This window comes from Lepidothrix coronata, unplaced genomic scaffold (assembly GCF_001604755.1).
Source record: "Lepidothrix coronata isolate B3197 unplaced genomic scaffold, Lepidothrix_coronata-1.0 Scaffold48, whole genome shotgun sequence".
Taxonomy (NCBI): domain Eukaryota; kingdom Metazoa; phylum Chordata; class Aves; order Passeriformes; family Pipridae; genus Lepidothrix; species Lepidothrix coronata.
In genome coordinates, this window is record NW_016690228.1 from 1 (window position 1) to 117,553 (window position 117,553).

General features: G+C 40.2%; 1 protein-coding gene across 2 annotated transcripts; it reads left to right on the forward strand.

The window, feature by feature from the left end:
* The first annotated feature begins 698 nt into the window (after nucleotides 1-698).
* On the forward strand, nucleotides 699-47,681 carry TNFSF11 (tumor necrosis factor superfamily member 11). 2 transcript variants are annotated; one of them, XM_017814995.1, is made up of 5 exons: nucleotides 699-801; nucleotides 31,135-31,302; nucleotides 37,865-37,910; nucleotides 37,993-38,091; nucleotides 45,363-45,784. In XM_017814995.1, the coding sequence occupies exons 2-5, from the start codon at nucleotides 31,135-31,137 to the stop codon at nucleotides 45,782-45,784; spliced, it is 735 nt and encodes a 244-aa protein (XP_017670484.1). In that variant the 5' UTR covers nucleotides 699-801. The 2 variants fall into 2 exon arrangements, with proteins under 2 accessions (XP_017670484.1, XP_017670483.1); XM_017814994.1 differs by lacking the exon at nucleotides 699-801 and adding an exon at nucleotides 23,028-23,249 and having other exon boundaries at nucleotides 45,363-47,681.
* Nucleotides 47,682-117,553: the final 69,872 nt, after the last annotated feature.

Genomic DNA, 117,553 nt, shown 5'->3' on the forward strand with positions numbered 1-117,553 from the left:
AAAAAAAAAAGGAAAAAAAGGAGATTGAATCTCCTGGCATACTTACTGAACATTGGCAAAGTAGTAACAGATTTTAAAAATGAAAAGACAACTGTTCCAAAGTCAGCACCTGCTGCTGTGAGTTTGGTATTACTGTTTTTTGCTGGTACTTCCATTTTTCACAGTTTGTCGAAGCAAACGTTGCCATTTGGAAATGTCTCTAGTTGACAAGACCACTCACAATCAATCACAGCATTTTTGCTTATGGTAAGGTATGCACTTGCACAGAATATTCACTACACACAGGAGCAGAGCTGAAAGAATGTAACTTAGTTTCCCAACCCTTCAAGCAATAATACCAAATGACACAGTTAATGCGGTTCCTCATCAAGAAAATGCAATGACTGATAAACACTTCACTCCTTCGCATATGAGGTCATCCACATTCCCACAGGACAGCATAGTATTTTCTTTTATCCTTGTCAAAACTGTGCAGTGGGAAGGTAATATGGCTGTCTTGGCTACCCTGGCAACGTTTTAACACAGGAAGCCCTACTACTCATGACTCATGCTGCAGCACTTGTCTGTTCATACTGTAGGATTACGATGCTCATTTTTGTGTGTTTAGAAACAACACAACAAATCAATGTTGGGACAAAGGGAAGCTGAATTTGAGGGAGCTCACAATGTCAATCTCTGTTGTGAGATTTTAGGTCTGCTTGATTGGGCTGCAAGGAAAGGTGCTGATCTTGCCTGGAAAATCCATGACTACACAGAGGAAATGAAACTCAGAAGAGTCATTTGTGGTTCTTACCACAGTAGGTAAGCATGGCATGCTTAAAAATTACACCTTGCCGTAATAGTGGCTATTCAGGTATGACATTCATCAGAGTAGATTCAGGGCCAGACAATGTACTTGCAGATGGTAATGCAGTGTGTGCCTTGCTATACACCTTCTCCCATAGCCAGAGCTCTTACACTGTTGTTTTGTAATAGCTGAAGCTCACGTAAGCTGAAGATGATATGGTTCAGCTCTCCTTCCTGTGCCCTTGAATGTCCTTTCCCATCCATTTCCAGTGTTGGTATTACTGAGTGTGAACCTGTGGCAAATCAGTTCAGGAAGCTGATATAGCTAAAATCTGACCCATTAAAAAAACCCACCAAATCTACTTGTCTCGGTATATGTTTCATGAACCGGCACACCTTGTGATCACAGAGGTCACAGCCTGGGACACACCTGGTGGGGAGTCAGCCCCACAGTGTAACCCCCAAAACAAGACATAGACACAATTGTCCATGAGTGCATTCAATTGGGACAGCTGGGATACGCTGATTTATTACTGTTCTGATTCCAGCTATTTCCAGTATAGCAGGATGGGCCTTATTTTAAATACAGGCAGAAAAGACAACTGCCTTGGGCAGTTCTTGTTCTTCCTGCTTTTGTCTCTGTCCTGGAAAGGTAGACATGCAGTTGAGGCATGTTGTGTGGCAACTTCTGCTTGTGTGGGGCCCCCCTACAAGTCATTATTTCATAGCTTGTTTCTCCTAAGCAGCAGCACATAGCCATATGGCTATGCAAGACTTTCCTCACCTCTGCCCCTTTCATACCAGTCTTCCATTCCTTTGTGGTGGCCGGACTGCCATGATACCGGCCAGGTCCTAGGCTTAGCCTTACTATCAGCTTTCAACTCACAAAACTCAATTTTTTCCTACTCTGCTGAAGGACTTAAGCTGATGTTGAAGCAAACTTGCAGAAATCCTAAAAAGGAGCATAAACAGAAGAAAATAAAAAGATCTTAGTGAATGCAGAGAGACGTGAGACAGTAGTAAGTTGCTTGTCTAGGGAGGTGCTAATGTTTTATATTAAATGAGTTTCTTTTTACTGAACCTATCCTTTTCAAATTACTGTTCTCTATATGGTGGTAGGAAATCTCCACTTTTCCTATTGATCCTAACTATTCACAGCCACTTCTCTATTCTTTCCTTTTTAAAAATGCCATTTTATTCAAGACAACACTGCTCCTAAACCTAAAATTAAAATCAAATGCTCAGTTTGCTACTTTTGGCCATGTTTCAGCATAAATTAATATGACCCAATTGTGACCCTCACTGAGAGGGTGGTCACTGGAACAGGCTCTCCAAGGAAGTGGTCATGATACAGCCTGTCAGAGTTCAAGTTGTGTATAGATGATGCTCTTAGTCAAATGGTTTAGTTTTAGGTAGTCCTGAGAGGAGCAGTGAGTTGAACTCAATGGTTGCCTTCCAACTTGAGATATTCTGTGATTCTGTTTCCACGAACTCTGGTTCAGACTTTTGTGGACAAATTTGGAAAGTATAAGAAACCATACAAATCCAGTTTTAAATAACTAAGAGATGGCCACATATTATACTAACAGAGAACAAATGACCCTCATGGCCAGAAATAGACTGAGAAAAAGTACTCTACCAACCTGTATTGACAGAAATGCTGGGCTGGATCAACATTTTTTTCTATTGAAATGATGCATTCCCAAACTATCTTCTTGTTTTGTTACCTGACAACTTAGCAACCCCAGACCTGGATAAAAAAAAAGTCAGACTTTATGCTTTTCTGCCTTATGTATTTCCATCAAGACTGAAGATTGTTTGCCTGGGACTTGGCAATAACTGTATCCAGCAAGAAGAAAAGCCATAAACTTATTATGTGTGTCAATAAAGTCAGCAAGTTAGTCTTGGAACACACACATGGAGGAAAACTGCTGAGTAAGGGAGAGCGACTTTTCCAATTATAACAACACATTAACATGCAGGTCAGAGGTTAAAATATTAAAAAGCAGTTAACAGATCTCTTGAGAAGCTCCGGTAACGCACAGCAGCTCTGCATACTTGCAGACAATGTAAAAAGCCACAACGTTATCCCTTAATACCACACACATGTGCAGAACTCAATTAGTAAAAGCTGTTCAGGAACTGAAATGCTAGTTCTGCTGGGAGATGCCCTGCCCAGGAAAGGAAGTAACAGCACTGTGTACCCTCCAGGATCCAAAGGTGCACTTCATGGCTAGGACCCTACTGAAGGCTGTCAGAAAGCCATCAGCTGCAGAAAAAAATAAATGGTGATGGTGCCTTTTAACATAGAAAAACAACCTTACTCATGACTGGCCTTGGGTTTTTTATTGCCGCTCACCACTGTTTGATGCAGTAACACTTTGGTTTTGATAATATTGAACCCATTTTCAAGCATGTCATGCACCTTCAATTAGAGATAGATTTTTTTTTATAGAGAGCTCTACCCCCAGTTAGTTGTTAAAACTGTATATCTCTTATGGCTCTTATGTAATTCATTACTCTCAACCTTCAGACAGTTGTATCGAGTATCATTTAAAATTCAGCATGTGTCCTTCCCGAACTCTAGCTGAAATTTTCTCATCAAATATATCTTCTGACATGGGGGGCTTGGTGTAAGGGGGTACTAGAGCTGCCAAAAGTACCCCAGGCTCCCAGCATGACCTGCCTAAACTCAGGTGTCCCACCTATTTCACAGTCCCATGTGATGGATGAGCCCATTGCCAGCTTCTCTGCCCTATGTAGTTTTATTATCTTCACATCTGACCAGTGGGACTTGTGTTGATGGACTAAGTAAACCCATGATTGTTTCCAGCTTACCTGATCTACTATACACACAGAGGAAGAGAGAGATCAGGTTTTCTGTGCTGTGCTCTGAAGTTTGAGCTAGAGCTTATTTTCAGTCAGTTTGAAAATAGCTGAATTAGAGATCACTCTTGTATTGCACTGTTGTATTGTGAAGTTTTCCTAGCTATTCACTGGTTTAGGGGAGAAACTAAGTCTTTGCTAAAAAATATTTGTTTGCTAAGTATAATATTATAATTGCATCTCAGTCACTGGAGAAGAGGTTTTAGTTTGTCTGTAAACTCCATGGCTTTTGTCATTTTGTTGCAGTGATTTCATACCATGAATTTAAATAAATTGGGAAATAAGAGTCTGTTCTAGAGCTCAACCAAAAGGTTGGTGGTCTTCCCAGCGCACTGATCAGGCAATATAAAGGGAATGTAACACCTACATCTGACCAAAACAATACAAAAGTTAAGTTTCTGCATGCACCATGTCAAACAAACAAATGCTGAGCCCAGTCATTTTTGCCGTCAATATGCTCCATCATCTACATGATAACTTGCTAGATGCAGTTAGATCAAAGGTTTCCTTTCAGTCCCAAAGCAGAGGATGTTCTACGGTGAAATCATGACAGTTGCTTCTGCTAAGCAGAGTACCGTCTGACTCTGCCTGAGATAAAGCTCTGTCTGATGGAAGGAAAATCTCAGTCACTCTCTGGCGATGTCATCCTCTCTCTGGGTGGAAGATGTTTTGATGGGTAACATCTGTTATTTTCATTGAAATCTGAAAGACCTGTCTACATGTTTTGGTTTTGTTTTTTTCCCTCGGTATAGGATCTGAGGGAGGGAAAAATAACTAAATTGACCTTTCAGTTGACAGAGATGCAGTGTAAAAAGAACTCAAAGAAATGAATATCCTCAGAATTATGCATAGTAAGGCATTCTTACTCAGTTTTTCTCATGTAAAGAAAACCAAGAAAAACAGAGCTATTATGACTTTACCCACCTACAGACAAAGCCTGAGAAGATCCTATTTCTCAGACCTTTGTCAAATTTTCAGTGTGTCTAGTGGGAATTCTTTTTCCTCCCTTAAAAGATAAATATGTTAAGTATTCTCAAAGGAAAATAACTTTTCATCTGAGAAAACAGATGTCATCACTCTCATTCTCAAACCTTGTCTTCCTTCTCCCACTCCATCTTTTATCCCTATCCCTCTGGCCATGGGAATACATATTCTCCTTTGCCATTAATCTATCTTTTCTTGAGATCTGATAACATTTGTGGACAATATATATTGAGACAGAAATTGCACTTTAGGAAAATTGATACCACTATAGCCTATCTTTCTGTTTGGTTTTAAGTAAAATGTAACAGAAAATATTAAAAGAGTAAGGGACTTGCAGCCATTTAAATAAAGAAATTAGCCACTGATAATGAAAACGTATTTTAATTTGTCATTGCAACCTCCTGAATTTGTCATCAAATTCATATGTGACACTGAATAAGGGAAAGGAAGGGAAGGGAAGAGAACAGGGAACAGGACCTCTAGGAGTCACAGCCAGGAGATATTCAGAGATCTGCTATCTCACTATGAAAAGGACTGGGTGCACAGCTGAGTTCCAGAGGACTGAAAAAATTGTGGAGGTACATTTCTGCCCACTTCCATGGGGTCACACAGTATAGTTTCATTGTGGGAGCTGGTCTTGAATTGCTTGAGACTCTAGAGAGAGAGTTTGTCTGGTTCTGTACGATACTCTATCTTTTGAAGCCTTGCCCAAAATAATATCTTCAAATAAGGCTTACCAGAAAATAAACAATAAAAAATACTCTAATGATGAAAATTGCACATGATTCAATACATACAGAAAATACTATAATGTGTATACACAAGTCCCATGTTTCTGAACTTCTTTTGCAATCTTTTATATGCTCTTAACAGGTTTGTGTGTCTCCTTCCTAGATTTTTAAAAAAGTAAAATGAAAGGATAGAGTTCCCAGTGCTCAGCAGCATTGTGCAATGTGAATTTGAAGTACTAGAACATTTCAGTCCAGTACATGGGCTTCTGCCATTTGAACTAAGGGAGAAACTGAGTTTGTGGTAGTGTAACATAATTGCAGGGAAAATCCCTTTAAAGCCAGATACCGAAACATCTGTAGTTCAGAATGACTTCTTGTCTGCCAGCTGCTAATATCTCATTAACCATGTCCAAAATAAATGGTTTTGACTAGTTTTTGTTTTTTTTTTAATTGTCCTTAAGTTTGCGTATCTAATATCAACAATTTCAACCCAGAGAATGAAAGATGTACTGACTGATAAGAAGCTAGATCTGAATATTATAAAAAAAGTGTTGAGCAAGACTAGAGACAGGAAAAACAACCTCTGGCATCTACCTAGGTGAGAAAACAAACCCAAACACACTTTCAAATTTGGGAATAAGTCATAAGGATGCTGCTTTGTGAAAAATCTCAATGACCCTGTTTACTTTTTCTCTCTTGACCTTTCTCACTTCTGTTCTCTTGAATTCTTTGGTAATCATTGCAACACATCTAAAACTGGATTACAAAATTGGTATTGGTGAGTCTGGATCGTATTCAGATTTCTTGGTATAGCTGCCTTATTTTGGCGTTGCAATTACCATAGTTTCTGAGCTCAAGAGAATGAGGTATGATTTAAGCTACCTGTTACCTAAGATGGCCAAACTATGACTTTATATTCAAGAAACAAAAAGGAGATGTTACTGATGCACAGATCCCTATTGTAGGTACCTGACTTGCCAGTGACTTCACACTGAGATCCAGAAAGTTGCAGCCTAGACTTCATGTATTACTCTTTGGACCTTTGTTGTGCTGTAGACAAAGCTGATTTCTCCTTGCTGCCTTATAAATCAGCAAGCTCAAGGTGAGATATAAAAGAAAAGCTACATCTGGGCATTTTAGGTAATCAGTTGTCTTCCCACCATCCCTTCTTTGCCTTCTGGCTTGTGGTTGGAAAATGGGAACTTTCCTTCATACAATTCCTGTCCGCTGTCAGCTGTCTTTAAACTGACTCCTGCAACTGTATTGCAATTCATGGTGGGTTGCAGGCTCATTGATACTATGCAAATTTACCCTGTAAGTAGATGACCTGTCACTGTGGGAACAGACTAACCTGCATCTGCTACATTACTTTCACTTTTACTGCACAAGGTTAGTGATGAAAATAAGCTTAGTCTTGTAAGAGGTTTGGCAGTTTATTACAGAACAGAAAACTGAGTTACAAGGAACTACAACAATAAAACATGGTACTGCTGTCTTTACTTTTGTTCCTTCAGGGTTTCTTTCCAGTAATATTTCCTCATATTGGCAGATGGATATTCTTCATTTTGGCAGATAGATATTATTTGCTAGTAAAAAACAGATTTGGTTAATTTCTATGGTAAATGCCACTAATTTTAAATGTATTAGGGAAAATGAATTGTGCGCTCCATCTTGTTTGTTGGTTTGGGGTTTTTGTTTGTTTGTTTTGTTTTGTTTTGTATGTTAATTTTGTCTTGTAGAACTACTTTCAGGTTAATTCAACCAATAATGACTCCCATATAGACGATGCAGTGCAACCTCTAAAAACCATACCTGAAGCTTAAATTTTAACACAGTTTTAGAGTGAACAACACTTGACCTTTGGGAAACTCTTACCAGAATGGAGAGCTATGCTTGTTTTGTGATAACTAACTCCCCTGGTATTGAGGTCTAATACTGAAAATGGTGTATTGCAAGCAAATGAAAAGAGCAAATGGAAACTGCACAAACCAATTTGCACTTTTCACTTGGGCTTCAGAGCTCTGAATGTGATCTCGGGTGGAAAATGTCTTAGCAGTTTTCTCTAGCCATCTGAAACCATTCTAATATACTGAAAAATGGCAGTGACATTTCCCCAAGATATTTTTATGTGCAACACTTGGTCAGTCCTAAGTGAGAAGAGAAAAAAGGGCTCTGATTATAAACAACTGAAACAGTGTCCTCAGTAGAACCTCTCTTTTTTCTCTCTCCACAATATATAGGTGGGTTTTTTTCCTAGAAGAATCCTCATTTTCATAAAAATATTGTATTTTTAATTCAGAAATATAGCTGAAGTAATGAATCCCCTCCTCACCTCTATTCTCTCTCTTTTTTTTTTTTTTTTTTCCTTACTACATGTAGACAAAACAGCAGCAGCTGCAATTATAATCCATTCACTTGCCATTCTCTGATCAGGCTGAGCACAGCCTCTGAGTGCAAGCTCTTCAACATCGTTGAAGGCGTTTGGACTGGCAGATAAGGGTTTAATGACCTTTAAATTGATATTTCCTCTCTCCCCACATAATGGTGACTGAGCTTCAAACAAGCTAGTGAACTTCAGGTGAATTATAAAATTTAGATGCATATAGAAACTGGGAAATAGGTCCAAACCAGCCCTGAAGCAGCAGTTTACAAACACACCAGGTTTTATAGTATCTTAGGGGTGTTGTCTTGTGGGAAGTGTGGAGGAATTTTTTACCCAGCACCAGACTGACTAAGGAAAGCTCCTTTTCAGGTTTTGCCTTCTCTTGGAGCAGCTGGAGTAATGCTGGGTATATCAAGACATGCTGTTCATGATGTCACAGCTAAACAAGCAACAGATAACAACACAAGGTGCTATAAATATTTTTGCTATAAAGATCCTCACACCTCCACTAGAATCAAGGTGGATTTAGAGTAAAACGTGTCCTGGAGAAGCTCAGGTATACATGCACTTCTGGTAGAGCAAGATGACTCCACGGTCCCATGAACATCAGAAGCCAACTCCCCTTTTTCTCAAGACAGAAATTATTTAGGATGAGACTGTGACCTGCTCTGTAAGAATTACTGTCACTACTTCTCAGGTGATGTAAACTCATTTCTTGCTGAATTAAGCTACAACACTTGTGCCTTTTTTGTGCATATATTCCAAGACAATAAAGGAATAATTTCTACTGTCAAAAAGAGTCTTAAATTATTATCTTCCAAGTAATATTTTATTTTGGCCTGGGTTACTTTTATTTTATAAAATCAGAGAGAGTTTTGGACCTTTACTGAACAAGATGGAGGATTTATTAGATAGCCAGGAAAGCCTATAACCTAAAACCAGAGCTACAGTTCATAGATGCACAATTTTTCATTACAGGCCAGAAAAGTAGGTGTGAGAGTAGTGGGATGAGGACAAAGATGCTGTGTTTCACTTCAGAGGCTGGTGCCTTGATGCTCTGTTAGTATTTGTATACATATTCCTGATGTATTGTACTGAGGTAGCATTGGCCTGGCTCTCAAACAATAACGTGGTCTGAGAGAAGGCAGCACTGCCAAATGGGATATCTACGGATTTGGCAGTGGAAAACTCTTTTCATTTAATTTCCCAGCAACTTGACAGAGTTGAACTGGTCTTCAGACCATCCTCAAGTGACCATGCTTCAACTTCCCTCTCTGTTAGGTGAGTACAATGATACTGATGTAGTTAGAAATATACTTGGCAATTTATGGGAGAGACAGGAGCTCCAGCTGAGAAATGGGCACCAGCATCTTCAGTGTTGTTTTTACCTGTATCACCTTATATACACAATGTCATGGCATCTCCATGTCTGTAGTGTTAAGATGTCATGGATACAAAGTAAGGTCAGCAGGAGGGAGAACGCATCCACACCTGTAAAAAAAAGTGTGTCTGACTGTAAGTAGTGTGCAGCCTTCTCTGAAAGTAGCAGTGAGAGCTGGAATTCCAAATAGCCCACTCTGACACTCTCAGATGAGAGATTGTTCCTTATTTGTTTAGGTGTGGGTTTTTCGGTTTGGGTTTGTTTGCTTTTTTTTTTTTTTTTTTTTTTTTTTTTTTTTTGTTTGTTTGTTTGTTTTCCTTCAGGGATGTACATGATGGCTAGTGTTTATTCAGATAATCAGCTTCACAAAATCAGCTTCACAGGCAAGATCGGGAGTGTGAGCTGGATTTTATCCTGGCTAATATGTTTTTGAGAGAATCACTAAAGTGATTGTAAGAAAGCACCGGAAACACAATTCCTGGAAATAATTCCCAGCTGTCATGTTGAATTATAGAGAGACTTAGAGCTGCTAAGTTTTTTCTATGTCTCTGTTTAATCCTCTGTAAAGTGAATAAAGTAAAACATATCTCAGAAGGATGTAGTAAGTTACCAAAATGATATTGTGAAAGATTTCCTGTCTCTTTCGAAGAGGTGAGCTGTCTAGAGTGAGGTATTACTGTTCTGCTGTGATGAAGCAATTCTCTCTCCTAGAGAAACACAGCTATAACTTGATGCTTCATTACTGATGACTGACAGCTCACTTTCAATTCATAATTATAGTCAAAACCCACATCCATTTCTTCATAATAAGCATTTGGATTTGTGTAATTGTGGTGTAAAAAGAAAATGTTTAGACCACTTCTTTAATTTCTGTAAAGGGGAATAAGGTAATAGCATGAGATAATGCACCAGTTTCAAAGAAGAACCATCAAAATATATTTGTATTTTACTTTCCTGTATATTACATATTTTCCAGGTTATGTTAGAAATACATATTCACTTCGTATGTAACGTACTTGTTATTTTCTGGTTTTCTTCCAAGACATTTTGCCATTATTCTGCCAGGACTGTATGTTGTCTGACCACTTCCCCATTGCAATTAAGGATTGAAACCACTTGCTTACGCACAGTGGAGACCATCATACCTAACCCCAAAGGAGGCCAGAAACTCCTAGCACACTGCATTTCCCAGACCAACCAGGAGGCCCAGGGCACAGAAGGACAGCATACTATTTGCAACAAAGGCTGGCATACTGACAATCCACATGAGTGGAGCTACTCATAATAAATAAAAAAAAAAACAAAACAAAACACAAAAAAAACGGTGGGGGTAGGGGAAGGGGGGAATTCAACACATCTCATGAAGAGGTGTTGCCTGAATTTTAATAATAAAATGAGATAAACTGCTTCAAAATCAGTTGTTAAGAAGATACTACCGAAGAGCCAGCCTCAAGGAATGATGCTTAACCAGAAGCTTTTTTTCAAATCACACGGTATATGTTTGGCAGTTAGTGTGCAGGACTGCAGGCTTGATCTGAACAGGCGTCAGGACATGAAGCTTGCACAGGCAACATGGCCTTTTCTGGGAATTTCACTTTGTCCCTCCTCCCCCTTTCCTGCTTTTCCTCCTTTCTTTCTCCAGTGCCAAAGCCAAAGAGGAGGAGAGACGATGTCTCGGGGTGCCGGAGGTGGGGTATAAACAAGAAGGAAGTCTCTGACTCTAAATGGAAATATTTCATTGAAGTCAGTGTATTTTGTACTCAAAAAGCTTAAATGTGACCAGCATGCAATAAAGTAAGATTCAGAATCTTACCATCGGGAAGATAAAAGTGATTGCTGAGTCCCGACTACAGTTTTCACATGTGTGTGTATGTGTGTGTGTGCACACGTGTTTGGGGCCAGGGATAATACTAATAAATCATGTTTATCATGATTTTAATCTTTGGTTTTCACAAGGCAAAGCTTTTCATGTCACAGAGCAATGGTGAAGTGTTTGTGAATCTGCTAATCTGTGCTGAAAATAATCTTTGCAGCCATCTCTGCTTCAAGGCTAATATCTAAGAACTTCAAAATGAAAATCAGCTTGGATCACCAGAGAATCCATAAAAAAATGAGCAGGAACAAGTTGTATTTGGTATCTTAGTCCACGTGGCAACATTTTTGAAAAGCTCTTACACAGTTATAACGTGAGAACATGGTGTTTTCTTAGAATGAGGAAACACTGGGAGAGGAAGAACCCTCTCAAATGACATACTGGCACAGACATGCATACATACGGAAAGAGATGTGGGGAGTGCTTTGTCTACATGTATATTTAGTTTGAAAGTGGTTCTGTCAGAAAGTTCCAATTCAATAGTTAAGAGGGAAGACCCTGTTTTCCCTCTAAACTTTCATATTAGTCTGGAGAGAGCCATAGTCTGAATAGAAAATAAGAAGCTGTTTGGATTTATTGTGTTCTGGAGCCATTAATTACAGTGTGTCCCATTTCTGTTTATTTGTCTTAGTTCTTCTTGGTGTTGAAAGACTGACCCTGACCCTTTTTTATGGACATAAAAAAGATTATCTAGCTTCATCTGTCTCACCATCCTCTGCGGCTCAAGTCCTTGTGGTAGGGCACTTCCCCAGACTACATGACACAGCCAGATGTAGCAACCAGACACCAGGCTTTGAAATAGCACTAATTTCAAATGTCAGCCTTCACACTCCATAAAACAGGGAGCATATTACAGTGTACGTTCAGTTCCAGAGCAAATAATATTTAATATCTATGTGGATGTATTGTATATTTGAATAATCTGGCAGACTGTATTTGGAAATATTCCCTAAATTTCCTCTGTCCCAGCCCTGAGACTGTGGTAAGTAACACAGAGACCAGCTGTCCAGCCTTGTTTTTCTAAGCCATTGACTAAACAGTGAGTTCATGTTCAAGATAACTGTGGGGAACCAGTTCATGAACTTCTTGAACTCTGCTGTCCATAAGTGTGGTGACAGGATCGAAAAGCTGCCATTTAATTAATTGTGAGCCTTGCAACTAGAAATGAACCTTGAGCCAAATGTTGTTTGTTGCTTTGCTTTGTTTGCCTTTTTTTTTTTTTAATTAAAAGATGTCTGGATACCAAAAATAAGCCAAAAGCACTAAACTGGCTAAGATGTTGACTTTTTGCCAGGGAAAGATGTTGTTCTGTAAAAGAGGGAGACAATACTATCACCTGCAAATACAGTCCAAGGACTTGCAGTGCATGTTGGCTGCAATGCTAGAGCATTTGTATGGATCAGAATTCTCCCTGTGCTCTTTCCAGATTAATTTCTCAATTTACAAAATTATTAATCTGGAGGTCTTTCTACCAGCAGTGTCTATTTTATTGCAAGAGTTTGAAATCTTTCCTTTTCTTTGTGAGATTCAGTTTTCTGCTGGCAGGCAGAATAGGTATTGGTCTCCAAGAGAGGAAGGCCACATAGAACTTAGAATGGCAATCTTGTATTGCAGTTTCATTCTCTAAACCTCTCCATTCATGTTGATGAAAATGCCTAGATGATGAGCCTTTGTCCAGTAAAACTCTTTCCTATTATGATTTTAAAACTGCATGAGAAACAGCCTTATTTTATAGATCCACATATTCTGTTCCCGTAAGATAGAAACCACGTAATTCCCATGTGCTTCAAGGTACACGCACCTTGTGCAAGCAAAGGAGTATCTTGCCCTTAGTATTCAAAAGTTCTTCATTTCCAAAAGCAGAAGAAGGACTGGAAAAGGCCTTTTGAGGTAGACTCCTGCCATTGCAAGACTTAAAAAACACTTAAATAATCCCTTTCTCAGATAAAATCTATCTAGTGTGGTTTCTAGAGAAGTTCTGTGCTTCATCTACTCTAAATGATCGGCTATTACAGAATATGACTCCTTAAATGGGTAAAAAAAGAGCTATGAAGCTGGTGAAGAGTCTGAAGCACAAGCCTTAAGAGGAATGGCTGAGGGAGCTTTAGGTGTTTAGCCTGGAGAAAAGGAGGCCCTGGGTGACCTTATCACTCTCTACAACTACCCGAAAGGAGGTTGTAGAGAAGTGGGTGTTGGCCTCTTCTCTGAACCAACTAACGATAGGACAAGAGGAGGTGGCCTCAAATTGCACCAGGAGAGGTTTAGATCAGATATTAGAAAAAATTTCTTCACCAAAAGGATTGTCAAACGTTGGAACAGGCTGCCTGGGGAATGTTTGAGTCAGCATTCCTGAAGGTATTGAAAAGACATGTTCTCATGGTGCTTAAGGACACAGCTTAGTGGAGGATTTGGCAATGACAGGTTAATGGTTGAACTTGATGATCTTAATGGTCTTTTTGAACCTGAAATACTCTATGATTCTATGAAAGCCGCCTTCTGATTTCCTGCTTAAATAATCATTAATCATTAAATAAATGAATAATTTATATTCATTTGTTTGTCTGTAGACCTCTACTTTAAATCAGATCCCTTTCCACCCTCATATTTCTAATGTATTTGTGGCTAGTAATTATGCCACTTTAGCCTTGACTTTGAAATCTTTTCACTCCTCTGATATTCTGGTAGTATTTCTTTGTCCTGCTTCCAGTTAGAAATCTTTCTTCAATGTGGGTATGAGAATGGGACAGTTGCAAGCTCTCATTGGGACTTAAATCTCATCACCCTGTCATAATAGATCTGGAACAAGAGCACTGTATTTAGAATCTCACCCAATTTTACCAGCTTGCTGGCAATTGCCTTTGAGAAAATCAAGAAAATGCAAACATTTCAAACTATAATTAGTAGAAAGTTCTCAACTGGCAAAGTACCATTTTCACACTTTGCCTTTACATGAGCCATCAAAGTATTTTATGATATGTAATTAAAACTGAGATCTTCAAAAGTGTGGCAGAATAAACAGCAGTGTTCCCTGTTTCAGTTTGTTCTTTTATTGTGCTTTTGTATGATGAAGCAGAATAGGGTGTAATCGTCTGCAAGTGAAGAAACTATCCTATTTCTTCAGTCTCCAAGCTAAATGCTGCTGAGGGATTTGCTTTCTACTTGAATATTTCCTGAAACCCTTGCTGATTCTGTTCAGTCCTGGTGCATTGTTGAAGGAGTTATACAAATTTTAGCACTACAGACCTATTGATAACTTATAATACATAAAAAGGTAAAAAGTACAAGTGCATTTCTTTGCTATTGACTATGCTATAGTGACTATGCTATGTTAGGAGGCCTCATACTGTAAAACCTGTCTCTGTTTTATAATGCTCCTGGGCAGCTTTTACTACAGTCTTTATCTGAACTGTTAAGTGGCACTGGCTGCAGGATCAAATGCGGTGATAAAGGAGGAAAAAATTCAGCTACTATGCAGGCTTTGAACACTTGCAGTGCATTGGGGCTGCCATGTTGAGCACTGTGACTCCAAACTTCATGCTATCCTTACCAAAGCATTGGAACACTGTCCTGAGCTGGGTCTGTAGCCTGTTCGCCATAGCAGGTACTTGGAATGAAACCCCCAAGGACTGGTGCTGAGCAGGAAACACCTCAGCCCTGCATTGCTGCTTTCAGGATATACATTCAACATACATAATTGACATGAAACCTTTCTCTAATTTCTGCTGTCTCTTTTCTGCATTGAGCATCCTTTCTGCATCCTACTAAGTCAGAAAACCCCAATTTGTTTTCCTTCTAGTTATTCCGAGCAATGTGGAACAGCTCTGACAGGTGGGCTTACGCAAATGCGTTTGCTCTCACGTCAGAAGAGCAGATGATCGTACTACTTTCCAGGGACGTGGGACATGCTTCTATGTCTTCCTTCGTGGAGGCAGAATTGAATCCAGATGCTCTTGCCCCACGCTTTAACCACCAAAATATGTGGAGAAAAGAGGAAGTGAGAGATGAAGACAGATGTTCCAGATAGATAGATATTATCTCTAAGGCAGATTTTGCTTTTTATGGGAACATACCCATACACCACCCGTCTCCCTCATATTCTTCTTTTCTCCATTTCCTTCCTCTTCCAAATTCCTAAAACTTCTGTGCAAACTGGGAGAGCCCATCCTTCAGCCAGCAAACAGATATGTGGTTAGAATTTCTTCTTAGGGATCCTGGAATATTTGTGGGCTTGAAACCCACTAGCAAAAAGAGGAATGTGAAGGCAAGTCTCCCACATCCTGTGGAGTGACTGTGGGAGAGCCCAGCATCTCTTCCTCAATGGCTGTTCTGTTCCAAGCCCCATCCAGCACTCAGAGGGCACCAACTGACATGACCAGTGCCAGAGAGATGAGTGGGAATAAAGTAGTTTGTGAAATTTGATGGGATTTGATGAGAGCATTGTCAAAGCTTTAATGGGAAGAGTAGAGGCATTGCCTTTTCCCTTCCAAAAGGACATCCTCTTTCCTCCTCCCGTATGGCCTGGAATTCCCTCTCCCCTTTCTAAGATGAAGATTTGTCTACATCAAGTGGACAGTTAATTTGTCTCAATCAACTTTCTTTCCAATATCCCTTTGTACTTAGTACTAGATGATCTTTAAGGTTCCTTCCAACCCAAGCCTTCCTATGATTTAGGGACGTCACTTTTTAAGAAGGAGTTTCTCTACTGTGTTGACCTCCACGTGTTTCAGTCTATCTCTGTTCCCACGGCTCTTCATCAGTACTTCATGCTTCCAGGTCTTCTCTGTTTAATATCCTCTTTAAGGGATATTTGCTACATCATCTGATATCTGTGTCCCCTCTTGTGAGCCACAAGTGCTGCTGGGCATGTCTGACAGTTTCTGACTCATATTCTTTGTTGTAATCGCTGCTGTGTTATGCCTTTTCTTTTTGTGTCACATCTTTTTGTTCCTTCCCCATTCAAGACAGCTCCCACCAAGCCTCCATCACATGTACACACAACCATCAGAATCCTCAGACAGCTTCAGGCTCAGACTTAAACACAAAAAATACCACCACAGGGCAGCTCTGAGCCACAAGCTGCTGGAGTGTACTGGGAAGTATAATTACATGCTTGCCCTTTCTTTTATTTTTTCCCGTGCATGGACTGTTGGCCTCTCCTACTTCTGAAATCAGAACATTATTCTCTTGTCTTATCTGGGTTAACTCACTATTGATTTTGCGGCTATTGGTTTCTTGGGCAGCAAGAGAGACTGGATATTGAATGAGCATGCAATTGTTCTACTCCCTGTCACTGTGGATGGTGAACTGCAGGTTCTAGGGCATAATCCTGGGTTGGGATTTTTTTTTTTTTTGGCCCGAACCACTTTTCCAGACAGTTCAAGGGTCTCAGACCCAGAAATTCCAGTATGGTGGCTGGAGCTCCAGACCCCACTTAATTAACAAAACTGACCCTGTGAAGGACAGACTCCAGGCAACTGCAGTCTGGTTTCCAAACAGCAGGACTTGGGCTAGCCACACTGCTTTCCACAGCTGGATATGGCTACTCCTATTCTGCAGCAGCTGCCACCCACACAGACAAATGTGAGCTAGATGGATCTCCCTCTGACTCAGTACTGGTCTTATCCTTCTGTGTGAAAAAACTGTTCTGCGGCACAGATGCTATCAACAAATGGTTTGCTTTCAATTGCATATACCCTAACTAAATCTGATCAGTAATAACATCAACAGGTTCCTCCTTGACATCGGAGCAATTCCACCATTTCTAGGTAGTGCTGAAAGCAGTAAATGTGTAGTAGCAGCTTGGAAGATGGCCAAAAAAAGGTAAAGTTATACAGTTCCTAGTTGTAAATTGAAATATTTAAATTTAGACAGATGGTCTTAACAAAAACTTAGGGATATTTCAACATAAAGTTGTATTTCAACATAAAGTTATGGAGAAGGAAAGACCACTTGGTGAAATTAGATAGAAAGTGTTCAACTAATTCTGACAATGTCATTTAATAAAAAATATTATTTCTGCAATACTTTAATCTGTTAATTGTACTGTAAGTTGTTTTGCTCTGTTTTATTTGGAAAAATAAAATTGAAACACTTGTAATGTAGAGTTTGACCAGAGTGACTTTATCCAATATCAGACCCCTACGATCAAAGTGCTTCACTGCTTGTGCTCCTGGGATGGATTATAATCACTAGGATGGACTCCCACTTGCCTTTTGACTCCATCTCAGGAGTCTCACAGCTCCATATGTCACCCATAACTTTGTCATGGAGTTTGGCTGAGGACGCTTGAAACTTAGGCGCTACAAAGAAATGTGCTATGACAGTCAAGTGATGCTAAAGAAATATTTTATATTCAGAAATGTTTCAGCATATCCGGTTTTAAGAAATATGCAGAAAGTCCCTGTCCTGCAAAAGAGGCCTCGAGGTCATGTAATACTAATGTGTGAAAGCTGTACAATACAGAAATAAATTGTGCAAATCCATATAAGGTAACTCCAAGCCTTCTTACAGGAGAAACCTGATCCAACACATATCAAAGTCCTGAAAAATGTATTCACCAATTTCTTTGAGCTTTTTAAGAGGCTCTGAAGGCTTTAACTACTGACAAGAGATGTAGGGCTTTTTTTTCGGTTTTACCAAATCCAGAGAGACACAAACTGTTCTCTTACATATTGTCCAGTAATTCCCCCAACACCCTATTGCTGTCTTCAGTCTTAAAACAATATAAGAACATCCCTACAATTTCATTTCAAGTAATTTTTTCCTGAACAGGGAAAAAAAGCTACTTCTATTACCTTAAATTAAGGGTTTATACATAAACATAAAAGACTTTAATTTACACTAATTATTTCTGTTGAGATTTCAAAATCAGTGTCATTGTTTTGACCTTTGTCATACCCACTAGACTAGAAAGAAGCAGAATGGCAATTTGATGGAAAATTTAAATGACATTTTAATGCATATTTCCACTGTTTTAAAATACAGTAATTATTTCCTGGTACATCAGTTGCTGTTTCCCAGCCTTTTCTAGAATAGTATTTTAAATAAAAGTCTACATTTTCAGTGAGGCGTTCTGTGTTATTGGTCATATTTTGTCATCCTTCTCATTACACTTACATATTTACTTATAATAAACACTATATAGCATGTGGAAGTGAAAAAAAAAGTTTAAGTCCAACTCATGACAATTTTGAAGATTGCAGAATTTCATTTCCTCCTAACATGCATGGAAAACACCTCTGCCTATTTTCACTGCTTGCATCAAAACATCCGTATTCACACTCAATAGATCAGAATTTCAGTACAGGATTTTCTTTGCATCTCCTAAAGAGTCTGAGCTGTTCCTTGGAAACCCTACTGTATAAAATATGCTCAAAATTAATACATAATACATCTCAATTAAACATTTGTGTCAGGTCTAAAACAACTTTTTGCTGATGAAACAATTTTGCTGACAATATTCCAACCAATAGTAATACCAGGCAGTATTAGTTACAAATATTTGTCCACAGGAATAAAATCTTACTGGTGTAAGAATACAAACATGTTTAACTGCTTTACCAATATGGAATATTTCAGCTGCATAATCTGTCTCAAGGTAAAAAACACTGTCTTATTTGAAGTGAAGATCAGGAGAAGAACTTTTTGTGGTTCTCCCTATATTGAAAGAGAGAAAACTAAAACAGACAAAAAAAAGGGTTTTTTTCCCCCTGATTTTTTACTTTGACCTGCAGACTTGTTGCTCTTTGACATTTTCAGATTTTTCAAGACTTTCAACATTGCAGTGAGAATCAACGTTTCAATGAGAACTACTTTCAACACAGCCTTTTTATGTAAACACAGTTTCCTGTTTTGCTTCAAAGCAAAATGATGAAAAAAATCCTAGCACCTATGCACTCTTATCACAAGTAGGAGATTTATGATCATCTCTTGTAACACAAGTATTTTGTAGACAATACCGAAGAGCTGTGTTCTGCTCAGGGGCCAAGAGTTCACATCATGTAGTACTTACTTGCATCTACATTGACATTATCTGCAAGCACAGAATCACAACGAGGTTCTAATGAAAGCCCATCCTTTACCATTTATAGAACCAGGACTTAGTTCATGGAAACTTTTATATATGTTATTATTCCTCACACAATCCAAAGAATGCCACTTTTTTTTAGAAGAAAATATCTTTTATTAGGCTAACATAGACAATTGTGTAAAGGAGATATTAGATAAAGCAGATTCATTTTCATGTAGATGAAGTATTCTTTGGGTCCAAAGCATACAGAAAATACAAATTGCTTTGAATTGCAATGAATTGTTTTAATCGGTCAGATATTTGAGAGAAAAGTGTTTTCTACTTTGGAAGCAGAGGGTGATCCCGACCCTGTTAAAAGTGTAAGTGGTGTGACAGACGCTGAATGAGCAAAGGAAACAGTAATTCCCATCAAAGATCAGCATGACTTGAGAAGTGGGGAAACTCAGAAGTCTTTCTCAACTTAATCTGATATGGAATCTCGTATCTGATAGAGTTGCACATTTTAGTTCTCTGGCCCATGTTTGGTCTTTCAGAGTCCGTACTGCAAGCTTAGAGATGGGGGAGTTGTTTTGGGAATATAATTTTCCAATGTGTAACTGGGTGTTGCTGTTCCTTCCTAATCAGGTAGCACACGGTGATTGTTCGGTTTCACCCACAGAGTTCCCTAAGAGCAGTGAATGCATTGCACGATGCCTATGACATTTCAGGATTCTTATGTGTAGGATCTGTGTATTTCGGTGGTTCTGTTGTAGCAGATGTTTATCATGAGGGCCTAGCAATATTTGGATAATTTTCTTGAGCTATCTGGCTCTAGCCACTATCTACTGGTCTGCCAAAATTTGCTTTCAGTGATGGAGCTCATGATAATAAGTATGATTTGAAGGAAAGGAGGGGTGTTTCTAGGAAGAATAATTTCAAGGTATGATTTTCTTCCAATGTAAGCTACAACTTGTTAACATTTTCCAGTATACATTTCTTGCATGTTGTAGTATACAATACCCAGTAGGGGATTATCTCTCTGTATTGTAGTAAGTTTGGATAAGGTTTAGGTGGCTTCTTCAAATATGTGATCCTAGTGGAGTGTCACTCTTGGGTAAGCATCATCTGTAGCTTTGTGAGGGTGTGTCATGAGTGTTTTCCTCAGAGCAAACGAGGTGATGTCTGTGGGCTGTATCAGTTTTTCTAGTGTGTTTTGGATAGCTGATGGTTTGTGGAAGGAGATGTGTTGGTCTGTGGATTTTCTGCATATGGTAGTTTGACAGTTGCTATTTTTTGTGTTGACCTTGGTGTCTAGAAAGTTGATGCTGATGTAAGTTTTCCAGAGAGAGTTTGCTGGACAATTCTGGTTGCTGAATTTGTGGTAGAAGTCAATAAGGGAATCAAAGTTTTCAGTACAGATGTTATTTATGTACCTTAGTGTATCCTAGGAACCCATGTTGGTTTGGTGGGAAGATTAATCTTGTACTCGAGGTGTCTCCTGAAGAGTCTGACATCCTGGCGCTTGGATACGAGTACCTAGTTGCTTCTGTAATTTTGTGAAGATGAAATTGTTGTGGATGAAGATTAAATAGGTGGGCTTGACTATTAAATTATTAAATGTCAATAGATTGGCATATATAAGATGTCAGTTAGAAGGTTGATATCACTCAGGCATTGGGTCAGGCATAATGCTTCCCTGGTGTAGCACTGTATTGGTAATACTAAAGATGGTGCCAGTAAGAAGATAGTTTATGAAGCAGTGATCGTGGAGGAAGCATGTTTGTCTGGAGAAAGCTGTTTTCACAAAATATTTAAAGATGGTGTCTGCAGATCCTCATAGTTCTTCAGTGAAAGTCTCCTTTGGTTTCCTTCTGCAAGAATCTAAAAGATCACCTTAAGGTGGCAGGAGTTAACACGATTTTTTCCTTCTTCATTAGGAAGAAATATAAACTCTATGGTGAAAAGAGCAGATGTCTTTTTTGAGTTCCTTCTCATATAAAAGCATAAAAAAATCATCTGCTAGCATCACTGATATTATCCTAACTTCTCCTTTATCATTTGTTTAATAACTAATTGATGACTGGATTTTAAAAACTATGTAGACTCTTAAAAACCCCAGTTGTATCTTCAAAAAAATTATTTCTGAAAGAATTGTTATTGTAGGCCAATGTAAAATTGATTTAGGAATGCCCAGCTCATTATAATGTGAGATTATTTTCATGGTTATTTTAGAGGTGATGGTGGCTATTTTACCTTCGTTTTGTTTTCAGAAAAGTTGAGACACACTTACAGGAACAATTCCTCTAATTGGACTACAGACCACAATGCTCCCAATGTTTCCGAGCATAAAAGTAAGCATTGAGAAAGAAGATATATGGGGAGCTATTCAAGGTTGGGGTATTTCTCCATGACTTCCTGGTGGGTGATGCTGGTATGCAGGTGCTGTCATCATCATTTCTCAGATGTCTCATTGTCGGCGAAGGAATTGCCATTGCACTATTTGGGTCCAGTGCTAAATGATATCAGCTTGTTTTGATAGTAATTTGTTGCATGGTGGTTTGGTAAGTTTTAGTTTCCTTTAATTTGTTGGAGCACATAATTTTGTCTGGTTCAGCCAAACTCTTTGAGAGGTAAAGTTTATCATCTTCTTAGATTAGGCAGATCTAAACAGGATATTCTGTTATGTATCCAGAATAAAATTAGACCCTTTTCTACAGACAGATGACCTACAAGATATATCTGTGTCATTCTCCCGTGTTCTTTAAAGATTTAGCCATACTTCAACTCACTTGCTTTTGTGTCTGGACCATCTCCCTACTGAATTTTACAGGGCTGCAGACCTAATACATCTGCACTGCCATTGCAATAAGCACTTTCATAGGAATTAAGAGAATGTTTTCCACAAAGTGAACTTGTCAAGCACATAAACTCTACCTACCAAAGAGATAGTAAATCCCAAAGTGTAGATAAACTGATAAGTCAAAGTCCAGATGGAGGAAAGCCTACTTGGACGCAGGAAGGACTAGAAATAGGCAAACTTTAAATGAGTAAGTATACGAAGGTGACCCTTGGCTTAAATGGAACCCCCAGAGGACCATAAGAAAGAAAGTGCCTACAAACTGTAGCGTGGCTTTATGAAGAAAAGGTTTTGGTATGGAACGCAAGCTGAGACATGGGAAGTGCTGTAAGATGTTCCTAACCAAGAGTTCAGAAACGCATCTGTAGCAGACTGGTTGCATGTGGGGAGATGGGGAGGCTCTGAGCTGGTTTCACCAGCAGCCACGTGCCAGCACACCTCTGCCGTTTCTTTACCCCATTCCTTTTACAAAACTGTGAACTAGATGTGCCTCTTTTGGACAGTGCAAGTCAACACCTTTTGCGCTCATTTTAGCCTGGCCTGAGTGAGGAGGGAGCGAGACAGGGAGGAGTTGACAGGCCCTGAGGGCAAAGGGGCCAGGGGATGACTGATGGGACCCACTCGAGGTGCATGCTGATTCTAGGTACCTGGGAATTTAGAGGAAAAAGGACCTTCCAGATGCAACTAGGGGCTCAGAGAAGCCTCAGCTGACGGCGCTGCCTGGGTGCGATGCAAACCTGAGTGGGGAAAAGGTGAGGAGGGGGCAGGAGCCGGCGGAGGCAGGTCTGCCTGCGCTGCTCATTCATGGAGGAGGGGAGGAGCAGCGCCGACCGCGACCGCCAGGCGACCTGCCCGGAGGGGGACAGGGACTCCGGGGGCAGGGGCGGGACAGACCCGGCCCGACCCGGGCCGGCAGGGGCCGGTCGGTGCTCGGGGAGGGGAGGCGAGGAGGGGGCGGCGGTGATGTGTGTGGCGACGGCGGGCGGGAGCAGGAGGAGGGCGGCAGGGGCGCGCCGCCCGGGGCTGATTGGCCGCCTAGTTTATAAGAGGTGCCTGGCCGGGGTTGTGGGGTTGTTTGCCGGCCCTGGGGAACTCCGTGAAGTCGTTTGTGGAGCCGTCGGAGCGGAGCGGAGCTGCCATGCGGCGCGCCAGCCGAGACTACACCAAGTACTTGCGCGGCTCGGAGGAGCTGGGCAGCGGCGCCGCCCACGAGAGCGCCCCGACACCGCCGCCGCCGCCGCCGCTGCCGGCACACCCGCACCCACCGCCCGCCTCCCGCTCGCTCCTGGCCGCCCTCGTCCTCCTGGGGCTAGGGCAGGTGGTCTGCAGCGTTGCTCTCTTCCTCTACTTCCGAGCTCAGGTGAGCGGCACCTCCGCCGGCGCCCACGGGCGGCGGCAGGAGAGGGTGCGGGGGCCGGCGCGGGCGCTTCGCGCCGTGGGATGTGCGACCGCCTCGCACCTTTCAGAAGAGGGGAAGGCCCTCGTGTCTGTGCGATTGAGGCGATTAATTAAAAAAAAAACAACAAACAAACTCGGAGAACATATTTATCTGCTTCTGAAATTGGTCCAGCTTTGAGGGACGTCGGGCTGAGGGATTGCCAGTGCCCTGCCCCGCCTGTGGTGTCCCCTGGTCACTGGAGATGCTCAGCCCGAGGTGTTCTAGATAGTGCTGTGGGTTGTGGATGCATGTTGGGGTTCAGGGATTCTCAGCGGATATGAGGGGTGCCCGACTCGGGAAACAGCTTAATATTGATCCTTCACTTGAAGTCTTGCAGGGCTTTGGTTTTTGATGATTCAACTTTTCCACTGGAGAGGAGTTTGACAAGGTTGAGGTCTTTGGCTGCCATGAATGTTTCATCAGCAGGAGAAGTGTCTTTAAAGAAAGAAAGGGTCACCACGCAACACCTCTTGGGATGGTTTGTCTCTCAGGCTGCAGAGGGGCACCGCGGAGGAGCGGGATCAGTGCGCTCGCGGGCATCGGCCAGAGGTGCCCGCTGCAGCTCAGGAGCTTTTTCTGGGATTCTGGGGGTTTCTGGGAATCGGGGAGAGAGCTGCCCCTCACCTGCCAGGCCGCAAGCCCGACGGGGGATGCTTCAGAAGAGGCAACGATGCGTGCAGAAAGGAGCACGGGGAGGTCTCGCTGTGGGGGGAGATAAGGTGATGAGCGGTTAGGGTTTCGGAGAGAAGAGGAGCCTGCTTCTTGGAAATAGCTCGGCTGCTTGGATTCTCTCGCTGCTGCATCTCTTACCCGCAAGGCTGAGCCCTTTCAGAGGAAGTGGGGAGCTGCCAGCTAGTTACTTCTCAGGGCTAGGTGTTAGATTTCTGCTTGGCTTTATTGTCGGATGCTAATTAGTTCTGTTAGTGTGGGTCTTACTGCCTTCATGGAAGTGGCACTTCTGTTGCGAGTACTTTTCATTTGAAGTCAGCAGAGAGTGGAAACCTGTTTCTTTCAGTTTACTTTCTAGGTAGAGGTGCTTGACCTTGATGTAGCAGGCTGGATTTCTTAACAAAGTGCACTCTGAAAACAAATGTTGCACCACTTAAACAGATAAATGACTATCAAATATACAGTAGCACTGCTGATCATTTAATAGGCAGACCATTTCTTATTTTCTTATCAACAATGGCTTCGTGTTTTCCATTTTTAAAAAAATAAAATGGAACAGCAATAGAGTACTTAGTTAATCATAACCTGCATACTTCAGAAGAGTGACATTTAATTTCTGGGACTCATTGTAAAATCTTAAAGCTGTTTGTTTGCTTCACAGTTAAATAAATAAATACGTACTTCAACTTCTGACAGGGAGTGTTTTTCACTTCAGATGTTCATGAACTTGAAAAGACATTCTTGTCAAAACATAGTTCAGAGATGCACAGCTGTACATTGATTAGTGTCCTAGAGACCCATTGCAATCAAAACAACTAATCAAAGTTATTAAGGCCCTTATTAAGGACTCTTTTTGATAAATGCGTGCCAGTGCTTCACACGTGCCTAATAAAGGCTAAAAAGGAATATTTTTCTTCTGCTTCCTTGATTTAAAAAATTGCATCATCCAGCAATAATTCTGCATTTGGCAGCTTAATTCTCTTGCTGGTTTCTTGTTCCTGCAGATTTGGAGTAATACTGTTGAATAGAGTCCTTTGTAAACTTGAACTTCCAAAGCATCTAAAAGAGGTGATCTAGCTCAATGTAGGCTTGACTGAAGTTGTTGCCTGAAAACTTTGTAATGAAGAAAATAGATTAATAGGTATACCTTTGAAGTAAGTATGTAATTCACAATAATAAGATATAATAATCCATAGTTGTTCACCATTTCTAATTATGAAATAAGATAGATGAAAAAATATAGTAATCCTGCAAAACGTAATTCTGATTTCACACTCTTAGAGATTGTTTTATTTATACTGGACATGATTGGACCTCTTTCTTTTGAAAAGATTTCTGTCACGTTTGGTTGAATTAAGCTATCTCAATTTGGCCTTTTCAATGCAAATTTCAGCTATCTGAATTTGTGCTTTAATAAGAGAACTTAAATTTTTTGGTTTATTTTGTTAAAATGATGAGAAGTTAGTAGTAGACGCTGTACATCAAAAGATTTGGATAGTTTGGTTGGTGAATTAGCCAAATGTGAATTAGAAAGATTTGACTGTTTAGGCTGATATTAAGAAATTATACATTTTGTGAACTCTCTAAAACCCTACCTAAGAGTCTGAATAAACTCTGACTCAGTTTTACCATACACATTTTGTCTGTATTTGCATAAAATCATTTGGGCTGGATCATGACACAATATAAGCTGAGACAATAGTTGAGGTTTTGGTTTTTCCTTAGTTTTGTTTATTTTGTGGTTTGAGCGTTTGGAATTTCATAAGACACATAACGAAGACTGACACTAGGTTTTCACGGGTAAACACATGTTTGTGGACAAGAAATAATGCAGTGCAATGCTAGTGAGACAATGAGCTGGTATGTTGAAAAAGAAAGAAAAAAAAGCAAAAAATTGAATTTTACCCATATTCTCATAATAGTGTTCTGAAATGTAAAAACACTAGGATGTTCTGACTTTGCTTTTTGGTCCATCCTGTGCAGTGTACTGAATCCAAGAAATTAAACAATATCAGATTTTATTGGTCTGGAGCATTTATTTTGCTTATACTTTATGAGGAATATTTGCTCATTATCTATAAAAATGCCATGAAAATTTAGTTAGAATGCTATGAAAATTTAGTTAAATACTCAGAGCAGCTGGAAATCATCGCTCAATAGAGACTCATGCACAGCACGAGGTAAGAGAGCAAAGTGTCTTATTTAACTTCCGCTGGTAAATGCTGAAGTATATCTCCCAAGGATTAGCTTTTAAGCTTTTATTTCTGACCCATTTTCTTAGTGCACTTACATCATAAAAGAGTAGGAATTTCATCTAACACTGACTGAACTGGAGGGCAGTGGAACAAACTAGAAGTTCTCAAATCCAAGTGTGGGGGCTGGGTGTCTAACTCCCGTAGTTAAACATAGAACTCCAAGAGTATACATTTTTCCCATTTAAAAAAAGGCTAGAAGTCAGATTTTTATTGTCATTTCATTCTGATTTCATTCTGTATGTTTTTAGACAATTACCTTTCAAGACTTCAAGTTCTGCAAGCATGATAGAGCAGTGGCTAACAGAAAAAACAGCTTGATTGTGATTATTAGCATTTTTTTGGAAGCCTAGTGGAACCCCCTTTTGGTGCTTAAGAAAGATCATGGAGTGCAAAGGGATATTTGATAGTCTGGAAAGTGGCTTAAGTTTTGAAAATAACTACAGGTATAAATGTTAAAGGAATAAGTGTTTAGTGTGATATTGTAATATCACATAATTGATGCAAAATTGAATAGTAAAGGTGGCTGGTATGTATTGTATCTTTTAAAGCCAGACTGAATCTTTTTACAGAAGAAAATTGGTTCTTAATTCTGTAATTTCATTTGACCTCACCCACTATGCTGGAGTTCATTTTATCTGCCCTGAATCATATGAAAAGAGTACAGAAATGCAACTAGAATTATGAGAGGTGATGAAAATCAAGTGACAATGAACAGTCTGGTCTGACTTCAAGGTCAGACACAATGGATAGAAAAAAATAATCTAGACACTCTTCTCTTTAAATAGTTTAATTCCTCTAGGGCATTTAGGGTACTTCACATGTTATAAAGCTTTTTCCATTATTTTTGTTTTCATCTGGATGTTTCTTCCAAGTATTAGATCTTTAGGACTTTATGCTGAAGGTCTCTGCCCTACAAGTTAGCAAAGTGCTTCCTGTAGATCATTCTGGTATTTCATAATAATTTTCTTGTTCTTTAGAAGTTCTTCTCAAAACATGTCCTTGAAAGTTTTTCTGTGCATCACTTTGTGCCCACAATTTTGATCTCAGTGCTTGGTAATGCTTGTTTGCTGCCATGGCAGTTCAGAACACATTCTTTGTAAAGATACAAGATGCAGAATTTCTGAGAATGCCTTTTCAGACAAGAGAGTTAATTTTCGTAGTTAAATGAGGTGAAGACTGTGTATTCTTTGAAAAAGTTAAGGGCAACAGATGGGTTAGTCCCAAGATCAGAGTTTCACCTTATCAAACAGTAAATCTCTAGAGACTTGTACTTTTTGTCACGATGGGCTGCACAGCTCTAAATTGCTGAAGATATCAGTTACAGTGTTTCCATTGAGCTTTCAGTCTTTTACCTCTCAGTGCAGAGATGCTGGCTTTCTGTTTTAGGCCTTCAGCAGATAAACTATAATCTGAGCAAGTGACTCTGTACAATCTGCCGTTACTATTCTGGCACAGTGTTGTCTGACACATTTGATGTGACGGTGGGTGATAGCTATAAGTCTATGCTGGCATGATTTGTCATGGTAGATGCTCAGGCCTTTACAAACTGCATGATATTTAGGCTGTAAAACCTAGTATTCTTGTCTGCTTTTGTGCTTTGCATGTTTTCATAAATCCCAAACTGGGAAAGTAGTCTGACTAGTAGAATTACTGATAAAAATTAGTATCTAATGGCAGTTATTTTCTGTAGCTTTCTATCTTCTATCCTGTGATCTGTGTGGAGGGGAAAAGGCTCAGGTGCCCAGATCCTGGTGAGGACCCTAATTCCCTCAGGTCTCTAACAATGCCAACATGAGAGGTTACATATGAAATAATGGGTCCTATTTTGAGTCTCTCAGTACCATATCAGAGGCATATCAACAAACTGGAAAGAGTCCAGCAGAAGACCACAGTGATAGGTAGGGACCGTGATATATAAAAGAATGGAGAACTGTATTCTTTGAACCTAACAAAGAACAGACTAAAGTGAGGGAAGCTAATCACTGTTTTTAGCTGCCTAAAGACAGGCTCTCCAGAAGTGCTCAGCAAAAACAAGAGGCACAATCATAAATTGCAGCAAGGAGAACTGTAGCTGGGCATCAAACCCAGGGGTTTTTACACACTAGAAGTGGTGAAGTTTTAGGATAGTTTGCCCAGAGAGGTTGAACGTCTCCATTGATGGAAATTCCCCAAAGCTTGTCTAGACAAGACCTTAACCCACCTGACCTAAGTTACAAGTTGATCCTGCTTCAAGCAGGAGACTGGACTCCAAAGGTATCTTCCAACCCAAGTCATTCTGCATTAACTACCTTCTAGCAGCTATTGGTAAACATTTTGTGCTTCTTATTTATTTATTTTAGTTTACAGTTGATTTTCTGAGTTCTGAATACTAGTGGGACATACTGTGAGAGATGCTTTTAGGTTGCAGTGTTACAGTTGTTTAAAGCTAGTACTTCCTGCTGAAATAGCCTTCCTGCTATTTCATTCCTATGCCTGTCCCTATACTGGCTCTGATGCTTGTCTGACACCTGGAGTGAGTTATTTTTGAGGTGCTAATATTTCAGGAAATTAGGTCAGCAAAATTTCATCCCTGTTTATTAGTTTAGAAGAGGAGAGTGAAATTCAGGAATTAAGTTCTGTGGTGAAGGTGGTGAGAGCACAGAGGTGCTGGTTTAGATCTGCTTAAGCAGTTAATGAATCTGCACTGCACTAGCTGACTTCAGAAGGTATTAGTGTAGTTTTTAGCGCTTAATTCATAGAACTGCAATGGCTGTACACAGATTTTCTTTTGGGCTTAGCTGTGTCAGGCCATCACAGGAGGATGTTACTGCCTCTAAGCCATTCTGTAACTCATTGCTACCCCTTTGCTCAAAGCTGTGGCATATTCTGATGTTCAGGTGAACCTTTTATGACCTGTTTCATTCCAAAGCTGCAGGGGTGACTAGGACAGATAAATGGGGTCACAGGGGCTGGCATTGGTCGAAATGAATAAGGCAAACAGCTTCCATCTGGAGACTTCAGCAGAAGAATGGCAGCATTTGGTGCTGCTGTCTGTGCAACAAATGTTTGTCTGCTGTATGTGCCTGTTGGATGGCTGCCTGGCTGGCATAGACTTAAATTCAGCTCTGTAATCCCAACCTTATGCTTTTTGACTTGGTTATTTTTTGGGGTTAGGGAGTCGAATTTATGTTCCTGTGAGCTAGTGATATAACATGTTTGATTCACTGTGGCTGCTCTGTGTTCTGCAAAACTTCCTTTTGATGTTCTATTTTGTTCAGCACAATGTTAAAGGAAACTGAACACATGTCAGGCACTATCCATAAAGTCTTGGTATTCCTGCATTGGGATTACAAATAATGTATTACCTTTTGAAATTCTTGGGCAAAATTGTTTCTTCCACCTATTCAGAAAGGTAAATGTTCTTTAACAGGCCAGCTGATAAAGTTAGAGAACTTAGACAAGAGTTTGGAGGCATAAACCCTATTTCAAGCCTGAAGTAAAAGTTCAATAAGTACAACTTTAGAACAACTGTTGAGAGTTAGGCCATCTCTGAAAGGTAGTGGTTAATATCTCTTGACTGTGAAGGATATGGAGTATGCGAAGAGAGGGTGAAATGGTTTAACTAGTATGTATGCAATTAAACTCTGCCAAGGTACAGTCCTAATTCTTGGAATATCCTTCCAATTTATCTAACTGATAGAATTCAGGGTTTTAAAGCATACTTGTTTCACTCATAAAGACTGCTAAAAATGTCTTGTAGATACTCTGAGCTAATCAGTCTTGGTCCAATGAAGCAAAGGTGTTTTGCAATGCAGTTTAATCATCTTTTGGTCTTTCTAACTTTTGCTTTCTTAGTGACTGTTTCACATAGGAATACCTCTTACGACTGTCATGGCTTTATCCTAGCCAGCAGCTAAACCCCATGCAGCCACTCGCTCACTTCCCCTAGTGGGGCTGGGGAGAGAATTGGAAGAGTAAAAGTGAGAAAACTCATGGGTGGAGATAAAGAAAGTTTAATAGGTAAAAGAAAAGCTGCACTCACAAGGAAAGCAGAACAAGGAACCCATTCACCATTCCCATAGACAGGCAGGTGTTCAGCCACCTCTAGAAAAGCAGGGCTCCGTCACACGAAACAATGACTTGGGAAGACAAATGGCCTCACTCCAAATGTCATCTCCTTCTTTCTTCTTACCCCAGCTTTATATTCTATATGCTATTTGGTCAGTTGGGGTCAGCTGTTCCAGACTGTCCACTCCCAGCTCCATGTGCACCCCCAGTCCAGTGACTGGTGGGGTACGGTGAGAATCAGAAAAGACCATGACTCTGTGTCAGCACTGCTCAGCAGTAACAAAAACATCTGGTATCAACACTGTTTTCAGCACAAATCCAAAACACAACCCTATGCCAGCTACTGTGAAGAAAATTTACTCTCTCCCAGCCACAACCAGTATACCCACAAAAGTTTCTGTGATAGCTGGCTGATAGCTTCAGTGATATATTTTCAGAGAAAACTTCTGTTTCTCCTCTTGAAAATGATGTGCTAGGTGTTGTACATACTTTCCCCAAGTTTCTCCACTTGCCATTTTACAAACAATAGCTCTTAGAGGTAGGATGACTTTGTTTCCTGTTAAAATAACTGTGATATTGCACTGAGTGGTTGAAAAATTGAATTCAGGATAATTGATTTTACTGTAAGAGTGGGGTTTATCTTAACTTTTGAAAGTCGGGTATCCTGTCTCACATATTTGTTGAATGAAATAAACCTCGATGTTGGGAACTTCTTCTCTCTTCATTGTTTATGAAGAAAATTTAGATAATAAAATTAGCCAGGTGCCAAACTTTTAGATGGTTGAAAAGTGTCCCTGACACTTAGAACTGTGGTTGTGCTTATGTTTTTGTTTCAGATGGACCCTACTAGAATTTCAAAAGAACACGCACACTGTGTCAGAACACTTTTTGGTCATCAAGAAAGTACAGATTTACATGACGCATCCTTTGAAAGTCAAGAAATGAAGTTAATGCCAGAATCATGTAGAAATATGAAACAGGCTCTCCAGAGGACTGTGCAAAAGGTAGGTGGCACAGACTGGGTGTTCCTTTCTTTCATGGTCCTGTTGAACTTCTTCCAACATCTGTATTCGGAGGTAAGTTCTAGAAATTGTTTTCTGGTGTTCAAATAACACCTGATGTTTCATCCAAGATTGCATTGTGTTTACTCATGAATCTGGTAATGGCTAACCAATTCTGTATTCAAACATGTTTTATTTCTCTTAATTTTTTTAAGAAAGGAAGACTTGAAGTTTTACTAAGAAAACTGATTGCAGTTAGTTGGTTAGCCATTCTGACTTTTGGATGGACCTGAATGGTAGTCATTTATGCTAATATTTGTATAGGTTTGCCAACACTTTGGATGCACATAAAAACCAAGTTACACACTTTTTTTCAAAGCAGTCTTCCTGTCTGTTTCCGACGAGATTCTCCTAAGTCAAGATCATCAGCAAGCAAAATATTGTCTGAAGGACAAAGAACATAGCATTTGCTTGCGTTTGCTCATTTCTTACTCTTTCTGCAGCCCCAAATGAGGGATAATATTCCCTATTTTTTTTCCTCCCTTTGCCAGTTCTCTGTTCTATACAGATCATTCTTACACTGGCAGAAGACCTACTTTGCCATAGCATGATAACTGAGCAGTCTTATGAATAACACAAATAACAAAAGTGGTCAGCTGAAGAAGTCAACCCTAATGAGGAAGACTAGACAAGTGGGATATATGTCACAATCCCCTCTTTCTGCAGTTACTGCCTTTGGTCTCTTTTTGTGTTCATGACGGTGTTTAGAGTTTAATTATGGGCTGTTTAACAGATGAATGTCTGCTATGGATTGATTTTCCTGGCTTATCAGGTCCACTACAACTTTACTACTTCACATCTGCATAAAACTGGCAGTTTTTGATTAAGGGTACTGCTTTAGATTTGAGCTGAACTCACATACACTTCAGAGTGAACTGTGCTTGAGTTAAATTCATAGCATTTTAATTGTTCTAATGTAATGTTTGCTTTTAACAGAGAACCCTGAGTGACAGATCTTTTTGAGAACAAAACACAAAGAAACATAGGAGCCCATGTCTTGTCCGTTTTGCTAGCCATCTCCTTGAAAAGCTTAAGAGGCAGACAAAGTGTTAAGTCTGTAGAATTAGTTCTTTCCTCCTGCTACACCTACATCTGTGCTGTGTATTGGTACTGGACTGCTTTTTCATGTGACTCCCATGACAGAGTAAGGAGCCTGTTACTGTAAGTCAATGGGAAGCCTTGTATTCTGGTCATTTACTGCTGGTTACTCAACAAAGGCATTGGCTTTAGTTGAGGCTGCATATCCTGCCAGTCTGGATGGAAGTTAAATGCTGCAATGTCCGCGGCCAGGATAAATAGTGAGTAGGGATAACTTTTCTGGTTGTTTACCATTAGTTTGAGAACAATAAAATTTCCTTTGCCAAAGTAGACTCTGAATTTCCTTTGAGTGTAACAGAATGTATTAAGCAGCTGCACCAGTGTTCTAGATGCTTTGTCATCTTATATCAATGATAGAGAAAAAAAATAGATAGGAAAATGATTGCCTGAGGCTATGTTTGCATCTTTCCGGTATATCAGAGAAGTGAAAGTAACAGTGTCAAGGCAGAATTATACTTTATCATGATCTGTAAATTCTGCCTTTCATTCACCCTGCTGCAATGAAGAGCAGAGATGCAGCCAAAGCTCACTTGCAGTTGTGCTAGTCTTTTGTATGTGGGAATGCAGCAAATATGACTTGAAATAGGATTCTTGTTGTCTGTGCTTTCTTCACTTTCCCGAAGCAGAATTTAACCTGTGTGTGTTTTAAGAACCAGTATCCCTATTTGAAGTGGCAGCATGTTCAGTGACTAAAATGGAACACTTTAAAATACCATTTATCTTTTGTGATTTTTTAAATATATTGTCTTTTGCAAATCAAGCTGTTCAGGAAATGAAAATAGACAACTTACTTTTGCTCAGGTTTATGGTTTGGTTACAGCTTCTAGCTTACTGCACCGGTTCTCATCTATTTTCTTTGCACACCTGTAGACCTAGTACTTAAATCTAAAGCAGGGTTTGATGTTGAAAATGAAAGTGCTCTTAGGAAAGCCAGTGTTGTAGGGCTGCAAGGTCAGGTCTAGAAATATTTGTCTGCTGAAAAAATAATAATTGAAGATTTTTCTTTTAATCAAAATCTAATGACCAATTCCTTAACATATTCCAGGATAAAAATTCTGCTTAAGGAGCAGCTTACTAAGTAGAAAGCACATTTTCAATACTGCATATAAACTTTCAAACAGACAACTACTATACTTTCTTAGCCTGTCTGTTTGCTTAATTTTTTTTCCATGCAACCCGAAAAACCTTTTGGCAGTCCAGATGCACTGACCACAGTCCTTATGAAGTCTGTTATGAGCATGAAGTAGAAAGGACTACAAACATATCTTTGGTCAATCCATAAGTAACTTTTCTTGGCAATACTCCCAGCTTCTAGCAGCTTGGGGAGTTCAGGCATAAGCTAGTCTACCCACACGACAACAGAGTGCTTTGCTAGACCTCCAGGGCAGCACTTATAAAGATATCTATATACTTAGCAGACATTTAAAGTGCACATAGTTATGGACCAAGTAAAGGTTTCACAAGTGATTACTGTAAGTTATTAAAATTTCACTGTTTCCATCCTACAATCTTACATGCCTTTTTTTTTCTGCAAGCAATAGACTACTCATTTGGGTAGAGGTTGTGTTGCTGGTCTCCAAACTGTAGTCTGATGAGTATTGGTTCATGTACTTTATTTCACTTCCTTCCTGATTAACATTCTTCATATTGCTGAATTTCCGGCAAGAGAATCAGATGCTTCTTCCTGGTACTTAGCTGTACTTAAAGCACTTGGGTAGTAAAAGAGAAAAGTGCATAAAGAAGCTTTAAGATCACAGATGAAAAAGCACATGAATGTCCAAAGGACTTCTTGTTGGTCTCAAAAGGCTCCTCCTAGCTGCTCAAAGTAGATACTGAGATATTGTAAAAGCCAAAGGAGATGAAAACCGTTTCACAAATATCATGTGTTCAAGTGTAACCTTGTCTCTGCATCCTCAACACTGGATATAACTTGTATAGCAAGTTATTTTTGCTTTGAACATGCTGAGTTGCTAAGGGTAAAACCTGCAACCTGCTGTAGATTAGGAAAAGACCACTTCCCAACTTTCCAGACACTTAAAGCATGATTTTTAGCTTTAAAATGTGAACATTTCAGAACTTATTAATGGCATCTTAAAATTTTTGGTTGAAGGGAAGACATGTTTTCCATTTTTGTGACTAACTGCTTGTCTGTTGTTTAAACAGTGACTGTATGAAGGAGGCTGGAATGTGGGAAGCAGGTCAGCAGAGCTGATTTGGTTGACGGTGGGCAAATTACACAAAGGTGTACAAGAGTAGCTTATCATAAGACTAACAGAGTGGTGTGACTTTTGTGTACAGTTTTGCTAAAAATAACTGAACAGCTTGGTATTACAGTTCTGTGGACAGCAGCATTAGGAGAAGTTGCTGGTAATATTTTGTCAGTAGTTCTTGTGCCATTATAGCAGTTTCTTAGTCACAGGTTCTGTTGAGCTGTTTCTACTTCCTTAATGGGAGTCTACATTGTGATTAAGTATGAGATGCTTAAAGATGTTCAGGTGCTAAAAAATGCAGTTGATACTTTAAAAATTTGAAGACTCATAGCTCTTAATTCCTTGCAGTATGAATACCAGGGGACTTTTTATAATCCCATTAAGGGACTATCTTTAGACATCTGGATTTCTTCAGATACTCAGTGAAAAATTTCCTTCAGGGTCAGAAAGAAGTACATGGTAAAATGCTTTTCTAAGGTAGTTTGTGTATCAGCACCTCAGAACTGTAGAAACATGAAGTAAAAAAACAAGAGGTGTTGAAATACTTGTTCTTCAGGAGGAAACTCACAACTCCATATCTGTTTTCTAGGGACTAGTTCATTTGTTTCATCTCCCTTTTGGAAGCCTGGGCAACATAACAGAAAGGAATATCAAAATTTTATGAGGCTGGCCAGAATCAAGTAAAGAACTTGACACCAATCCAGAGCTTAGAGAACTGATGGAGGATTTCTGTTTTCAGGCCACAGTCTTGCCACTTCTAATCCAGTGACAAGCACACAGAAGAGTCAGAGAACATAAGCCAGCCTCCAACTCTTCTCAATGTGTTAGTGGTGAGCTCATGCTTATAATTTCCTTTTTGATGTAATGATACCTTCATTCCTAATTTCATACTAGCATAGCTTCAAGAGGAGTACAGGAGAGTGTTCCTGTCAGAGAGACATGCTCCTAGGAAACAGGACAGTAGGTTTGAGACCATCAGGACAAGGAGACTTGTGGACCCCAGTCTACCTGGGTAGCTGTTCTGCTTACCAAGTGTTGATGCTGCAGAGAAACAGCACCACCAACAGTTAGAAAGAAGCTCAGACCGCATTTCATGAGGGTCAGAGCCTTTCCACAAGGAAGATGAGTTGGATCAGGCTGCAGGATCTCTCACTGCTTAAGCTAGAGCATCTTTGGAAATGTGCAGAAGCAGAACTCTATGCTCCTAGGAAAAAATTAAGTTAAGCGTAGAATAGCAATTGACCAGTTCAGGGATTTCAAAGGCTGAGCAGCTACCAACCATGGGATTTTTTTTAGTACCAATTTAGATAATAGGAGATTGAAGTGTACATAGTTCTTTTTGAATATGCCCAGTAGACTCTCCAGGCAAGAACATTATCACATGCCCCAGAAGGAAAGGATATGAAAGCAAACTTGACATTTGAGAAGTTTCCATTAAGAAAGCAAGAAAACAAAGAAGTTTCCCCTTCAAAGGAAAGGGTTGAGGATAGGTGTGTTGCAGTAATCTCCGAGTGTGATCTGTCGCCCAGGCTCTTCTTACCTTATGTCCTGTTCTCTTCAGAGTCTTTTGCCATCTTTCACAGTACCTGGTACTTGCAATTTCTTGTCACCTTCCTATTTTCTACTTGAGTGTGGTTAGCGGCTGATGGTGGTGTGCAGCTCCTAGAATTAAACCTCATTTTCATGCTCCTAGAACTGACATTGAAGTAGGAAGATCAGAGAATTAAAGAGAATGTAAGTAGGGGAGGTGGATACGAGTTTTACTTCTGAAGTTGTGATTCTGCTGCATCTCTTCTTGTCTCTACTGCAAAAAGCATCTTTGTGATTCTTATCTACAAAATCAGCATATCTCTGCTGAAGTATTATGCTTTGATAGTCATAATACAACTTCCATACTGCTGTGGCTTTTCATTTTGGTTTAACATTTAAATACCTACTGAAAGGGGAAAGTGAGAGTAATAAATGCGCTGGCTAAGGCATTATAGACTTCACTGTGGTTGCAAAATTACATAAAAGCAGGACTTCAGGTGTTTTTAAAGCAGGATTTCAAATTCTAAAACACCGCAGTGATTGAGAGCACAGTTACATTGCTGATCTGGCCAAATCTGAGACATATTGCATATACATGGATTGAATCAGGCAAACAACAGTATGCGTTATATAAAGATGAAACAAGGACCACTCTTAGGTTTCAAAGAGGACATGACTTGCTATCATCAGCAAAATGTTCCTTTTTACTGAACATCTTCTTGATGGCTCCATGGTATAAGGTATTCTGAATAACAAAGATATTACCCCTGTTTTTTCAAAAACATATGGAGAGTCATGGAGAAAAAGGGGACCGAACTGAGGATTGAACTTAATATTACCAAGACTCAGTCCATGCTTGTAAGAAGAACAGGCTGCTTAGATTTTTGAAAACTGCTGTTTGTATCTTTTTCTCAAGAGGAAGACAGGTGTGGATTATTTAAACCAAAGCTTTTTGTGGTGCCTGATGTCTGCAATTTGTGCTGTTCTTGGGTTTGTGTAACATGGGTTTCATTCATGTTAAAATTCATCTGTAGTTTTGAAGAATTGCATTGAATTATGGTACCCGGTCCATTTGGCCCAGTCCAGATGGGGAGGATGCTTAATCCTTCAGTTCCTGCATACTTTGTTAGCGTTCAAGTGTGAGGAACGGAGGTTTTCATTTACCTCATCACAGATGAAATTCAGAGCTTACTTTCCTTAGTTCTTAGAGTGATTGCACACTAATTCCTATGTAGAACTGTCTCTTTCATTACTTTTGGACACCAAGTAATTAAATCAGTTCATAAACTCTATAGTTTGATGTGATGCCTTCTTATTAGTCATTGTTCCATTATACTTGGAGAAATAATCCAAGTGCTGTAAGTAGGAAAGGTTGTAAATGTCCTGTCACCACTACTTCAATAAATAATGCAGTGATCGTACACACCATTGTTCCTATTCACCTTTATCAGAAGATTGGACAGAGGAAGTAATTTGATTGTGGCAGCTAAACTGTGTGTGTTCATATTACACATTCTCATATTTACATTATGCATATCCCAGGTATCTGAATATAATGTAGGTGGAACAATATCCCCAGATATTTGCACAGAGTATTGTAAGTGTGCAAACTAAACAATATTACAAAACCAAGAAAACATCAAAGCCATGGCTCTTTCTCATTTTAGGAAGTCCAGCGTGTCATGGGAAGAACGTCACCAAGACCAGAAAAAGGTAGGTGCTGCTTTATGAATAAGAAGTATTTTGGTTCCACTAAATGTGTCTTTGTGGGATAATGAAATTCTTTTATCTCTAGCTGCAATGGAGGCATTAGGAATTGAACTGTACAAGAGAAACAAACCTGAGAAGCAGCCATTTGCCCATCTCATTATTGATGATAAGAATATTCCATCTGGTAAGTTCAGTTTTAAGTGAATACTTCCTAAATGCATTAAACAGTGAATAAAGATATGAAAATAGTTCAGCAAAACCAGCAACAGACCGTTATTTCAGAAATGGCTTTTGATAGCAAGAATAAATTGGATGCATTAAAGGATTTCAGAAGCAACAGGGGCAATGTTAAAAGGAGGATGGCTCCTCTTTGTATTAGTCATGTGCTGAATGTCGTTTCAAATTACCAGTTTTCATGATTAACCTTTGAGGGCTTGGCCTGCCCCTTTGTGCTGTCAGGTGAGGAAGGAAGATCTTGTGTTGAATGCTCTCCTCTGAAGTTTCTCATTTTCTTTGGCCTGTAGGGCCCATCCAGAGTTTTTCATTCACACTGGACTTCATCCATAGGTACACACAGACACAGACACACACACACACACACACACACATTTGTTCATATATCCTTGTCTGCATATGTGTTTATACCAGCACAAAGTTTGTCCAGAATACAGATCATACAGTTTGGAAGATGTTTCCCTTCTATTGAGTCAAAGTCAGGGATTTTTTTTATCCTGTTGTCAGCTGAATAAATGTATTGTTTTCTGTTGTAAAATTCAAGCATGTGTTGTGTCCACCTATTCAGCCCTTAGCAGCAACACTCCTTTTGAGTGCTGAAGTGTAACGGGGTTTGTACTGGGTGACACAGCATTTGTCTTCAGGGTGGATCTGGAAGCTGAGAATCTTATATGAGTCCACAGTGCACATGCATATCAGGTGCCCATCAGTGAAAGAATTTGCCATAAAGGAAGCACACCTTTCATTTGGAGGTGCGGAAAATCTAGAATTGCAGTCCCGATGGCATTTTTATAACTTGCCTGCTAGTTTGCTGCCCTCTGTGGGTATGTTGCACTCTGATAGCAAAAGGATGAGTTTGTTTCCTTCTGCTGATGGCACGTTGGAAAGGTTTTATCATATTCCATTCACTTTTATGTTGCAGGACTGGTGTAGACTTTTTCACATAAGACTCCAGGGCCCTCATGACATTCCGACATGCCAAAGCTTCAGAAGGGTCTGTTGTGCATCCATCTAGTCCAGTGGTAGCAAGATAAAAATCATAGCATTGTACTGTGAGCAACACAGTGTGTTGACTTGGATGCAGTATGTTTTTGAGCAATTGAGTAGGGGGGAAAAAATGTTCTTGTGGCTTTTATCTGCCCCTGTGGTAAGAGGATGGCATTCTTTTATATTGCCAAAGCTCTTATTTTCTACACAGAGGTATTCAGATGGCTTTGGGAATATCCTTGCTAGTACAATATCCGGGAACAAGACACGAGTCTGCCTTGGAACACTCTCCAGAGGAAAAGATTCAGTCCTACAATTTTAAGATATGTTAGAATGGTTTTATTTTTTGCCCTGGAGCACTGTCAGTTGAGATTTTTCTCTCTGTATTCTCAACACAACAATTGGTGTGGTAGAAATAAACCAGAGTTTTTTCTGAAGCTGTCAGATGGAGGATCTTAAGATAGGAGGGTGCATTGATCACTGTGTTCTTTCTCTGAAGATTTATACATTCTGCAGAACTGAACTCCTTGTTAATTAAGCTGTACACATTGCTCTTCTATTTTATATAACCAAACCAAAGGGGAATGCTGTGTTGAGACTTGAAATCTGAGATTTTAGCAGCCTGCATAGTAATACCTTGCTCTTGCTCTATTTAAAGACAAAGTAATTCTGTACAGCTTCTTGCCTGGAGGGATAGGATTCTTTCAAGTGCATTGACATTGCCAAGATCCAGAGCTTTATAAGCAGAGAGCTTCAACAGCTTGTCAGATGGCAGTCAGAACTTCCAAAAGCTTTCTTGTTAGCTCAAATGCCTTCTAACAAGCTTCTATTTTAGTCAGATTTTGGCTTTGACCTACTTTTACCACAGGTCCATAGTAGAAGATTCAGTATCAGTAAACTTGTCTTAGCATTTTGTCTTTGGAAGGTTTCAATTAATTTGCTAATCATAGAGACAGATGACTTACATCTGCAGAAGTGGAGTGTGTCAGTGTCACAGTCTGTGAAATCCACCTTTTCCTGTGAGGAGTTTATTTTCTGTTTACCTGGATATTGCTGTAAACTGTGTTTTTATCCAGACTAGCAGCTGATAAGTTTTACTGTTGTGCATTGCTGCTTTAACCTTCAAGGGAGTGATACAGCACATCCATGGGTAATGGAAAGGGAGACATTGCTCTTTCTTGTTCTCTTCACTTTTTTTTTTTTTTTTTCAAAAGCACGGGCTGCAGGAACTCTCAGAAACACATTGCCTGTCCCAGCAAGCTTTGTTTCTCCTTGGAGCAGATCTACTCCTTACCAGTATTATGAGCTGGACATACTCTCTTCTGATCTGGCACATATGGCTTCTGCCTCTTTTGGAAGAGCATTGGCAGAATGTTAATCATGAGCACAGCTTCTGCGGTCCTCGTGGGCATTGTAACAGTGAGGGTCTGCATCCTTACAGATAGCTGGAACCCTGAACCTACTGGTGGTGAGGCACTTTAGTATTATGCTTACTGGTATGAGGCAGTACCCACCTGGCTGGGTAGCATAGAGGTTAGTGACAGGCATAAAGAAAGAAAAATTTGCATAAAGGTCACCAGGAGATTTTCCTCTCCCATCTTGTTTTCTCTGACTGCAGATGGCAATATTTATGTTCTTCCCCTGATTCTTTACTCTCCATGTCTGAAACCCTTCTAAATTGTTTTCTGCCATCCATGAGCCTGGACAGATCTTTTCTTAGTATTTTAAGGTTCTCTACTGTCATCACTCTGACCCAGAATAACCAGAGTTGGGGAAAAAAAAAGTCTTCACTGTCAAACAGGATTTTAAGTAGTTTGCTACTGAACACCCTTCATGAAGGGGCACTGAACAATGTCTGAGAGAACATTTTTCTTTGAGCTGGTTCACAGTAATATCAAGCCTCAAATGGTCTTTTGCAGCTGGAGGATAGTGTGAGGGAGGGGGGAAAATAACCCTTCCCAAATCTTGGTGTCCCCACCCATCATTTGGTGACAGAAGCTGTAGTGGTTTGGCTTGCTCTGTGTATTTTTTAGGTTTGCTGCCTTAGGTTAGAGCTGGATGCTTGCTGGTTGTTTTTTACCAGAGCTCACTATAAATGCTACCTAGGTTTTAAATGAAAACAGTGAATTTTGGTTTATAAATTGATTACAGAAATAGTCACCGTTTAAAGGAGAAAATCACAAACAGAAATAAATATAAATGTTAAATATATCATTTGGAGTGTGAATTAATACCTTTAGCTGTCTAAGGAAACACTGTAGTATTCTGAGCTATTTACAGCTACAGGTTCGACTTAACTGCCCTTTGCCTCCAAAAGAGTTTTTCAGAGCAAACAGTACTTTGGTCCTTTCTTCAGGCTTTATTTATACCTGAACATTACTACAATGCAAACAAATTATCAAAACAGGGCTAATTTTATTGAAATCATTTGTAGTAGTCTTAGTTCATGCTCACAGATACACAAGACACTGTTTTTATTTGTCTTTAGTTTTCAGAAAGGCTGTGTATTATTTTGAATTTTTAAATAATGCTTTTTTCCTTGTCTAGAAGACTATCTTATTCATGACCTCCCCAACTGTTTCCTTCTCTGTCAACTTGACTTGCCTTGTGCTATTTTTTTCATGATTCCAAAGTAAATTATTTCACAGTAAGAAGATACTGTACTGCAGCATTTCTGACTAGCCCATGGCTTGGGTTATGTGTCAGAGTTTCTGATATGTGGACTGCTGATTTGGCACTAATGTGTGTGCTCCAGTTTTCTCCACTTCCTGTGTTTTGTGGTACTGATTGTTTTGGTGTCTCCAGATCTGGATGTATTACCACCAGAAGCTCTGAGAACCTGCTTGCTCCTTCCATTAAAGATTTCATGACAGAACTCGTACAAGAGCATCTTTGTGCTGTGTTGCTGGCTGTGGCATGCCTCTTCTGGAGCTCTGAATTGTGGCAAAATGCCCATCTGCCTCAGCTAATGCAATCATAGCATTATAATTTAATGCTTTATAATTTAATCCCCTTTTAATAAGGGATTTCTAGGAGTTACCTCTGCAAATCCTCTGCTCAAAACAGATAGTGTCATCCCATCATCTCTTGGCCTGTCCCTCTATCTGACCATGGGTGAATGATGTGCATTTACTTGAACATCAAAATAGTGTAAACAAACTTCACTCAGAGCCCATCTCTCAATTATGAGCCACTGTAGCATCTATTTGCCCTCTTTTCCCTTCCTGCTTTTCAGCAGGAAGTTGTGCCTTCCTGCTAAAGATTTCTTCAAAATTGCAACTCAAGACTGGCAACTAAAAAATTTACATATCAGGTAAAAAAAGCTGCTTAGCAACTACCCAGTGTGCCACCAGGCAGTCACAGCACGCATTTCTGTTCCATCACAGGTATACATTCCTGTCCCATATCTAAGTGCCTCTCCTCTGATCTAAGCAGTGATTTCTAGCCTGTCCTCCTCATCTTGAAGGTAGCCAACCTCCTTGGGGCAGTATTTCTTCAGACTTAATGATGTGCACGAGAAGTTCTACAACTGCCTCAGCTACCCCCAGTGCTTCAGAGGTGCAATCTGGTACCTCTATCTTAGCACTTCTTGCAGGTGAATAACTCCAGGCTAAAAGACTTAAGATCTTGCTGTCTTTTCCAGTTAATTGATGGTTTTCAGAGGGTTTTTTGAGTCACTGCACAGAAGATGGCTTCTCTGTATAATTTTACTAGCATGATTTCTACCTGCACTAGAGCCATAGGGGAGCAACTATTTATGATCTGCCTTTGAGAACCTGTGCTTTGCTGAAGTCTTCATGGAAGAACGCCAGAAGGTTTTTGTTCTGGACTGCTGTAGTATTCCTCTTGCATGCAAAAGTTGCTCACCCTTGGCACTTAGGCAAGGCTCATCTCTCTCTCAAATTCCCCTGTCCCCACTTACCCTTGCTTTCTGCACAGACAGATGGAAGAGGCATCTTTTGAAGCAATCAAGTATACCTGAGGCTTTACCCCAGCATGCTTGTGAGCACTGGTTGGAGGGGAAGGCACTGGGCCCTGCTGTGTGCCATGGAAAGTTTGGTAGGGATAGACTGTTTTGATTTGATGTTGGGAGAATAAAGAACTGCACATTCCAAGCAGGCATTTAGATGCACTGGGAGGCTAAGGTGTAAAGTCCTCTGGTACATATGTGAACCCACTTCTCTGGGAGGGAGCAAATGAAGTTATTCTGTTGTGCTGAAAATTGCTAGTGGTTAGGAAGACAAGTTGGCCAATTCCCACCTGTTGTGTTATGCCTTATGTATTACATTGAATAATAGAGTGTTAGTGGCTTGTGCCTATAAGGAAGGCTCATGGAGCTCTCAGGACAGTGTTATTTCCTCTGCGTGGGCATGCCTGTGGGCTTTGCCAGGATCTTCTTTTCCCACTGTTGCCTATTCTACTGTTTTTGCAGGCATGGGCTGTGAGGTGAGGTGGGTGCTATAATGGGATAGTGGTGAAGCTAGGGACGTGGAGGGACTGTGGGATATGTGCTTCAGGGCACGCTCCTCAGCACAAAATACTGTGATAAACCTCTACATGATACATTTGCTGTAGCAGCAATGCTGTCTGAGCTGGTGTTGCTGGTTGGTCTTACCACTGTGCCACAAAAAACAATCTGAAGTGTCAAATGTGACCAGGTTTGGAAGGAAGATTCAAATTTTCTCTCTCAGTGCCTCTCTGACCTCCTGCCAGGCCATCTCTGAGCACAGCCTCCATAGTAGGATATAGATGAAATGACATCTGAGATGTTATTTGACATCAAGCTGATGACATCAGCTTAAAACATCCAAGAGATGATGCAATGTGGCTCCCTGATGAGTGAGTGTGTGCTCCCAGTGCCTGGGAGCTGTGTTTTGGTCCAGGTAGCCTGTATGTGTGTACCTATATGTACAAAGTTAGCTTTCAGTGATGGTGCTAAGCTGGCAGACTAATCAAACATCTCCAATCTCTCACCTCTTTTTCATTCTCTTTGTAAAGTATTGATTCAGCCTCCTGTTTACCAGGCCACCGTCACATGGGCAGAACTGAAAAGGCTTATGTGTACCTGTTAGAAGGAATTCAGTAATGGTTCTTTGCATGTGATAATTCATTTAAACCGCCCTTTTCGGTAGTCAGATTTGGTAACTGTTATGTGTATATTTTGATTCCCTCATGCATGATGTTCTGTGGAGAGACTGAGAATATTATCATCATTTTCCTTCCTAATTTGTGGATCTCCATCCTAAGACAACTTGAAGGGGAATGTTCTCCTCCAAGCATGGAATATCAGCTCATTGTTTCTAGTTTGAAACTTAAGATACTGTAATAAATAAAAATAAGAAAAGAAAAAAAGAGCAATGTGTCCAGAGTCACATCTGTCTTCCACGAGCTTGTCTTCTAAGACCTTCTGCTAGATATTAAAGAATCCAAGCTTACCTCCTGAATAGTTATAGTTGTCCAGCTATAAATATTTGTAAAATTATGAAAGAGTTAGGATGATGATGTAGACCACTATCCTAGATATCTAGGATATGAATTAAACGAAGTTTTAGAGCCTTATTCTGGTATATGCAACCACTGGGTTAAGTCTAAACATTGTTTTTTCATAAAAACGTTTGTTATGTCATAAATAGTTGAAGTGCTATGTAAAGCCTAGGCAAGTTAGTATGTAATACTAAAAATGCACAATTGTACTGATTTATCTGCATTTTTGGTGTTGTCACATGAAAATGTTTACCTTTGTACTGCTACAGTCACAAGAACATAAAATATGGGAAGGTTTCATAAACCTTCTCTTTGGGGAATTATCAGTTTAACTTGTGTTCAGAATTTTAGTTATCCCTTGCAAACACTTACAAGTTAAAGACTGATAACAAGTTTTTCATTTCAAATTCGTCTCAACAATCTATTAGTTGAATAAAATTTTAGATGGAATGCTCTGTCTTAGCAGAGCTTGTTGCATGACTGCTTAGCATAATCAAATTATAGGCCAAGCAAGTGTTTTGTACCACAGTCCAGCAGGCATTTCTGGTGGGAGGGCAGACAGTTATAAATAGCAAGCCAAATATGGGAGTGCATTAAAAAAAGAAAATTTCATAAGAATTTTTGCCCTAATTGTCTAATACTCACTGTAGCCTATAGAACTCTAGTTGATTGTAAAAACCTAGAGATTGCTTACTAAATGCTGGGATGTGTTAAATGTTTATAAATCTCTCTTTTTTCTCTTCTCTTCAGGAACCCGCAAAGTGAACCTCACATCCTGGCATCATGACAAAGGCCAGGCAAACCTATCGAATATGACATTCAATGATGGAAAACTAATTGTTAATCAAGATGGCTTTTACTACCTTTATGCCAATATCTGTTTTAGACATCATGAAACTTCTGGAAACTTGACTAAAAGAGGGCTTCAGCTGATGGTATATATGATTAAGACAAATCTTAAAATAAGGCGCTCTGACGTGTTGATGAAGGGAGGGAGCACCAAATACTGGTCAGGAAATTCAGAATTCCATTTTTATTCTGTAAATGTAGGAGGATTTTTTAAATTAAAATCTGGTGAAATGATAGGTATCCAGGTATCAAACCCATTGCTACTGGATTCATCACAAGAAGCAACTTATTTTGGAGCGTTTAAAGTTAGGGATTTAGATTGAATCTTCCTTTAGTGTGCTGAAAATTGTTTGAGTTTGGAGTTGTCCAGAAACAACTTGAAGACAGAACTGAAAATCTTCTGGAACCCAATTACATCTGTATAAGCCATATATCTCTAAACACATGTTTTTGTCCTGTACTGACTCCAGTGGGAGTCCCACGAATGCATGGAAGGGCAAAATTACAGTTCTCCTGATTTAGTCTTATAGCAGTTTTACTTCATTTGTTTCCACTGGCTTTGGTAGTCATTATGTATTTTACATTGGTGTAGTTGAAATCAAAAAAATTAATATTATTGAACTTTTGTTTCCAAGTTCTGCTCTGACTTTTTAACCTGTGCTGTCCTTATTAGTTCTGGTGCAAACATAGGGCAGGGCAGACCTTGGCTCCCAGCTTGCATTTAGGACTCCATTTTGCTTGGGGTTGAGTGTTCTGAACCTGAGATGGCAATTATGAAAGTATAACTAATCCTATTGCATTTGATGTGACTTTTCACATACTGAGTTAGGCCTTTTTTTGCATTGCTGGATCAGGGTTGGAGAGCTCAGACCATGGCAGAAATGAGTTGCAGAACACCTAAACAGTACAACTTAAGTTTTACCTGATAAAAAGGGCCATTCCAAGAAGAAGGAAGATCATCTGGCCTTACAGTTCTAAAAGGTTAATTACAGGTCATTTTATTATTGTTGCACAGTTAATTGCAAATATAGATTGCCAAAATACAGTGTGCCTTTAAAGTATTACATTGTGCCAGAACCTGCAAAGACATTTTTTAAACAAAAATTATGTATTTTTATATTCTGTAAAATCTAAAGTTATATTTCAGGTGTAATGTTTTGTGTTAAAAAAAATGTAAATTATATTGTCCTATAGTATTTGATACAAAATATTTAAAATCTCTTGCTGTTTGTATATTTAATGTTTTAAACTGTTTTTATGTACAGACATGTTAAACTGGTGCACTTTTTGATCCCAATGGGAAAAAATGCAGCTATAAGAGGTTGTTTGCAATTAGCAAATGTAATATATATCTTTGTTCTTCTTAACTTAATAGATTTCTTTTAAACTTGTCAGTATTATTGGAAAGGGGGGGTGAAATCACACCAATGCCATGAGTAATTATACCAGAATGCTGGTCACTGAGTGCCTTTCAAACCTGGGGGGTAATTGACATTACAAAGCTGGCATTGTGTAAAATAAAATAAAAAAATTAATACATAAGCCCCAGAAATGTATTAGGAGTATTTATAGTTACTGAACAGGCATATTTTCCTACAACAAAATCTGCAAGTGGTAAATTCTGCAATTGAATAATGACTTTTTTTAGCTTAGTTTCCTGAAAAAGTGAAGCTTATGTAATTGCATTTGCCTGTTCTTGTCTCCCCTTGTAGCTTTTAAAATTCTGCACACTTCTGCCAGATTTGACAAATGAATGGCAGAGTTAAGAGGTATTCTTGCAGGTTTTACAAGGATAGACAGCTGAGGACAACTCAGCCATTTATACATTATTTAACAGTGGCTGGCCACTGTTCGTATTAGCCAACAGATTATATGAGGAGACTCCTTGCTAGCTGCAACGTGTGTTGTCACTTGTATAGTTGCTTGGGCAAAAGAGGTTGGTGGATGGAATCTGAGGGAGGGTATGGGGGCCATAGAGGGGAGCTGCAAATACTAAGGTGATGTTTAGAGCACATTTGGACAGGGGACAGCAACTTGTTGGGGAAGGGATGAGAGAGGTTTTTTAAGTGCTTGTCTGTGTGCTTTAAGAATGATGTGGGGAAAACCCACTATTTAATTAAGTTAGAATCAAAGAAGGCAAAAGACTCAAGTCTGTAGGAACTGGGTCTTCGTACAAATCCTCAGCCTTTTTTTTTTTTGTTGTAAGTAACTGAGTTGAATCCAAGCAATTATTTTATACTGTAGAATAAACATTTCTTCTTAATGTTAATATTGTTTTCTTACAAAATATATTTCTAAGAAAAAAATCAACTTTGTGATTTCTTTATTTTCATGTGTACCTGTATTTTTGTGCAGCTTTGGTAATTTTATTCAGATTTCAGAACATGCAGGCTGGGTATGGTATAACTCACTCAAGAAAACCGAGTCACAAATCGACTATTTTGAGACAATTAACAATTAATTTTATGGAGTTTTGATTTGGCTCCAGACATACATCCACTACTTTCAAGTTGGGTTACATCTTTAGGGGTTGGAAATCTAGCTGAAAATTAGGACTTCCCATTTATGTTATACGCCAAAGAGTTGTCAGTTCAAAACCAGTAATGACTGAGGAATCTGGAACTTTTTTTTTTTTTTTTTTTAATTTCAAGAGCTACGCATCACACTCAATCATTTTTTCCACTATAGAGATGTCCAGTGACAGGCTGGGAGAAAATGTCTACTCTGTGTCTGTCCTGAGGGTTACGTCTGGAACTTTTTTTTTTTTTTTTTTTTTTAATTTCAAGAGCTACGCATCACACTCAATCATTTTTTCCACTATAGAGATGTCCAGTGACAGGCTGGGAGAAAATGTCTACTCTGTGTCTGTCCTGAGGGTTACGTCACCCTCTGGGGAGGCAGAGATGGGAGTTCAAGTGATTTGAAAGTAAAGTTAGACTTAGTTGCTGACCTTAGCAAATGCTCTGCCTACATATAGTGTTATATGAAGGAGAGAAGCCACCAGCACTAAATGTCATCTGAATGACTCTGGCTGTGGGCTGTGTGTGTGCTGGAGAAGGTCTCAGAACCTGTAGTCTGTTGAGCCCCTGAACTTGGTTGATTGCCTGTGCATCCCAAGCCACCAGAGATTAGAAGAGGGCTTTTGAGGCTCAGCTTAGCATAGCTGTGCTCATTAGGAGGGCCGTAGGCATCTGAATTTCACAATACAATATGGGGCTTTAAATTTCCCTTGTGTGACAAGGGAAGCTTTGAAGCCTAAATGGTTTGGGGGTTGTGGTGATTTTTGGGTGGTGGGTTTTTTTTTTTTGGGTTTGGTTTTTTTTTTGTTGTTTGTTTGTTTTTATTTGTTTGTTTGTTTGTTTTTTCCCCTTACCCTCTTCTGGCTGCAGATTGTTCAGTTGCTTGATGAATGGGTGGGAGGGATGTGATAATGTCCTCATGGGGCTATATAGGCTACTGTGGGGATAATAATTAGAAGCCAAGCCCTGACTCCTCTCTTTACTAAATAAAATCAAATAGGAGGTCCTATTCTGCCTGTCTTGCCCCGGTCTCTTCTTACTCTTACATGCATTTAAAAGGAAGCAGGAAGCTCCACGTAGAGCTGTAGGTACAGTTTGATTTTGCTTTTTATATCAGAGCAACCACAGATTGAAAAGCTTCAATTGTGTCATTTGAGGCAGGTATTCTAAGATGATGAAGTAAACCCAGCTGCTCTACCACTGACCTTCCTAAAACCAAGTCTTCCTCCTGAAGTGTCTGTTCTTTTGCATCCGCTTCATTTATTTGATTACTTCATCAGGACTCAATTAATGAAAAGAGTGGATGAATCAATTAATGGAGAGAGTTACCTTGAGAAGAAGGTCATATGTTCTTGGCTAGGAAAGGTACATGTGACTCTTATTTTATAACCTTCAAAAGATAATTTTGGTCTGTGGATACAGGATGATTATTTGCTGAAAATTGAAGTTAAAAAAATCTTACATGGAAATAGTCTATTTGCAATTCAAGGTATTTGTGTGCATGTAAGCATCTGTATATTCTTACTATGTTCTTGCTAAGTTAATTTTTATACATGGGGTTATGACTGCATATTTTGGCACCTGAGTACTCCTCCCCCCGCCTTTCCAAGCTCGCTCCAGCCAGTGACTGTTTCTTTTTCTGTCTATCCCACTTCCTTTCTCTGGCTCCTTCCAGCTGCCAGTGTGTCCTGCTCACCCCACTCTTAGTGACTTACAGCTCCTTTTCCTGGTGGTAGCAACAGCCTTAGATCAGATCTAGGTATATTCCCCCTTATTTGACCCACTGTTATGTGTCTTTGCTGTGCCTTTAGGTGGAAAGGAACAAGAATTTTGTTTGTCAGAAATATTTTTTGACTATTGTTGCAAGGACTGAGCTGGATAGAAACAAAGAAAAGTAGTTGAGGAATAAGGAACCAGCAGTTTGGACACATGAAGCAGTCCATACTGCCCTTTGATCTGATGTACCAGTTTTAGAGGGCTCCAAACAATTGTCACATGCTTGTGTTTTGGTGCTACAAAGTTAGTCTCCAGCAGAACTTCACATACATGGCTGAATGCAGCATTTTGCTGCAGTGATTGGAGAAAACTCACACCTAAACCAGAAAGTGCTCTTGCACATATACACAGGCAATTTCTTGTTCTTTCTCCCTCTCTGTATTGGTGTCTTGTCCACTAGTTCCTGGTTGCTGTATTTGGGATCACGACCTGTGGACTTTGCCAATGGTTTATGTTTTTTAGCTCACTGGGTTTTGACCCTGTAGATCCATACCTTTGCCTAATGTTTCCATTTGTGACTAGCTCCAAAGCAAAGCTCAGTCATGGAAAGCTGAGAAACCTGTGTCAGCTTGAGGTTGTTTAAATTAGATTTCAAAAACTTCTTGGCAACTTTGGATGTTTCTTTTTTCTGCATTTCTTTTAGCCTTAAGTCTGAATGTGCTGGCGTTTCTAGCTGGGTTTCCTAGGAAATATTTTTGCTGGGGTGGAGGTGAGGGGCTGGGTATCTTTGATTTACTGCTGTCTGTTCACAGTCCATTTTATGAAGTTTTGGAGAGGGCATATTTTCCTTCCATTTGTTCAGCATTTGAGCCATGTACTGTTTACCGCCTGCCCTCTTGCGTCACATTGCTTTTCCCCAGACTGCACATCACCAAACACCAATCAATTTATGTTTGGCTGTGACAGAAGACAAGCAGGAACTACAATTGCTTTCAGCTCCTTACATGCTGCAAGTCACAAAATGATAGATTCATTTTTCCAGCCTTCTGGATCTTGATTCATTCACTGCATTAGAAATTCTTGGTTGTTCTTTTAAGAGTATGCCAGAATCCTCCCTTGACTACTGAGCTCACATTTCAGGTACTATTATGCCTTCATAATGTAGCTCCTTCCTCATCCTGTAGGTTCCAAACTCACTTATTCCCTAAGTCTGTATTATCAGACATCTGTAAGGATGCTTGGTGGGCAGTTTTGGGGACCCCAGCTCCTTAAGGGGAGGATTCACAAACAGGATCTCCTCCACCAGTCCCCTTCCCCACAAGTTCTGGATTTTAGAGCACTGAAACATGACCACGTGGATGATAACTTTTTGGGAAGTTCAGATACTCTCTTGTACAAAATATTTTTACCTCATGTCCCACCAATTCGAAGGATTTTAACCTACTCTTCTCTGTTAATTGGGTTGAGTGAAATGTTTGGAATGATTTTTTTCTTTACTGTGTCACAAAAGAACACCAGATGCCACAATCACAACCTTCCGTGAACAAAGATAAAATCAGTTCACCACAGATGTTGGCTATGAATGCAGAGTGGAGCAAACCTTCATTGCTTGTTACTTGTTTACTGCTGTGCCTGCTCTAACCCCAGCACGAGCTCTCCACCCTGCTGACATCCAAGGGAACTGATGTACAGCAAGTGGCGTAACCTGTACATACTTATTTTGCCCTCTGGGAACTAATAACTAATGACACTGCTTTAGTTAGCAACCTTTTGCAGACTGACTACTCTTTTTTACATAAACATCTCCCAGCTATAATCCTTTCTGTGTTACACATAAGTTCTACCAGCTCCCTGCTTATACCTGTAGCTTTTTGCAATGTTAGTGTCACCAAATGTTTTTTCTGTAGTGCAGTAACACATGAAGTAACACATCTTAAACAAAACAAGATCCATCTGATGTAATGTTTTATCACTCATCATGGCTGCAGATGGGAAAACATCTGCAGTTCTGGAAATGGATAGTTAGGTTATTTCTGTCCCGCTAACTGGAAGAGGGCTGGAGTTACAAGGCACTGAGTGGCGTACAGCCTTGAAGCTTAAGCCAGCTTCCCTCTTAAGCAGAAGATCCTACTGACTTGTAACCCACTAAGTTGTGTTTTTATCGCATGAAACTGAGCATATGTGCTGCATGCCCCAGAGCTTGACAGAGAGGCCTCCTCCAAGCAGGTCAAACAGGGCCAGAAAGAGAGCCAAAATAAACCCATGTGGGCAGCAAAGGTCCAGGACTAAGCTTATGCCTTTTTCTTTTTTGATCCATTACTGTCAATAGAGAGTAATAAATTAGAGAATAATCTGGTAGCAGAAAACATTTTTATTTTGTTTACTATTCCCTGAAAGCAGCTGTTGAATTTACCGCCTATTGTCACCTATAAATGTATAATTGGATTAGTACTTATATGAGTCTGCATTTTCTCTCAAATCTAACAGTCTTATTACACCATTATGAATAAAAAAAGATAATTTAATTTAAAACTCATTAGTCTTATATATAAAAACTAGTATTATGATTAGTATCAAAGTCTGTTGGACTTCAGTCCAGCATTCTGCTGCCTATGGGTTAGTAGCAATTTATTCTATTCTTGCTTTGTTATCTGGCTATTTTTTTTCAATTTGTCTGAAAATCACATTAAAAAAACATTTTCCCGAAAAATATGAGCCAGATAAAAATGTCCCATGATTTATTTGAAAATATCCAAACAAATTTCCTCAATTTTGGTCTTGTCCTCTGGTATATGCCATCTGTACACTTGCAGAATTTTGCTGATGTGTGAGATTGTGAAACAAAGAAGCTCACATAAAAAAGCTAATTGAGAAGTCTATTGGCCCAGCTGCTCTGTGAGACTTGCTGAATGTGAAAAATTCCTCCCAAATATGTAAATTTATTGTTACAATTCATTCAGTTTTATTAATCTTTGTTAATATTCTACTGGTAAGAAAGGGTTTAGCTTCCCACTTTGAAATGAGTGGATGTATTCATGCTGACATCAATAAGATTATTATAAATAGTTTCTTTCTAAGCCTTTTTCAGGAGGTAGCTATTTTAATACATCACAGAATCACAGAATATGTTGAGTTGGAAAGGATCCACAAGGATCATCAAGTCCAACTCTTAGCCCTTCACAGGAATATCCCCAAGAATCACACTATGTGCCTGAGATTATTGTCCAAATGCTTCTTGAACTCTGTCAGGCTTGGTGCTGTGATCACTTCCCTGGGGAGCCTGTTCCAGTGCTCAGCCACTCTTTGGGTGAAGAACCTTTTTCTAATATCCAGCCTAAACCTCCCCTGACTCAGCTTCAGGCCATTCCCTCGGGTCCTGTCACTGGTCACCACAGAGAAGAGATCAGTGACTGCCCCTCCTCTTTCCCTCATGAGGAAGTTGTAACTGCAATGAAGTCTCTGCTCAGTCTCCTCTTCTCCAGGCTGAACAGACCAAGTGCCCTCAAATGCTCCTCATTCGGCTTCCCCTCAAGGCCCTTCACCATCTTCATTGCCCTCATTTGGATACTCTCTAGCAGCCTAATATCTTTCTTATATTTTGGTGACCAAAACTGTACACAATATTCAAGGTGAGTTTATATGATGGTATTTGTCACTCTGTGCAGTATAGAGGGGTTTAAAACAAAGCAACAATGCAAATAGCGTTTCTTCTACATATATCCACAAGTTTTATCTATTTCAAATATAGCATATGCAGTCTACATGTAACTGAGAATAACGTAGCCCTGAGAATAATACTTGCTCATTGGTGACATATCTTATTTTTGTATCTCCCGTGAGATCTGTCATGAATAAACATTATAACTTGTTTGGGCATTTTTGTGCCTATGTAAAAGGATGATACCAAGTGACTTTGACAGCATCAACGAGAAATGATGGAAATGCTGTCTTTGCTCACCAAATATCCAGAATGACCCATCTTTTATCAGCATCCCAGCCAAGAACAGGCCAGGAACAGGAACAAGGGCTTATAGTTGCTCTATCCTAAGTTTTGAGGCCATAATCTGGTGAAGGAGAAGAGAAATGGCGCACCTAACTTCAAAGGTGCTTGTGGAATGTCTGTAAACTGAGATGCAAGCAGAAATTCTGCCTTAGTAGTATGGAGGCTTTTGTTTTACTTTTGTTGTTTTTTCCAAGTATTGATAATGCTTATAAAACTGAAAGGTGGCCAGCAGAGGAGGGACCAGTTAGCATCCGCTGTCCTCCTCTTGCAAGCCAAATGCTCAGGAGCACAGATGGCCTTTATGATCATTATGGGCTGGAGACACATTCAATGAAAAGTAATTTAAGTTCTTACAGAAAAAGTATATGAATGTGGGTTTGTTCCCAACACGAGACAGTCTGAATCAACAATGGGAATGGGCCGGTTACCAAAGAGTCTGCTGGAGCAAGTTCCTGCTGCCAGCCCAGGATCTCCTCTCCCTCTTGGCCATTAGAGGGAGGAAAAAATAACAGACTATAAGAGCCACTAAAATAAGGACCAACACCAAGAATGTACCATGGGTTTAATACCAGCTCCTCCTCTCAAAGTAATTATAGTTGATGTTGCCCAACTGTTACCGATCAACTGTCTTTCATCGTGGTCTTTTGTTTGGAGTCAGTAGTTTGGGTTGAACATCAAGACCAGCACACGCCAGTCAGCTTCTCACGGAGAGTAAAATAGGACTGAAGGTGACAGGGAGTGTCATGCTGCCTCAGCCATGAAACAGGCAACTGAGTTTGGGCTAGACCAAAACCCTTCCTAGATATTTGTTTCGCATTATATAATCTTTACCCAAAAGTTCACAACAGCACTAATTTTAAAGTGAGAAAAGTCCAGGCTAAACGAAATACTGGTATTTCTCATACTATCAACTCCTCTGTACTCGGAAATGTGGTATTTGCTAAAAATGTATTGGTAAACTCAGAAGTTTTCTTTGAATTTCATGATGTGACCTAGATTTAGGTGGTGCAAATAACCCTTGCAATACCATTCTCACCTAACCCATTTCTATGTTTGTGCAAAGTATATGACATATAACCATTACCATGACTCCCCCATACTTGTGTTTGTAGGGAAATTATTTTTTGTTAAGGGAAAAATTAACTCATTATGTGCCTCCGAAGGCTCAAGTTCTGCATCATTCCTAAATTTCAGTGCTGCATGTTTTGGTATTTTCTTCTGCTATGGAAGTGAGCTGTTTGTTAAAAGTCTGGCTCATTGCTCCCAAGCCACTGATGTGATGGATGTAATTGATCATGTGTAGTTTCAACATAGGGGAACATCCATTTTAATTACAGCAGTGCTACATTGGTTATACAATACAAACTTTTCTCTCTAATATTATTCCTCTTCTTGTTCATCTGTTTGTATGTGACAATGAGCAGTGCTGTCAGTGATTTACAGTGTTTAAGGCAGAATCTTATTTAATGCAGTGAAAAGTTTGGAAAAGTAGTGGAAGACCACATGGAGATCTCTGCAAGTTAGGACAAACTCCTTAATGTTTTGATGGCTTTGCTAGAACTGTGACATGCTCTGCTAGAATCAGAGCATTTAAGAGAAAAGCTGTTTACAGAAAAGCTGCCAGACCATTTATTTCTATGTAGAAAGACCTACCCTCACCATCTGTCTTTGCTTTTAAGGGTGCAAATTCTTCTATTTTGCACATGTTCAAAACTGCCCCCATTTGAGCAATGCCTCCTAATCCAGGTAGAGATGTAAAGAGAAAGCACACCAATGTGTTCTGCCCTGGAGGAAATAAGCCAACTGCTGCGCTACCATCAAAGCCACAAAAAAGTCCAGGCTTTCTATAAAACAGTGTATTTGCCCAGTGTTTAGAGGTACTCAAACATCCAACCATGAAGTAGGGAGACCAGAAAAGCAAGGAATGTTTTCCTCCCTAATTGCATAGTTTGTGTGAGAAGTTAAAAACTCGCAGCTGTGCTCTCCCCACCATGTTTCTCCCAGGTTGTTCCCATGTCAGCAGTGCCAGTCATTCATTCTGTCCAAACTTCTCAACCACTGGGCTACCCAGCTGTGTCTTCACTAGTGAAGTGGTCTTAAACTGTGACCTTCAGATGACCATCCTTTGCAGGGATCTACGGAAAAGTGCCCTCAGGCCTTTTTTTATCATTGAGGCTGGGTAGCAAAATATTTCTGAAGACCTGAATCTTGGACATCAAGTACCTCTAAATTGTTTTTTGTCCTGAGCTTTCTAAATTAGGCAATACTATTAATTTTCAGGGGCCAGATTAAAAGGAACAATGATTCAAAGTGACAGTTCAGCTGACTTTTTATGAAGTAAAGATTTCCAGATTTTACAATGAGTTCAATGGATGCAGGCTACCTGTAAAACTAGGTCACATCTTCAAGCTGTAACTTAAACTAGGTCATACTTTCTGACTAGTGAAGAGGCGGAGTATGAGTTTCAAAAGCTCGTAAATTATCATTTCCTGGAAAAGACCCAATGTGATTAAGTGCTATCCAAAAAAAATCAACCAAGCCAGCCTGACACATAAGAGTAAGTTCATAAAACATCACTTTATCTTTCTCTGCTTCATGAAGATGGAAATGTATTTCCTTCTCAAAATAATTGGTGGTGCAGACACTGATGCTGCTTGCGGTTTGAGCTGCTTGTGAGTAATTTAAAGTTTTGTGAGCAGGAACATTCAAAGCAGACTTTTCTGGGTCCATTCCTATAAATTGCATAAGTAAGGGGGAGGTTTGCTCTTCCAAGCTTGAAAGTCATCTGGGTTTGCAGAAGTCAGAGAACAAATTTAGAACTTCACTTTCTAAATTCATCAACAAAACGTTTTAACATTATTAATCCTCACAATGCCATGCAATGTAGGTAGCTCTTGGAAATTATGCATCAAAAACTAGGATACCTGATGGGTTCTTTAGACTCACTAGTGGGAGAATCAGCCTCAGAGACTCACCACATCTGTGGAATCAATTGACCAAAACTAACTTGTCTGACAATTTGAAATATCTGTGCTGATTCTTGCAAGCATTGATTTCTGTGTAACGAAGTGTGGCTATCTGCAGGTTCTTTACATTCCCAGTGAGACCTAACTCAGTGTCGTAACAAACAGTAACTGGGACATTATTTAGGATCATAAATAATGTGGTTGGCCAAAAGTGTCTGAATACAGACACATAACTACTGCAATGAATGATCTAGCTGAGATTTTTGAAGCTGAGCTCAAGGGTTTAGCGACTAATTTTGCTGACAGCTGAGCACTGACATTCTTCCACTGTCCCAGAAAAACCCAGGCTATGCATTTCTTCTCTGAATCTTCCTGTCTGCTGTGTGGAAAGAGAAGTGTCAAGACTATTGTCTGTAAAGAAGGATGAACAATCCTGGGATGGCTGTTGGGGAGAGATAAAACAGGGCCACATTTTCCCCAAACAGTACCTTCCCTCCAGCCCCAGCCTGGTGAGGTGAGACCCCCCTCGAGTCTAAATCCTCTCTGACTTGCATGACAACACACATCTTTCAGTATCCTGGGGAAACCCTATGGCCAGCAGACTTGAGAAGGCATGCCCAGGGCTTTTGCTCTCCCTATGTTGTTCATTTTCTCTCCCTATGTTGACTGTCTACTTGCTCACATCCTACTCCTTGCGGCATCTCTGCCGCCCCATTGTTTCACCTCTGCTCAGCTCAAGGTCCTCCTTTTCTCCATACCCTGTCCCTCTTCCTCTTTCTTAACTTGTTTTTTGGTTTGCATCTGTTGTGAGTTCTACATGCCTCCACCAATGCCCATTTTGGGTACAGGCTTGAAGGACTTCTTCCTTGTGAATGTATAGCCCCTGAATCCTTCAGCTTCACTGTAATAATTGTGATTAAAACTAAACTGTGTTCTACATGGAGCTGAAATAACTTGTCTCAGTGGGTCAGTCGATAAGACAAATGAGGGTTTTTTGACTCCTGTATCTATGCACTAAAAAGCTTCTCCTCTTTGCAGCACAGACAGGACAGCATACATCCCTCTAAGGGAGGTGGGGGTTATTCATCTTCTCCTTCTCTTGCCCAGCATTAGTGCACTAGCTTAAAGGACTAAGAACATGTGTCCTCTCAGGGTCCCTCTATCTCTAAGGTTTAGGAGTTGTTAGCCCTGTTTCCTCCAGTGACTCTTCCTGGGAAGACCTTTTCTCGTTCTGTTGTTTTGTCTCTAACATCTAAATGCTCTAAGAATTAAGCAGAATTTTATTTCCTATCAATCTCCTCCTCATGCCAAAACACCCAAGTTCCCCAAATGAGATGTACCATAAAGGGACCAGATTTAGGGATCGTTTTTTGCACAGTGCATTAGCAGTTACTTCTTAGCAAGCAAGGGGTAGATACTGAGGTATTTGTGTTATCTGATTTGGCCTCAGTTGCAGAACCAAAGGAAGTATATGCGTTAACCAGGATCTGTGCTGCTTATCGTACCCTGAGCCATCATCCACAGCACTAAAACTGCACGAGAAATCAGCCATTGGCAGACTGGAGTCGTATAACACAGTAAGGCAGCTGCACTACCTAGAATTTCCTCTTCATTTGAAATACATAATAAAAATCTGAAGCAGGAAATGGGTTATCTGGTAAAATTTCAAATGATGCTGTTATCTGATATAACCTCAGCACATGCTGGAATTCATCACCTGCCTTCCCGTCCTTGAAAATTCAATTGTATTGAGCTGTTATTAATTTAATTTCTCCTAGTAAAGGTGCATTCACACTCTGCTCTACTTTATTATCTCTGGGTTATTTCTCCAAAATGCTACTTTCAGTTAGCAGCTGAAAGTCACAAAGTGTCAGTGCAAAGTAGGCAGTGGGGTTATGATGAAATGCATGTATATACATGTGTGTCCTCAAATATTTTCTAGATATGCATTCACAAATGGAAATTTTCACTTCTGAAATAACTGTTAATTTTGTTTCCTTGGAACCTGAGCAGCATGAATGGGTCCAAGAAGTTCTTGTGCTGGCTGATAAAACACATCCCTTAATAAATGTTTAAACATTATAGATGTCAGAGAAACACTGCTGTTAACTGACTAAATAAAATGGACTGCCATCAGAAGGGCACAATGATCCTTAGCCTTTCAAGTGCCAGTGAGGATTAGTTTCCGAGATGTTTATAAATCCCATGTAAAGGCATAAACAAGACCAGAAGATGATGTAAGAATTGACGTACCTGGAGAGATAAAGAGGCTTTGTGCTGTCCATCTAAAAGGGGGTGAATTTTAACACAAATCAGAGTAAAGAGATATGATGGCAGCTTAGTATTGGAGGCATCTCAGTTTCAGCCATCTAAATGAGGCCCTAAGTCCTGAAAGAGCCTGGATTACCAAATCTACTGTAAAAGAGGAGGTGGAAAGGTGGGAAGATGCTCCTTGTGAAGGTGTCCATCTCACTGGTTCATGGAGGCTCCACAGACCAAAGTTTTAGACACTTCCAGGAGAGTTTTTATCCCACCATAGCTGTCCAGATAGACCTATTTGTTCCTGGTGAGTACAGCTTTCAGTATCACTGGCAAATCCCAGATTTCTGGGGTCACCCCACAGAAGCCTTCCAGGACAGCCAAATGATTCCCTGAGCAGGTGGATGAGTTGTCAAGAGTAGGGAAAAACAGGCTACTTCTGAGCTCCCAGAAGATGAGAGCCCAGAGGGAGACATCACCTTTTCCAGTGTCCAAAGGAATAAGGAGGGCTCAGAAGATGCTGTAAGATCCCCCTGGTCAATAGGCATATCTTGGAGTGGTCTGAAGCAAGGTCTTGATCTGTGCCAAAAGATGTGGCTGTGCTACTAAGTAAAAGAGAAGCAGGAAGAAAGTTTGAGCACAGGCTCCCACACTTTATGTGCTGCATAGCTGTGGCCTGCTCTTTTCTGCTGCAGCCCTGCTCTGCACAGGGCATAGCTCTCTGCAGGATGGCCTGGAGCCCACCTGTGGGCTTGGCCTCTGACTCATTCCTGGGCTTCTTCTGCAGCAGGGTAAATGTGGCCTGAAGGACTCAGCAGAAGCAACTTGTGGTCATCCTGGCCTGTAGACTGATGGTTCCTCAGAAGGAAAGCCTTTGCATCTTAAAAATCCCAAACCAACAAAGCATATGAAGTAGAGGCGAAAATTGCAAGAGATTTCAAGAATCAAAGCACCCTCAGAGGGAAGGTTTCTGGCTGCTCACCTGAAGGCTCTTATTAGTGGATGCCAGGTGAAATCATCTGGCGGTTTCCATGTGGCTTGGCTGTAGGAGGAGCAAGGACAGGTCCCCACAGCTCTGGCAGCTATAGTTGGGGCTGCCAACCTTTCCAACTTGATCTGTGGTTGAAGATGTGCTGAGCAGGAGCCAGCAAGGCAGAGGGATGAGGAACTTAGCCTTCCTTGCTGGATATGTAAATGAGGGGGATGAGCAGACTGGAAACCAAAGGGGATGGAAGCGGCCTTCACTTTCCCCTTGGCAGGCTTTGGTTGATTTAACTTTTTGCCACTGTGAAACACAGCTGATAGAGCTTTCCAAGTCAGCAGCTGGGCAGCTGTCTGCCCCATTTGCTTGACAGAAAATTAAAACACTTTTTGAGCAAAATTGAAAATTTTCTCATGCAAAATTGCCTTTTTTTTTGTGAGGACAGTGTTATTTTCCCACTAAAATAATTCGAGCCATCTCTGTTCTGTGGATGCAAGGCCAATATAATAACATGTGAAGCAACAACTCTGTGTGTGGTGAATCTCTCAAGGATGTAGAAGTCCAGAGAGTCATGACCATGAAAGATGTTTCACTCCTTTTCGGCTTTCACACCAGTTTCAACCATATTTCCTCTGTCATATTATCATAGTGTCTTTATATTTTTTTCTGACAGTCTGTCTCTGCTTCTGCCTTCTCTATATACCCTTTCAGCATTGGAGCTCACTCAGCATTTCCCTGTTCAACCAAGCTGGCCTCCTGCTATATTGATGGTACATGCTCTGTCTTGCACATTGGGGTGGACTATCATTGTGCACCAAAGTGATTTCACAGCCAGCTCTCCTGGGCTCTTTGAACAGCCTCCCACAAGATCCTGTCTACTACTGCCCTAAAATAAATTGTTGTCCACTCTCCTGAAATTCATAATAAGTTTTTGCACCAATTGTTTTCCTCACTTCCCTCAGGATGTAAGGCTCCACCATCTCATGGCCCCAACAGCCAAGAGTGCTATCAGTTATCACATCCTTGGTTAGTCATTCATTATCCATGAGCAGCTGAATTGGCTGAATTCCTCTCTTGATGTCCTGCCAGTACCTGTGTAAAAAATTGCTCTCAACACATTCCAGAAATCTCCTGGCTTGCCTGAGCCCCGGCAGATGCTGGAGTGGGTAAACCCCACCCTGAGAATCAGAGTTTGAGATCAAGAGACTTCATTAAGTTGTTTAAAGAAGGCATCACCTCTTCTTGACCAGAAAAATCTGTATGATTAATGCAGCATACCTCTGGCTGACCCTGGGCTTTCAACATAACAAAAATATAGACAAGAACAACTTGAAAATATATCCATGCCATACAGTCTCAAACAGTGTATTCTTGTCACCCGAAAGCAGCTGGATACAACATTTATTATTGAGAACCAATTCAAACAAAAGACTTTCCACACAGAAACAATACATGTGAGTGAAGAGTCTGCAGATGAGAAAGCTAATGATTTATTCCTGAGTGTACACTTCAGTTCTAATGAAATTTTGATTCCATTGGCTACGAACTCAAACCAGGTTGGCAAACACACAAAACCTGAATTTAATCAGGCCTTTTACTGTTTGCAAAGCAGCAAATGATATGCTTGGTAAGCAGAGTAGACAGATCTGTATGCCGATCTCTTTGCAATGTGTGATGTATGCCATACACAACTGGGCTGTGGCTACTGCTGCCAGACTCCTCTGAGTAAATGAACAGAGCATATCAATTTGCAGATAGAAAAAGAGCAGATCAGACCTCAAAATTCTGTATTCTTGGAAAAATATTAACTAATGCAGTATCTGGTGAGAAGATAAATGTAGAGCAGAAGAGTGTTAGCTGGAGAAAGCTAATCTGAAAAGAGAATCGTCACCCAGAACACAGCCCAGGTAAAGAACTGCAGTGGGAATCTGGAGATGTCAAAATTAAATGTGTTAGTTTTGGACCCCTGTCCAATTCATGGTGCTTTATAGTCTAATTCTCCATTCCCCAAAATATCACTTTCTGTGTAGGCCTTCCCAAGAGAGATGTTAAGGAATACTACCTTTGTTCGGAAATGTAGAAGAGTACAACTGCCTTTCCATCACAAAGCTGTGCAGGAAAAAGAAAGAAGAGAGAGCACGGAGACAGGAGATGAACAAGAATGTATCTGTCAAAGAAATCTGGGTGCTGTACAGCTGAACTTTAGAGACAACAAGCCCTTCTGATTTCTAAAGCTTTAGGAGCCTAAACATGTTTAAAAATCTGTGCTACAGAAGTAGTTATTTTGTTTCCCCCTACAACTTGAGCTCAGGGTTTGTCTGCTTGTCTGTGTTTCTGCAGCTCCTAACTGCAACAGTGAATGTTTCAAGTGTCAAGATTTCTTCTCTCTCTGAATATTCTACCTTATTGTCCTCACTTACTCTGGTGGATGCAGACTGTGGCGTCTGCACAACACTGTGGGATTTAGTGCTGTGTCTCCAAGGAGTGAGGTCAGAGAAGGAACTGCCAAGGCTTTACCTTCTGATCTCCATAATGTACTCAATTTATGCAGATCATTGTATATTAAGTCTTTGAGAGTTTATGTTAATCAGGACTAAACACCATGATCAATGATCATACTGCCCAATTTGGGTACAAATTGTTATTTTACATTTACCTGGAAGCTGCTTGACTGGTGTCCTGTATCCTTATACAGTCCCTTCTTGGCCAGTATGCTCCTTCATATTTCAAGAACTGCTTAATCTCTTGTTATGATCCACGGAGTTGATTGCTTGCTTACAACCAACCATGATGTTGTCCACCATAACGGTGGTGACAGTAATGCATGTATTACTGATAAAGGCAACACTTTTCTATCATCCTGTAATTAGCCCTTAACCTTGTGTAACTCTTTCTGTGGGTACCTTTTCAGTAAAGTATGGCTGAAAATCCAGTCTCCTTTCAAGGTTGGATCAGATTCTCAGAGGAGTTTTGAGCATCCAGCTCCTATCTAAATTAGTATTGTACATGTAATTACACCTGAAAACCTGTGAAATTTGTTGTGGCATTCAGAAGGTGTTAAGGCAGTGCCTGGGGCACAGAGATAATGGTGTTTATGGCTTAGAAGGCTCATTTTGATGGGACTGGAGCTCATTCTAGGCCCATCTTCTGGTCACAGTTGCAATGTGTTGTAATAGTCACTCCCAGCAGTGGTGGAAGTGTGATTCACAGTGGGAAAGTCTGTATCAGTCAGGGGGACTGTTACCCATGCAGCTACCATTGAAAAACCTGTCCCAGAAATTTGCAGTCTGAGATTGCATGTAATCCATTTGGACATCATGTTGGTAAAATATGAAGCTGCTCTTCCCCCATGCAGAAATGAAAACACTACATTTCCACCTTACTCTCACATTTCTTGTGTTTCAAAACACAGAACTTTGCAAGGAATACTCAGCCATCCATCTGCTCCTTGATAGGACTTACATCCACCAGGGAGATGTCATGGGCACCCTCGGAAACAGTCGTTGCTCTGCACCCCACACTGCTGGAGCCTGGGATGCTACAGCAGAAAAGTGGTCAGCTGCAGGATGGAGACTTTCAGGCTTTAAGTCGCTATCTCTCAAGAGACAATAAAGCTAATACCCTAGAATCACCTGCCACAGGGATAAGTGTGTGTGCACATTCCTGTACAGCATCCATATCTTACTTGTATCTGGAATTTAGTATATGTGGATTTTAACTGGTGTCCAAAAGATGGCACTGTTTATTTGTGCTTTTTTTGTTCTTAATTGCACATCCTCTTCTAGGTTGGCATATCATCTGACAAAATTAAGACGGGACTTACATACTCTATAGAGAAAAGCAGTAAAAATCAAACTGTTACCACACTGTGACCTTTTCTATAACCTTTAATGTGCAATATTTTAATGGAAATGGGCATATTGATGCTGCTTAGTACTATAGCTACAAAGCATTTTCCCTTTTATTTCCACCTAGTATTTTCACCGTTGGTGTTTCAAACTCATACATTTCATTTAATGCCTGGTGAATGAAGAATGTGCTTCAATTATTTAAAATGATGAAGAATTATTTACAAGAGAATCAGAACTAGAATTTTGCCTTGAAAGTCCCTGGAAGTTAGCCTACACATCTCTGCCTGTGCAGTAATCATTATGTGTATGCACTGAAAAAAACCAACGGATGCCAAATAGCCTGACAGCCAAATTACAGTGAATCAGTTGCCCACATTTCTGTTGAAACAGCCAAATCCTAAGTCCTACCTTAACAGCTTGCTGCACTCCTAGAGCAAGAGCAAATGTGGAAATACAGTTTACCTTGAAGCAATGAAATTAATGAAAGGTTTGCTGGTAACCATAGCAAATGATAACATTAATCCCCATATCAGCTGTCAGGTTTCTCCAGGCCTTTAAAACGAGAAGGTGTGCCAATCAAGCAATAATAATAAGAATAATAATAAGAATAATAATAACAATAATAATAATAATACCACCTATGATAATAATAATACCTAATAATAATAATACCACCTTTATTCAAGCTCTTCACGATCTCAGCGTGGGAGTTACTTCATCTAGCACTGACATCCAACCATTTCCAAGGTAACAAACTTCAGGTGTCAGAATACCTGACAGATGGCTATGGTGGCTTTTGACACCATATTTTCTCCAATCCAGCTCTACATTATGTTACTTGTGGTTGCTGTATGAAACTAGAGTGTACCAAACAGTGAGGGCCCAATGGGAAGACAAACTCCATTGCTTCCATTTCTTGCCAGAGCCTCCCCTAGGCCTCGTACCTCCTGCACTGGATATAGCTAATCAATGGAGGTAAAGACAGGGAAAATCTGCATTACTGTTGCTCCTCAGATTGCACAGCACCAGTCCTGGCGGCAGCTGAACAAATAGCCCTCAGACATAAAGCCTGAGAGTTGACAGGTCATAGCTACAGCTGCACAAACATCTTTCTAGTCTCTCAGACCTCCATTGGGTTTCCATGGGGAGCAGTCTCCCTGTCCTAAATATATGTCTTCGTCATCTATATTGTCTTCTGCACTCCTGTCCATAATATTTCCTGCTTTCCTTCTGACTCCACTCTTTTTCAGCGCTATATCTTAACAAAGTGTGGTGGGCTCAGATGTGCAGGACTAAGACACTCTACTGCTTAAAACCAGCCTCCTCTGAAGCAGTGTGTGAATAGAGCGATGGCTTGTGCTCTGATGGATGGGCCTTGCTTTTCAAGACAAAGTGCCCATGAGGCCTCGTGTGAAGGGGAAGATGCCAGAGAGGCCAGACAGGCAACAGAGGCAGGTTGCTCTTAAACTGCACCTTCCTTCTGACTGTGGGAACTTGTGAGCATCTCTGAGACAAGGTAGATGGGGATTCCATTTGAGTGCCTGAGGAAAACTTGCTTCTGGATCCATCCTCAGCACGAAAAACTTTGAGGCCGTCCTTCCTCAGGAAGAGTCCTGGCCACTCAGCCAGGAGCTGGAGGCAACCACTCTGCTGAAAAGCCTTTAAAAAAGAAGATACACTCAAGCCCCATGTATTAGCTCTCATTCCCAGTGAAATGTGAACTCATTCTGGCAGCTCATAACTCAGTAAGCCCCAAAACACCAACCTCTGGGTCCTAGAAGCCATGTCAGCAAAACATACAGGATGGATTATTCAGACTTTAGTTCCAAGACTCCTTGTACTGCATGCATTTGGTTTTGAGCATCTGTTTTGTTTTGTTTGTTTGTTTTAACCAGGTCTTTTTTAATCAGATGTCCCTGGCCTGTCCCATAATGCTTGCATCCATTGTCGGAGTGCCTGGCTTTTCCAAAGAACAGTCATTGCCATGTTTATTTATACTTTCAATTAAGTACATAGGGGATGCCAAAAGAGTTGAAGTGCAGGTTACATCTGGATGTTCAGTTATTAACTACCTCCAATCATGGGTGGCAAAATTTGTGCTCATAATACTGACAGTTGTTTTTGAGAATTTAATTCCATGTGGAGTTAAAGTAAAACATCACCTACTGGTTCTTCCTTACCTAATTTATTCTTCTGTTGAGAAGCTCATTTACCATTCAGGAAAAATACATTCGTTTTTTGGGGGGTAGTGGGGGTGAGTATTTTTTGTTTCAATGACAGTTTCAAGAATCAGGTGAGTATTGCAAATGAAATGTGTGGGGGTTTTTTCTTGCTCCTTATATCATCACTGCAATAACAAGGCATCAGAACTCAAAATTTAGCTGGCAATTTTGATGATGCTGCAGGAAGTAGATATAGCTTGCTGTTCAGCTGTACGGGCTCTGCAGAATTGAAAACAGTAAGCATTTGACTGTGTCAGTAAACTGAGCTGATAGATCTTGGAAGACACATAGGGCAAATTTTCAAAGTAATACATGAAGATGGAGCTGCAGAATTCAGTACTAATGGGAAGTGAATGTCAGTACTGAAAATTTCAGCCACACACAGCAGATCCATGCAGCAGCATGGTGGCATTTTAAAATCACTGCTATTTAAGGAGGTGTTTTTCTTGGAATGATTTTTTTACAGGTTAGTGTAGCTAGGCAGCTATGAGCTGGCTGCATACAGAGCAGGATATGCAAAGGTGGCTCCGGCACTGCTCCCATCCCCGTGCCTGCAAGAGGGTAAATTTCCCTGCCCAGAGGCAGTTTCCCCAAGGCAGGCCTGGGAGCTCAGTATGGGGAAAACTTCTGGAGGTGGCTGATTTTGGAGCTAGATACATGCACAGGCAGACTGACTCGCTGGTGGTGTGTAGCAGCAGAGGAAAAACAAGGGATGTTTGCCTCAGGAAATGCAAGCCCCAGGAGCTGGCATCTGCCTGCTCCCGCCCCTGCAGCATGGCTTTCTTGGCTTTCCCAGCTGCCTTCTCCTCTTTGAGGCTCCTCTCTTGTCGTCCCAGGGCCCGGAGCTGGAAACAGGAGTTGGTGGTGAGGATGTGTCTTCGACCTTGCTGTTTCATGGCAATAGCCTTGATTCCTGTTTAAACACCCCCTACTGAGGAGCACTGTTGCTTGACAGGCTAAATTATATTTAAACACAGATTCTCAGCTGGTCTCTTTTACTTATTCAACTAACAAAGGCATAGAGTGCAAATAACTTGATATGTATTAGCTGAATCTAACTAAAATCTTGTCACAGGCATTGCCAGCCCTGAGAGGAAGGTTGGCTCTGGGTTAGGTTTAGTACATAGGCTGGACACAGGAGCATGGCCAGCACAGATGAATTTGAGGCAGGGCGGGTGTGTGGTTTGCCACATGTAGCCAATTTTTACTGGGCACTGCCTTCTTTTAGAGTATGTGCTTCAGTGACTCACCTTGTAAACCAGCTGTGGTCATAAACTACTTTCTGATGAAATCCATCTTTTTTTTGGGTTACCATGCCATAGGGGCGTATAAGGTGCCCCTTATTAAATCTGTGCTTCATTTTCAGATGAGACTGTCTTTCTTTCTTTTAAGAGTGTCTTTTTCTGTTGATATCAGATACTAATAGGATTGTCTTGTGTCATATCTACCATCTCTAAGTAAACAGCTGTACTCACATGACTGCTTAGCTCCAGCCAGATAGCACAATCATTCCCTCCTGTAAGCCCTCTTTCTTAGTGAAGAGCAAGGCATCAGACCTGCTGAGACCTCCACCAGTGTCCTAGTGGCTGTCTGACAGTAAGAAGTTACAAAATTCCCTCACCTGACTCCATTCCTGTTGAGGAAATTAATATCATGAAAATGCATCCTATTTTCACACACTAGGGCATCAGGCATCCAAAAATTGCTGCTAAATCTGGATTACAAAGAAAAAGGTCTTCTATCTCTATTTGCTATTTAACTACTATTTAATGCTTCAATCCTCGTGAGGCTTTATTTTTTTAAATTTTACTATAATCCCTTAATATAGTCTGCACTGTTTATAATCATTCTCCTTTCTCACCATTTTAAGTTCCCATTTAAGCTACTTTCTTTACCCTAATTACCTGGCTAACTGTAATCTGTCAGAAATCATAGACACATGAGAGGGCAAGGTCTTATGATGAGGCTGTCCTCTTGCCGAGGAAAAGCTATTCACAGCAGTCTGTTTTCTTAAGCTTTATTCAGCAGTTAATGCTTAATTGCCTAAGTCAAGAAGCTTCTACCATTTCCTTTCAGATATTAGAGTCCAACAGAATAGAAGTCAGTGTCGGCAAAATTTTCTGAAAATTTGCAAGATTGGTGTTTTGTATCTTCACTGCATTTACAATGAGCAAGTAGTCCCAGCTGTTTCGCCCATATATCTCAGCTCTTGTACCTGAAAGCAATCCCCATATCCAGTAGGCACTCATATGATCATGTTGTATCATCCCTTGGCTGAACAGCTGAACAGAGATAACAAATTAATCCAGGAAAGAGCAGTCCATTGTCTTGGAAGCATGGAGACAGAGAGGAGAACTGACAGCAGTCAGCAGAAGGGTGGTGAGGCTGCTAAGTGGATCCTCTGGCTCAGTTCATACTAATTTGGTCTGGTCCTTTTAGGTGATAAAGTCTTTGATCTGGGAGAGCTTTGGTGAATATTCACTGTAGTGGTGTATGGAGAAAGAACCTCACTGTGTGCCAGCATAAGACACTATCTTCAGCATCTGCTGAGTGAGCTATAATCTGTTGTTTTGTTTATTGGTTTTTGTTAAATGATGCTCTGGATAGTCTTCATGGGATGGAGCTGTGCCTGTCATTGCAAAGTCGTGGGCAGGAGTAGGCAGTGCTTTTCTGCAAAAACAGAACAGAAATGAGCCTAATAACCACAAAATACTTCCTAGAGCACATAACTCATAGAAGTTTCCATTCCAGAATAATATTTTGAAGTAACTAGAGATCATTTCCTATAATGTTCATCACCTTTTCTGGTGCTCAGAATGACTCAGAACCAGCTGCAAGGCTTCTGTGGTACTGGAAACACTTGAAAATGTATGCTTTGCACAAGCAGCCACTACACAGTCACAAAATTACTTGTATGCTCTCAGCATCTCTTTCTATGATCCAGCCTGCACAGCTCAGAAGACATTTGTTGCTAAGGTCTCAATGACTGACGGTCCAGGATATGTAGGGCTTCTGTTTATGTGTGTTTAATGTTATCTCTAACACTCATGCCCAGATCCAAAAAGACACTTAGGTGTTTCAAATGCCTCATAGGTGTAACTGAGGCACAAGTAATGTGCCTAACCCCTTGGCAGAAAAGAATACTCAAATGCTTGCACTTCTGTCTGACCTTGACAGTCATGGTAGTATCCATCTTCATAGCTGCTACCTTCTCAGCTCAGTGTGGGATTAGTCTGAGGTTCCTGTAGGATCCACAAAGCCTATCTAGGCTTAAGTTTCTGAGCAGTCAGGTTTGGTAGGTTTGTTCTTAGCACACCTGATTCGCTCGGGGGAGTTTGATCTCATTTTGAAGCAGAGAAACCACTGCTACATTTTCATTTTTTGAGCTCACAGAACGATGAGCCATCAAAGAGGTTTTCGTTCAGAAGAAAGGGAAGGTGACATCCACCTTCTGTAACTGACTGAGGTGGTAAAATCAAGTTTCTGGCATCCTCATCTGAGAAAGGGTTGTACTTTTCTTCTCCCACAGTCCAGGGTACTATGAGAAGTTTCCTGCTGGGAGGAAGGTAGGCGGAAGATGAAAACTGGATCATTTTACTGAAACAAAAAGAGCATGAGACTCAAAGGGTCCCCTGCAAAATCATCTTATAATAAGGGCATTCACTGGCAAGTGTTTTTTTCCTCATTCCCAAAATAGTTAATGTATTTTTATTGTAAGAGTATGTAAAATAAAATTAATGCCCAGGAACTTGGGTATTCCCTTAGCAAGTAATCTCCGTGAGCACTAGGTTTTAGAGTGTTCTGCATTCTATGAACGTCCCATTCTTGCTTAGATGAGGGTCGAGTTTCAAGAGAGGGAAGAGCAATGCTGTCAGTGTTGTGGTTATGGGCTCTCTCCCTGCAGTTGATGTGAGCTCCTGTTGGATGCAATTCCTTAGTCTATAATCCTCTCAGTGCGCTATTTGATGTTTCGGGCATGTCTTTCATGTGCAATGAAGTGTGGCACAGAGACACGGAAGCGCCGCGGTGTGGAGGCTGATGGACCAATAGTTGGTCCCAGCACAGTGCTGTGCCTGAATGAGAGAGAGGAATTCTCTGCTCAGATGTAGGACCTCTGGATGCACAATGTTAATGCACCAGGTAATGGACCAGCTAGCTCTGTAGCAGCTCTGCACTGCACTATTAATGACTGGTTTAGGTTTTTTTCTTCCATGTGTCTACCTAGTAGGCAACTATTGCTTTGTAACTCCTCTTCTGTTATCTTTGGTTGATGCACTACAGTTTTGGCCTGTTCGTGCTCATTTGTAGATGCCTTAATTCATGTGAACTCCGGGGAGAACAACAAAAAAAAAGCCCTTCATTAGTCCATGTCTGTACAATGCCTTGAAAATATAAATTGTTGCACAAATGATGAGTGCTCTTTACTTCAGAGCTAATTTGCCAACCTTTCCTTTATTTCAGGACCCTTTGGGTTTAGCTGTTCACTTGCTTAATTGCATTTCAAGGTTCCAGTTAAAAATGCTACATATATAGCAGTTATACCATACCCGAGGAAGAAAACATTACAGATGATGTTACTGACTATGCCATTTCCACTCCTATGTCACTGTGCCATTTCCACTCCTGTTAGGTATCCCTCCGTCCATTTAACAACCTCCTCTCCTCAGTTCTTCCCACCATCACCCATGTGTATAGCTAATATAACCATTGAAATCCTAGATTTACATAGAGCCTAATAATACTTTCTTCTCTCATGTGACTTACTCTTCTACCTACTCACTACTTGTCTGCTTGGTGCTTTTTGTAATTATCTCTGTCATATCCTTGAATATGCTCTTGCCTCATTTCAGTGTGCTGTAAATGATATGGGTTTGATAAATTAATAATCAGAAAAAATTTTCAATATTCTGTAGATTTCCTTCAAGTTACAGTTATAGTGACAAAATTTGGTCTGCTGCAGTTCACACTGAGTTAGCCTTGTTTTCATTAAAAACCTCATTATTTAGAGATTTATAACTCATCCATAGAAATTTGCCCTGGGGTGAAACTTGACTGTGTTTTTAGCTCAAAAGAAAACTTTAAAAAACTAATTTGATTTGTATTTTGTGATTTTTAAAAGAAAACAATTCCATCGGTTCCAAGCTTTTTGTATTGTATAACTCCAAATAACCTCAATTTAAGAAATGTGCTGTTAGTTATAGTAATAATAATAATTGCTGTTAATAAATATTCTACTTATGTAGAGAAGATAGCTCTAAAGGCTGCAGAAAAGAATAAAATCAGGATATTTACTCATAAGGGTGTATAACCCCTCCGCATTTGGTAGGTGAATAAGATTAATTGTTCCAACCTCACTATGCTTCTCTATGGAATATTGCAAGAAACATACAAGGAATCAAGCCATGAAAGTTCACACATTATTTGCCACAATGATTTCTCATAACTTCTCCTGAAGATTTGGATCACTGTCTGCACTAACTAGTGCCTTTGCCACTCTTTATTCCTTTAGTCTTATTTAGATAATTCAACAGAATAGAGAAGTTTTGAAACATGAACAGCCAATTATTAAAGAATGATCAGGCTAAGTAAGGGTGTTTGAACTGTTCTGGTAGGCAGCTTATAAACACAGAAACAGGCATATGAAAACTGAAACTATAAATGCCCAGTGCAGTGATGCAAGTATATTTTTGGGATTATGATTTAATTTATCAGTAGCCTATTCTGTCTGGTTTTTATAGACACCCTGGTTCACAGGGATTTATAGACCTCCTTCATGCATAGACTGAAGGAACTCCAGCTATGGAATCCTAGATCCTGCTAGGCTGAAGCAGTGACGAGATCATAGATATCACGATGTCTGTTTTGCACCAAAAATAATTTTGCAGTGTTTCATATGAGTTTGTTGACTGTAGTTTCAGAGCCTGCCATACTTAATATTATGTATATAGCAGACTGACAGTACTTTTGTTTGAGGACACACAAATGTGAGCTCACAAATATGAGTTTTGTGTTCCCACTTGGGTGTGTAAAGTCGTTTGTGCATAACAAAATTAGACCACTAATTACAGAGACTATTTTAAGATTGCATGAAAATTTGCTACAAAGCACTTATCCCATATGCAAAGAACTTACTAGGCTTTGTGAGTTTTGAACATTGAACCTGCAGGAGAAAATTGATCCTACACAACATAAGACTTACTGCTTTGTTGTATCAAGTATAAAATACAGAAGCTGCAGTTTTACCATCCACCATATTTCCAGACCTTTAAGAACAAAACCAAAAAGGCTTAATATTTTGCATAGATGCATTGACTAATCCTGAGGCTTGTATCTTTACATTCCTAATATACTCATGTCAGCTTTTTGGGTCAGAGTAGCTCAAAAACACCCTTGTTAGCAGAAATTGAGGAACTAGTTATCTTAGTGAATAATGGAAATGTCTTGCCTCCATCTATGGAGCAGATTAATGCTACCTAGGTGAATTGGACTTGGTGATTGTGAGGAGAAGTAATGCTTGAGACTGAAATTTCAATGCTGAACCTTTTAAAAATGGTTGTTTACCAGGAAGTTTGTTCTATGTAAATGTGTGATATAAGACTGATAACACTGGGATATAAACTTCATTTCAGTGCTATATAAATAGTAGTAAAACAGCTTTTTCTGAAATCGGGGTAAGAAGTAGTTTGCTTTTAAGTAATGTTTGGGATTGATGCTAGGGAAAAAAAATACTCAAATGAAAATTATTGGTGCAGTGAAAAGAAATTCAGATATTATTTTCTATCTCACTCTATTTTCCAGGCAAACTTAGAAGGCAGGATTCTCTGTGCAAGTGAACATAAACTGTATATTTGGGCTTCAGTTTTCAAATGGGCATTTTCTGTCCCTACCCCTTTCCACTGAAGTCAATACCTTTGTTTTACTGAATACCATTGACTTAAGAGTAACACTTTTGCAATGTTAAATTCTCTCACAAATACTGCTTTTCAGGGATGGAAATTCGGTTTTTTGAAGGTGTGTAAGAATGTAATTCTCCCTAATCACCTGCACATTTCTGAGGACCCGGACTAGACCTACCTATCTGCATATGTAAATTATTCACTACAAGTATTGTGCCATCTGAAACGAGGGAGCAATATCTACCTCCCAAGGGGAGAAAAGAAGCTTTCATATCTGAAATACACAGATACAAGGAAACTGTCTGAATATGGCTTCAGTACCCAGTTCCTCAGACCATTAGAAGCTTGCTGAAGTCACAGGGAGCTAATACTGGACATTAAAGCAGCAGAAGAAGAGCAAAGAAAGAGAACAATTTGACTTCTTTTGCTGTTATCATTAAGATTTTCAAGTTAATTTAAATAGAGGCATGCAGCAATCAGCTACTTCTCAGAACTGTATCTACACTGTTTTGGCTCTTGATTAGAAGAAAACAGTGAAGACTGTCACTGTTGTCAAAGGAAGACAGCTTTGAAAATGCAAACCGCAATGCTGTAATTAAGATGGATGCAAAATGGTACTCTGTTTTTGCAGGCAGAGACAAGAAGGGACCAAAGAATTCCTCCAAACACACATACTTCTCATACAAAATAGGTCAGCAGAGCTTAGGATGTGCAGTTCCTGATGAATCCTCTGTATAAAACTTCTCCCTCACATGAATCACTGGCCAGATCTGTACAGTGTTAAAGCATAGCTACCTCTTATAAGCAGGGTGGTCTGCCTTGGCAGTCTGTTCCTCTCTGAGGTCTCACAGTCACAAATGGGATATACATTTTCAGAAGCTGCCACAAGTCTTCTTAATGTGTATAAATCCATCTGTGGTACACTGTGATTTCCATACATACCAACAAGAGCTCATGTGTGGGAACTTCTGTAGTTTTGTTCCCAACAGAATGTTTTTAGGGAGAGAAAATGAGGCTATTGCAGAATCCCTGAATCCCCCTGCTAGTACAGCTGCTTCAAGCACAATACAAGAGGGCAACTGCAGTTTTGGTGCCATCTTTCCCCATGATGGGACCCATATCAGTCAAATGGCAATGTGTCTGGCTCTTGGTGTCACAGGGAAGAGCAGTGCATTTGGATGGGCTCCTGTCCACTGAGGATGGTGGATGCCCTCACTGCAGCAGCAACACTGCCCTCTTTGTCCTCTCTGTGCTGTACAGGGGCTGGCTCATCCTCCAGGCTTGCCAGCTCCATGTGGCATCCAGAGCCAGCTTTAAGTCTCTTTACTCTTCTAAGCAAATAAAGTGTCCTCCCATGCCACCCACTACTCGGGACAGCTCTGCTCACCTCCATACACAAGAGGGGGATGACAGTTCAAGGACTGATGCATCTGGGAGTCAGACAATACAGGACTGACGAAGGGTTATATTTTTTTCTGAGTAGATAGGAAATTGATGATTTTAAAAAAAGTTGCTTCAATTGTTGATCAGGATGATGAAATGGGCAGCTGTTACATGATTTGCTGACAAAGGATAATGTTTTCTGATGGCACCTCAGTTAAAAATTTGGCCATAAATTGCATATTAGATGAGAAATGAGATGATTCAGATGGAAGACAAAACACCTTGTCATATTTATCTGAAGTGTCAAAATATAGATCAGTGACTGAGTGTCTAAGCCCTGCTGTGTGGCTGATCACGGTTTATTCCAAAGAATCATTGCAAGGTCTGTGTGCCACAAAACTTTCCAACTGATGAGACATACATAGGATCTCCTCGTGGCATATGCCTTGCAATGAGTCTGCTGTGGAGGGAATCTCCTAGGTAAAAAGAAGACATTATGTTCACCTGCCATATGGGACTTGTGACAGCACCACTGCTGTGTAGTGTTGTCACCTGGGTATGTCTTAATGCCCTCTCACCCAACCTGGGAGAGCAGATTCCAGCAGAATTAGCTAACAAAAAACCAGAAACAAAACCACAACAAAACAAAACAAAAAACCCCAAAGAACCTCTCTCCCCCACTTCCACCCAGCCAAAAGAAAAAAAAAAAAGTGCGTAAGAAAAGTTTTGAGGGGAATCACAGCTCAGTTATTCTTAACTAAGCAAGGTATTGCTCTGTTAAATTTTTTGTGACAGCCTGGAAGTTGAAACAGCTAAGTCAGGGTAGTTATAACAGCCAAAAATTGCTGTTAGTAAAAGAGGACCTTGAAGAATCCTGTCATATTAACTGTGTGGAATAGAAGTATAGCTGTCAGGGTGGAGTGGAGGCTGCTGGCTCCATGGGGCCAGGTGCTATAGAGGCTTCCTTCCAGGGCAGGGCCTGGCACCCAAGTCTTCTCCTATTGCCTCAGTCAGGATCAGGGCAGGCAGGGGTATCAGGGTAGCCCCAGCTCCAGTCACCAGGCAAATCCCTGGGGATGGGCTGAGAACAGGCCTGGACATGGGCCAATGGGTGGGCCTGGCTCAGCAGGGCCTATGGTCAGGCACGGCTGCGTGGAGCTGGAGACTGGCCCTGCTTGGAGTTTATGCTGCAAAGGCTGACAGCCCTGGGGGCTGACATGGTATCCTGGACCCTGGGCAGGGTCAGAGGAGCCCTTGAGGGGTGGGCAGGGACAATCAGGTCATCAGTGTCCCCAGGGTCCTGGCAGGGATTTAAAGCAGGCTGTGAGCACAGCAGTAATAGGAAAATTTAGTTTTTCTTGTACCTCTACCAGTCCCCACCCATATACATGCTTTAGTCTCATGTATGTAAACATTTGCCCGAGAAGCAGAAATGTTGTTATACTACAGGCTATTTTGGTCCAGGCTTGCCACAGAAAGGCTATTTAACCCATACAACTGAAAAAGCCAGATGAAGCTGTCAATCTGCTTGTTAGACATCACCAAGCCAAAGTGTGTATCTGCATTTAGTCCTTTTCACTTGTCCTGTGAATATTTCTCTTCAGACCATTCATCATCCTGGTACTTTTTCCCTGAATGCTTGCTTGTTGTTGACATTTTTGACAGTGATAGACATCTGTGTTCCAGGGATTTGCTTTTACTAGGCAAGTTCATTAAGTGTGAATGAGAGCTCCAGAAATGCCTTGCTGGGTTACCACTTTTCAGCTACAGCCTGATGGACGAGCCTTGCCCTCTGCTCCTACCTGATGAACTTGCTTACCAGTGAGTGGAGATCTAATGGTGAATTTTTGCTTGTAAAACGTAACATATTATACTGTATTAATACATGTTTTCAGAAAGACAGTGGGAAATTTCTTCTTGGAGGCTCCTCCATCCATCAGTTGAAGAAATGGTAAGATACAGGGTTGGAAATTAAAACTCAGGAAATTTAAGAAAGTAACAAGCAACTTAACAAGGCCTGTGGTGCATTCATTTTTTGGAGGTGAAGATAGTATTTTTATTTTAAAAATTTTGTTTTACTTCAAAGAGAAATTGAAGCTGGGCATGCATAACAGAGCGAAGACTGTGATGCTTTCCAGAATGAATACAAGAAAATAGAGAAAGAGAAATGGAAAGAGCTTTGACAGTACATAAGCGAAGGTCACTGTTTCAGTATTATTTGAAGAATTTTGGTATAAATAAAGTTCATCCATTAGAAACAAGGGAAATTTGACTGGATAAAATCCTGGACAGCCTGGACTGCTCTAATAGCTCATGCAGTACAAAGTAGAATAGAAGCTTCAAATAGAAGGCTGGACAAAAGAACTCCCAAGATCCCTTCCTCTCTGAATTACTCTCTGATTTGTACAATTCTATGATTCTGTGAAAGAAAAGACATTGATATATTAGTTGGTTATGTGGTGTAAAGTGGATGTGTGGATTCAGACACCTGAATCTAAGCATCTACAAGGTATGTGCCTAAAGGTGAGCTAAATTGCTGAGGTCCCAAGGCAGTCAACAAAGATCAAGTCATTACAGAAAATGGAGTCTGCAGAGGCTCATTTAAGGTTGAGATGAATAGCTGGCTAGGTGCTATTGACTATAATATAGACACACACATACAGACACATAAATTTTGTTGACCAGTTCTGGAGCTACATCCCATCAGTCAGGACTATGATATGGCCATGAAAAAGACAAATGCACCCTCGAGTATGTTGCACAAAATGTGCTTTGTAGAGGTAGAACACTGATGTTATTTTACTGGGTCTTGCTACCATATCTGTTTTAATTGAAGTTTATTGTATTCAAGACAAATGACAGAAGAGGTAAAGGCTACTGAAATGAAGGCTGGTAAAATTTCACAAAAATCTTACTGTCTGTAAGGAATTGAGGCTTTATTAGAACTTCTTTATTATAGCAAAATGAGGACTGTAGTTTCTCTCTCTAAGTACTTCAGAAGTTAGAACCACAAAAAACAATGAGGGAACAGTGCTGGCATGAAATGATTTAGCCATCAGATTTGTTTTGGATTAGATAAAACTTAATTACCAATTAATATTCTTGTTAATGTCACTCTGGCACAGGCTTACAAAAATCCTTATGTAAGAAGTGATTAAGAGTTAAAATTCTTTGGCATTAATATAAAAAAGACACACCAAAATCTTGGTTGTAATTGCTAACATTCCTCCGCTCACACCTTTCTTGCCTTGGAAAAGCAAGAAAATTAACAGATTGCAAAGGTCATTTTTGAGAAAAGCTCCAAAGTGTCTTTAGTTTGGTCACTTAATGCCCCAGCTGATATTAATTATGTATTTATTACATACATATTAGAATATGTGTATCCTCTTCTACCCATCAAACGTTATTTCCATGTATTCAGCATATTTATGGAATAGTGACCTTACTAGTATATCTAAAAAAATCCTTTGGGTTATTATTTCCAGCTGATAAATATCTTAATACAAACTTATCATCAACCATCCTCCTCAGCTTCTAAACTCATTCCAGTACAGCAAATTAATGGATTTCAGGTATTATTTTTTTAATCCTTTATATGAATAACAAAAAATAAATGTCATCTTCTCTGACAAAAAAAAAAAAAAAAAATAGAGTAAAATGTGGTATCTGTACTGTTTTTCCAGTTTAGGCACTTTCATTTTTTTTTTCACAGTTAATAACCACAGCTTCCTGGTTATCCCTATGTTGGTTTTGCTCTGCAACGGAATGCTCTTTTTGGCTGTTCTTCTCATTCATCATGGGTAATTAACCAAAATTCTTCCCATTTGTTTCTCTGGTCATTGCCTTGCTCTTAACCATACTGTTCCTCAATTGTAAACTTTGTCCACATCTACAAACATGTGAGGTCCAAGTTAAGCCTTGCAAATCATGGGTTGGGCTTAAGATGTTTATATCTTCGTGATATATTAAAGGTTGCACTGCACTTGTACACAGTTTGTGGAGGTTCTGCTTTTAGTGAGACCACTAAATAGTCAGTTGATAGTTACATTAAAATACCTGTATTTGGGCCAAACATTGGTAAAGACATTGTGAATGATTCATATAGGGCTTTTTAGTTTAAACAACAACAATCATTGTTGGGGCAGGGTGTAACAACTCCCAAACTCCAAAACGTTCTTCAAAATGTTTTTCTTTTAATGGTATGCTTTTAATTATCACTCTCTTTTTATGTATATATGTATTTATATGTAGTTTGTTAATTCTTATCCTTATTATCTCATTAATGGACTATTTAATACAAAATTAAACTCTGAAAGCTTTACTTGCCATCAATCCAAGCTGCACCCCTGCTCTTGTGCATTCTTTCATTTAGGTGATCTAAAACATTTACCTCCTAGTGTTAAATTTTAATTGTAGGTCTAGTTTGGTGTGAAACTGCACAAACCAATGCTATGTTGTTCCCATTGACCAAACATGTATTTTAAGGTTTCTTATGCAAAATTTTCGAGTACTTTAATAAGCGAGATAGCTTTTCCCACTTTCATCTATGGGAATACAGGAATATAGCTAAGTTAGCGAAATCAGACCTGTGAAAACTGCAATGTAAGTTTTTGTGGCTTGGCCCCAAGCTTTTGAGAGTCTGAACTGCAAGTATAGCCTGACCTCTAAGGAAATTCTCACAAAAAGCTCTCTTTCCTAGTTCAGAAACTTGTAGTCAGTCTCCAAATGTATGGAGACTGAAATAAGACAAATAAATTTGAGTTGGAAGTTTTCTTAATTTTCTGAATGACAGAGCTATAGGGTCCCGAAACAGATTTCCAGAAGAAATGGCGAGGAGAGACAAGGTTTACTTAGAAATAGAACCTGATAAGTTTTTAATGAAGATATTTGGTTCAATTGTCCACAAAACCAAGGTAGACTCATCAGCTCAACATACCTCACCTGGTTCTGTATTCTCTGAATCCAGAAAAAAAGCCTTTGGTTCAGTTCTATACAAGTCAGGCTCACACACTGGTCCCTCTGGACTAACAGGTTATGAATTGTGCTAAATAGCAACATCTTGCACTGTCATATTACTTTACTTCTAAACGACTTTGCTTTACTTTCTAGTATGGACAGATGTCCATGAAGTCAGTCTTTTAAAAGCAGTGGAAAAATCCACAGTGAAAAAGAATTGCTAAAGGGGATCTAACAATCTTCTCCTTGACACTATGAAAGTAAGTCAAGGAAATGAGAAAATTGCATGAATATTAAAAAAGGTTTTCCAGGAGCTAGATTTTATTAGATTGTGGAAGAGACTGAAGATGTCAATTATACCTAGGCTTAACACTAATTCTTGTGGCATCCCACTAATTGCCTTCCCACAATTTGATGAATGTCTGGTTATCATTACCATTTGTTTATAGGCCTCCATACGAAGGAGGTTGTTTCGAGAGAATAAATGTTTTATTCCATTCCTGACCCTAAGAGAAACTACACCAGTGAGAGCTGCTCTCAAAGAAGGAAATTGTTTGTGCCAGTTATAGCCAGTCAGGAAGGAAGCCAGCTAAAACCTCTTATAAACACCAATGAGACTAAGTATAACTGGTTTATTCTGCTTACTGTAGTGAGGTCAACTTTTCCTGTCCCATTTTTGAAGAACTTCATGTCTATTGGGCAGAATGGCAAGATTTCACCTAACTATACTGCAAAATGCTATCTGATAATTTAACATATATTAACAGTCTTTGTCTGTTGTAATTTTTTTTGTAGTCAGTGAAAGAAATTGGCCCTATGAAAGGGTCCACAAGGATTAGCAAACACTTAAAATCCTCCTTTCTTCTGATGCTGAGAACCGATGTGGCTCCTACTTCAAATAGTTATTTGAGTCTTTATCATGCAATGGAAAACTGCTTAGTTATAAATAGCAAACAATGACAAAATATCTAAATAGATGGGTAGGATGGTGGGAGGAAGTTTGCCTGTATTTCAGAATTCCCAGAGCAGATCCTTGTTCTATAGGGGTGGCATTGTGCACCAGCTCTGCTACAGGCTGGAGGTTTGATTCAGTATGAATAAAGTCTGAGTGAATGAGTGGGAAATTTGAAACTTTAGTTTCAGAACTAAAATCAAGGGAGCTAACTGATTTAGATAATGCTAAAAAGAAAACAGTCAGGTTTTGTCAAGAAACAGAATGAAAAACAAAAAGAAAAAAGGGAAAAAAGCAGTTGTTTTTTTCAGACAAAATGGTTTCATTTGGTTTCTAGTAAAGGCAAACCAATCCAGAGCCTCATCTGCAAAAGCAGCACAGAAGTAGCTATCACCACCCTCCTAAATCACTGCTGTGGGCACTCATCAAGGCTTCAGGATGCCTAATAGAAATACGTTTGCTGTCTGATGGGTTTAAATCTGAGCATCCCATCTCTAAGAACAATGCCTAAATGTTATATGATGGACACACTGGGCCAGGCACTATTTGAATAAAGAAGAATGCTTACTTGGAAAACGGGTTTGAAACCCGATTTATTTCTTTGGCAGTTTGTGCACCAGGTTATGGGTTTGTTCATGCAAACAGAATGTATTTTTTTCCTTTTCTTTCCCCTCCAGCCCAGTGAATAAAGTACTTGAACCCAGATTCATCAATTTTCACAGGAGAAAGTAGGAAATAGGTCAACCTGGAATAAAAGACAGCAGGGCTGTCTTAGAAAGAGCCAAGGACTCTGGCCTTTTTGGAAGAAGGAGCAATCCAAATCCAGTTATGCGTACTAAATGAGTTCTTTAACTCTCGAGTAAATGGGAGAAGAAGAGGCTTAGATCCCAATTGATAGAAATGCTCTGCTTATCCACAGTTTTGATCCATCCCAAGTTTACACATACTTTTTCGGATTGATTTCGGTTTGCATACATTTTTGTGTTTATGTTTCTAACTTATTTATCTGGACTAGTAAAGTTATTACTTTTTTCTTGTAAAGGTACTTTCATTAATTTGTTTGTTCATTGAATTGCATGATTCTGTTCCTGCACTTGTTTTTGCAACTGCTTTTCTCCATTCTAAACACAGTAAGAGGACACAGATGCAATTTAACTATCAAAGACCCATAGCATTGCAATATAATCAATGGCATCAAACACGAGGCTTTTATTTAGTAGAGGAAACACGAGGAATGTTGTCCTGAATAATGACAGTTGAGATGAGGTAATACAGGTGGCTTGGAGATTGCCTGACTCAAAGGAAGAAAGTCAAGCCTTGGTAAGAATGAGTATGAGGCATTTGTTTCATTAATGAATTTACAATAATATAGCAATATTTGGATAAGTCTTTCTTCCTAAAGATGCTGATCTGTTCCTCTAACTTCAGGATTTGGACCATAGCCCAAGTCTTTTCTTCTCTAGAAAGCAATTCCCACCCACTTTTAATGCAGAATGTTTTAAAGCCAACTGTTTCCTTGAATTAGAGAACTCACTCCCCTTCCCAGCAGGGTCATAGTTCTCGGGGTCAGGAAAAGATTTTGCTCTGTTGTTTTTACCAGTATCTTGCACCATCAGGCTCTCAACTTTGCTTTGTGCCTTTGAATGTTACTGTAATGAAATTAATTATTTATAACATATAATTTGCTGAAGTCATGTGGGAAATTGCTTGCAGGAGCAATTCAAGTAATTCATTATATTCCTTCTCTTTCCTCTTTCTATCATTTCACTCAGAGCTTCCCCTCAGCTTTCAGAGGAAGTTTGGCGTGGGATAAGATTCAGATTGTTGGAAGTGACTGAACAACTGGAAAAGGAGCTTTCAGAAAACAAAGTTAATAAAACTGTAGTAGAATAGGTATTTTTAGGAAGTAGTTTTTGAAAATACTTTCAAGATACAGACAGGAAAACAATTGCAAATACTTAGCAATTTTCTATAGATATTTATTTTGTTGTATCCAAATCCTAGATGAACAACTGGATGAATTATTCCACTCTTAATTATCATTCAAATTTGACTAGGAGGCAGAGTGGTTAGAGTAAAAACTATGAAGTCATTTACTGAATCATGGCAGAGAGGGAAACAGTAAAATTCCCTATTTCCATGTTTTAAGTTATTATTTTCTTTTTGTCGTTGGGGTTGTTTGTGTCTTGTTGTTTGGGTTTCTTTTTGTGTGTATGTGTCTTTTAAAAGACTGCAGAAGCTCACCACCACATGAAATAGTGTGTTTTATCAGGAGAACTGTGATCACAGGGGAACAAAGATGTTTCATTCCATTCAAATGCTCTTCAGAGAGTTAAAAGGATAATGTACAAAGCTGAGACAGGCAGGGTGAGTAAAGTTTGGAAACATCAGGCTATGGGTGAATGGAGTATTTGCATGCATTTTAAGTACCCACAAGTGGAGACCTCAAACCCCTCTTCAGTCAGGGAATCTTCACCTCATACCACTTGCTTGTGAGGATGTTGCATTCCCTTTCCACCCTCCCTAGGCAAAATACAGCCTGCTTCTTTACTGCCTATCTATCTGCAAAATGATGTGAAGCACAAAACACACACAGCCGTACTGGGAGCTTGCTCCTCAGCATGCTGAAATCAATGAACACCTTTTGTGTGTAAGCACTGTTCTTCTTTGACCAGGCAGAAATGCGACTCTGAGGGAAATAAAAGAACATGAAAGCTGAGATGCTGCACTACTGAACTATAAAACTTCATTTCATTTTATAATCCTTTATATGTAGAAAGATTTTTAGCAACATCTGCTTTCATCAGGTCCTTTAGCGTGTTAGAGAGAATTGACAGAAATTATCCACAGAGAATCTAGTGCAAGATTAGTTGTCTAAACGTAGACACCAGATGTCATCTTAGGGTCCCATGCTTGTTGTCCAGCTGTGGCTACAGAAAATTAGAGATGTCACATAAATCTCCTGTGACGTCTGCCAGTCATGTGCAGATGTGTCAGGTGTTGTAGGAATTCTAGAATATCACTGGACTTCTGTATGTAAGCAGCTGAAGTCATCTTTGTGTTGAGCTGTTCTTTTAAAAATTTGCACTTATTCATTTTTATTTAATCATCACGTAAAAGATGCGCTTTCACTGGTTCAGCAAAACATGTGCACTTACTGTATGGAGGGTGAAAAAAAACCCCAAACCAATCCTATTTGGTTGTTCATATTTCCTCATGGAAAAGTATTCGTAGCTTCCAGTGATCGGTTGCTGTTATTTCTTCCCACAGCCTAAAGAAGCCAGATTTCCCCTATGACAAGGCCTGGTAGCCTTCTCATCATTTGAATGAACAAGTGACTTTGTCATCTCCTGAAGAAGCTTGGTCCTATGCTTACACTCAAAAAGCAAAGTTTCAGCACAAAGTTCAAGTGGTATTTGGTTTCCAGGGTCAAGGTAGTGCCTGGGAAGCTGTGGAAATGATGGGTCATCACTGTCATGGTGAAACAATACAAAGTAAGGACAGGTTCAGGGTCTCAATGACTTGGGAAATGTGCTATGAGGGAGGGTAACTGCTCCTTATTTTTTTATTCCAGAAATGTTTTTTGTAGTTTATTGAAATTCATATGGCAAAAGCTTAAGAAAAATTCCCTTCCTATTTTTTTTTTGTCTGAACCAAGAATCACAGAATATTCTGAGTTGAAAGGGACACACATGGATCACTGAGTGCAACTCTTAAGTGAATGGTCCATACATACCGGGGATTGAACCCATGACCTCAGCATTATTAGCACTCAGTTTTAACCAACTGGGCCAATCTCAGGGAGCTCTGCTGAACTCTCCGTTGCATTATTGGATGGCTCTGCATGCAAGTTATGCTCATTATCCTATTTTCTTTTAATTTCCAAATGAAGATCCAACTGCAGTTAGAAAAAGCTTTTTTTCCCTCCCTTATGCATAACTATTATATGGTCAGGGATCGATCTTGTATTTGTGTCAAAATTAATTTTTTTAGTTACTTTAAATTGTCCTCTCTTGCTGCAATTGCAGCATTGCATAATGAACACTTCAGGTTTTGATATCCAAAGGGAGGTACTTCAATAAACATTTTTAATTGCCCACTTTGTGTTTCACAGATGTGAGATTCCCGGTATGAAAAAAAACAGATTTTCTTATTATATTCAATTCTTTCTCTCATATTAATTTTTGTGGTACCATCCCTCACGGGACATTACCATTCCCCTGATGTAGTCACATGTTCTGTATATGCAGCCACTATTAAAAGCACCGTACAAGAATTTCAGGTGTGGGCACTTGGACCTATTATTTGATGCCAGTAAAACATCAGGCAGTTTTCAGCTATAGTATGCTCTGACTCAGTAATGCTCTGTTTATCTTCTTCAAGAGGCCACTTGGTAAATGTTTATCTTTTACTTTTAGAAGCATGATCTGTTTTCATTTACAATTATAATTTTCAATTACTTGCTTTCCGCAAAAATTCTTTATCTTTTGGCAGATTGAGTCAGAGTCACAAAGTGAGATTTTCTTATTACTATACATTAATAATTTACCATGTGCAAAAGTGATGGGGAGCTTTCACATGGTTTACATTTAGTGAAAGGAACCACCACATTTAAAACTGAAGGCTGGCACGTAAACTTTGCAAGTTGAATTTCCACTGAACCTGGATCCCAATGATCTTCCTTGTTTTTCCTTTGTTTGGGGTTTTTAATGAGGCAAGTCCTCTGCCAGTTGAAAACTTTACCTAATTCCTTCTTTTTATCCACTGTTTTACTAATTAGGCATGGTTATACCTCTTCCTTTCCCCTTTAGGTTTTCAGGCATTTTTTTCCCTCCTCAGTGGTTTGTAATAGATACAATAACAACGTAAATGGTCTTGTCACTTCCCTTTTCATGTGTTTTAAAGAAAAAGACCAACTAATTGATTGGTTGAAATTAAAATCTCACATTTTGGGTAAAAGCCTTGGAAATGAACAGTATACATACAGAAATTCTTTTGACTAACTAAGAAAGTAAAATAAAACAATGGAGAAAAACAAAGTAATAGCTACTCAATGAGACTAAAAGACCATCTATGTCCTTCCATTCCCCTAATTTCTTTTTTTTTCCCCTCCCGAATTTTAATTTTTAATTTGTGTGTTGTGAAAGAAGCTGTGTTGTCACCCCTTGCACACTGGAAGACCGAAACTGAAGGATTCTGCCATAGGTCTTAGCACTGAAGATGACCAGGGAACATTCTCATCAGAGTCAACAAAGAAAAAAGGCCACCCAAGAGATTTGCATGGAGGAGGTCAGCAAGTTACTTCCCGCTTGTGTAGAATTCAGGGGATTTTTTCTGTTGAGTTTAAAGAGAGCAGAAACGGGTCAAAAGGCAACCAAGATGCATTTTGTGTAAGAGTCCCAGCAGTTATCTGCTCCTTGTACATGAGTTTGTAACTCAAAGGAAAGGACAGCGTGTGTGCAGGGAAGAGTAGGACATTGCCCCAAAGAAACAATAGCTCTCAGAAATCTGTCATTGGGGTGGAAATGTAAAGCTACATAATCATCTAAATCTCAAACACTTAAGGTGGGGGAGTCGAATGACAAGAAAATGAATCACCTCCATCTACTGAATTTTATGCACTTCTGCACAGTACTGTTGAGAGTATCTTGTAATGCTTTTTCAGGACATCCAGATGTTATGACCTCAGGAGCAGTTGTTCTCCTGGAGAGAGAGAGAGAGGGCAGAAGGGACACACTGTTTAATGTTGAAATAACCTGCATGGATTTTTTTTTTTGTTCTGTTTATAATCTGGTTTGTTGTACATTGGTTGTATTGTGGTAAGAAAAAAAACAAAGAACAATGGATTGACATTGTTGACAGGACGAGAGGAAATGGCCTCAAGCTGCACCAGGAGGGGGTCAGGTTGGATATTAGGGAGAATTTTTTCACTGAAAGGAGAGTCAGGCATTGGAATGGACTGCCCAGAGAGGTAGTGGAGTCACCATCCCTGTTCAAGAAATAAATGGACATGGCATTTAGTGCTGTGGATTAGTTGACATGGTGTTGTTTGGTCAAAGGTTGGAATCAATGATCTTGGAGATCTTTTCTAATATTAATGATTCTATGACTTTGACATTGCCTCCGATATTTTTGTTTCTTCCGTTCAATAATAGTACTTGAAGTTTTACTGCTTCTTTATCATTTTGAAGTTGTATATCTTGTACCCATATATCTTGTATCTTGTATATCTATATCTTGTATCTATATCTCTGCTCCCTAGGATGGCATCCATCTACCCAAAGGTAGGCCTTTACAGTTGATATAGAGAAACAGAATTGCAAAGGCAGAAGCAATGCAGTGAAACCTTGGAGGGAGTTTTCTCAGCTCCTGGGTTGGCCAGTAAAGACGCTCCAGCAGAGTTGCCTTCCAGAGTGCTTACTTCACCACTGACTATGTCAAATTTTCACACCATACTTTTAGATGATCTCAAGTATATGGATCCCACCAGTAGCATTTCTTCTCTGCTAAACTTGTAAATTATTATTCACTCTGCCCCAAATGGAGTCAGAGTTGGGGCTCTGACATATACAAGAGTTTTCATGGCTCTTGCTGTTTCTCAGCTAGTCATGCATCAAGATAGTGATGGGGTATGTAAAGGTAATATGAGATTATCTTTATAAGAAAAAGCATAAGGCAAGAGAGTTTAGAAAAGTGGCTGGCAGATGGCAACTTGACTTCTGGATCAACAGCACAATGAGAAAACAGAGAGAAGCAAGATAACCAGTCCCAGCTTGGGACCATCTGGTCAGAATATCAATCCGTCAGCTGAAGAGCTAGGAAAAAAATAATAAATCCAATCAAACAGCTGGAAAATCTGCAAGCCAGCTAACAATCAACTGCATAAAATTTGCCTAATATCCTGAAGAACTTCAGATGGTTTTGCAGTGAACTTCACCCATTGTTTGGGCCTGTCTCCAACCAAATCCAGTGAGAGCTCTAGTAGATAGGAAGAGTGAAGAGTGATGCTCATGCCCGTACTTGTCAGGCACCCACAGGGAAGACCTGGTTTTCACCCAAGAGGGAGTGGGAGACACTCTTAACTTGGTCACTGATTCAGAGCAAACCTCCAGCTATGTAAAAATCCATTTTGGAAACACAGATGAAGGATCAATGTTACTCCTACACTCTGGTAAATCCCGAGACTTAGCATTTTCTGCTCAGTGACCATGATGGAACAGCAGAGAGGTTCTCTTTGGTTTATAGATGAGCATATAGAAGAGTTTGGATGAGAAATATTTGTTTCTTTCCCTGTACCCTTGTTCCCTTTTTCTATTTCCCTCACATGCTCTCTCTGCTCCTTGTAATGGTGTTTTTTAGAGACACAGGTTCACGGAGCTGGCTAGGGTCTTTGGTGTTCCTCTCATCCTTACTTTGCTCCATGTCCCATTATCTCACCTGCACCGATTTCAAGGTTTAAACATCTACATTAACAAGGGTTCAAAAGGATAACATAATAACATGATAACAAGGATTGCTTATCTCAAAGGAGAGACACAGGGTGAAAAAATATTCTGAAGAAGCTCATGAATCTTCAGGCTTTTTTGTTCCCTTGTAATTATTACTGGAAACAAGAAATGATTATGGCTGCCTGTATTCCAGCTAGGAGACAGTCAGCAAAGACAGTATTGGGCAGTGGGCTGAGGTTGGCTTGGCATCTGTTTTAAACTAAAAGAGGGTCAATTTAGATTAGATATAAGGAAGAAGTTTTTTACAGTGGGAGTGGTGAGGCATTGGCAGAAGTTGTCCAGAGAGGTGGTACATGCCCCATCCCTGGAAACATTCATATTGGATGGGGCTCTGAGAAACTAGAAATAGTGGAATATGTCCCTGATCGTTGCAGGGTAAGTGGACTATAGGGCCTTTGGAGGTCCCTTCCAACCCAAATGAGTCTATGATTTTATGATGCTGTGAAACTGCCACTAGATGGAGAGCTTTAGATACACTGTGTGTACATATATCTATATGCAGAGATTCAAAGACGCTGAGGCTGGAAGGTAGCTGTATTATCCCTAAGTCTGAGCTCCAGCAAACAAAAAGCAGAAAATTTTTCTTAAAGACTTCCATGTTGAGATTATCATTCCTTGCTGTGCCAAAACACAGCTTCTCGGAAAACAGATATCCTCTATATCAAGACTTCAAACAAGAATTTACTGCATCCATACCAAAGTTGTTCAAATGGCAGTTAAAATATGCACTTCATTTCTCATCTGGTTCTTGTCTGTTTGGAATTCCAGCCATCACATGTATAATTTTGCTGGGTTTTTTACAAGTTGTTTTTACAAACATTATGTCTATAGTTTATAACTGAGCTTCTCTCTGCATTTTTTCATTTCTGACCCATATTACCCTGAGCTGGTGTGCGTGGGAGTTGTCTGGCATAACTGGAGAAGCTAAGTGCTCTGTATAGGTTTCAACACTTTGAATTTTTAAATTGCATTTTTGTTTTAAGAACCCTAATTCCTCACTTATCACAGTTTAGAAGGGGAAAAAGGCTTTGCTAAAGACTTCTGCCATTAATTTAACAAGTTTCAGTGAGAGTTCAGTACTGTCTGGTTTAATTTAAGCAGGATTACCTTGAAATACAGCTTTAGTGACTACTAGTTTCTACTTTAAAAAGAGGCTGAAAATCAGTCATCAAATTTTCCGTCAAAGTTTGAAGCAATGTTAATAATACTACTTATGTCTTGTTCCTTGTTAGTTCTGTGAATTATCTGCATTAAGAAGCTGGATCCATATAGTTGTCTCACCTCAACAAGTCTTTTCTCTGCAGGACTTTCACTAGAGGCAGAGGAGTATGAATAATACAGTAGAGGACATTTCTCACAACAAAACAGCTTTCTTGCTGTGTTTGTTCTAAGTTCAGTCCTATTTCCATGACGGGTTATGTGTAGTTGTGAATCCTCCAGAAGTCATTTAAGGGTTTGGGAGCACACAAAACCTGAGTATTTCTGTTCGTGGCATCACTGATGCTGCTTTCTCTACTGACCCACATACAGTGGCAGATAATTTCTTTTCTCCCTATGCAGACCCCTGCATGCTTGCCCTTGCTCTCTCCTTTCCTGCACCCTCAGGTCTTGCCCAGTCACAAGTGGGGATAAGGTACCATTCCAAGGATCCCCATTGGCCTGGCCCATACTGATTGCAGGGGCATTGGATGGATGGAAAATCCTTTGCAGAGCAGAGGAGATTGGTACATTAGATCTGTTGGCCTTTCTTTCTCAAGTGCTTTTAGCCCAAGTAGGGACTGTGCACATGTTTGCTCCAAGCACATGGTGTCACAGTCCTTGTTGCAGCTGCTCCACCACCTCTGGCTGAGAGATCATCTCCTTATCTGTGTCCTCCCTATCCAAGCCCTTCCAGATCATGGGATGTCCTTATTTGCCTCGTCCTGGCCTGAATCAAGCTCTCCATCTGTGATGACCAGAAAAACAACTTTCCTAGTGAGGATATAACTGGGCCTGTGGGACTAGCTTCCTTCCCTTGGCCATTTGCATATCCAAGTGGAGCACTGTCAGACACTGGCCACCAACCCAGATGCCTTTTGTGTATTACAGATGCTGTCAGAGATGCTCTGCTGGGTGGCCTCCTCCTGTTACCTTCCCATTCCTGTCTGAGCCCTTAACCCTCAACCTCATTCTCTCTTTGGTGTCCATCCTTGTTTCACCTTTTTCCCTTAGCTTCCTCCTCTTCTAAGAGGCCTCTGTCCTGACACCAAAAGAGAAAATGATAGAAAGTCTGCCTATAATGCAATCTGCCTTTAGAAAAAACACTGTTCTGGATTGCTCTGCTGCAGGGAAGGTGCTGCCTCCCTCATTCCCAGCTCCCTCACTCTGAGGCTGCCTCATGCACCATAACACAAGAAATGTACTCAGTGCTCTGCACTTCATGGGGTTATGCCTGCAGGAGTATTCTGGACTATTGAGAAGGATAAAGGCCTTGTATTGTGTTGAGGAACTGAGTTTGCTGGAAAAAAATTCCTGTGCTATTTCAGTGCCATCAATGTTCAAAAAAAGACAAAGAAGAAAGTGTTGCTTTCACTGACAGACACCAATTAGTGGGACAAGGTTATATGAAGTGTAACTCATGGTCCAGGAGACATCATCTAGTTGGTGGGAAAGCAGGAGCTGGTGGGGAGCTCAGCAGCAGCCAGTGCAGGAACATGCTGCTTGTGAGAGGCAAATGCAGCAATGGCTTGATGAGAGCTAGAGCCACCTCTAGTTGCTCAAGAGGATGAAGATGCCGAAGTTTCAGGAAGCCAGGAAGGAGAAAAGAAGGCATATTTTGCCAAACAGAACTTCCTTCTGTGGGAGGTGTTTTTATGCCCTTTGTTCTGCTACACACCCACACCCCCTAACACTGAAGCATCTGCTTTTGTTCGTGCACTTATCAAACTCATAAAGTAAAGTTAGACAGGAATCTGATCTTTCTGAAGTCTGCATTTTCATAAATATTTCCCTTTAGGAGTTTGTGGAATTGAATTTTGGTTGATAACCCTGCTTTGTTCAACCAGCCTCATATCCTCAAGAGAACAGTGAGAAAAATGAAAAGACTTTAGCAAAGTGTAATCATGGCAATTCAGTACAATGGCATGGAGACAAAGATAAGATGAGAAATAAGGTACTGTTCTCTCTGCTTTCCTTGTTCTCTTGTTTAAGTGATAATTTTCATACCTTACCTTTCAAAGATATAATTACAGTAATTGGAATCTGACTATTTCTGAGAGCTATGCTGTGCATTCCTTTTCCCCCTTGATATTTGTGTCTTTTTAACTAATGTAAGATCTTTAATCTACTAAATAAATATGTGGGACCTGATTATCTGCTAGGTACATGCACTTTGTGCTTCTCAGGCAGCTAAAAGCTGCATTAATGCCAGCATAAGCAACCATGGGAGTCCATGCTTTGGAAAAAAGAAGGGTGATTGAAAACTGTTTCAGAATTTCTGGGACCACAGTGTGATACAAGCACTATTGTGGAATATGTCTTACCTGTTTCTCACTGTGTAAACATCATTCTGGTTAGCTGTTCCCAAGAACAAAATGGGGGAATACAGTGAGTCCAGAGGGGCAAGTGTTCAAGAGAGAGGGAAAAAGAGATTCCTGTTTTCTTTCAGAAAGAGGAAAAGATGAAAGACAAGATGAAAATGTTGGAGAAACAAGATGGTGAGTCTGCTTTAGATGCTGCCCAAGCCTGCAGCATGGCTCTGGGTGTGTGGACAGTCCCCAGAGGCTTTCCTGGGAGGGTGGGAGACTTCTGGCCTTCAAGTCTGTCAGTCTCTTCAAAGGGTGGGAGTTAGTCACCTAACCTGCACATCTAGTTGTAGTTTAGATTTTTTTTAATGTCAGGAGAAAAGTCTGGCTTAACTGCTTCCCCAACTTTGTGTTTGATCAGGAATTTTCTTCTGCTGTGGTATGGTGAAATGCTTTTGTTTGTAATACCTGGATGGATCAGAAAGGGCATGCTAGAGCAGATATCCACAGCTTGGCTGTTCCTTAGCTCACTAAAGGCGTGTTTTGTGTCTGAGTTCCTCTTAAGCTAAAGCCAGTGCAAAAGGTCATGGTGCTGTCAGCTTGCATTTCACTTTCTATTATACATATAACTTTTGTGTCTGCCCCCTTTTGTCTGTGCATTACCTGGGAGATGGAGAAAAGGTTTAGGAGAATACTGCTGGGATCAGAGGAAGAGAACGGGCTTGACACTTTTAATGTACTTTGTGTTCATGCCATTATACTGTGTGAATAACATAATTTTACTGAACTTTTTTCACTTTAGTTTTACTGAGGTCTTTTTAATGCTTGCCAAATTGCTATGTACCTTTCAGTACTGAAAAATAAGATAAATGCATAACATAATTCAGCTTCACTGACTTTCCATCCAGTTGTAAGAAAGGAAAAAAGGTATATCTTGATGTCTTCTTCCATTTTAGCGAGTACATTTCAGTAGTTTCTCATTCTGGTCTGTTTTTTTATCCCTTTGAAAATTACAATGAGATAGAAAATAATCCTGTGAAAATGAGCAACAATAAAATGACAGTGACTTCAGATGTCTTTTTGGAAAATGGCAACTTAGACTTGTATGCCCGTTTTGCCTCCACTGATAGTTTCTTTTGGCATTTTCTAGTTTCCTTTAAAAGGAGCTCCCTTTCCAGTATCATGACCCTGAACTCTCTAGAGTGATTATCTTTTTGGGAAGGTGCTTCATATGCCAAAAAAGCTTCCAGAGACATCATATGATTGCTCAACAAGCAGGTTAGTCAGACTGGGTGTTTTTTAAAATGATTCCTACTTTTTAAGCTAATTTGAACTAGTATGACTGAAGCACAAGAAGGTGGAGTGACTTCCTTACAGTCACACTCTGAGTCAGTGGCTCAGTACCTCCAGGCTTCCCATATTTTTATTCCAACCACTGAGAAGACCACATGGCTTCCTCTTGTTGTGCTTTGGGGTTTCGCAGCTGAGAGGTGCAGGCTGTAAAAGTTTTTGCTGCTAACATGTGAGCTGCTGATTTTAGATCAGAAGTTCTTAATGTAGGAAGACAGGATCCATCCAGCAGCAATCAGTTGGCTTCTTGTCCATCCAATCCACCTCCTGTTTGTGTAGCTCCACTCAGACATTTTCCTGCAGCACTACCACTCACCACATAGCCTCTGCTTACATTGGGAGACAGGAAAATCACCGTGGTTTCTGTTCCCAGGGATCTCTGTCAGCCTTCTGTAGTTTTGGCTGGTGAGGTTCATAGACTCTTACTTTTGCTCACTGCTTCAATTTTTGAATGAAGCTTCCTCCCTCTTCTCTTTCCTCCACACCAAAAACCCAAAGCAAAAAATCAGCTGAAATGGCCAATTTTTGCTGTCTTTCAGACGGAAACCATGCAAAACCACAGGGTTTGGCCTGGTGTCAGCTGGAAACTATAAATAGGATTGTTCAACTGAAACTCAGCCCTGTTTAATTCAAGCCACAACCCAAAGTTGTGAGACAGTCTCTGAACCCGAGCGGATGTTTTGGAGTGTGTTGACCAAGTATGGTGGCTACAAGAAATTCAAAATTCTGCTGAGTTACCTGCCTGGTTTGGGGTTTCATTGCAGAGGTTCTGTACAGCTGTATTTACCATCAAGTGCTCTCAAACTTGTTTCCAGGTGCCTCCTGGCCTCTTTTCAGGTTAGGTAGAGAGCCCTGGCCTATTGACTACTGCTTCTCAGCATCTCTAATAGTCAGGCTGTTCAGTGAAGGGGTTCTAATTCTTCCTTAATTTTCCAAGATGCTTTCAAATCAAACAGTGAAATTGTATTTGCACACTTTTACTCTGGGCATTACATGGTTTATTCAAATTCTAGTAATTTTAGGACCTAATCCAATAATCTCAGCATGACAGAAGTGCTATTGAAGGAAAATACTCTGCTCCCTTCTGTTTAAAGGCCAAAAAAAAAAGTAAATATTCAGGGTCTAACTGCACCAGGTACCTCTTAGCCTAAGACTTGACACTGAATTTCTAATGTGCTCTCAAGAAGTTAGGCTGTAACAGTGTTTGGATCAATACCTTTCCCATACAGCAAGTAAAACACTTTTTAACTCAGCAATGAAATTAACTGTGTACATTGAAATTCTTCCGTCCTTAGAGAGCAAATTGTCTCATCACATCCTGCTGTATGTTTCTGTCTTTTGCTCCTCCAAATTTTGCTGCTGAGGTAGGTTAAGATTTCTTTTGGGTTATAACATGACACAGGATGCCTTTCTAAATTTTTTCCTCAGCTGATACATTTGGTTTTCAGTTTATTCGCCTGAGATAACAATGTATTCTTTTATTAGCAGAGCTGTCACACTTCATTTGATAATTTAGAATTTGTTCTTTGGTTTAGTGGATGAGGTAGTTTTGCAAGGCAGTATAATGTAATGAATTTATCTGCCTGGAAGGTGTCACCCAGAATCTCAGAGAGATCTATCTTTATATATTAGTAGATCAGCCTTGACTCTGGAAGCACCTCTAGGTCACAGTGTATTTGAACCACTTTAGTGCTGGGCACATAAATAGGGAGCAAGAAGCCAGTTCCCAATCCAGCTGTCACACAGACACGCCAGAGAAATTCATCACAGAGCCAACTGTGCTTATTGCCTACCAACCATGAAATACCACAAGGACCCCTTGTGAGACCATAAATACTGTACCTTCCATCAGTAATGAGGGTGACACCACCCAAAACAGAATGTCTATCTTGAGCTCTCTGTGCAGAGGATGATGCAGGGTTCCACCTTCTTAGCATCTCTAGGCAGGACACTGAAGTGCTGCTTGTTGTGTAGTTCTTGTCTTCTGAGAGTCTGTCTTGAGCCTCAGCTCTAATCCGTGTAGGGCTGAGCAATCCCAGCTGAAAGTGAATATCAGCAGCTGCACTTTGAAGGTAGAAAGTGCCAGATCACAGGATGTTACAAATGAGAAATCCCCAGATTAATGGGTATCTTAATTCCCTCTTTGCCCCATTTCTTGGTATTTAATAGGATGGGAATGCTATTTCCTCGTCTTCTGGGGGTTGTGAGGGACTTTAGAACAGCAGCAGAGCTGGGGGAGCACTAAATATTCTATATGAATTGACTAGAGCACAGTGAAAGCTGCACCTCCTAAGGGAATTCATGATTTGGAAAAAAAAGGACATGTTAATTTTCAATCTTGTCTAGATCTCAGAAAAAAAGAGGATTTTTTTGCGGAAAATATGGGAATGGGTCTGTTGAAATATTTTTGGTCTAACTTTCCAGAAGCCTTTTTGTTTGTATCCAGTGTTCCCTTCATTTCGTAACCTATTTTTAGATGAACTGATGTAACTCTGTCCTTGTCTTCCCCAAGTTTTTTCTTTCTAGGTAACATTTCATGCTCTTTCCCTTCAGGTTGGGCCCAGATTCTTTCTGACATTCTCCCCTCCAGTACCCGGGCATCACAGGTAGGAAGGATGCTAGAGAAAGCCTCCTCCTAATTTCAGTTCAATTTCTGGCTATGGCTGAAATGGTAGGAAAAATCTCTCTGAGCCCTGGACTGGGGCACAGCCAGGGAACATAAAGCACTAGCATGCCTCTATAAAGCCTGCACACATGGTAGTTTATCAAACCCTCATAACTTAGCCTCATGTAGACATGATTTTTTGTTTTCTTAACAGCACTGGGCAAGTCCTTGAGCCAGATGAAGCCCTGCTGCCAAATCTCAACACCTATAACATAGTGACACAAAAGGTGTCTTGGGGAACCATGTGGAGAAATCAGCATGTTTTGCCTGAATCCATCACAGAAACTGGTGACATATTTTCAGTGAAATTGTGGATGTGTATTCTCTCTATATATATGTAGATAGATAGATAAGTAGATAGACGAAACAAACAAGAAATCCCCACCTGAAGCAGGCACACAGAATGGGAAATTTCAGTCTAAATGAAAAAAATTGGCAAAGGACAACTAAAAGTGTACTTCATCTACTCTATGCTTCTGTTGTTTTTATTCAATTTACCTGTCTAGACTAGCCTTTTCTTCTGTTACTGAACAACATACCGAAGTCTTCTGAATGTGTAGCACAAAAATGGAACACTAAAGAAAAGGGTGTTTTAAGGTGACTGATTAAGTAGGGTATCTCTCCAGACTGTCCTGTTGCCTCTATTGCAACTACATCTTTTCTCTGTTTGCTCACTATGAAAATATATTGAACGAATGCTGACAGGTCACATGATACCCAATCAACTAGCAGCTTTTAAAGATGAGTCATTGTTTTGTCTGTAACAAAAGTACACAGTGAAAGGCCTAATAAAACAAAAGTACACAGTGAAGGGCCTAACACAACTTTTTGAGAAAAACTCCAGAGATTTATTTTTCCATTTGTGGTTTCACTTTTTTTATCTTTCTCCAAAACCTGAAGCAAAAATCTTCATGAGCTGATACAGTATATGCAAGCAGCAGACTTTTCCTCTTGCTGCTGCTCACATTACTGCCTCACCTAATCTGAAAGTAGAATTCTAGGGCATGCATCTGATTCCCACTCCTTGTCCTGAAAAGACGGGTTGACCCAACACACCTCAACTTTTGTACAAACAACGTAAACACATTTATATCAGTGAGAGGACTTTTATAGGCAGCAATCAACCTTTTCATGAACCCGTAGAATCCCAACTTTTTGTTTTCATTGTGTATTTGGAATGTAATAATTCATATAAAATCTGTATCTGACTTATGCTTTCAGATGCAAAGAATCTGCAAAAAAGCTGCACTGAAATAACCTCTTCCCATTTCATGTCTATAATATCCCATTTTAATTCAGAAGACTTGAAAAGAGGCTTTCTTGATTGTCGTTTTGTATTGGTTTAACTTCAAGTCTTGGAACCTAGCTTACATGATATTTTCAGACCTGAAACCACACTACAAAGTAATGTGTCAAAAAAAAGCCCCCAAAACACCCAAAGCAAAGCAAAGAAAAAACAAACAAACAAACAAACAAGCAGCTCCTCTCTCAATAAAGAACAACAAAAAAATAACTGAAACAAAAAGGTAACTCCCCACAAGTTAGCTCTTTCTAATGGTACCAGCTGCTGTCCAGATAAGTAAACACAGCAAAAAAATACATCTTTCCCACATCTCCTCTCAGACTTCTATAGTTCTTACTCACTAACTTCCTTTTTTTTGTAGACACACTAAAAATCATTGAATCCAATAAGTGGAATAGAGAAAGACTTGTAAGTAGTGGTAGGCTCTAGATATATTTTCCCATGTGAAGAAGGGAAAAAAATAGCCCTTGACAGCAGAAGAGCTTATACAGCTTATTTTGGACAGAATAAGGGAGGCCTGCATGTTGAGGGCTCTGCTTACTTGAAGTCTCTGGCCTTAAATTCACATAGAATCACAGAACAGTTTGGGTCAGAAGGGTCCTTAAAGATCATCTTGTTCCAACCCCCCTGCCATGGGCAGGAACTTCTCCCACTAGACCAGGTTGCTCAAAGTCCTGTCCAACCTGCCCTTGAACACTGCCAGGGATGAGGCACTTACAGCTTCTCTGGGCAACATGAGTGAAGGGAAATACTGCCTGAGCCTTCCTTCATCCTTTCTGTCTCCCTATACCTTTTCTGGAGATCCCAATATGCTGCTCTGCCTGAGTGGCCTATTGTGGCCTCTCACATGCTTTGTGTGCCTGCTTCAATCTAATGAAGAAAGTTTCTTGCTGAGCTGCACCATCAATCACCTAGTCCTGGAAATTATGTATACTTTACATTCTTCATGAGAAGCAGAGAATTAATAATTCCTTGGTTCATCTATTTAAATATTTATTCTTGAAGTTCTTTCTACCCTCTCTTTTTCTTGGCTATGGCAGTGAGTGATGAAAACATCTGCCCTGCATTGAGGAGTTTTGCAAATAATGCAGAAATCTACATTATAATAAAATATTGTTTCCTGTGGTGAGGGCTCCTGAAACTCAAAGCACCACACATCTTTTTAGCTGCCATTGGTTTGCATAGAGAGCTGACTAATTATACACTAACAAGCATATTTCGCCTGAATCTATAAGCACACAGTCTGAATCCCAGTGTTTCTGCTATCTGTCTTGGTGCTGCTTTTGCTCAGCTGAAGTTAGAGTTGCTGATTACAGGAACATAGGTCGGAAATAATGAGAATCTTCTTTTCACTGAAAGGCTGATCCTGTTGATCACTTTCTCTTGCTGCATAGATGAACAATGTTTTTATTCAATTTCTGTATACTTTACACAGGGGGAGCAGAAATACTGTGTCCTCAAGGTGATTTGTATTTCTAGCTAAACATGCAAATGATGAGCTTGGAGGAAAACAGGTATTGAAGAAAAAACATGGGTTGTGATTCAGGCTGAGATGGGGGTGTTGGATGGCAGGTATTCTCTGTGCTGTTTGGAATGAAAATGCAAAATATTTTGTTCCTGCAGAAATCTCAGGTTCTTTAAGCAACTCAGGAGAAAGCAGAAAGCTGCCTTCATCCCCAGTCTACCCATGGGACTGGAGTGCATTTTGCTTGGCACTTTGGAGTCTTGACTAGAACAGAGTGACAGATTAACCTCCACAGCTGTCTTCCTGCTGATCTGAGCTGTGGATTTGCATATTATCCAATCACCTAAGAGGGTGAAAGAGACTGTCTTTTTCCTCAGTGTCTGACTTTGTTTCTTTACCTGGCTCTGTAGCCTTAGCTCACTAAGATTACTTGATAATGTTTGATCGAATGGACACTTTAAACAAGAATCCTTGGAAAATATCTTATTGGGAGTATTTGTACCAGTAAATTGTTTCCCTCATGAACAAAAACTCTTAAGAACAGAGATAATGATGTTATTTTCCTACATATATGTATCTATTGATATCTAAGCTATCTGCCCTCTATTTTCTTCATAGCCTTTGCAGAGAAATGGGAAATTCTAGGTGTGATTCACTTCATCATATTATAGGTGCCTGTGGTTAGAGAAATTGCTCCCTAAACATACCAATTGTTTTCCAGAGTCTAGGGAGGGAGAGTAGGATGAGTCTCCCTAGATGACTCCATAATGTCTAGGGTTGAGTAAGTGAAACCCACTCAGGCTATCCTTTTGTTTGTACTCAATTTGGTGCATCAGAACTGTGATTGCCAGCTGGGCTCCTAAGGCACAACCATCCTGTAGCTCATCAACTCTGTCAATGGTGCTGGGAGAAGCAGACACAGAGAAAAGGAGTTCTTCAACAAATCTGAATTTGTGAGATATGCTTTTGATTGAGTGATCAGTCTCTCACTTCTGATAATTCACAGTCTTGCCAGCATTGGGGATGCTGTTAAAGCTGTCTCAGCTAGTGAAGTGGTAAGGAGATCAGCCTCTTGTGCTTAATGCTGTCAGCGATCTTCATGGACTGGCATTCATTTACTGTGACTATAGATGGTTCTTCACAAGCAGGTGAAGGTTGCCTTGATCTCTGATCACTAAAGCACCCAGCATGGTGACTGATTAGTAAAGAAGGTTTAGCAAGAGTGGAAAATGCTTCTGTGACAACTTAGTGTAACAATGCCCTAGAGAGGTGGCTCAAAAAGAGACTCACTTATCTTCTCACTCTTATACACTAGAGCAGTTAATCTGCTTCCTAACAGTAGTAGAAAAGAGATGTGTGATCCTCATGGTTTAGTTCCCAGATGCATCAGGTCAGGTGGTTACAAGTGGCTATTGTTTCTCTTTTCATGTCTGCTTTTCCACGGAGCCATCTTTGAAGACGCATTTCTCTGTGATAACACAGGTCTGTCCAGTGAGAATGAACACCTTCTTAGGGCAAGAATTTTGTTTCTGGGCTTTTAAACCTCTAATGAAAGTGTCCAATAGTATTTCCCTCTAGGTTTTTTATTTATATAATAAGGTGTCCCTTCATAAGCAGAACATACCATCTCAGAAAGAGAAGGCTGTTTCTCAGGAAGAGCTGCTGGCAGTGCTTTCAACACCTTCAAGAAATAATGAATTCCATCCAATATGTGTTCATGGCATAGGGTGTTTTATTACCCCTTTGTGTATTTGGATAATGGTTTCTTCTGGGGGGCTGGGGTCTCGGCCGGGCTAGGGCCTTGAGAGGTACTCGAGCCCTGGGTGGGTATGGGGGCTGGAATGGTTTGTTCATGTGTTTGTTTTTGGCTCACCTGTGGCTACTGCCCAGGTTCGGTATGTTCTGAATATGTTTGTTACATCCTGAAAGGGTGGACAGGAAAAAGGGTTGTTCCTGGGTATTTCCTTGGGATTGAATATAGACAGGTGACAGAAAAGTAGGAAGTGTAAGGCTTGCCCTAATCGTTTTAATAGGAATGAAGCCTGTGTACCCCTATGTGGTTGCAAGCTATGCTGGCAATGGTACATGCCTTTGGTAGGGTTGCCCATGCCAGACAGGTCAAAACCGTAGGGCCAGATACAATACATCCTTTGGCAGGATGAGCTCGTTAGCCTTCTGGCAGTCATCCTAGGGGAAGGACAACTCTAATCCCAAACCCGGGCAGATGGAGCTCGCTTAGCCCTGTAAGGCCATCCATCTGAGAGAAGGTCACTCTAATTAAACCTACATCCTGAGGACCTCGCTGCCACCATCCAAGCTTGCTTGGCCCTGGTAGGTGAACCTTAGGATTAAAGGGTGGGTTCAGTTCCGCGCATACTGTGTCTCACCTAAAAAATCCACTGCACAGGCTCAAATGCCTTACCCACATTTGAAAGCCCTGTAGCGATGGGTGAGGATCAAAATGGCAGGTGAAAGGTGCATTGGAAGCCACAGACCCAACCCTGCACGCAGGCGGTTCAGGATATTGGTCGTCAGAGACTGACCGGAGATGACAGTGTCTTTGGGCAGCACCCTGAATGTCCAAGCAGCCTTTTCAAAGAGAGCACTGCTTGCTGCTCTTGGAGAGGGGCCTAGAAAAGGTGGCCTAAACAAAGCTCATCTCCCCCTTCACCTGGTTGGTTAACTGCAGCCAATGGGCATCTTCTACTAATGCGGTCACACAAAGATCAAAAGACAAAGGCACACACCTGCCTCCAAAGGTGTACCCAAACTGACTCTAGCATGCTGGAACATCAGAACCATGCTTGATTCTGCGGACAGTGGACGTCCTGAGCATCATTCTGCCCTAATTGCCCATGAACTGTCATGTCTCCACTCTCCAAGCTGACCCTGCCGAAAAAGATAAATTTTACACCAACCTGCACTGCCTTAACCAAAAAGGTTCCTGCAGATGATAAGATCATTATCCTTGGTGATTTCAACAGCAGAGTAGGAAATAATTTTGAAGCCTGGAAAGAAGTTTTAGGCAAGCATGGTGTTGGAAACCGCAAGGATAATGGTCGACTTCTAGAATTCTGTGCAGAGCAACAGCTCACCATCACTAATACTATCTTTCAGCAGAAAAATAGTCTGAAGATAACCCGGATGCATCCTAGATCTAAGCATTGGCGCCTCATCGATTACGTCTTGGTGCAACGGAGAGGTGTCCATGATATCCATCAAAGTCGCGTGATGCCTAGTGCAGAATGTCAAACAGATCATTGCCTTGTGCACTGTAAACTTAACCTCAATCTTAAATTCAAACCTAAAAGGGGCAGTATCCCAAGGAGGAGACTCCAAGTTAACAATCTCCAATCAGCCACAGTGAGAGATAGATTCCAGGCAAATCTTCAAACTAGGCTCGAAAACCACTCCATAGATTCCACAGATACCTTTCCTGTAACACTTTGGCACCATATTAAAAACAGCATCCTGCAGTCCTTAGGGTTCTCCCTCAAGAAGAACAAGGACTGGTTTGATGAAAACAATCAAGAGATCCAGGAATTGTTGAGGAAGAAGAGAATTGCTCACCATGCACACCTTGCACTGCCATCCTGTCACATAAGAAAAACGGCCTTTTGTCTTCCATGGAGCAGGCTCCAACAGAAACTTCGTGACATGCAGAACAAGTGGTGGATCAATCTAGCTGAAAAAACTCAATTATGCGCAGATATGGGTGATCACAGAGGATTCTATGAGGCCCTGAAAACAGCATACGGGCCTACATACCAAGTCCAAAGTCCTCTACTCAGCGCTGATGGTCAAACGCTTCTGACAGATAAAACCTCCATTCTGAATCGATGGTCTGAACACTTTCAGACCCTTTTCAGTACCAACAGTGTAGTCCAAGACTCAGCTATTCAGTCCATCACACAACAACCTGTGAAGTATGAATTGGATACTGCCCCCCTTTAGGAGAAATCCTTAAGGCCATACAGCAGGTGAAAATCAGCAAGGCAGCTGGGGTTGATGGAATTCCACCTGAAGTCTGGAAACATGGGGGGCATGTGCTCCATGCTAAATTTCACGAGTTTGTGGTGCGCTGTTGGGAACTAGGCAAACTCCCATCAGACCTTCGTGATGCAGTCATCATCACTTTGTATAAGAAGAAAGGAGCTAAATCAGACTGCTCAAATTACTGTGGTATTACTCTGCTCTCCATTACTGGCAAAATCCTGGCAAGAATACTCTTGCTATAGCAGAAGGAATTCTACCTGAAAGCCAATGTGGTTTCAGAACTAATAGGAGTACCATAGGCATGGTATTTGTTCTCAGATAACTGCAAGAGAAGTGCAGGGAACAGAACAAAGGTCTCTATGTAACCTTCGTTGATCTCACCAAGGCTTTCGATACTGTGAGCAGAAAAGGTCTATGGCAGATTCTGGAATGTTTAGGATGTCCCCCCAAGTTCCTTAAAATGATCATCTCACTCCATGAGGATCAGGACGGCCAAGTCAGATATGGCAATGCACTTTCTGAGCCCTTTCTAATAACTAATGATGTGAAACAAGGCTGTGTTCTCGCATCAACCCTATTCACAGTCTTTTTCAGCACAATGCTCCAAAGGGCCACGGCAGACCTCGATGATCAGGACGGTATCTACATTTGATACTGTACTGATGGAAGCCTATTCAACCTAAGGCAACTGAAGGCCCACACCAAGACCTTAAACCATCTTGTCCGGGAGCTGCTTTATGCTGATGACACTGCCCTTGTCACCCACACAGAAGCAGCTCTGCAGCATTTAACATCCTGCTTTGCAGATGCTGCTGAGGTCTTTGGGCTGGAAGTCAGCTTAAAGAAGACAGAGGTTCTCTATCAACCGGCACCTCAGGAAGTCTTCCATCATCCCCACATCACCATTGGCAAATCAGAGCTCAAATCAGTCCAGAAGTTTAATTACCTAGGCAGCCTCATCTCCTTGGATGGTAAGATTGATGGAAAGATAGACAACAGGTTAGCAAAGGCATATAGTGCCTTCGGAAAGCTTCATAAAAGAGTTTGGCAAAATAAACACTTGAAGAAAAGTACAAAGATCAGAGTTTACAGAGCCATAGTGCTGTTTACTCTCTTATATGGATCTGAATCATGGGTCATCTACCGCCACCACCTGCGACTCCTAGAACGCTTCCATCAATGCTGCCTCCCTACAATCCTAAACATCCACTGGTCAGATTATGTGACTAATACGTCTGTTCTAGAACAAGCAGCAGTCACAAGTATTGAGGCCATGTTGCTGAGAACACAGCTGTGTTGGGCAGGACACGTCTCAAGGATGAAGGACCACCACCTCCCTAAGATCTTGCTTTATGGTGAACTTGCCACCGGCTGCCACACAAGAGGATCTCCGAAGAGAAGATACAAGGACTCCCTGAAACAACATCTCAGCCTTGGCCATATTGATCAACATAACTGGTCTACTCTGGCCTCCAATCAGGAGCTCTGGAGACACGCCACCTATAACGCTGCTAACGCCTTTGAGAAAGCACGCAGGATCACCCTTGAGGAGAAAAGGCAATGCAGAAAGAATCATGCCTTGCAGAATATACCACCTAAGGAGTCCTTCTGCTGTACCTTTTGCAACCAGACGTGTCTATCTCGTATTGGCCTTTTTAGCCACCAGCGTGGGTAGAGACCTTTCCCAAATCTTCGTTCGTGAAGCCTGGCCATGATGTGTATTTGGAACCTGTGTATTAATCATCACCTAGAAGCAAGAAGAAAATTGTTAGAATCGCTTGAGGTGAAGGCTGTGTAAAGTAGTTGAGGGCTTTGTGGTATATTGTAGTGGTTTGGAAGCTGAATTAACCTGCATTCTTTTTTTTTTTGCCCTTCAGCACAACCAGCTGAAGGTTGTGAAATGGTTTTCTTACAGAAATGGATTTCTTACTGTAGAAAAAAAAAATAAAGCAGAGTTTTTTGTGTTTCCTACCAGATCAAAGTGAAGAGGGCTGTAATTTTTCATCCTTTTACCATGGTAGTACAGGATTAGGTGCATTTGATCTACATAGTTTGTGGACTCTGGTGAGCTTTTTATTCAGATTCTAAGGCATTTACTTTAACACTGATATGCATTTTTAATAGTGCAAGGCACAGTTCTGACCTGGCAGAAAAAAAATTATTTTTTTTTTACTATGATCCAAGGATGATCTTTAATCTCATCCACATACTTGCAAGTGGACATCTAGCCTGCATGTGAGATAGTGTGGAAATTCTGACACCTACATATTCACATCAAGAGCTATGTTTTTACTTCCTGGATTGTTGAAGGGAGAAGGCAAAACTCAGAAAAAGTCCAAAAGCAAAAAATCCAAATAACCTTGGTATGTTTGTTAAGAACATGAAATGTAATACAAAAGTGGCAGGTAAAATTAAATGTTCTAGATCTCCTGTATACTGATTGCAATGCTAATTAGAACTGGACATTTGAGGAAGAGTGTAAGAGAGGAAGAGAAATAGTAGTATTTTCCTCTAATATTTTCTCAGACTTCACTTTCTTTAAAGTTAGAAATTTTCTGGTCCTGACCAAGGCTTGTTAACCTTCACTGGACTTCTCCAATCTTTTTAGTCTCCCTTGGAACCTATATACACTTTCTGTATCTACAACATCCTTTGTCAAGGAATTCTGCTCGTGAAGAATTACTTCCTTTTGTTTATTTTGAATTTTCTTCCTGTTATTTGATGCCTCCTGGTTCTACTATTAAATCTTGTCATAAGTGTGAAGTTACAGGTCTAGGCATGGTTAGTTTTGTGTGAAAGGGTGGTTCAGAATTTTTACCAATCTAATTCTAGGAGAACTTGTAGTTTTCTTTTATTTCCAAAATATGTTTTGGTGTACCATTCTGGACCATCCCATCACAAAGCAAACCCAATGCCTAATTACTTGCATTTACCCCTTTTGCTTGCATGTTGTGGTAGCCACTTACACAAGTCAGGCCTATACTTCAGTTTGCATAACTCAGAAAGCTGTGTTAACATGACATCAATCTCATGTCATCAACTGCCTGAGGGAAAACAACACACAAGTTAAGCCAAACATACTGGTTGATTGACTAATGGCAATAAAGCTTTCGCATGGGGCTACCACAAAGTTCAGATGGTTTGGCGAGGCCCTCTCAGATGTATTGTCTCATATTTCTCTCCAATTATCTGAGAGTAGACACCCAGTCAAGTAGAACACCCAGTCAAATGCATCTTCTGCAGAGAGTGGCCCTTCCCTCCCCATGCCTCCATGTTGTGTTTTGCCATTCAAGAACAAACAACCCAGACTATTCCTAACAGGGTCATCATCATGGCAAGAGAGCATGGGAAACCAGGACAGCCAATTAGGTCACAGCTTTTTAAGAACCTTTCTCTTTCATCAGTCCTTTTTCATAAATTAAGTTATAAATCGGAAGAGAGAGAGAGTATGTTGTCTGGCAGCCTGGATACTACTTAGGATAATGAAGCCTCCCTCCTTCTCATGCCCTATAGGCATCACTGTAATATAACTCAGAAATAAAATTATTCTAGTTCATAGTCACAGCATATAGACAGATTCATTAATGTAAGTTGGGAACACAATAATTAATTACTTTTTAAAAAGGAATTAATAATCATTATTCCTAAACATGTAAAGCTTAGGGAGGATGCTCAATTTATTGTCTGAAAATGGAAGGCCTTTGGTCATTAATAGGATGTGGGAAAGTTGCCAAAGCTAGTCTGCTTGACTGCCTATGGGTCACCTTTCCAAAAGCATTTGGATGCCTTAAGGTACTGCCATGAAAAATTCTGCCCTAGTTTTTTTTCCTCTGTCTTTTGACATTCAGAGGTACTGTACAATTGATGCTGTCACGCTATGGAAGGAGGCAGCCTGGCTAAAAGGCTGCAGTGCTGGAAGCCGAGTTGGGTTTTTTCTCTACAGCTCCTGACACTGTCCTGCGGTGTTAAAATAGGCCATAAACTAATCACAGCCCCTCTCTCACCTCATTGTTGCCCATTTTTTAAAAAGGTGCAGTTTTGCTCAATTGCAGAAAGTCCTTTAGGAGCAGTGAATGATAAAAAGTGACTGTTTTCATTCTGGGACAAGGCTCAGGTTCATTGTCCAGGTCTTGCTGTTTCTGCTGACTTTCCCAAAGATACGTCAAATCGTGAGTTACTAACTGTGATAAGGCTTCTCTGGTGTGAAAAAATATTCATTAGGATCTTAACTGAAGCAATTACTTTAGTTTAAATTAGTTAACAGTGATCCACTGAATGCAGATTAGGCTACAGATCCTGTAGTATGGTTTGTATTGATACGAAAGATATGTATATTATGAAACCCCCAATCCATTAATTAGTCTCACCTACTTGTGGAAAGTCTTTTTATCTTGAAAAATATTGATTATAGCACCTGAGTTTTCTTAGTACGTGTGCACTCAGGATCAGTTAGGACTTCTTACAAAGAAGTTTGTATTGTTGCAGAAAACTTGTGATGCAGATATGCAAACTGAATGTGTGTATATAGTGTGGTAATTAGGGATTGCTGTCAAATGTTTAGAAGGCTGATAGGTCAGGGAAGTTTTAAACTTTTAACTTTACTAGATCCATTCATAAAGTTCACCCTTTGTGCTCACAGCATTGTTCAACATCATCACTGTTGGTCTTTAACAGTCATATTGTAAATCAGCTGTGTGCACTTAATAATGTGGAGATTGATGCCTCACAGCTGGCACTGATGGTTGTGGTCTTTGGTGGTCCGTGTTTGCCGAGGGTTTGTGATCAGGCTTGAAAGCTCATTGATGAAAGAAGCCAGAGCTGAAGTGGGCTTGTCTTTTTTATTTTCTCTGCTTTTTTTTCTTGCTTATGCCTGATGGTTTTATGCTATTTCCTGCTCTCAGCAAGGAGGAACTCATCTGCTCCCAGTATCACTTATTGGGCTTTTTGGTTTGCCAGTCATGCCTGTCGGGTAGGTTGTCTTGGCTATTTGCAGTCCCATGTGCTTATCTGATTCTCTCTCTGGCAGTTTTTGTTAGCTGAATGCTATCTGTTTGCAACTTCATCCGTATTTGGTAGTCGTGTTGCTCACGTACTTATGTAAAATGCTTATAGATTGCATCTTTTTGTGCCTTGAGTGTTACAAAATACATACTGTTGCCAGTTACACTATCCTTGTACATATCTGAGTTGAAGACAGAATAATATTAATTATATTCTGATTATTACATTTATAACTTCTAGGTGTAACAGACCTCTGTATTGCTACAAGTGCATATTTGTAGTGTTATACACCCTTCTATCCTGTCTTTCTGTGGCACAGCATGCTTGTAGCCTTTACTCTCTTACTGACTGAACACTGGTGGTCACACTGTCTTGTGACCTTGTAAGCAGATGGATACTTTGTCAGCCTTTCTCTGGCTATTTTGCAGATATTGAATCCGCAATAGCCTGCTGGGGAAGAGAAGGGACTATATTCAATGACTAAAAAGGCTCTTCATAGCTCTACCTCAAGGACACAGAATGCTTTTTTCTCTCCAGAGAAAGCAATTACGCCAAGAATAAGTTCAAGGAATGGGCCACATCTCTGGCAGTATAGTATCGTTTGTAGAAATGATGCTTGGATTAATTGGTAAGTTTGCTGCTTTTCCTTTGAACTCATTCTGTCACTTTGATTTGGGAAGCTGCATTCCTTGGTGGATAGAAAGTCTGAAGAATGAGAATGAGATTCACCTCAGCTTTGTCCCCAGCTCTGCCACCATCTTCCCTTGTGACCCTGAACAAACCATTGCAGATGTTATTAAAATACTGGAATAACAGTCACACAGGAAAAAAAAAGTTTTGTATAAAAAATGAATTTGTCTTTGTGTGGCTGGCATTCCTTGAGGTAATTACAGGGAAAGTCATTGATTCTGAGGGATCCCAGCTATCCCAACGCTCAGGCCAAGGAGTCCCTGGAGTGGCCTTTTAGCTGGTGTCCTCTGCTCCTTGACAGCCCTTCTAGGCAGGACCACACCTCAGGTGGCCTCGGGATGTGAAAAGTATCTGCTGCCCATGATAGATGTTTGTTCTCCTAACAGCAGGTGAGTCTGATCCCCAGAAAGCCCTTGATCCAGTCTGACTGTCAGCTTGCTCATACCCTCAGTGCACTCATGAAGGGAAATATGTGACATCTGCTTCATAGAAAATGCTTAGGTAACTAAGGCAGCTCCTGTTTATATGAGTGTAATCATTCTCTGAGGTTGTGCTGGATGATGGGATGCCTGAAACGCTAACTAAATTTTTGCTAGTGTCATCCTCCGTCCTAACTGATGAGGTGTTTTGTCAACATCTGGATGAATCAAACAAGCATTTCTGGGCCAAGGTCTTCCATTTATCTTCTTGGACTGTGAGGAAAAGTACCTTGGAATAGAAGCTTGCAAGTACCTGATGAAGTCAAAGGCAAATAGGGGTACTTAGAACTAAGGAAAGGAAAGTGAAAATGTCTACCTTGTGGGTCCTATGGAGAACTCAGACAAACCTAACTGTGCTGTGCTGGCAAGGGTATTTTTTTAATGTAACGAAATGTCATTTCACAAAGTGTATTTCTCAAAGTGGTGCAGCACCTCCTGAGCCTGATGATGCACTCGTGAGTTCTCCCTGTGATTTGGGCCTCATCCTATGACTCTACTGCAGTTTATTGAACTACCCATTTAACTACATAAATATTAAAAACATGCAATTAACTTTGTTTGGATCTGTCTGGCACTAAGAAAGGAAAAATTCTAGGGTTTAAAATGTATGACTTGGCATGATTAAATGGTGAAATGAATAATGTTTTAATGAGTGCTTTGTAATTATTTAATAATTAAAGAGCTCTTATGAATATTCTCGAACACCCTGTGGAAAAACTAAATTGTATGCTGATTTCATCAAGCATTCAAATCTAATCAGAATTTATTTTTATAGCATCATTTACACATAGTCTATAGGAACATTGCCACAATAACGCAGACAGAACAGAAAAGTGTCATGCTATAATAGCTCTGCTTTTTTAGTGTAAGCTCTTGATTTTTCCATGCAAAGGATTTTTCTGCACTAATGGATTACAGCTGGACTCTATTCCAAGTCCTGCAGCAGCCAGTCAGGTTTCATAAGTGGTTCAGTGACAGACTGAGGGTGCATCAGTTTTGGTTTGTAAACACAAATAAATGGTAGCCACTTGCTGCAGGGAGATTGGTTCCATTCACCCCTGCCTGAAACAAACACAAAGAGAGACCAAAAGGAAGACAAGAAGCTGTGAAAAGACAACTGTTTCACTCCTGACATGAAATCATTCAGTTTCAGCTTAGTCTCTGGACAACCAATTTTCTTTTAATTTCTGTTTCCATAATATGTACATTGCAGCTTTGGGCAACATTTTAAAAAGACGGTGTTTTCTCTACCTAATCCTGGAAATACTCATCCCACAGGGATAGCGGAGGTTCAAGAGCAAGGTAAATTATGTGAATCATAAATCATCCCAGGTTTTTCTTAACTTAAATACTAATGGTCAGGCAAATTTTTATGCGAAAGAGTTTAATGTTAACTAGACCTCCAATAGCTCTGAAAAGGAATAACAGAGGCCTCTTGGAGATTGTTAAGAGACCCATCAATCCATTAAAAAAAAAAAAAAAGACCCCTACAGGACAAAAAAATAAATCCAGAAGCTTAAGAGAAACCGCAGGTTGCTATTAAATTCTGAAAGCAGTTTGGTACTCTCATATTTGCTGGGATGGAAGAATGACCAGATGGAGGTCTTCTTCCACATGGATGTTGATACAGTTATTACTTGTGAGAGTATCATTGTCCTGCAGAGTTGCATGGCTAATGAATTTTTAATTCTGTATTAGATTAATTTCATCTCATCTTCTCTTTGTGAATTGTCCTCCAATAAATTGTAATTTTCTTGAATATATTTATTATTCAGAATAGACTATAGTACTCATGAGTCATTCATTGCAGGTAGGTGTCATTGTTGTCCCGTTACACAGGTAAAATGACCAGAATCAAGTTTCGACTTCCAACATGTATTTACAAATCTGGAATTCACTTGCTTTTACTGTTCTACAATGCTAATTCTAAATTCACCATCATAACAATAGCTCCAGGAGATTCACTGGCTGGAATACTTTGAAGTAGGAAGATGTACTGAATGAATTCATTAAAAGAATCTGAAAGAAAATATTCATACAAGTTTTTGTAACACAAAGTCTAGTTTAGTGACCTGACATTCTGCCAAACAGAGATTAGAGAACTTATTACCCACCATCCAACTTCTTTGAAATTTTTACCTTTCCTTCTTTATAAAAATGGAATATGTTGTTGATCAGAGTTTATCACTTCAACTTTTTTCCCTAAAACTCTCATATATCTCCCCCCCCCACCATCTCCAACCCACAAATCCACAGAAAGAGTAAAAACCACAAGTTTTGGTAACTCCCTAGTTTTCCTGAGAAGAATTTCCATGTTTACAAAGGGCAACTATTCACTTGAAAACAAAAGCATTTTTTATAGTAGAATTTTTTTATCACTTGAGTCTTAGAGTTCTTTCAGCTGCTGTGCATTTTTATTTCTAGTCATGAAACACCTGGCTTTTGGTAAGTTCGACCCCATCCAGAAATGGGTTTCCTTCTGTTGCTCAAAATACCCCAAAATCCCGATGCAGAGTGATCCAAGCAATCCAAGCAGCTCTTCTGTGATTGTAAGGTGGGCCTGTAGTGTAAGTAATTACAGGCTTTCTGTACTGTTAGTAGAGAACAGGAGGTATCTCCAGAGTATCATACACCCAGTGTAAGAAAGGCACTGAGGGGAGGTAGGATAAAGTTGCTGTCACTGGAGGGTCCTACTGAACAGCACAGCAGAGGTCACACCACCTTTTTGACAGCTAAATTTGGGCAAAATTAATGTTACAGGGAAAAAAAGTATAAGAAGATGGGAGTGCAGAAATTGAGAGATCAGGAGAACTTGTCCAAAAGGATGCTACTTAGTGCTTCTTCCTTGTGTCCCCAGGTAGCTTGGGAATGAAATAAACAGGAACAGTTCTCCCCTCTGAGTCTCGCCAAACAGACTGGGTCCTCAAGAGTTTGGTTTTGCATTTGATAGGGAAGGATATTCTTCCATCTGTGCCTTGAAGCAAGAGCATGCATTGTACTGGTATTTAGGCTCAGGGAAAACTCTTCTTTTTACCATCCTGAGACATTTAAATTTCTTACACTATTGTAGACATGGCTCAAGAGGCGTATGGCACCCCAAGGCAAACATTTATAGAAGCATTCATGTTTGGCTTCTGAAAGATACAGCAAGTAGTTTTGTTACAGGATTTCAAGTAATACGGTTTGCCTGATATAATCTGAGCAGGTAACATGGTAAAGTCAGAACGTCTTTAACAATTGTCTCTTGTGAAGTTTAAAAAGGGTTCACTGTTCACAAAGGGATTGATTAATCACAGAGAAAGATCAAGCCTGATAGGCATCATGCTGTGTGTCCTGTGGGAAGCTGAGAGAGAGATCCTTCAACTATAGCCCATCATTTTTGTTTCCTGTTACAGTAAGGATAGCCAGGAACCTCCTTGACTTCCCTTCACTGGTGCATTATATATGCCTTATTTTCCTGCATGAAAAAATTAAACCCCATACTCAAAACCCTTGACATAAGGTTGACAGATGATATGAGAAAGAAATAAAAGCTCTAGAAGGTTGAAGTTCCAAACAGGAGTTAGTTCATGAGTACTTGATTGTGTCCTGTGGTGAAGAAGAGTGCAACTAACCTCACTAGCAGCATTGAGCTCAATATCAAGTACTTTTCGTCAACCCTGGTACACAAAAAGAGAAGCAGAAAGGGAGGAAAATGGAGAACAGTACAAGAAAGACAACTGTGGGAAGTGGAGAATAAATTATGAATACTTCTGTTTTGAAGAAGCCCTGCTTCAGCTTCTGTCCACGTCATTCTCTTTTGAGTAAGTAACACTGACCTTTATGACTAATGCAGCCTTTCTGACACAGATTTTGGCAGGTCTGTTTGGTGGATGAGTCCTAGCAAAATGTATTAGAATTATACTATGTGCAGGATCAAGTCTGCCAGAGATTAAGAGCAAGAACCAAGCATTACGGTGTTTGACTGTGGAGTTCTCAACACAAGAAACATAGAATAAACACAAAAGCAAAGTTTTGCTCATCTTACAAGAATATAGCATATTGTCTCTGTATTATCTCTTATGATTTAACAGCATTTCACAGGGACATACAGTAAAGTAAAACTACAAAATTAAGGACAAATACTGGTAGGTATTCAGGATCTCACTTCTTTTCCCATCTTAAAAGAAAAAAAAGTTAAAATATGTAAAGCATAAGCATATGAAGAGCACTAATTTAGGAGTCAAATGCCATTTAGGTTATAAGCAGAATTAGTTTGCTGCTGTCATTACAGGGTTCAGTGGATGCTGTTATGCTTCAGCAATTCATCTCAATGCATGGTGCAAATGCATCACAATTGGTGGATTCTGCTTTGGATCTGCCCTCCTCAGAGACATCAGGAGGTTCGGCAGACCATCCCTGAAAGGTGTGCAGGCCATTGTGCATTCCTAAGACTCAGCATCAGGTGGTTTGGCAGGCCTGCAGTGTAGTGTATTAGTCCGTCTTTGCTGGGAAACGCTTGTCTCTGCAATAATATTAGGGATTTCAGGGTGGTGCATGTTATTGCTTTAGAGAAGGAGAACAAAACAGTTCTGTCAGACCTGAATGAAGATGGATTTTTGTTGAAAGTTCTTGGAATTGATTTCTTTCCAGTTTTCTTCTTGGTAAGAGACAGCACAGTTGGGTTCAACTTACAAAATACCATTGATTTCTATCCCCAAACCACAGATGATTCAGCTTGTAATTTCCTCTGCAATTATAGAGCAGGTCTCCTTAGAAACTGCTTGTATCCATTCAAAGTTTTGTCTTGTGAAAACCACATTTCCCCTCTCTTTGACCAGATGTGCTTGGCATGAGTTCAGAAAAAAAAAAGAAGGAAGAAAGTATGATAAATATTTTCTTGCTCCTGTTCCCTCTTTTCTGCTTCCTAAAAGGAGATTCACAGCATTACAACTTCAGTTCTGAGCACTCTGGGATCTCAAACCATCCCAAGTGGTGGAGATTGCTATGGGCCTGCTCATGGCTTTGCAACAGAAATGACCAGAGTGTGGCATAGCCTTCCTTGCTTAGGATAGGGCAGGACGCAACACTGAGGTCATGGTTTCTCTACCCTGACACAGTGTAGTGCCACCAAAGGCTAGTCAAGCCAAGCTGATTTCACAATTGGCTCTGCCTTGGTTGGCTGTCATGTGTTTCTCCTCATATACAACTTCAACCACACACAGGGCAAGTCTTCACCTTCTCTTGGCACCCCCTGTGACCCTTAAGGAACCTCATGCAGGGAGTCCCTGTCATGGAAATTGCTTGGCTTCTGGGATTGAGTGAGAGTCTCAGATAAACAATAGGATCTCATTTGGACAGATAAATCATAGGACCTAATGACAATCTGCAGAGCTTTGCAAGAGGGAAGCTTGTGCTGGGGCAAGTTCACACACAGAGCGTCTCTAAACTCTTCTCTGCCTCCAGTACTTTTCTTAAAAGGTAAAGATAACATTAAATTCCTTTTATATTTGGATAAAAAATCCCTCAGGTCTTCTGCCTTAGTAACTGCAAAGTGGGTATGTGCTGGCAATGAAGACAAAAGCCAGACCAGTTTGCCCATATTTTCTTCTTCACTGTGCCATGAAAAACCCTCAGAGTGATTTATTTCAGTCATTACAGTGGTTGTAGATTGACACTTCAGTAAAAGATATTAAAATAATATCTGTTGTGTGAGAAACTTAAATCCATACCAGTAAAGAGATAAAAAGGCATAAAGAAGAGCCACAAATGAAAGTGGTGCCTCTATAGGACAGAAAGTTGCAGGTATATATAAATGTGTTTCTACATATAACATAGTTTATGGGTGTATCTGTATACATTTGTAGATATACACCTATGTGCACATGTATACACTCACATACACATGTGCATAATGGCTGTGTAGAGGTATTAAAAATATGCAAAGAATATTAAAATTCCCCACCTTACTAACAAACTGATAGAGGTGTAAGAAAAGATACAGTAAAAAGAAGATAGATACCAGTTTTATGGATGTGTGCTCTTCTTACCTTTTGTTCTTTCATCCTTTTCTGTGAAGTGAGAAAAATCTTTGTCCTTGAGGTATTCATATTATGTCAGTTTTTACCAGCATGGCTCTTTGTTCCTGAAAATAACCCACTTCCAGTATTATACCTGAAAGCTGCTGTTGTACAAGTGTTTTTCCTCAAACAGAAGTGGATGGGATCTGATCTTCCCGATATTGTATATTTCTTCAAGTGTTTTTGTGTATCAGGCCCTTAAGCTGAACAATTCATTGAGAAATCATAGAGGTCTGGAGGGCAAATTCCTGTCTCAGAATGAAGGGCAGTATGGGACACAGCCATCACCACAGTATTTCAGTCAGCACTGTAAAGTCTTTTTCTGTGGCTAGGCAGGTATGCACATGGGGATTTAATTCCTGTAATTTTGTGTGTGCACCATGGTGTATAGGTACCTGTTCATCCCTGTCACAGCTGGAGGGTAACACCTAACAGAGATTTTGCATAAGTTGTCCCTTTGGGAGAGGATTTTCAAATAGTGCCAATATTGAGGTCTGCTGCTAAAACAGTGTTATGGGACAGAGCTGAGAAGCTTTTCAAGCTCTGTTAAATTTACATAGGCTCTACCCATTTTTAAATCGTGTTCAGACATCCTTGTGTACAATAAATAACTTCCCCAGTCCCTTAAAAAAGTACTGATGCATAGTGCACATTTGCACTTATGTTCTTATTTAAAATCCAAATATTTGGTAAAGAGGCTGAAATTGCCTCCATTCTTTCTCTATACAAATACAGGCTAGAAATACATCACTGGGCCCAGAGAAATCTTTTCCTCAAAATTACTCTTGACTCCTAATTGCAGATGGGAGAAGTTTTGGTGAGGACATACCTTTTACAGACACCATAGACTGGAATCCGGGTATTCCCTAAGTGCAGTGTGGGTGATTTTCGAGAGCTTGCTCAGCAATCATTGAGACTAAATGTCCAGCACTTTTTGGGGCATTCTCTTCGAAGTCCATTCTGGGGCACATCCACAAGCATGGTTGGTGCCTCTTACATACAGCACAGGATTCTGAGATCCAAAATCACACCAGGAAACTGCCAGGTAAGCTACTTGATATACTGCCTGCAAAACTGCACTTGACTTCAGAACGCTGCTTTATCTTCCAAATAATACAGTGCAAGATGTGTTCTGTCTTTTGTGATAAACAGCAGTGGATGAGGATTATTGAGCTAATTCTGCAGAAAAAGGGGAAATGAGTGATCAGATTTTTCTACCCACTCTTCAGTCTCATCACAAAATTTTTGTAAAAGATGTCATTTCCAAGTGCTAGCCATTCTCAAAACTGCAGCCTCTCCACTACAGATAGATGCATATTTCCTACAGGTTCTGATACATTTCATCACCTCTATTTGGTTTGTTCTTGAATAATCTATGAATTTACCATGATCATCCCAAATACATTCATTACCTGGTACTATTCACTGCACACTTCTGACAAATAATCCTTGGCTTGTGGGCTTTTTGTGAACAGCCATATACCGAATACTCATACAGATGCATAAGCCATGCATTTTTCTCCTGATCAGGTACAATTAATTCTCACCAGTGGGTTTTCAGATTGTGAATTAAAACTGTGATTTCTATCATATCTTACAATACTTACTGGAAAGTTACAGTTTCACTCACTAATTTGCTACTATGTTTGTGGTAAATTGGTACAGAAAGTTATGGGGGCTTGAGAGATCCCATTGAAAAATGGAATTTTTAGATTTTCAAGATTTTCAACTGACTTTGAAACCCCTTGATGAAGGTCATTGGGACACTGTAATTCCATTTCATTAGGACTTGAATTAAATGATCTGCCTCTGCCTTATTAGCACAGCTGAAGCTGGTTTGTTTGAATCACAAAACATTGTCAGAGGATTTTACTGGGTCTGTTTTTTCTGCCTGCATGAAGGCAACTGTTTTCTGTCTGGTTCCTATAGCACAGACATATTCTCTACCTGATGTTAGGATGCATAATGCTACTCATTTCCACTCCAGCTCTCAGCAGCCCTATGCATTTATGCAGAGATGGTCTTTGAAGGCTGGGCAAAGGTTTCACAGGGTGAATCAGAGCAGATAGATGCATTGCAAGGCAGCAAAGATGTGGTCATCTGAAAGAAATGGTGGTACAATGGCTGAGATTGTGCAAAACACTTAGATCAGTTCCCAGAGTTCTCTATCACACTTCTGTCTCCTCTTTCTCTACTCATGTGTTGCTGAGGTATTTGTAAACAGAATGGAAATCACACTGTTCCTGAGGAGAAATGGAATTTAATATTAATACTATCTCCTGTGGAAAAGCGAGAGTGAGTCAGAGCTGAGTTTGTTTTAAATATGAAGTCTTTCATTCTGGAGAGTAACTCAGAGCACAGAGCTGTGAATTTAATGCTACCAGCTCGGGTGGCTGTGTGGGAAAACACAGCAGGCTTTGTGCATTAAGCAGCAATGTGCACTGCTGTAGTCATTAGGAACAGTTTCACTAACAAAGAAATAGGGGAAAAATGCTCATCAAAGTTTTTCTCAGTGGGCAGTATTTGATAAGTGCCACAGGAAGCTTTGAATACATACTGGGCTGAAAACAGGTAGTATCACCTTGCTTTAAATGGAGTCTGCTTTATCTCTTCTTTCTAGTCTTCTTTATATTTTGTATTTTATTTATATTTCTCCTCAAAATGAAGCTCTCCTCAGCAGTGACTCTTATGTTCGTGCTGCCCTTATTTCCAAGCAAAATAATACAATACAATTTAAAATGCCAGGGTTCAATGATACAAAGCTCAAAATGAACAGCTTTGTCCATTTTTTAAGCGAGAACTCTGTCTTTCCTTCAAGTGACCTTTCGGTCATGTCTCATCAGATGTGTCCCATGTCCTGTCATGTCCTGATAACATGTCCTAGTAGATGCTGTTATGAGTAGCTGGTGCTTCCCTGTACTTTAATTTCCTGTGGAGAAAGAGGTTCATCATCATGGCGAGGCTTCGCGAACGAAGATTTGGGAAGGCTCTATCCACATTTGCTACAGGCACGCTGGTGGCTTATGAGGCCAATACGAGACAGACATATCTGATTGCAAAAGGCACAGCAGAAAGACTCCTTAGGAGGCGTATTCTGCAATTTACGGTTCTTTCTGCGCTGCCTTTTTTCCTTGAGAGTGATCTTGCGTGTGTTCTCGAAGGAGACAGCTGCGTTATAGATGGCGTGTCTCCAGGCCTCCCGATTTGAGGCCAGAGTAGACCAGCTGTGTTGATCAATATGGCCAAGGCTGAGATGTTGTTTCAGGGAGTCCTTGTATCTTTTCTTCGGGGCTCCTCTCATGCGGCAGCCAGTGGCAAGTTCACCATAGAGTAGGATCTTAGGGAGGCAGTGGCCCTTCATCCTTACT

Bases quoted from the DNA above. Each gene is read 5' to 3' on its own strand.
- TNFSF11 (XM_017814994.1), top strand. From the start codon at position 23,028: ATGCGGCGCGCCAGCCGAGACTACACCAAGTACTTGCGCGGCTCGGAG. The intron at 23,250-31,134 runs GTGAGCGGCACC...TTTTTGTTTCAG, and splicing joins TCCTCTACTTCCGAGCTCAG to ATGGACCCTACTAGAATTTC. The intron at 38,092-45,362 runs GTAAGTTCAGTT...TCTTCTCTTCAG, and splicing joins TGATAAGAATATTCCATCTG to GAACCCGCAAAGTGAACCTC.